Source organism: Pelophylax lessonae (genome assembly GCF_965119305.1).
Source record: "Pelophylax lessonae genome assembly, chromosome: 10".
Taxonomy (NCBI): domain Eukaryota; kingdom Metazoa; phylum Chordata; class Amphibia; order Anura; family Ranidae; genus Pelophylax; species Pelophylax lessonae.
This window is the reverse complement of record NC_138777.1, coordinates 202,165,754-202,309,932: the sequence shown is the minus strand read 5'-3', so window position 1 is coordinate 202,309,932 and position 144,179 is coordinate 202,165,754. Positions and strand designations below refer to the sequence as shown.

General features: G+C 46.4%; 6 protein-coding genes and 1 long non-coding RNA gene across 7 annotated transcripts; 4 read left to right on the top strand and 3 right to left on the bottom strand.

Annotated features, from left to right (window-relative positions):
* Window positions 1-16,594: 16,594 nt before the first annotated feature.
* On the top strand, window positions 16,595-39,010 carry DOK4 (docking protein 4). Its single transcript, XM_082269747.1, has 8 exons — window positions 16,595-16,763; window positions 21,177-21,284; window positions 21,794-21,908; window positions 22,850-22,969; window positions 25,170-25,359; window positions 29,002-29,140; window positions 34,105-34,228; window positions 38,523-39,010. Exons 1-8 carry the CDS (start codon window positions 16,698-16,700, stop codon window positions 38,600-38,602), a joined length of 942 nt encoding a protein of 313 aa, XP_082125873.1. The 5' UTR covers window positions 16,595-16,697; the 3' UTR covers window positions 38,603-39,010.
* An 8,554-nt stretch (window positions 39,011-47,564) lies between these two features.
* POLR2C (RNA polymerase II subunit C) lies at window positions 47,565-53,707 on the bottom strand. Its single transcript, XM_082270896.1, has 9 exons — window positions 53,552-53,707; window positions 52,160-52,209; window positions 51,666-51,734; window positions 51,542-51,594; window positions 50,558-50,686; window positions 49,943-49,994; window positions 48,705-48,873; window positions 48,087-48,161; window positions 47,565-47,762 (listed from the first exon to the last, which is right to left on the bottom strand). Exons 1-9 carry the CDS (start codon window positions 53,635-53,637, stop codon window positions 47,618-47,620), a joined length of 828 nt encoding a protein of 275 aa, XP_082127022.1. The 5' UTR covers window positions 53,638-53,707; the 3' UTR covers window positions 47,565-47,617.
* Window positions 53,708-53,736: 29 nt separating this feature from the next.
* On the top strand, window positions 53,737-79,484 carry UTP6 (UTP6 small subunit processome component). Its single transcript, XM_082270895.1, has 19 exons — window positions 53,737-53,889; window positions 55,468-55,552; window positions 55,653-55,694; window positions 60,594-60,686; window positions 60,764-60,811; window positions 60,892-60,955; window positions 61,034-61,152; window positions 61,326-61,403; window positions 63,646-63,727; window positions 63,818-63,899; window positions 69,282-69,463; window positions 69,921-70,000; window positions 70,670-70,747; window positions 72,880-73,059; window positions 73,168-73,248; window positions 73,339-73,442; window positions 78,405-78,471; window positions 78,559-78,631; window positions 79,307-79,484. The coding sequence occupies exons 1-19, from the start codon at window positions 53,798-53,800 to the stop codon at window positions 79,462-79,464; spliced, it is 1,788 nt and encodes a 595-aa protein (XP_082127021.1). The 5' UTR covers window positions 53,737-53,797; the 3' UTR covers window positions 79,465-79,484.
* A 6,457-nt stretch (window positions 79,485-85,941) lies between these two features.
* On the bottom strand, window positions 85,942-95,774 carry COQ9 (coenzyme Q9). The gene is made up of 9 exons (XM_082270612.1): window positions 95,622-95,774; window positions 93,477-93,612; window positions 93,229-93,364; window positions 93,006-93,148; window positions 90,685-90,769; window positions 89,233-89,337; window positions 88,997-89,152; window positions 88,151-88,204; window positions 85,942-86,153 (listed from the first exon to the last, which is right to left on the bottom strand). The coding sequence occupies exons 1-9, from the start codon at window positions 95,692-95,694 to the stop codon at window positions 86,118-86,120; spliced, it is 924 nt and encodes a 307-aa protein (XP_082126738.1). The 5' UTR covers window positions 95,695-95,774; the 3' UTR covers window positions 85,942-86,117.
* Window positions 95,775-99,856: 4,082 nt separating this feature from the next.
* Window positions 99,857-109,393, top strand: CIAPIN1 (cytokine induced apoptosis inhibitor 1). The gene is made up of 8 exons (XM_082270779.1): window positions 99,857-100,020; window positions 100,128-100,280; window positions 101,347-101,423; window positions 102,346-102,505; window positions 103,328-103,401; window positions 103,750-103,871; window positions 104,265-104,343; window positions 109,262-109,393. The coding sequence occupies exons 1-8, from the start codon at window positions 99,858-99,860 to the stop codon at window positions 109,373-109,375; spliced, it is 942 nt and encodes a 313-aa protein (XP_082126905.1). The 5' UTR covers window position 99,857; the 3' UTR covers window positions 109,376-109,393.
* A 5,888-nt stretch (window positions 109,394-115,281) lies between these two features.
* Window positions 115,282-116,348, top strand: LOC309565787. Its single transcript, XR_014225829.1, has 3 exons — window positions 115,282-115,346; window positions 115,476-115,613; window positions 115,983-116,348. It is a non-coding gene; the product is annotated as an uncharacterized lncRNA (long non-coding RNA).
* A 1,297-nt stretch (window positions 116,349-117,645) lies between these two features.
* Window positions 117,646-126,813, bottom strand: MATCAP1 (microtubule associated tyrosine carboxypeptidase 1). The gene is made up of 6 exons (XM_082269981.1): window positions 126,231-126,813; window positions 123,290-123,433; window positions 122,552-122,684; window positions 120,518-120,823; window positions 120,170-120,267; window positions 117,646-118,140 (listed from the first exon to the last, which is right to left on the bottom strand). Exons 1-6 carry the CDS (start codon window positions 126,750-126,752, stop codon window positions 117,976-117,978), a joined length of 1,368 nt encoding a protein of 455 aa, XP_082126107.1. The 5' UTR covers window positions 126,753-126,813; the 3' UTR covers window positions 117,646-117,975.
* Window positions 126,814-144,179: the final 17,366 nt, after the last annotated feature.

Here is a 144,179-nt window from a genome sequence, read left to right as displayed (position 1 = left end):
ACAACCGACTGCGACTTTTCGGCCGAACAGAATCGGGTGTGCAGCCTTTAAAATTTTTGTTGCCCGTCACCAGAACGGCCGATTGTTCGCCAGTCAGTACAGAATTCGGCCGACAAACAGCAGATGAGCAAGACTGGGCATGCTCAGAGAAGAAAAAACACGGAAAGTTAACCATCACATGACATCACTTCTGCAATCGGCTGTTGTTGGCCGACAAAATTCGTGTGCAGTCTTAAGCACTTTTCAACCGACAGGACAGCACCGGACAAAAGACGGCTGATCGTTCGGCCGACATTTGGTACGTGTGTACAGGGCTTTACTGCCACATGGTTGTGACATGTCTGATTGTAAACACGGGGAGACAGTTCCACTGTACTGGGTGCCACCATCTCACACTCCACTAATAGCTGGGTGCAGCATGGAACCATGTTCTCCTCTGCTCTTCAGGCTCATTAAGGAGGCAATAGGTTTCCTCCCCACTGTCTTGTGTTAAGCCCCTAAATGCCACACTACCTTGCTGCAACAGCATGCAATGTGTGTGGTTGCGGGGGGCTTGCAGTGCGGCCTTAATCATTTGAATAGGTCGCATTTGGCAGGCAGTATAATTCCTGCTGTGGCCAGGATTCTGTGCTTTAAAAGTGTACACCCCTGGCCACTGTCTTTGCAGCTAAGGGGGGGGGGTGTAAATGAGCCCTTAGGGTCTGTTCCATCCTTGGAGTCCATTTGGCTCCAACAGGTGTGGCTGCAACTTCTCACATTTCGACTGAGGTTTTTATTTCGGTCAGGGAGGAACTTTGACCCAAATCATGTAGCTATTTGCCAACTCTGATTGTAGAGGTCACAAACATGCTCCCACTCTTCCTGCAGATTCCGCATGTGATTGGACCATGCTGAGGGCGGAGTCTGAGCCATCGGCTGCAGAGACTAATTCTGGGTCGCTCCAATCCTTGACTTACAAGCATACCCCAGGAGACAGTGTCAGCTCTTGCTGATGCAGTGTACACCTCTCTGAAACTATAGAACCATCCTGTTGCTTCTATCAGTGCCATTATCAGTCTCTTTGCACCCACTTGGTCCTTGCACTTGGAGTTGTCCTCCCAGGTTCAACAACAAATTTATCAATTGTATCTCCAGGTGCAGAAGCAGTAGATGCAATGGTGGCTCCTTTAAGATCACTACACCTTATTTTATGGGTTTCCTCTCTTCAAATACCTTCCTTATCTGCTTTACAAGATTGGGAAGGAGAGCATACTGGTGATCCTCATTGCTGTGCACTGGCCCAAGCAGATGTGATACCCTGACTTTCTATCGGATCCCCAGGTTTATCTAATCACAGAGACAATTTAGCGCCTTTTGACTGCAGGCTTTATTGGCATGGCTGTAGAAGCCCAGGTTCTAAGGGACAGAGCCATCTCTACTTTTGGCAAGGTCTATCACTAGACATGAAAGGCATACTTCATTGAGTCTCTGGACTTCCGTCCCAGGAGATTCTGGTTCTCACAGCTTCAGAAACCACCCTTTGAACCCTTTAGGAACATTGCTTTCTCCACCTTCACCCATAGGGTAGTTTTCCTTGAAGCCATTAACTCTATGAGGCCAGTGACTGAACTGGTGGCCTTATCTTCTAAGGAATCCTTTGTGGTTCTGCAGAGGGACAAAGTGGTGTTGTCTTTTTGCCTACTGTAAAGCCCCATACACACACGCAGATCGTCGTCATACAAACGTCGGCGGACGAAAGATCTGCCGATTGTATGCGTGTTAGTATGGTGCCTCCGACAGCTGTCTGCACACAATCCGCGGACAAGAGTCTTTCTTGCAAACATGAAAATTTTTGTCTGCGGACACCAGAACGGACAATTGTTTGCCTGTCAATACAGAAATCAGCCGACAGACCGCAGCTTTGCAAGACTGGGCATGCTCAGAAAATAAAAAACACAGGGAAAGTTAACCATTACATGACATCACTTCTGCAGTCAGCTGAAGTCTGCGGACAAAATTCTTGTGCTGTCCTTGTGCTGTCTTTGCACTTTTCAACAGACACCGACATCCCGGGGAGAAAAGACGGACATTTGTATGACGACGATCTGCGTGTGTGTACGGGCCTTTATTTCTGCCTTTCACCTCAACCAGGACATTCTCCTGTCCCTCTTCCCGGCTGCAGCTCATCAAAAGGAAATTTCTCTCCGTTGTCTGGATGTTAGTCTATCTCTCAGTCACCACTTCTTCAGAAAGTGTAATTCTCTTTTTGTCATCCTGGATGGTCTCTAAAGAGTCTTGTTCCACCATCTCTAAGTCGCTCAGGCAGACCATCATCCAAGCCAATGGACTCAAGGAATGGGGCCCCCCCTTTCCTCTCCGAGCGCACTTACTAGACCTATGAGCTTTGTTGTCAGATTTGTAAGGCCTAGTACACATGATAAAAGTAAAATCTGACAAAAAATACCACTTTCGGAGCGATTGTCCAATAATTTGATCATTAATATACAGCTTTTGAGAGCCGATCACAACAGTTCATGCTAAAATATCAGAAGGGACAAGCATAAAAATGTTTGATAACAGAGGGAGCGATTTTCGTGTAATCCGTATGGTATTTGTATGAAAAAAAATCATGTGACTAAAACCATACATGCTAGGAAATGGAAGAAAACGTTACAATACAATACATCCTTACGAGGTTGTATTCTGTCGTACAAGAAGTAACTTATTGGTTTTTGAGACTAGGATGCAAAAAAAAAAAAAACGGACGATCATTCCTCTGATATTCTTATCGTATGTATGAGACTTAAAGTATAACTGGAGGAAAAACTTTTTTTTTTTTTTTTTAGCTTTGGATGGAGTGAAGAGGGATTAGAATGCTTGTTAGCATTTATAGCTATCTGTGTCCCTGTTTAGGAGATTCACACACTCTCTATTTGTCCTGTTTACCATTATCATTGAGAGAAAAACAAATTTTGGGTTGTTCCCAGAAATGTGAAATCTTCCAAAGGGGACAATAGTTCTGGTGACCTGGGGGTCCCCGAGGAGTTTCCTTAAATTGCAGGGATTTCCTCTCACTTCCTGTTTGGCTATGGGACAGAGATGGTGAAAAAAATCTGACGGGGTATAAATCTTCCTTACTCTATCCAAAAAAATAAAATGCCTATAGTTCTACTTTAAAGCGGAGTTCCACCTAAAAAACAAAAAAATACATAAAAATACCCCCGGGACAGTCAGGGCTAGTGCATTCCACAATGGATAGCCTCTGAACTGTCCCGGGTTGCACTTACCTGCAAGAAGAAATACTTAACTTGAAAATGTCTTCTCCAGCGCTGCCATCTCAGGTGTGGGCAGCTTGAAGCCAGCGCGATCCTCTTCCGCATCCTCTTCGGTCCCACGATGCACTGCACCGGCCCCGCCGTCACTTCCGGGGCTGCAGCGTCATCCCTGCACAGCTTTTGGGCATGCCCAGAAGCTGTTTAGCAAGGTATGACGGCGTCTGCACCGGAACTGACGTCGGGGCCGGTGCAGGCGCATTGATTCCTGGGAGCGATGACGTTCAGCTCCCAGGAATCATTGCAAGCCAGGAAGTGACGACGGGCCGTGGCCGCCGAGGGGAGGAAGAGGAAGTAAGGTAAGTATATTATCTTCTAAACAAGGTAAGTAAAAAAAAAAAAAAATTGCGATTATCCATTTGTTTTTCAGGTGACCCAGACCAAGAAGATGGAACGAACTTTCATTTTCGGGTGGAACTCCGCTTTAAGGTTTCCCCCTGGACCTCTGTCCACACATTCTCCAGGTTCTCCCAGGTGGTAGATGTGCAGGCCTCATCTAATTTTAGCTTTGGGGGTTAGGTCCTTCAAACAGATGTTTGACCTGCAGACAGTTCTCTATTGTTTACATTGAGCTAATTAGTGATTGTTTGCTGTGTTGCTAAAGGTTAAAGACTTCCTGTGTCCCTTAATAGATGAGAGAGAAAATTGGATAGTTGTAGTCAATGTAAAAACCTTTTCTTGGAATCCATTGAGGGATTCAGATCCCACCCCCTCCGTGTTTATGGCTATGCACTCTATACTATTTTGCTACAAAACTGAGGCATGCTGGGTTAGGAGGGGTTATCCTAGGCTACCCTAAAATTCTTTTTGTTCCAATACTCCTGTAGAGGGCAGTATAACCTAAAGGATTTTAAAATCCCCCCCCCCCCCCCCCCGCAGCAGCTACAAATTAGCTGCTACTTTTAATAAGAGGACACTTTCCTGTCAAGGGATCCAGCGCCATCCTCACCAGGGATGGTTCTTCGTTGGTCTTTGGGTCTCCAGCACTGGTATGTTTATTTGGAAAGCCAGCTATGACTCCTTGCAGCTTCACAGCCAGTTCCCCACTGAGCATGTGCAAGCCATGCTGCACTTTGTGAATAGTACTGATGCCTCCTGGGACCTGTGAGGTGTCCCAGAAGGCTGCGGGCAAAGAGAGGGGGACTGAACTAAGCAATCAAAAGTGGGAGCTGGTACCTATCTAAACTTGGTACCCACTCCCCCACCCCCCAAAAAAACAGGGATCAAAAGTGGGTAAAGATGGGGGGAGGCAGAAAGAGGAGCTTCCCCTCTTGGGTGAAGTTCCGCTTTAAGGACTTCTGTGCCCCATCAGTGGCCTCCAAGATAAGGACTTTGAGTACAAAAATCCCATTTTAAATAATAATCCAGTTTTGTATATTTATTCACTGAAGTACAGTGCCACCTACTGGTCAGGGTAGACCAAGACTTTGTTAGGAGGTATATACAGGAATACTCTGGACAATCCCTGCTGCCTCCATAATATTTAATCTGTAATTTATATATATTGTATTTTTATTATTTGTAAATATAATAAATGTGCAGACCAGTTACCACATTGTACAAATAAATAACCAATTTCATACAATTCCTCTCCTGTCTTGTCAATCCAATATACACAGAATGTATAGAATATATAAGTACACTTTGAAAACACATCAGATCTCAATGGGGAAGAATATCATGCTGGATATCTATACTGGTATGGACTGGGTAATGTGTTAGGAAGGAAAGGATGCCACATCGTTTGATAGAAATGAAAATTATCACCCTACAGAGGGCTGAATTCAAAGACACCCCGAAAATCAAAGTTCTAAAATGATGAAGCAGGCTAGGCTATATTGCTGAAATTTCATTGCAGCAACTCAAAATGGTACTCAATAGTTTTATGGCCCCCACATGCCTGACAATGTCAGGGCATGCTCCTAATGAGAAGACAGATGGTGTCCTGGGGTATTTCCTCCCAGATCTGGACCAGGGCATTACTGAGCTCCTGAACAGACAGAGGTGCAACCTGGCTTCGTCAGATGGACCGAAACATAATGTCCCAGAGGTGTTCTATTGGATTTAGGTCAGGCGAGCGTGGGGGTCATTCAATGGTATCAATTCCTTCATCCTCCAGGAACTGGCTGCATTCTCTTGCCACGTGAGGCCGGGCATTGTCGTGCCCCAGGAGGAACCCAGGACCCACTGCACCAGTGTAGGGTATATTAATGGGTCCAAGCATTTCATCCTGATACTTAATGGCAGTCAGGGTGCCATTGTCTAGCCTGTAGAGTCTGTGCATCCCTCCATGGATATCCCTCCCCAGACCATCACTGACCCACCACCAAAATGGTCATGCTGAACGATGTTACAGGCAGAATAATGTTCTCCACGGCTTCTCCGGACCCTTTCACGTCTGTCACATGTTCTCAGTGTGAACCTGCTGTCATCTGTGAAAAGCACAGGGCGCCAGTGGACCTGCCAGTTCTGGTGTTCAATGGCAAATGCCAATCGAGTTCCACGGTGTCGGGCAGTGAGAAGAGGGACCACTAGAGGACGTCAGGCCCTCAGGCTGCCCTCATGAAGTCTGTTTCTGATTGTTTGGTCAGAGACATTCACACCAGTGGCCTGCTGGAGGTCATTTTGTAGGGTTCTGGCAGTGCTCTTCCTGTTCCTCCTTTCACAAAGGAGCAGATACCGGTCCTGCTGATGGGTTAAGGACCCTTTCTAGCTATCCTAGAGTAGCTGCCTGTCTCCTGGAAACTTCCATGCTCTTAAGACTGTGCTGGGAGACACAGCAAACCTTCTGGCAATGGCACGTATCGATGTGCCATCCAGGAGGAGTTGGACTGCCTGTGCAACCTCTATAGGGTCCAGGTATCGCCTAATGCTATCAGTAGTGACACTGACTCTAACCAAATGCAAAACTAGTGAAAAACAGTCAGAAAAGATGAGTAAGGAAAAAAATGTCAGTGGCCTCTATCTGTAAAACCATTTATGTTGCATTTCATTCCATTTCAATGTTGCCCCATCTAGTGCACCTGTTGTTAATTTCATTAACACCAAAGCAGCTGAAACTGATTAACAACCCCCTCTGCTACTCTGAACTGACCAGATCAATATTCTAGGAGTTTTATTGACTTAAAGCGTAGTTCCACCCAAAAGTGGAACTTCCGCTCTTTTGTTTCCTCCCCCCCTCCGGTGCCACATTTGGCACCTTTCAGGGGGGAACGGGTACCTGTTTTTGACAGGTACCCTTCCCCACTTCCGGGATATGGCACCGCGGCGCCATCCCTTGGAGGCTCGGCCCCCTCTTCCCTCCTCCCCCGACGAGCCAGTAGGAATGCGCAGCACGCTTCGCACATGCGCAGTAGGGACCTGCCCGTCAAGCCGCAAGGCTTCACTGCCGGGTTCCCTTACCGGCAATGGCGGCGGCAGCACCCGACAGCCGATGGAAACATAGGCTGCGATGCCGACATCGCTGGACTCCAGGATAGGTAAGTGTCCTAATATTAAAAGTCAGCAGCTACAGTATGTGTAGCTGCTGACTTTTCATTTTTGAGGTGGTGGAGGGGGAGGCGGAACTCCGCTTTAATGCCATACTCTAAATAAAAATTGTTCCTTTAATTTTTGAGCAGTGTATATGTGATCCCTTACCTTGTAAACAATTCATTCAGTCTGAAGAAGAAATGCAAAATGTGTGTGCGCTGGGCAGGCAGGCATGTTAACAAGAGAGCAGTACACTGATCTTCCCAGTGAAAAGCTGTGCAGGGGAGTGTCAGCAGGAGGCAGAGGGCAAGCAGTACACTGATATTCCCAATGAAGAGATGTGCAGGGGAGTATCAGCAAGAGGCAGAGGGAAGAGCAGTACACTCAACTTCCCAGTGAAGAGCTGTGCAGAGCAGTATCAGCAGGAGGCAGAGGGAGAGCAGTACACTCATCTTCTTGGTGAAGAGCTGGTCAAGGGAGTATTAGCAGAGGGAGAGCAGTACACTGATCTTCCAAAAAAAAAAAAACTGTGCAGGGAAGTGTCAGCAGAGAGCAGTACATTGATCCTCCTGGTGAAGAGCAAGTGTCAGCAGGAGGCAGAGGGAGAGCAGTACACTGATCTTGGTAAAGAGCTATGCAGGGAAGTGTCAGCAGGAGGCAGAGGGAAAGCAGTACACTGATCTTGGTTGAAGAGCTGAGCAGGGACGTGTCAGCAGGAGGCAGAGCACTACGTTGATCTTCCCAGTGAAGTTCTGTGCAGGGAAGTCTCAGCAGGGGGCAGAGGGAGAGCAGTACACTGATCTTCCCTGTGAAGAGCTGTGCAGGGAAGTATCAGCAGGAGGCAAAGGGAGAGCAGTACACTGATCTTCCTGTTGAAGAGCTATGCAGGGAAGTGTCAGCATGAGGCAGAGGAACAAAAGTACACTGATCCTGGTGAAGAGCTGTGCAGGGGAGTAACAGCAAGAGGCAGAGGGAAAGCAGTACGCTGATCCTCCCGGTGAAGAGCTGTGCAGGGGAGTAACAGCAAGAGGCAGAGGGAAAGCAGTACGCTGATCCTCCCGGTGAAGAGCTGTGCAGGGGAGTATCCGCTGGACTGGCAGGATCACTATGTATTACAAACATAGGAAGCACTGCAAAGAGAACAGAACACTATAGGCATATAGTAATAAAGATGCAGATCATGAACTGTTGGGGTTATATTTAATGAGAAATATACTCTGCTCCTAGCCTTCTGATTACACTAGGTAACCAGACATCCCCAGAATGAAGACACTGTCCCCAGACCAAGTCAGACTTTGTCCCCCGCACTGATCTGTGCGGCAGTGGGGGGGGGGGGGGGGATTACAAGCACCAATCTCCCTGTGTGGCTTTCAAAGAAGCAGCTGACAGCCACTTCTCCTCCTCTTCCTCCCACGGCTGTCAGCTGCTTCATTGAAAGCCACACAGGGAGATCAGTGCTTGTAACTCCCCCCACTGCCGCACAGATCATCCCCGAATGCCCATCAAATGTCCCTAATCTCTGGGCCCCGTGCCCTCCTCGGACTCCCCAGGTCCTCCTCCGGCTTCTCAGGTCCTCCTTCTGCTTCCCATGTCCTCCTCTGGCTCCCGGGGTCCTCTGTGCTCCTCTGGCTTCCCCTCTGTGTTCCTCCGGCTCCCCTCTGTGCTCCTCCGGCTCCCCTCTGTGCTCCTCCAGGTCCCCCTCTGTGCTCCTCCAGGTCCCCCTCTGTGCTTCTTTGGTCCCCTTCTGTGCTCCTCCAGGTCCCCCTCTGTGCTTCTCCCGCTCCCCCCTCTGTGCTCCTTCGGCTCCCCCCTCTGTGCTCCTTCGGCTCCCCCCTCTGTGCTCCTTCGGCTCCCCCCTCTGTGCTTCTTCGGCTCCCCCCTCTGAGCTCCTTCGGCTCCCCTTCTGTGCTCCTCCGGCTCCCCCTCTGTGCTCCTCCGGCTCCCCCTCTGTGCTCCTCCGGCTCCCCCTCTGAGCTCCTCCGGCTCCCCATCTGTGCTCCTTCGGCTCCCCCTCTGTGCTCCTCCGGCTCCCCCTCTGTGCTCCTCCGGCTCCCCCTCTGTGTTTTTCCAGGTCCTCCTCTGTGCTCATCCAGGTCCCCCCGTCCCCCCCCCGTTCTGGATCCAGGATGGAGAGCAGAGGAAGGAGCCGGTAAATATGTCATTTGCCGGCTCCTTCCTTTTCTGAATGAGCAGAGTCAGTGATCACTGACTGTTCAGTCATAACTGAACATTGTAAACGGTGTTTATGATGTTTCAATTTATGAATGAACAGGAGCCTGTGCCTCCTGTCCATTCATAGTCATTGTAGCTGAGGTTGCAGAGAAAGGGACTGGGGAATCTGTGTCCGCAGTCCCTTCCTCTGTCTCAAAGGCGAGATGTCAGGGGTCTGTTTTCAGGGGACCCCTGAATTCTCACCAAAGCCCCCCAACAGGGCTGAAAAAAAAAGAATAACTGTAATAAATATTTATTTAAAAATGACATTGTAAAAATATTAAAGAAAAAAAAGAAAAAAAAACACTGACACCGTCCGCCCCCCCCCCCCCCCCAACCCTAAAAAAATATAAATATATAAATTGTAAATTCAATTGTAAAAAAAATAAAAAAACTATTGACAATGACCACTGCTTTCATGACACAATCCAGTGTGCTACTGATACAACCCACTGCCAACCTCCTACCCCCAGAAAATAATTGTGAACAACAAAAAAAAAAGAAATTAAATTGTAAAGAAAATAAATAAATATATTTGTAAAAAATGTATAAATAAAATAAAAAAACTACTGACACTGTTTACTGTTCTACTGACACCGTCCAGCCATAACTGTCCATGACCCCCACCCCCAACCGAGGCACAAATATGTGAAAAGAAAGAAAAAATATAATTGTAAAAATGAATACAAAATAATAAAAATAGAAAACTACTGACACCATCCACTACTCTACTGACACCATCCACTACTCTACTGACACCATCCACTACTCTACTGATACCATCCACTACTCTACTGATACCATCCACTACTCTACTGACACCATCCACTACTCTACTGACACTGTCCACTACTCTACTGATACCATCCACTACTCTACTGATACCATCCACTACTCTACTGACACCATCCACTACTCTACTGACACCATCCACTACTCTACTGACACTGTCCACTGCCCTCACAAAATGTTTGTAAAAAAAAAAAAAAAAACAATACAAAAATGAAATTGTAAAAAATTATAAAAAATAAAATAAATTAACAAAAAATAGATACTGATACTATCCACTGTCCTACTGACCATCCCGCACATACTACTCACCACCATATACTCCACACTCTTCTCCAGTACATACTACCCACTGCCATATACTCTGCACTCCTCTCCCTTAGCTGATCATTATATTAGTGTCACTGTTGATGTCAGTGTCAGTTAAGCAAACCAGATGATTAGAATCTTGCCTGGTTTAGCAGGGACCAGCTAAGATTCGAGCCATCTCTGGGTGCAGCCCTGAACTCTGCAATCTGTACATAATGTAACTTTGCGCTTCTTTGGTAAGAATAAAATACAAAATATGCATTGAAAAGTTTTTTCTTTATCTTATCGTAACATTTGGTAGTCATTGTCCAAAAATTCTAAGAAGTATCTTTTATTTATCTCATGGACAAAATGAGAGAAATAACATGTATATATCATACAATGATTCCATAAACACATAGCACACACACTGCATTTATCATTTTTTAGAAATTATGCTTAGAAATTGATTATCATTTGCCATTAAAAAAAAAAATATGTCCCCGGATTTCATTTTAAAAATCTGGTCATCTTAGATTACATGTTAAAATATAAACCCACTCGCGCCAAACTTAAATTAATACAACTTAAATGAAAACACAAAATATATATAAAAAGGCAGCTGCTGTCTCAGTGAAAACATTTTATGAAAATTCACAATAACAATGTGACATTAAAGTAAAATCATGCAATAATATAAAAAGTGCACCAAACAAACATTTAATAGTGCCAACATAAATGTATATTATGCCTGATTGTGCATATAAATGTCCAGTGACGACAGAATAGAACAAAACAGCAACTTCCAACTCCAAGCTTCCGGCCCCGTTCACACTAGGAGTCCGTTGGCGGACTCAGTTTTTTCCCCGCTGAGCAGGCGGATAACAGCTCTGTCTCCGCGCTGTGTGAGGAGACAGAGCTGTCAGGTCCCCGCTGTTCTCTATGGGGGGACCGGATCAGAACGGACCACCTGTCCGTTCTCATCCAATCCCATCTGATCCGCTGGACGGATGAAAAATAGGGTTTCCATCCGTCCAGATTTGACGGATCTGATGTCAGCGGACATGTCTCCGCTGACATCCGATGCCCCATAGAGATGCATGGGGCATCCGTGTTAAGATCCGCCTGAAAAACCACAATTCAGGCTTCAAACATAAAGATATAAAACTGTAATTTTTTGTGAAGAATCAACAAGTGGAACACAATCATGAAGTGGAACAAAATTTATTGGATATCTCAAACTTTTTTAACAAATAAAAAACTGAAAAATTGGGCGTGCAAAATTATTCAGCCCCCTTAAGTTAATACTTTGTAGCGCCACCTTTGGCTGCGATTACAGCTGTAAGTCGCTTGGGGTATGTCTCTATCAGTTTTGCACATCGAGAGACTGAAATTTTTGCCCATTCCTCCTTGCAAAACAGCTCGAGCTTAGTGAGGTTGGATGGAGAGCGTTTTTGAACAGCAGTTTTCAGTTCTTTCCACAGATTCTCGTTTGGATTAAGGTCTGGACTTTGACTTGGCCATTCTAACACCTGGATATGTTTATTTGTGAACCATTCCATTGTAGATTTTGCTTTATGTTTTGGATCATTGTCTTGTTGGAAGACAAATCTCCGTCCCAGTCTCAGGTCTTTTGCAGACTCCATCAGGTTTTCTTCCAGAATGGTCCTGTATTTGGCTCCATCCAACTTCCCATCAATTTTAACCATCTTCCCTGTCCCTGCTGAAGAAAAGCAGGCCCAAACCATGATGCTGCCACCACCATGTTTGACAGTGGGGATGGTGTGTTCAGGGTGATGAGCTGTGTTGCTTTTACGCCAAACATAACGTTTTGCATTGTTGCCAAAAAGTTTGATTTTGGTTTCATCTGACCAGAGCACCTTCTTCCACATGTTTGGTGTGTCTCCCAGGTGGCTTGTGGCATAAACACTTTTTATGGATATCTTTAAGAAATGGCTTTCTTCTTGCCACTCTTCCATAAAGGCCAGATTTGTGCAGTATACGACTGATTGTTGTCCTATGGACAGAGTCTCCCTCCTCAGCTGTAGATCTCTGCAGTTCATCCAGAGTGATCATGGGCCTCTTGGCTGCATCTCTGATCAGTCTTCTCCTTGTATGAGCTGAAACTTTAGAGGGACGGCCAGGTCTTCGTAGATTTGCAGTGGTCTGATACTCCTTCCATTTCAATATTATCGCTTGCATAGTGCTCCTTGGGATGTTTAAAGTTTGGGAAATCTTTTTGTATCCAAATCCGGCTTTAAACTTCTCCACAACAACCTACCTGGTGTGTTCCTTGTTCTTCATGATGCTCTCTGCACTTTAAACAGACCTCTGAGACTATCACAGTGCAGGTGCATTTATACGAAGACTTGATTACACACAGCTGGCTTCTATTTATCATCATTAGTCATTTAGGTCAACATTGGATCATTCAGAGATCCTCACTGAACTTCTGGAGAGAGTTTGCTGCACTGAAAGTAAAGGGGCTGAATAATTTTGCACGCCCAATTTTTCAGTTTTTTATTTGTTAACAAAGTTTGAAATATCCAATAAATTTTTTTCCACTTCATGATTGTGTCCCACTTGTTGTTGATTCTTCACAAAAAATTACAGTTTTATATCTTTATGTTTGAAGCCTGAAATGTGGCAAAAGGTCGCTAAGTTCAAGGGGGCCGAATACTTTCGCAAAGGCACTGTATATTGTGCCTGATTGTGCATATAAATGTCCAGTGACGACAGAATAGAACAAAACAGCAACTTCCAACTCCAAGCTTAAGGCCCCTTACACACTAGGAGTCCGTTTGCGGACTCAGTTTTTCTCAGCGGGGGATTGATCCGCCGATCCCCGCTGAGCAGGCGGATAACAGCTCTGTCTCCGCGCTGTGTGAGGAGACAGAGCTGTCAGGTCCCCACTGTTCTCTATGTGGAGATTGGATCAGAATGGACCACCCGTCCGTTCTCATCCGATCACATTCGCTCCCCTGGACGGATGAAAAATAGGGTTTCCATCCGTCCATATTTGACGGATCGGATGTCAGCGGACATGTCTCCGCTGACATCTGATGCCCCATAGAGATGCATGGGGCATCCGTGTTAAGATCCGCCTGAAAAACGGACAGGCGGATCTGAATGGTCCACCTGTGTGAAAGGGGCCAAACAGTTCACTCTTCCTGTAATTAAAAGTGAGTGTAGAAAATTCCCACTCACCTGACGATGTGGATCCTCATTGCCTTAAGGCAATAGGATCAAATAGGCTTTAATGGTCTCCTTGACCAAGGAACACGGTCTTCAGCTTGTCCTCCAATCCCCCTTCTCCACTGTGGCTGAAGGCTTCAAAAGAACGGATAAACTGAAGGGATCTTTTTTATTACGGAAACTGTAAAGCCTGCTCATATGTCCCCATGGTCAAGGAGTTTACAAATCTTAGGCCCCTTTCCCACTAGGAGTCCGTTCAGATCCGCCTGTCAGTTTTTTTGGCGGATCTGAAAGGACGCCCTATGCATCTCTATGGGGCATCGGATGTCAGGGGAGACATGTCCGCTGACATCCGATCCGAGCATGTCCGATCCGATCCGTCAAAACCAGACGGATGGAAACCCTATTTTCCACTGCTCAGTCCCATACCACCATGTTGCTTGTGACATCATCGAGAGGCCCTCCGACTCCCCCGGGTTCAGCCGGCGCACCTCCCGATAATGCGGCACTAGGCAAACCCCCCTCCTCTATTCTGGATGAAGGGCTTTGCCCCCTGGGATGTGTGACGTGCATATCCCAGGAGGCACAGTGAGCGCTGTGCACGTCATTTGCCTAGGTGAGCGCCATGCATTGGGGGGTGGGGCCGCACGTTTTCCATTAAAAAAAAGGAGAAGAAAAAGAGCGGTTTTCATGTAGCGGAGGGGTGTTAAATTAGAGGGTGAAGATCTGCTTTAAAGTTCACTTTTTAGAAAAAAAAATAATAAATGCACACTATATTATTTATATACAGTATATATATACTGTATATATATATATATATATACATACATATTATTTTTATTTTATTTTTTGAACCCTGTAAAGCATTGCACCCCCGATCAGTAGATTGCTGGTGCCATGCAAGTCTCCAGATCTGTCAGTGTATCTGTGTGCCTGTACAGCACTGTGCTATTTAATTTAGAGCTACAAAACAACAACCGCAAAGGAGGTGGGGCTTGTAGTTCATTCACACACAGAGCTGTGTGAATGGATGATGCGGCTATATGAGCAGAGAACCGCACGGCCGCGCTAATTTTAGAAAGTGACAGCCAGTACAGGGAACGTATCCCCATACTGCTGTCAAGGGGGAGGGATCAGGAAGTGCTGCAGCATTGGGGATGTTACCAGTTCCCCTCCCCCCCCCTGTAAAATGGGTGACACATGTTATGTAACATGTTCCCAAAGATAAACTTATTCTTTAACCACTACCTGTACGGCAGTTCGCAGGAACGATCCTGTGGGAGCATGCGTGCTGTCAGAGGCACGCGCCCGTGCTCACTCGCCAGCGTGGAAGCCGAGGCGCGGGGCTGGCGGCCGCGATTGTCGCCGGGCACCCGCAATTGCTCCCCGTGAAGAGAGAACAGCAGTCTGCTGTTGTATACACAGCAGACCATTGTTCTCTCTGCTATCAACACAGAGTGCCTGTGTTCCTGCTATTTAGGATCACAGGTCTCTGTGTTGATATTACAAGCCCCGACGGATCGATCCCTGCTGAGCAACGCTGAGTCCGTCGGGTGCACCACCTGTGTGAAAGGGGCCTTAGGGCCCTTTCACACGGGCGCTCCGTATGTCCGCAAATCATCCTATTTTTTTGCGGATGATTTGCGGACATAATGTAAGTCAATGGCATTGCGGATGTCAGCGGAATACCATCTGCTGACATACGATTTTCTTCCTTTCAGTTCTGTTCCGTTTTTTGGAACGGAACAGAACCCTATTTTTCCTCCGTTCAAAAAACGGAAAGGAAGGAAAATCAGATGTCAGCGGTGTCATCCGCTGACATCCGCAATGCCCATAGACTTACATTATGTCCGCATATCATCCGCAAACGGATGGGATGATATGCGGACTTACGGAGCGGATGACACAAGTGTCATCCGCTCCGTGAAAAAAAAAAAGTCCCGCAGCGGAGAAAAACAGCGGAGCGGCCGTGTGAAAGAGGCCTTACACTATATTGTCCAATGTATTGGGAAACCTGTCTTTAAACTCGCATGAACTTTAATGGTATCCCAGTCTTAGTCCGTAGGGTTCAATATTGAGTTGGCCCACGCTTTGCAGCTATAACAGCTTCAACTCTTCTGGGAAGGCTGTCCACAAGGTTTAGGAGTGTGTCTATGGGAATGTTGGGCCATCCCCAGACTGTTCCCACAAAATTGGGAGCATGAAATTTTCCAAAATGTCTTGATATGCTTAAGAGTTTCCTTCACTGGAACAAAGGGGCCAAGCCCAAACCCTGAAAAACAACCCCACACCATAATCCGCCCTCCACCAAATGATTTGGACCAGTGCACAAAACAAGGTCCATAAAGACAAGGATGAGCGAGTTTGGGGTGGAGGAACTTGACTGGCCTGCACAGAGCCCTGACCGCAACCTGATAGAACACCTTTGAGATGAATAAGAGTGGAGACTCCAAGCAAGGCCTTCTTGTCCAACATCAGTGCCTGACCTCAGAAATGCGCTTCTGGAAGAATGGTCAAACATTCCCATAGACACTCCTAAACCTTGTGGACAGCCTTCCCAGATGAGTTGAAGCTGTTATAGCTGCAAAGGGTGGGCCAACTCAATATTGAACCCTACGGACTAAGACTGGGATGCCATTAAAGTTCATGTGCGTGTAAAGGCAGGCGTCCCAATACTTTTACCAATTTAGTGTATATGGCACATGAGGTTCAATGTATGAAAATGTAAAGTAATGCACATGGGAGCTAACAATATGAATGCAAGTTAGTTGCTAGGCGGGAGAACCTCTGGGGGAGTCAGAGATGGAAAAGGATCTGGGGGGTCCTAGCAGATGACAGTCTCAGCAATAACATGCAATGCCAAACTGCTGCAAGAGAGAGCAGCAGATTATTAGATTGCATTAAAGGGGATTTATATAAAAGGTAAAATATATGGAGAATGGTAATGACACTCAGGATGGATCCATGTCTTTATTCAACCCTACCAACTATGAATATTATATGATGTATACAATGATCTCTATGTCTCATCGCTGTGTATATTATATGATGTATAGAACAATCTCTATGTGCAGTATATGATGTATATAACGATTTCCTTCTATATGTATAGTATATGGGGTATATATTGATCTCTATGTATATTAGATTACCTATATAACGATTTTTGTTGCCTTAAATTATGTATGTAATGATCTGTTTGTATTATACGATGCATATTAAAATCTCTATGAAAATTATGGGATGTATAAAACGATCCACATGTATCGGTGGAGTTGCGGCAGTCCGCTGACAGGCTCCCCCTCCTCTCCCCCTCTCCTCGCATTGGTTCGCTCCTCTCTCCCCCTGTCTCCGCTCTCGGTGGAAGAGCCCACTGTGAGTCGGAGGGGGGGCAGGCAGTGACAGACCGGAGCCGGGCGGAGATGAGGAGTCATGGCCTCCAATACCACCGACATCGTCCGCCAAGGATACGTGAGGATGAAGAGCCGGAAACTGGGGGTGAGGGGGGCCCCCCGGGAGAGGACTGCACCCACCGAACGTCTCATTACCCCCCATTACACCACCCATCCTTCCCCCTACACTGAGCACCCCAACACCTCCCATCCCCCCACTTACTGAGCACCCCAACACCACTAATTCCCCCCACCCTCCCCATACTGATCACCCCACTCCACCCATCCCTCTATTAGTGAGCACCCCCACTCCACTAATTCAGCCCACGTTCCCCATACTAAGCACCCCACTCCACCCATCCCCCCATTACTGAGCACCCCACTCCACCCATCCCTCCATTACTGAGCACCCCCACTCCACTAATTCTCCCAACCCTCCCCATATTGAGCACCCCACTCCACCCATCCCTTAATTATTGAGCACCCCAACACCACTAATTCCCCCAACCCTTCCCATACTGAGCTTGCCACTTCACCCATCGCTCCATTACTGAGCACCCCACTCCACCCATTCCTCCCATACTGAGCACCCCCACACCACCCATCCCCCTATTACTGAGCATCCCAACTCCACCCATTCCACTCATACTGAGCACCCCCACGTCATTCAACCCCCCCCCCCCATACTGAGCACCCCTATTCCAACTATCCCTCTAATACTGAGCACCCCCACTCCAACCACCCCCCTATTACTGAGCATCCCCACTCCACCCATCCCCTCTTTACTGAGCACCCCCACTGCCCCCCCCCATTCTGAGCACCCCATTCCCTCCATCCCCCCATCACTGAGCACCCCCACTCCACCCATTCCTCTATTACTGAGTATCTCCACTCCACCTATTCCTCTGCTACAGAGCACCCCCAATTCATTCAACCCTCCCATACTGAGCACTTCCACACCACCCATCTCCCTAATACTGAGGGCTCCAACTTCACCTATCCCTCTACTGCTGAGCACCCACACTTCATTCAACCCCCCCCCCCCATACTGAGCACCCCAACACCCATTCCCCCCCATAGTGAGCACCACCATTCCACTCATTCCCTCCATTATTGATCACCCTCACTCCACACATCCCTCTATTACTGAGCATCCCCACTTCATTCAACCCCCCCCCCCATACTGAGCACGCTCACTCCACCCATCCCCCTATTACTGAGCATCCCAACTCCACCCATTCCCCTCATACTGAGCACTCCCACTCCACTCATTCCCCCCATATTGAGCACCCCACTTCACCCATCCCCCTATTACTGAGCACCCCCACTCCACCCTTCCCCCCATTCCTGAGCATCCCCACTCCACCCATCCCCCATTACTGAGCACCCCAACTCCACCAGTCTCCCCCATACTGAGTTCACCACTCCACCCATCCCACTATTACTGAGCACCCCCACTCCACCCATCCCCCTATTACTGAGCATCCCAACTCCACCCATTCCCCTCATACTGAGCACCCCCACTCCACCCATCCCCCTATTACTGAGCATCCCAACTCCACCCATTCCCCTCATACTGAGCACCCCGACTCCACCCCTCCCCCCATTCTAAGCACCCCACTCCACCCATCTCCCCCATATACTAAGCACCCCACTTCACCCATAACCCCATTACTCCACCCATCTACATACTGAGCACCTAACTTCACCCAACCCCCCATTACTGAGCACCCCTAATCCACCCATTCCTCTCATTACTGAGCATCCCTACTCCACCCATTCCTCCCATTACTGAGCACCCTCACTCCACTTATCTCCCCTCCTTCCTTATACTGAGCAGTCCCCCCTATATTAAGCACCCCAACTTCACCTATCCCCGCCTAATACTGAGCACCCCCACTTCACCCATTCCACCCCCCATACTGAGCATCCCATTCCACCCTTCCCCTCATTACTGAGCACCCCCACTACACCTATTCCACACCCACAAACTGAGCACCCCCACTCTGCCTACCCCCCAATTACTGAGCACCCCCACTCCACCCCCTCCCATACTGAGCACCCCTACTTCGCCCATCCCTCCTCCACCCATCCCTCCCATTACTGAGCATCCCCACTCCACCCATCCCCCTATTGCTAAGCACCCCACTCCATCTATCCCCCTATTACTGAGCACCCCCACTTCACTCATTCCACTCCCCCCCCCCATTCTGAGCATCCCACTCCACCCATCCTCCCATTACTGAGCACCCCCACTCCACCCATCCCATTTCGTTAGTGAGCACACTCACTCCCACCCCTCGTTATACTGAGTAGCCCCCCATACTGAGCACCCCCATTCCACTCCCCCCACCAATATTGAGCACCCAGACTCCACTCATCCCTCCTGATATTGAGCACCCCCATTGCACCCATTCCCCCTCTTCTACTGAACACCCCAACTCCACCCATTTTCCCTCCCATTCTGAATCACCCACCACTCCACCCATCCAATCATTACTGAGCACCCTGACTCCATCCATTCCAATTCTGAGCACCCTTGCTCCACCCATTCCCGCACCATTCTGAGCACCCCCAGTCCACCTATCCCCCATCTATATCGAGCACCCCACATCACCTATTCCTCCATTACTGAGCACCCCCACTACACCTATTCCCCCTATATTGGGCACCCATCCCACCATGATTGAGCTGACCCCTCAACCCGTTCCACGCCCCCCCCCCTATACTGAGCACCCCCATTTCACCCACTTATTCTTCCCTATACTGAGCACCACCAGTCAACACATACCCCCACCTTTAATGAGTAACCTCACTTCACCAATCCCCCAAATACTGAGCACCCCCATTGCACCCATTCTCTCCACTCTACTGGGTAACCCCACTCCACCTATCCCCTCCCCCATTACTGAATACCTCCACTCCACCCATCTTTCAATTACTGAGCACCCCTACATTACCCATCTCCTCATTACTGAGTACCCCAACTCCACCCACCTCCCCTCCCCTATATTGACCACCTTTACTCCACCCATCACCCCAATACTGAGAACCTGCACTTCACCTATTCCCCTTCCGTTTCTGAGCTTCTCCATGCCACTCATCCACCAATTACTGAGCACCCCCACTCCACCCATTCCTCCCCCATACTGAGCACCCCACTCCACCTGTATCCTCATTACTGAGCACTTACACTGCATCTATCCTCCCCCCCCCCTTATATTAAGCCCCCCACTCCACCCATCCCACCATGACTGAGCAGCCCTATTCCACTAATTTCCTCCTCCCTATACTGAGCACCCCACTCCACCCCCCCATTACTGAGCACCCCTACTCCACCCCCCCTCCCCTTATAATGAGTACCACCACTCCACCCATCTCCCCATTACTGAACCCCACTCCACCCATTCCCCCATTACTGAGAGCCAGCACTTCATCCATCTCCCCAATACTGAGCACCCCACTCCACCCATCCCCCCCTATACTGACCACCTTCACTCCACCCATCCCCCTCATTACCTCAGCACCATAGCTCCAACTCAATATTGAGCACCTTAACATCACCCCTACCCCTATGTTGTAAACCCTCAAGCTCTTCACCCTTTACACCTACCCCCTAAGCTGTAGGTCTTCCCCCTTATACTGAGTACTCCCAATCCACCCATCTCCCCATTACTGAACCCCCACTCCACCCATACCTCCCACCTTTACTTAGCACCCCTACTCCATCCATTCCCCAAGTACTGAGCACTGCCTTCCCACCCTCTTCCATATACTGAGCACCGCCACTCCACCCATCCCCCATTACTGAGCATCCTCACACCACCCATCCCCCTCCTTATACTGAGCGATTCCATGCCACCCATCACCCGATTACAAAGTACCTCTACTCCACCCATCCCCCCCCCCCAATACTGAACACCCCCACTTCGCCCATCGACGATTACTGAACCCCTCTACTCCATCTATTTCCACCCTATACTGTACACCCCACTCTACCCATTCACCCATTTCAGAGCACCTATTTCCCCCTATATTGAGCACCCCCACTCCACCCATTCCCCACTCCCTACACTAGGCCCTCACTCCACCCATCTCCACATTATTAAGCATCCCTACCTTTACTGAACATCCCCACTCCACTCATTCCCCCCATTACTGAGCACCTCCCCCTTCCCTATACTGAGCACCCCCACTCCTTCTATCCTTAAATTACAAAGCACCCCCACTGCTCCCGTTCCCCTCCTTCTGAGTACCCCACTCTACCCATCCTCCTATTACTGAGCACCCCCACACTGATCACCTCTACTCCACCTATTCCCCCCCTCCCCATTATTGAGCACCCCCACTCCACTCATTCCCCCCTCCCTATACTGAGTACTCGCACTCCAACTCAATACTGAGCACCTGAACACCACCCCTACCCACTGTACTGTGCACCTGTTTGCCGCCCTTTACACCCTCCCCCTAAGTTGTAGGTCTTCATTCACCCCATTCACCTCTGACCTTTCCTCTGCAGATATATCGCCGCTGTTGGTTGGTGTTAAGGAAATCTTCTAGTAAGGGGCCCTGGAGGTTGGAGAAGTATCCGGACGAGCGGTCGGTCGTCATGCGTACATCACCAAAGGTGAGGGATGTCATTAAAGGGGCGCAGCGCTAAGGAGTCACTCCAGCCTATCGCACCTCTCTGTACATCTGACTGTACAATCCCGCCATATGGCCCTGGTATAGACGCTGTGATGACACCATAAATATCATTCCCCCAAGATGGCGTCTTGCTCAGAATGCCGCCAAATCAGCTTGGTTGGTCTTTTATGTTTTTTGAGGCTAGACAGCCCCAGAGGGACACGTAGCACCCGGGGACACCAGCTGGAAGGCAGTAGCACATGAAGAAAGCTGAGAAGGTGTTGAGAAGTTGTGGGGGCACTCCACTGGTGTAGTTGGTTCTAAATTGGTATACAAGCTTTTCGTTTTTACTGGGTTCAAATGCTGCTTTTCCATCTCAAAGGGAGGCTTCACAAGGAGCTTCTTGATCACAGGACAAAGGCAAGCACTGTCTAACGAGTGTAGAAACTCGTTATGTCCGTATATTCTATGTAATGTGGCGCCCCCTCTCCCCCATGCCTCTCTCTGCAGGTGACGGAGATCAGTAATGTGAAGTGTATTATGCGACTGCCAAAGGAGACTAAGAGGCAAGCAGTGGCCATTATATTCTGCGATGACTTAGCCCGAACCTTTACCTGCGACTCAGGTGAGCTGGAGATCCACTGGAGACACCCAACCACCGGTGTCAGTCAATGACGGTGTCAATGGGCTGCAGTAGTGTGGTAGGTAACTGAGGTGACACAGTGCATTATTGAGGGGGGGAGTGACAGTGTGGTAGAGTTATCAAGGATGATGGTGCTGTAGTTACATCAGCTATAAGGGATGATGGTGTGGTAGCATTATTGGGTATAACTGTGATAGAATTTACAGGGATTAGAGTGTGGTAGTCTTGAGATGGTACTGGTAGAGCTATGGGGGATATCAGTGCTATAGAACTATCAGGGCTGACAGTGTGGTAGCATTATTGGGGTGACAGTGCAGTAGTTATATTGGGGATGACAGTGCAGTAGAGTTATGTGGGAATGATGGTGTGGTAGAGCTATCTTGGGTAAGGGGTTGAGGTGCTGGAGACTTCTTGGGTAACAGTGCTGGAGACTTCTTGGAGGTAACAATGCGGTAGGTTTATTAATGTTGCCTTGCAATCGTGCCATCTGGGATGATGCTGCAGGTGAGCTTTTGGAGATGACAGTGCGGTATAGCTATCTTGGGTGACAATGCGGTAGATTTATCAAGAATGATGGAGTGATAGAGCTGTCATAGTGTTGGTGTGGTAGCATTATTGGGGGTGATGGTGTGGTAGAGCTCTCTTACGTGATTGGCTAGAGGTAATGGTGTGTTAGTGTTAATGGCGATAACGGCGATGATATGGCAGACCTGTTGGCGATATTGGTGCAGCATGGCTTGTGGGATGATGTTGCCGTAGACGTGTTGAGGATGATGGTGCAGTAGAACTATCAGTGATGATGGTACACCTGTTGAGGATGATGTTACAATAGGCCTGCTGGGGATGATAGTTATTTTGGGGAGGACAATGTTGGAGTCTATGCAATGCATTATAGGATTTACTCTTCTTTTTTTATTTTCCAGAACTGGAGGCGGAGGAGTGGTACAAGGTGCTGTCCATGGAATGTTTGGGGTCCAGAGTCAATGAGTATAACCTGGGAGAACCAGACCTCCTCACACCGGGAGTGCAGAGTGAACAGACAGGTAGGGGACTGGTAAAGGCCTGGCCATTGCCCAAATGATCCAACAATTGTGCGGCTGGCTGGCTTGTCCTAAAGCAATCTAATACAACCGATAAAACAGCAAATATTTCCTGCCTGGGTATTGTTAATGTTTTCGAAAGACAGGCAGTATGGCAGCCCTCAAAAATTCCACTCGCCTGCTCGCATTTTGCGGGTGGAATGATGAGGATGGCGAGTAAGGGTTGTGCTGTATGGGGAATGTATTAGTGCCTGCCGCCGCCGCCATTCACAGCGCAGCCTGCATTCTTTCGTACAGCTCCTCTCCACCTCCTGCACCTGGGACCGCCCCTCTCCGCCTCCTGAATGTCCCGCCCCTCACAGGCTCGCAGCGCGAGCATCAGTGGCGGCCGGTGCGTTGGCTTCAGAAAAGGGTGGACCCAGGGTGCAGAGCAGTGCGCCCTGAGCCCACCCATTGTGTGGCAATAGCGAATGAATATTCGCTATTGTCACATGGATGCTCCTCCTGATCCTCCTCCTGGCCAATCAGGAAGCGGGTCGGAGACCCGTTTCCTGATTGGCCGAAAGGCGAACAATTGCCATTGGCCAAGGAGGAGGAGGGAGACATGGAGGATTGAGGAGAAGCCGCCGCTGCATCAGGTAAGTGCACTGGTCTCTCTGCACGCTGTGGTCACTCTGCATTTAAGGGGGCATGCTGTCGTCAGTCTGCATTGAAAGGGGGCACGTTGTGGTCACTCTGCATTTAAGGGGGCACGCTGTAGTCACTCTGCATTGAAGGGGGCACGCTGTGGTCACTCTGCATTGAAGGGGGCACGCTGTGGTCACTCTGCATCGAAGGGGGCACGCTGTGGTCCCTCTGCATTGAAGGGGGCACGCTGTGGTCACTCTGCATCGAAGGGGGCACGCTGTGGTCCCTCTGCATTTAAGGGGGCACGCTGTGGTTAATAATGTTGTCAATATTTTTTTGTAACTTAATTCTGAATAAAACATTTAACAGTGTAATTTTATGAGATATTTTATGAGGGCGTGTTTAGGGGCGGAGCAGGGTAGGGTTTGGGTGGGGCAACAAGTGGCGAGTAACTCTAAAGGCCTGGCTAGTAGCTCATGACTTGAAATTTTGAGCCCTGTGGTATGGAATCGTTGTGGACATTTGTGTAAGATTTGCTCAGTCACTTCCACATTCAATCAGAACGATAAGGCTGGGTTCACACATGTCTGGTGCAAATTGTATGTCTATTTTCACTCCCAATAAAAAAAAAAGCATTTGTTCAGCAGTTTAGGTGGGTTTTTGATGCAGTTCTGATGCAAATTTGCAAGACTCGGGATAGATTTTTGTTACAGCTGAGATATCAGTATATATGGTATATGAAGGGTGTCTACTCCTGTAGTAGGAGAGCAATCCATATTGAAATCCTGAACTGAATTCTGCACACGTGCGATTCAGAAGTGTTCCCGTAGAGCTCAATGAGCCAGTAATTTGCACCTGAACCGCACCGCAGTGCTCAGAAAACGCACAGGACTCTTTTTAAATTCGCACTGCGGATGCAACACATATATGTGAACAGCTTTAATGGAAATCAGTGTTATTTCACATCATGCAAATTGGATGTGGTTCAAAACGCATCCAATTCGCATACATGAGAACTGAGCCAAAATGTTTTCTTGTAAAACGCTTAGGTTGCAATTAGTTGTGATCTTGAGCCTTGTTACATGGTTTATAATTGTCCTACATCTAATTTGTATAATCTTGGTGGGACTGGACTGATTTCTGGCCAGCCTAGACCTGTCAACCTGTAATGTCATTGCTTCTTTAGCGCACATCCCAGGACCCAGAGCATTTTCATATCCATTATGATCAGGTTAGGCTACCACTTTCAGGGGGAATGAACACTGGCAAAAAAAAAAAGACAGGAATCCCCTCCCAGGCATAACCCCTCCCAGGCAAGACTTTAGTTTTTTGCTAGTAGCTTAAGTGATGTCCTTCTGATGTTGCTACCTTTTGGTTAGTGAGCCTTGCAGGCTTCTGTGTGAGGTTCTTTTCTGTTCTGGTTTAGTTGTTTGGGGCCTGTTGCTCTGTTGTCCTCCCCTCATATTCCGTGCTTTGGAACATCACTATCATAATGGATATGAGGATAACCTTTGACCTAGGATATAGTCCATGAAAAGGATTTAACAGGTAAACCAAATTCCCATTTTTTTTACAGAGCGTTTCAGTGTCTTCCTTCTGCCTTCTTCTAATTTGGACGTGTATGGAGAATGCAAGCTGCAAATCACAGAAGAAAACATCTACCTCTGGGACGCACACAACCCACGCACTAAGCTGCTGTCATGGCCACTCTGCGCCCTGCGACGATATGGCAACGACTCCACGCGCTTCACTTTTGAGGCAGAACGGTAAGAAAGTCACAATGGGGCTTAATCTGTCCTCAAGCAGTCTCATAGCCTTGTATTTTGGGATACAGAAGAGATAGTGTCAATACATTGGCCATCACACCAGCAGAGGTCAGGAGGAAGTCACAAAGTCCTCAGAGCAGCCAGGAATAGAATACGATTTTTGTGCTTACCATAAAAACATTGTACTGGAAGATAGAGAGTTCAAGATAGTTGGAATATATTGCTGCCTACAGGAGGTTGGGATGATGGTAAACTGAATAATTTGCATGCCAGACCTCATATAGCCCTTCCTCTGCCCAAAGTGCCTCCGTTTTTTGAGAAAGTAAACATAGGGGTTGGACCTGTGCCCCTCAATAGACTTCCAGAAAAAGACTACCAAAATTAAAATGTATGTGTCATCCAGTGGGGGACACCAAAATTTCCATAGTTGTTAAGTCCAAAAAGCAGTTCAGCTGAAGGGTGGGCAGCAGCCACTGATAGGTCCAGTTAGAATCAGGGGACCATCTGCATGGCAGATATATCTGCAGGAACCGACGTCCAAATCAGGAACAAATGAGAAGCCCAATGCAAGATGGAGGAACTGCTATGACCAAAGGGAGGACAGAGGATCATCCTGATGTTCCAGAGCAAGCCAAAGAAAACCACTGCCAAGGAGCCCCTGCCAGTGAGAACTGGCGAGCCAACCAACAGTTTATCAAAAAGCGTGATAAAAAACACACTACCAAAACAGAAGTAAAATAGACCATTAATTGATAAGGTCAAGGGATGAAAAAAAATTGCTTGGCCCAGGAAAAAACAAGTCTGTATAGGGAATATTCGAAGATCAAATAATGAAAAAGAAAAAAAGAAAAAGAAAAAAAAAAAAAGCTGGTCAAATTGAGAGAAATGGCCAAGCCATAGGTGAAGGAAAAGTTCCATGATGAGATAGGGGCTGTCTGGACAGACAACCAATTGTGCAGCACGATAGCAAAGTTGGAAAAGCCCTCACAACATGACATCCTGATGGACAGACCAATGACCCCTTCCCCCTAAGGAAACCAGTCCTGAAGTCATCTTGAAATCAAAGAGGAGCAAGCAAGGGGGAACATTATAAAAAAAGAAAAAGGGGGACAGGCAAGACTGAGAGTACCTGACAACCCAACTGGTGCAGAAACACCATACCTGAAGGATATCTTTCCACCCAACATCTAGAAGTGCACAGATAATACTGCGTACCTACTTGACTATTTTTGCAGCCAGGTATTCCTAGTTATTCTAGGAATCACCTTGTTCCGCACCTATGCCACATTCTCTGCCAAGGAGCTAGGGTCAGGAAACTCAGATCCACTTTAGGAAGCATGTGTCTGATTGGCAATACGAACAAAGAAAGTATCAGAAGGGACTTCCTCAGGAGGCTGCAAAACAGCCACAGACAAATGGGACCAAATTTCTGGTGATCAGGTCTTAAGGCCTCTGGCCTCATAGTATCCCTCATAAGGGATACTTGCAGAATGATTCCTTGCATGTTCCTCCTGCTGACAGTCCAGTGCAGTGATGGGCCATTCAGTAATGAATACCTCCTATCAATCAGGAAAAGAGGGGCACACAGGTGCTGAATTCACACACCTCGATGTGGTGGCTCCATCTGAGGAGATCCAAAAGGCAAAGCCTTGTCACCAGCAGACCCAGTGTGGTCAATAGGAACACACTTAGCACCAGCCTAGCGCATTATCCTCAGAAAGCTTTTTAATAACAATAGTTTAAAATCAACTACTCACAAACATGCGTGGTAGATCAGCATATAGATTCCAACGAACAGCATCAAAATAGAAGAGTCCGATGTCTCATATAAACGGAAGGCTGACGCGTTTCGAGGCCTTGCCGCTTCTTCAGAGCCCTTTTTTTTTTGTGTTTGTTTTACAGTGTCTTTGACCACCCCGGTCGTAAAGGGCAGCAAGGCTTAGCCATACGGGATGCCAAGTGTAGGTTCCTAGATTGAAACAGCCTGAGGACCTGGCTTTGAGCGCAGGAGCAGGGTGCTTAGCATCACTCTTTTCTTTTTTGGTATACACACTTAGCACCGCCTGGCATAGGGACCAGACCACTTAATTCATCACAGGGAGAGTTCCAAATCTCCTCATAGGGGAAGTCCTGCAGCACTCAGGAAATGTCTGTTCTGGTGAGCCAGATGGAAAACCCAGTTGTGGAGACACACCAGACAAAGAAGCCTTTCCAGGGTGAAGAGAAGTTATCTCTCCATCCACAGCTAGATAATAAAATGTAGCACTGGGAATTTTTGGTCCAAAGGAACTTTCTGGATGGCTCTACCTGGGCCCAGATACCCATGCACTGAAAAGCAAGCTAAAGATGGCTGGGAGCCCACAAGTGAAGGGGAGACCAAGGTAAGAGGACACTCCCTAGATAACCTACCAGCCCCAAAGGGGAAGGTAAGGAGGAAGGCAAAGGTCCATAGGAAGAAGGGAACCTCTTAATAAGGGCTTAGGTCAAGCCACCTTGCATTATGGTGAACACATTTCCAGCATTATACCCTAGGGATTCCATCTCCAAAAAAGGCCTGCAGGTATAAGGTCTATCAGAAGAAACTGGACTGCAAGAGTTCAGAAAAAAGACCCTCCTTAATGAGGGTCTCATGAATGTTATGGATGCCAGGAGAAGATACAAGGGTGGGACTAAGGTCTAGTGCACGGGTGTCCAACCTGCGGCCCCCCAGCTGTTGCAGAACTACAAATCCCATCATGCCTCTGTCTTTGGGAGTCATGCTTGCAACTGTCAGCCTTGCAATGCCTCATGGGACTTGTAGTTCCGCAACAGCTGGAGGGCCACAGGATGGACACCCATGGTCTAGTGCTTAGTGCAGGTACTTCTGCTTGATTCTCAATGGAAAGAACCTCACCAGAAAAAAAGAACAGCCTGAGCTAACTCCTATTGACCTTGTAGGTCAGGAGATCCCTCACAGCAGGGATATTACTGAGGGGTATCAAATACCATAAAGGGATTAACAGTACCCAAGGTTAAAAAACTCCCCTATAAAGAGGAGTGCAAATCCAAAATCAGTACCACTTCTGAAGGTAAGTTACTGTTTAGGTAGGAATCAGAGATCCCAGAGTGTTGGGAACTCAAAGCAGATCTAGTCAGTCACTCCATTGGGAGCGGCCATATCAGAAGATTGATGAGGAGTAGCTGAACAAGATGCTAGAATCAGGGGTTTAGCCTGATAGCTACACAGGGTGGCCTGAGCCCCCAAACACCAGGAAGATATATTGCTCAGGGACCAGCCCGAAGAACAAACAGCCCCAACTTTGGGAAGCCGGGGTGCACCCTTATGCAAGAAAGTTACCAGAGTAGCTGGAAGATCTCTGGCTGTGAACACTGCAATTTGAAGTAGATGCAGGTTCTGAATGCCTATGTACAACTGCAGAACTAGGGCCAGGATGGGCTGGAGAAGGTGGGTATTGTATACAGTAACCTCCTCAATGTCTACAAATTGTCAGATAACTAAAAAAAATGTTAAATTGTAAAAATGGACAAATAGCAAATAATGTGCCTTGCTTCAGTGGATGAGCCTTCATGTGGATAAGGTGCAAGGTGGCAACCATGTTGGTGTAGCATTATGTCCATACAATTTGGACCTTTGTGTTTCAGGGTGTGCGGGATTAGTGAAGGGCTCTACACCTTCCAGACTGCAGAGGGACAGCAGATCTACGAGCGCGTTCACAGCGCTGTGCTGACATTAGCCGAGCAACACAAGAGTCTCCTTCTAGAGATGGAGAAGAACTCCCGGGTGAGTCCCACTAATCCCTGCATATAGTTTATTCGGCATTATCAACCACATCATCCCGACTCATTCCTATCCCTCTCTCGATTATAAATCTCCTGGAGATGGAGTGCCAACTCCTAGTGGACAGTGAGGAGAAAAGAGCATCCTATTGCCCATCGAGAACACACATCTTCACTGTAACAAGCCTCGTACCTCATCATCCTTCATTACATATCTGCTCCTGGAACATGTCCTGCCCCAACCTTGATTATGTATCACCTAGAAGATTATGATCCTACCCCTCCACTGATCCCTAAATATATATCTCCTCCTAGCAAATGATGGTCCTACCCTTCCTCAATTCCTGCCTAATACTGTATATTTCTTCTTAGAAGATGACAGGTTTATTCCTCTACCGATTTATATATCTCCTTCTAGAAGATGATGATCCTACTCCTCCACTAATCCCATATTATATATCTCCTTCTGGAAGAGGAAAATCCTACCCCTACACTGATCCCCAATTATATACAGTTGGGCAAAAAAGTATTTAGTCAGCCACCAATTGTGCAAGTTCTCCCACTTAAAAAGATGAGAGAGGCCTGTAATTTTCATCATAGGTATACTACAACTATGAGAGACAAAATGAGAAAAGAAATCCAGAAAATCACATTGTCTGATTTTGAACCGCTTGCCTACCGCCGCAAGTAGATATACTGCGGCGGTCAGCCCCGGCCAGGCAAAGTGACGTATATATACGTCACTAGCCTGTGACAGGTTTGTGAGCCAATAGCGGGCGCGCGCCCGCCCCGGCTCGTTCACTGAGGAGTCCGTGCGTGTGACCAGCGGACCCGATGTCCGCCGGTCACACTACGATCGTCGGTAGAGCGGGAGAAAGGCAGACGGCTTATATAAACAAGCTGCCTGTCATTCTCCCCTGTATAAAAATGGAGATCAGACGGTTCTACCATGTAGAACCGTTGATCTCTGTTTTTACAATAGTAGACATGTCCCATCACAGTTAGAAACACGCCCCTAGGACACACTTAACCCCTCCCTCTCCAATACAGTTAACCCCTTCCCTGCCAGTGTCATTTTTACAGTAACAGTGCATATGTATAGCACTGATTACTGCAGTAATGTCACTGGTAACCCCAAAAGTGTCAAAAATGTCAGTCAAGGGTCCGATCTGTCCGCCGCAATGTCGCAGTCCTGCAAAAAAAATCGCAGATCGCCGCCATTACTCGTTAAAAAAAAAAACACCGAAAATGACAAAAATCTTTCCCTTTGTTAGTAAACGCGATAACTTTTGCGCAAACCAATCAAAATACGCTTTTTGCAATTTTTGTTTACCAAACATATATAGCATAAAACAAATTGGCCGAAAATGTTAAAAAATTTTGATTTTTACATTTTTTTTGGGGAATTTCATATAAAAAAATGTGAAAAATATTGTTATTTTTGCAAAATTTACGCTCTTTTTTTGTTTATATCAAAAAATCGCACAGGTGATCAAATACCACCAAAAGAAAGCTCTGTTAGTGGGAAAAAAAGGACGTGAAATTCGTTTAGGTACAGCGTCGCACGACCGCACAATAGTCCGTTAAAATCACGCAGTAAAAAATCGCAAAAAACCCCCTGGTCAGGAAGGGGGTAAGATCTTCCGGGGCTTAAGTGGTTAAAGACTTTATTTGCAAATTATGGTGGAAAATAAGTATTTGGTCAATAACAAAAGTTAATCTCAATACTTTGTTATATACCCTTTGTTGGCAATGACAGAGGTCAAACGTTTTCTGTAAGTCTTCACAGTGTTTTGGCCCATTCCTCCATGCAGATTTCCTCTAGAGCAGTGATGTTTTGGGGCTGTCGCTGGGCAACATGGACTTCCATCTCCCTCTAAAGGTTTTCTATGAGGTTGAGATCTGGAGACTGGCTAGGCCACTCCAGGACCTTGAAATGCTTCTTACGAAGCCACTCCTTTGTTGCCCGGGTGGTGTGTTTGCAGTGGTGGTATTCGAAAATTTTAGTAACCAGTTCCGACTTTCCCAGCAGAATGACCAGCGTGCCCCCTTTTAATGCAGAATGACCAGCGTGCCCCCTTTCAATGCACAGTGACCAGCGTGCCCCCTTTCAATGCACAGTGACCAGCATGCCCCCCTTTCAATGCTCCCCGGCCGCCACGTCTGCGGCTGCACGGGACATTCAATTGTACTGCGCGTCCTTAGACACGCAGAGGGATCAGCCGGTTCTGCGAACTTGCAGAAAGTTAGCAACCGGTTCTATGGAACCGGTGCGAACCGGCTGAATCCCACCACTGTGTGTTTGGGATCATTGTCATGCTGAAAGACCCAGTTACGTTTCATCTTCAATGCCCTTGCTGATGGAAGGAGGTTTTCACTCAAAATCTCACAATACATGGCCCCATTCATTCTTACCTTTGCACAGATCAGACGTCCTGGTCCCTTTGCAGAAAAACAGCCCCAAAGCATGATGCTTCCACCCCCATGCTTCACAGTAGGTATGGTGTTCTTTGAATGCAACTCAGCATTCTTTCTCCTGCAAACACAACGATTTGAGGTTTTACCAAAAAGTTCTACTTTGGTTTCATCTGACCATATGACATTCTCCCAATCCTCTTCTGGATCATCCAAATGCTCTCTAGCAAACTTCAGATGGGCCCGGACATGTACTGGCTTAAGCAGGGGGACACGTCTGGCACTGCAGGATTTGAGTCTCTGGCGGCATAGTGTGTTACTGAAGGTAGCCTGTGTTACTTTGGTCCCAGCTCTCTGCAGGTCATTCACTAGGTCCCCCCGTGTGGTTCTGGGATTTTTGCCCACCGTTCTTGTGATTATTTTGACCCCACGGGGTGAGATCTTGCTTGGAGCCCCAGATTGGGGAGATTATCAGTGGTCTTGTATGTCTTCCATTTTCTAATAATTGCTCCCACAGTTGATTTCTTCACACCAAGCTGCTTGCCTATTGCAGATTCAGTCTTCCCAGCCTGGTGCAGGTCTACAATTTTGTTTCTGGTATCCTTCGACAGATCTTTTGTAAATTCAATTTTTATTAAGAAGGAAAAGGCATACAAAATCGACAAGAGCAATGATATACGTCCAAACATCAGTGAGTGAACACAGAAAGAACTGAACAGAAAAAATAAACCATGAGGACATAAGAACATGAAGTTAAAGATAATACATAGGATAACCGTAGAAATCTGTAGGGCGCCAAGCCCCCTGGGTGACCCCGATCCCCACCGGCATCTACTATACGGCCGGCATACAGGGGCAGAGAGGAACAACCCAGGAGGCCGGCCACCCCAACAGGCAGAAGCTACAATTGTACGTACGCCCAGGGGGACTTCGATAGCTCTTTGGTTATGGCCAAAGTGGAGTTTGGAGTGTGACTGGGGTTATGAACAGGTGTCTTTTATACTGATAACAAGTTCAAACAGGTGCCATTAATATAGGTAACGAGTGGAGGACAGAAGAGCCTCTTAACCGCTTGCCGACTGCTCACAGTATATTTACTGCGGCAGTCAGCCCCTCACAGGCAGAGTGACGTAGGTCTACGTCGCTAGCCTGTGAGGCTCTGGGGAGCGTGTGCGCGCCCGCTCCCGCGTGGTCACGGACCCTCCCGCGCGTGTGCCTGCCGGTCACTCGGCGATCATCGGGGGAGAGGGAGAAAGTCAGGCGGCTTGTGTAAACAAGCCACCTGTCATTCTCCCCTGTGTAGAAACACTGATCACACGGTTCTACAATGTAGGACCGTTGATCAGTGTTCCTTCAGCTCAAGCCACAGCCAATCACAGTAAGAATCACGCCCCTAGGGACACACACAGCCCCTCCCTCTCAAATAAAGTTAACCCCTTCACTACCAGTGTATTTTTACAGTAACAGTGCATATGTATAGCACTAATTACTGTAGAAATGCCACTGGTAACCCCAAAAGTGTCAAAAATGTCAGTCAAGGGTCTGATCTGTCCGCCGCAATGTCGCAGTACCGCAAAAAAAATCGCAGATCGCCGCCATTACGCGTTAAAAAAAAAAACAACAAAAATGACAAAAATCTTTCCCTTTGTTAGTAAACGCGATAACTTTTGCGCAAACCAATAAAAATATGCTTTTTGCAATTTTTTTTACCAAACATATGTAGCATAAAACAAATTGGCCGAAAATGTTAAAAAATTTTGATTTTTACATTTTTTTTGGGGGGAATTTCATATAAAAAAATGTGAAAAATATTGTTATTTTTGCAAAATTTACGCTATTTTTTTGTTTATAGCGCATGATCAAAAAATCGCACAGGTGATCAAATACCACCAAAAGAAAGCTCTGTTTGTGGGAAAAAAAGGACGTCAAATTAGTTTAGGTACAGCGTCGCACGACCGCGCAATTGTCCGTTAAAGTCACGCAGTGCCGAATCGCAAAATACCCCCTGGTCTTTTAGCAGCCAAATCCTCCGGGGCTTAAGTGGTTAAAGAAGTTACAGGTCTGTGAGAGCCAGAAATCTTGCTTGTTTTTAGGTGACCAAATACTTATTTTACAGAGGAATTTACCAATGAATTCATTAGAAATCCTGCAATGTGATTTCCTGGATTCTTTCCCCCCATTCTGTCTCTCATGCCCCGTACACACGTGCAGATTATCTGCAGACTTTTGTCTTCAGATTTACCTACAACTATGTAGTGCAAGGGCCTGCCGGATTGCATACAAATTGAAAGTGTTTAGGTTTGACCTCATATTATATGGTTTTGGTAAGTCTGCAGACAAAAGTCTTCAGATAATCTGCACGTGTGTACGGGGCATCATAGTTGAAGTATACCTATGATGAAAATTACAGGCCTCTCTCATCTTTTTAAGTGGGAGAACTTGCACAATTGGTGGCTGAGTAAATACTTAGTAGAACTGTAGGTTCTACCAAAAGATGACCACCCTACCCCTTCACTGATCCCTCATCTTACCTGATTATTTATCTCCATCTAGCGACTCAACAAGGAGAACGAGAGCCTGTCGCAGCCTTGCCCCAGCACTTCCATGCTGCCTCGCAGTGCGTACTGGCATCATATTACTAGTGGCCAAACCAACGGCGAGTCTTCCTGCAGTAACAGTAAGTTCCTGAATGTGGCTGGACATCTCAGTGGGAAGGAAAAGGGTGGGGGAAAAAAAAATAATGTCATGTATTAGTATTTTTGGTTTACCTGTAAAATCCTTTTTTAGGAATACATCACAGGACACAGACCATCTTCTTATTCATGGCTACTTGGGTTATGCTGCCACTTTCAGGTGTTTCACATTGGCTAAAAAAAGGCAGGAATCTTGTCCCAGGCATAACCTCATCCAGCTTAGCTAAGCCTTAGTTTTGAAACAAGCAGTGAGGAACACAAAGAGGGGAAGGATTTCTGTGTTCTGTGACAGACTCCAAGAAATGGAGTTTACAGGTAAACCAATAATCCTCATTTCTAAATCACAGGACACAGAGGACGTAATATTCATGGCTGCTTGGGATATCCCAAGTCACCTGTCAGCAGGGCCGCCATCAGGGGGGTACAGCCAGTACTCATGTATGGGGCCCCCACACATAGGGGGGCCCGGACAGCAGGAAGATCGGTAGGATGACAGCGTACCTCCCAACCTGGGCAGGACTGTCCTGCTGTACAGAGGTTTTGTCTGGCATAATTCTGGGGATAAATGTTACCTTCTAGCTCAGAAGGACCTGCAGCAGTGGGAACATTTAGAGCAGCCAGGGATTGGCTAACAAACCAGCTGGGTGTGCACTATGCAGCCAAAATGTGAGACTGCACCTGTCAAATTCATGCTGTGATGTCAGTAATGGGCGGGACTGCTACTCAGACCTGCCCCCTGTGTCAAGCAACACATGCATAGGGAAGAAGGAGAAGGAAGATATGGCAGCCAGCAACAGAAAGGTATTTTAGAAAGGTAATCATGTGGAAGATGGGGGACCTTTGGGGGAGATAAAGGCAGAGGAGAGGTGTGTGTGTTGCAGAGGTTGTAGCAGCTAGGAAGAGGTGCAATACAGAGGCATTTACGTACATTTGCTACTATGGACAGCTTGGTATGGCACTATTCCCAATTTTTAACATTGGCCTCAACGGAGAATCTTGGTCAACTTGGTATGGCACTGCTCCCTGTCTAACATTTGCATATATGGGAAATCTTGGTCAGCTTAGTAAGACACTACTCCCTATCTAGTACTCTCCTGAACCCTGTGCATAATGCACTCCAGAACCCTGCATTCTGTATATAGCATTCTCCTGAACGTATTCCTGACCCCTGCAGGTTGTGAATTTGTGGAGGGATTTGGGGGGTTGCGCTGTGAGGGGTGATTGGGAGGGATTTCTGCTAGGAAGAGAGATTAGGGGAGGGGGTGATAATATCATTTTGATATTTTCGGTGGAGGGGGGGGGGGGCCCTGTCAGGTAGGCTGTATGGGGCCCCAGGATTTCTAGCGGCAGCCCTGCCTGTCAGTAATATACCTGCCTTTCTCTCTGCCCCAAACCAGATCAGAGGGGCACCTGTGTGCTACACCCACCCTTACCTCCACCCAAACCAGATCAGAGGGGCACCTGTGTGTTCTACATCTACCCTCATCTCCACCCAAACCAGATCAGAGGAGCACCTGTGTGTTCTACACCTACCCTTATCTCCACACAAACCAGATCAGAGGAGCACCTGTGTGTTCTACACCTACCCTTATCTCCACACAAACCAGATCAGGGGAGCACCTGTGTGTTCTACACCTACCCTCATCTCCACCCAAAGCAGATCAGAGGAGCACCTGTGTGTTCTACACCTACCCTCATCTCCACCCAAAGCAGATCAGAGGAGCACCTGTATGTTCTACACCTACCCTTATCTCCACCCAAACCAGATCAGAGGGGCACCTGATGTTCTACACCTACCCTTATCTCCACCCAAACCAGATCAGAGGGGCACCTGATGTTCTACACCTACCCTTATCTCCACCCAAACCAGATCAGAGGGGCACCTGTGTGTTCTACACCTACCCTTATCTCCACACAAACCAGATCAGAGGGGCACCTGTGTGTTCTACACCCACCCTTATCTCCACCCAAACCAGATCAGGGGAGCACCTGTGTGTTCTACACCCACCCTTATCTCCACACAAACCAGATCAGAGGAGCACCTGTGTGTTCTACACCTACCCTTATCTCCACCCAAACCAGATCAGAGGGGCACCTGATGTTCTACACCTACCCTTATCTCCACCCAAACCAGATCAGAGGGGCACCTGATGTTCTACACCTACCCTTATCTCCACCCAAACCAGATCAGAGGGGCACCTGTGTGTTCTACACCCACCCTTATCTCCACCCAAACCAGATCAGGGGAGCACCTGTGTGTTCTACACCCACCCTTATCTCCACACAAACCAGATCAGAGGGGCACCTGTGTGTTCTACACCTACCCTCATCTCCACCCAAAGCAGATCAGAGGAGCACCTGTGTGTTCTACACCTACCCTTATCTCCACCCAAACCAGATCAGAGGGGCACCTGTGTGTTCTACACCCACCCTTATCTCCACCCAAACCAGATCAGAGGGACACCTGTGTGTTCTACACCTACCCTCATCTCCACCCAAACCAGATCAGGGGAGCACCTGTGTGTTCTACATCTACCCTTATCTCCACCCAAACCAGATCAGAGGGGCACCTGTGTGTTCTACACCTACCCTCATCTCCACCCAAACCAGATCAGAGGGGCACCTGATGTTCTACACCTACCCTTATCTCCACCCAAACCAGATCAGAGGGGCACCTGTGTGTTCTACACCCACCCTTATCTCCACCCAAACCAGATCAGAGGGGCACCTGTGTGTTCTACACCCACCCTTATCTCCACACAAACCAGATCAGGGGAGCACCTGTGTGTTCTACACCCACCCTTATCTCCACACAAACCAGATCAGAGGGGCACCTGTGTGTTCTACACCTACCCTTATCTCCACACAAACCAGATCAGAGGGGCACCTGTGTGTTCTACACCCACCCTTACCTCCACCCAAACCAGATCAGAGGGGCACCTGTGTGTTCTACACCCACCCTTACCTCCACCCAAACCAGATCAGAGGGGCACCTGTGTGTTCTACACCCACCCTTACCTCCACCCAAACCAGATCAGAGGGGCACCTGTGTGTTCTACATACACCTTTATCTCCACCCAAACCAGATCAGAGGGGCACCTGTGTGTTCTACACCCACCTTTATCTCCACCCAAACCAGATCAGAGGGGCACCTGTGTGTTCTACACCCACCCTTATCTCCACCCAAACCAGATCAGAGGGGCAACTGTGTGTTCTACATCTACCCTCATCTCCACCAAAACCAGATCAGAGGGGCACCTGTGTGTTCTACACCCACCCTTATCTCCACACAAACCAGATCAGAGGAGCACCTGTGTGTTCTACACCCACCCTCATCTCCACACAAACCAGATCAGAGGGGCACCTGTGTGTTCTACACCTACCCTCATCTCCACCCAAAGCAGATCAGAGGAGCACCTGTGTGTTCTACACCTACCCTTATCTCCACCCAAACCAGATCAGAGGGGCACCTGATGTTCTACACCTACCCTTATCTCCACCCAAATCAGATCAGAGGGGCACCTGATGTTCTACACCTACCCTTATCTCCACCCAAACCAGATCAGAGGGGCACCTGTGTGTTCTACACCCACCCTTATCTCCACCCAAACCAGATCAGAGGGGCACCTGTGTGTTCTACACCCACCCTTATCTCCACACAAACCAGATCAGAGGGACACCTGTGTGTTCTACATACACCTTTATCTCCACCCAAACCAGATCAGAGGGGCACCTGTGTGTTCTACACCTACCCTCATCTCCACCCAAACCAGATCAGAGGGGCACCTGTGTGTTCTACACCCACCCTTATCTCCACACAAACCAGATCAGAGGGACACCTGTGTGTTCTACACCCACCCTTATCTCCACCCAAACCAGATCAGAGGAGGGGCACCTGTGTGTTCTACATACACCCTTATCTCCACACAAACCAGATCAGAGGGGCACCTGTGTGTTCTACACCCACCCTTATCTCCACCCAAACCAGATCAGAGGGACACCTGTGTGTTCTACACCTACCCTTATCTCCACACAAACCTCTAGATACACCTTTATCTCCACCCAAACTAGATCAGAGAAGCATCTGCCAGTACAACTCCTCAAGAACCTGATCAGATCAGAGGGGCAGCTGTCTGTGCTACACCTCCTGAACCTAAGCAAAGGGTCACCTGTGATTTGTGAGCTCTGGAAGATAATTTTCTGCTGCAATGATTGAGTAGTGTACATTGGAATATTTTCCTCAATTGGTGAAATGATTCCATCTTCTGTCTCTTCCAGGATCATACAGTGGCCGAGACTCAGACCCTATAACTAGACGGATGATTGAGAGGAAACTGCCCACATCGGCCTCTCAGTGACCCCGTCTTCGTGATTCCGGGATGATGGACACCATGGTCTCTGAACTAGATTTGGCTTGTCTGGATTCTGGAAATATGAAGAACTCCGTCACTAAGGCACAGCCCTCTCTGCACTGAGGGAATCTTATTGGACAAGTAGCTTGAGGAGGGACAACCCTGTATAAAGCCAATTTTGCACTATAAAAAAAGAACCAAGTTCTGACCTATCATGTCTCTTCATTTATATTGTTTATGTGTCTTAACCACGCTCAAGCACAAGGGCCCCCAAGTATAGAGGGGTCCAATTATAGTTGCTATTTATAAAGCTGCTCCAGGCAGTATGTCCTTATCGCTATACACTCACAAGTTTCCGCTGGAATCTCTTTCACCTGATACATTATTCCACCATAAATAAAGCCGATAATCATTTGTGATGGAGAAGGCACTTGACTCAAAGCAGACTATTTTCAATCTCATCCGTTTGGGCACATAGGATTTCAGATACTAGCGGGTTATACTGGTGCCTACAATGAGATTGGATACAGGCAAATAAAACAGTTGCAGGCCAGCCCAGTATAAAGCCTCGTACACACGCATCAAAATTCGGCAGGGAATTTTCGTCCAACGACCGATGTGCCGATTTTCGGCTTGTTAATATGATGCTTCCGACAACCGACTCCGACTTTTCGACCAAAAAAAATCTGGTGTGCAGGCTATAAAATTTTTGTCCGCCGTCAAAACACGGCCGATTTTCGTGCAGTCAGTACAGATTTCGACAGGGAAAAATCTAATGAGCAAGTCTGGGCATGCTCAGAGAAGAAAGAACAAAGAAAGCAAACCAACACATGACATCACTTCTGAAGTAGAATTTTTTCTGGCGAGAAAATTCGTGTGCAGTCTAGGCACATTCCAACCAACAAAACACCACTCTGGACAAAAGACGGACGATCGGTCGGCCGATAATCGTTGCGTGTGTACTAGGCTTAACTCTTCTTCTACCCAGCAAGCCTGTGTAGAATGGCATTTCTCAACCTCTTTTGTCATGACACCCATTAAAAGTATGCAAAATCCCCTGTATACTTATTCACAAAATAATAAAAAATAAAAAAAAAAACATTAAAACATACAGGCACTGTGACAGTCCTTTAAAAAAAAAAAGAAAAAAACGTCCTGTGGTATAAATCCATCATCAATCACATCATCCAGCAATGTAGATCAATCATGATGAATGCCGCCCAGCAAATATAATAACACGATAATCTGCTAAGATGATCCATTCCGATGGACGCTCACCACAATGGACATTTCCCCTGCATTGGTTCAATGTAAGCAAAGAGGCCAGGGATATCATGATCATGTTTGATCAATAACATAACCCTGGGTGCCTGCCCGTCAGCTTGTTTACAATATTAAACCACCTGCAACCTGGTAGCCAGCGAGGTTATGGAAGCCAGATTGTTGACAGTTTCTGGAATTTTTAATGAAACCCTGGTTGAGATAAGCTGTCCTAAATCCCAGTACACACGCACTGATTGTTGGCCGTAAATTTTCGGCCAGCGGCCGATTGTCGGCTTGTTAGTATGATGCTTCCGACAACCGACTGCGACTTTTCGGCCGAACAAAATCTGGTGTGCATGCTATAAAATTTTTGTTGGCCATCAACAGAACGGCCGATTGTTCGTCAGTCAGTACAGATTTCGGCAGACAAAAATCAGATGAGCAAGACTGGGCATGCTCACAGAAGAAAAAACACACGGAAAGTAAACCAGCACATGACATCACTTCTGAAGTTGGTTGTTGTTGGCCGAGAAAATTTGTGTGCAGTCTAAAGCACATTTCAACCAACACAACACTGGACAAAAGACGGCCGATCGGTCGGCCAACAATCGGTGCGTGTGTACGAGGCTTTACACTTTATGTTGCTGTTTGAGCTTGTCTTTGGCTCAGTCTTTCCTAATGCCCCGTACACACGCATCGATTATTGGCCGGGAATTTTCGGCCAACGTCCAATCGGCCGATTTTCGGCTTGTTAGTATGATGCTTCCGACAACCGACTCCGACTTTTCGGCCAAAAAAAATTGTTGACAGTTTCTGGAATTTTTAATGAAACCCTGGTTGAGATAAGTTGTCCTAAAGCACCGTACACACGCACCGATTGTTGGCCGTAAATTTTCGGCCAACGTCCGATCGGCCGATTGTCGGCTTGTTAGTATGATGCTTCCGACAACCGACTGCGACTTTTCGGCCGAACAAAATCTGGTGTGCAGGCTATAAAATTTTTGTGGGCCGTCAACACAACGGCCGATTTTCCGTCAGTCAGTACAGATTTCGGCAGACAAAAATCTGATGAGCAAGACTGGGCATGCTCAGAGAAGAAAAAACACAGAAAGTAAACCAGCACATGACATCACTTCAGAAGTAGATTTTTGTTGGCCGAGAAAATTTGTGTGCAGTCTAGGCACATTCCAACCAACATAACACAACTCTGGACAAAAGTCGGACGATCGGTCGGCCGATAATCGTTGCGTGTGTACGAGGCATAAGTCAGACATTGGAGTGCTGGGCCTTAACACACTGGACTGACAGTGCTAGCCTGAACTGTGACCTTCAGGCACTGGGTTCCACTTGTGGCCTTTTCCAAATTTCAAATACTGGTAAATGTTAACCATGCAGCGTCTTCCAGATCCAAAGTTGTGGGATTGCCTCAGCACTTGCTCTGTCTCTGAAGACTTAAGGCCCGTACACACGTACCGATCGTCGGCATACAAACGTCGGTGGACGAAGGATCTGCCGATTGTACGCGTGTTAGTATGGTGCCTCCGACAGATGTCTGCGCACAATCCGCGGACAAAAGTCTTTCTTGCAAACATGAAAATATTTGTATGCCGACACCAGAACGGACGATTGTTCGCCTGTCAGTACACAATTCGGCCGACAGACCGCAGATTTGCAAGACTGGGCATGCTCAGAAAATAGAAAACACAGGGAAAGTTAACCATTACATGACATCACTTCTGCAGTCGGCGGACAAAATTCTTGTGCTGTCCTTGTGCTGTCTTTGCACTTTTCAGCAGACACCGACATCCCGGGGAGAAAAGAGGAACATTTGTAAGCCGACCATCGGTACGTGTGTACGGGGCTTTAGGCTCCATGTACACGGGACGCTGGAAATGGCCGATTAGGAGCAGTTGGGCGTTTTTTTCAGAAGCCCCTGAACCCAGCTACATGTTATCTTATCTGTCCATGTACACCAGGTCGTTTACAGTCATTTGCAGGCAGTTGCGTTCAGGGACTGTTTTTAGAACGCAATTATTTGCGTTCGAACGTGTGTTTCCCGGCGTTTCAAACGCACAAACGCGTCCGAACGCGCACGAACGCGATGACCCGCGTTTAGCGTTTACGTTCTTCCATTTTAAAGGGGAATCATTTTTTTGACCTCTAGGAACGCTTCTAAACGCAAACGCCCGCAAACGCCGCTAAACGCCCGCTAAACACGGGTACAAACGCGACCGAACGGACGTTTCAAACGTCCTAAAAATTCCAGCATTCAAAGGGACTTTTAACAACGTCCCGTGTACATGGAGCCTTACTATGTTGGGTAGCCTATCTGGGCTGAACAGGGAGTTACCTCGTTGTTTGCACTGATGGGAGCCTTTCAAATTTTGTTACCACTGGTTTTACCACAGAAAGGGATAATGCTGAGGGATGTTGTCATCTGCTGGGTGGAGTGTCACATGCTTTCTTTCCTGACATTCAGTGTAAAGGAAACACCATCCCAGGCACCACATGGTATTCTGATCTGTTCTTACTACCCGCTTACAGTGACCCTATTTACTTCAAGCTGCTTGGGTTCAGAAGTTCCCAAAACATTGTCTTGAACTTTGGGTCGCTTTGCATCACTGCCACAAGATTGCATCATGTACCCAAACACAGGGGAGACAGTCCACACTCTCTTAATCGTTCTGGGGACGTTTAAGCCCTGTACACACGCACAGATTGTTGGCCAACCGATCGGCCGTCTTTTGTCCAGTGTTGTTGTGTTGGTTGAAATGTGCTCTAGACTTGCACTGGACTTTTGTTGGCCAACAAAAACCAACTTCAGAAGTGATGTCATGTGATGGTTGACTTTCCCTGTGTTTTTTCTTCTCTGAGCATGCCCAGTCTTGCTCATCTGATTTTTGTCTGCCGAAATCTGTACTGACTGAGCAACAATCGGCCGTTCTTTGTTGGCCAACAAAAATTTTATAGCATGCACACCAGATTTTTTTCGGCCGAAAATTCGCAATTGGTTGTCGGAAGCATCATACTAACAAGCCTACAATCGGCAGATCGGATGTTAGCCGACAATTTACGGCCAACAATCTGTGCGTGTGTACGGGGCTTAACACTGACACCTGTAACCTAGAAACCACTGACCCTATTGTTAAGGGCTATACCTCTTTGGAGTCTCATCTATCTCCATTAAGTGCGGCCAAATCCTCTACCCTACTGTTAGGAGCCTCTACTGCAGTCACTCAACACTTTGCCACCGGTGAGAGACTCTGCAGGGCCACAGTGACCATCTCTAAGGCCACTTTCACACAGGCGGACCGTTCAGATCCGCCTGTCCATTTTTTTTGGCGGATCTGAACGGTCCCCCCATGCATTCCTATGGGGCATCGGATGTCAGCGGAGACAAGTCCGCTGACATCCGACCCGATCCGATCCGTCAAATCTGGACGGATGGAAACCCTATTTTCCATCCGTCCAGCGGATCGGATCGGGTGAGAACGGACTGACGGTCCGTTGACATCCGATTTCCCCCATAGAGATGCATGGGGAACTGTCAGCTGTGTCTCCGCACACAGCACGGAGACACAGCTGTCCTCCTGCTGCTCAGCGGGGGATCGGCAGCTCGATCCCCCGCTGAGAAAAATGGACTCCGTCCAACGGACGGAGTGTGTGAAAGGAGCCTAACTTAAGCCCCGTACACACGTACCGATGGTCGGCTTACAAATGTTCCTCTTTTCTCCCCGGGATGTCGGTGTCTGCTGAAAAGTGCAAAGACAGCACAAGGACAGCACAAGAATTTTGTCCGCCGACTGCAGAAGTGATGTCATGTAATGGTTAACTTTCCCTGTGTTTTCTATTTTCTGAGCATGCCCAGTCTTGCAAATCTGCGGTCTGTCGGCCGAATTGTGTACTGACAGGCGAACAATCGTCCGTTCTGGTGTCGGCATACAAATATTTTCATGTTTGCACGAAAGACTTTTGTCCGCGGATTGTGCGCAGACATCTGTCGGAGGCACCATACTAACACGCGTACAATCGGCAGATCCTTCGTCCACCGACGTTTGTATGCCGACGATCGGTACGTGTGTACGGGCCTTTAGATCTGGATTTACTACAGTCTGAAAAGACTCTTTTTGATTGTTGTATTTGTGCAATACGCAATAACCTGCTATCGCCAGCCTGGGATCCTTAAGGACTTCTACAGCTGCAAAGATCTTTCTACTACACCCACTTTTTAAAATTGTTCCCCATGCAAACTGGAAGGATCCTGAAAGGGCCTGGGCCACACTGGATTTTGTTAAATGTACAAGGGATTCAGTCAACATCATTTGATCCCTCTGTGTAGGTCTTCTGGTTCAGATGGCATTGGACATCATCTAAGTATTGCTGTGCGAGCCTGATTCAGAGGCTGAAATATATGTCTCAGTCTCAACCACACTTCTCTCCCTATTGGACATTCCCTAGTATCTAGTTCCTCTCTATTACAGTAGTAACCTCTGATTATGCAGGAGAGGCTCACAGATTACATTGCATCTCTGACCCTAGAAATGTGGAGGAGGACCCAGTGTCTCACTGGACTGTCAGCAGGCAAAACAGTCGTCTCCCACTGCCGATATCCTTTGACAGGAATGAAGCAACATTTTGGGCTCTGTCAGCCCAGGGTTAGGTGTTCTTTCCCTGCCTAGTTTGCAGCCTGTTGAAGGTCCTTCAGGCACTTTCCCTGTTGTGCTCACAATCAGGCAGATGCTCTTTGCTGTACTAAGATTACTGTTCCATGCACCCTACCCTTGCAGGCATGCTGACTTCAACAGATTGAAATTTTTGAGTTTTGAAGTGTCGCTTCACACTCCTTGTAGGGAGTTGTCAAGAAAATCCCTGATTCAGTAGACAAGTACTGCTTAGCAGAGTTAGCTGTCTGTAGAGACAAGCTTTATAGACATGGAGCTCTCATCCCTTCATTCTACGCTAGGGTCTTCCTGCTTAGACCAGCTGGTCTTTCCACCAGAACCTGTTTGCTCTTGGGTTTCTTCTAGGGCAGTGATGGCGAACCTTGGCACTCCAGATGTTTTGGAACTACATTTCCCATGATGCTCATGCACTCTGCAATGTCGTAGAGCGTCATGGGAAATGTAGTTCCAAAACATCTGGGGTGCCAAGGTTTGCCATCACTGTTCTAGGGGGTTGACCTCCCCATCAGGTTGTGGGTCTTTTCTTTCCTACATTGGAGTTTGCAGTAGTTCTATCCGTGGTGGTGGGTTCTGGTCTATCAGTCTTTCACTTGGTGCAAGGTTTTGGTGTTCCTTAACACCTGGAGTAACTCCTCACTGGTGGGGACCTTTCTTTTTGGGTCTTGATCAGGATGATTTTCTTCTTTCTCCCTCTGGCTGTATAGGCAATTCACCCATCAGGTAGGGTGCTTCGCCTCAGCAGGTGTCAGCTTGAGGCGCTGGTCCTTTAGGTGGCTTCTGGGCTGCTGCCCCCCCCCCCCCCCCAGTTCTGTTCCACTGGGCTAGTTAACCCCTTCACTTCACCCAAACGTAACACAAATATGCAACCCCACTAGACTGGGCATTTTTGCATGGGGCTGCATATTTGCGTACCTCCAATTGTGCTGGGAGTGTACCACATGGCACACTTCCAGGACAGAGACCTGGGTCTCACCATGAACCCCTAATGATTGGGACCCGGCCCTTAAGATTCTGGGTCACTTGATCACTGTGATAGCGGATCAGTTGCTGTGAAGCCAGCCCCCATGATGCATCACTTTTTGTTCTCCTTGCAGAGAAAAAAAATATATAGACAATAGTAATAAAAAAAATATCTAGATCAAGGTTTGATCTAGGTCAGTGACGGGGTGTTTAGGTCAAGGTTAGGGTCAGTATTTTTTTTTTAAATTACTGTAAGGTTTGTTTTAGACCCCGTTCACACTGGGGCGACGCTACTTGCCGGGGCGACCTCACAGGTCACGGCGCGCTCGCACCGCGACCTCGGAGCAGCCGGCACGGACTTCATATCATTGAAGTCAATGCAGGTCGCTCCGGGTCGCCCCAAAGAAGCTCCGGACCCTTTTTCTAAGTCGGAGCGACTTGTGTCGCTCCTATTAGAAAGGGTCCACAGCTTCTCTATGGCAGGTGACCTACGGCGACCTGTCAGGCGACCCCAGTGTGAACGGGGTCTTAGGTAAGATTAAAAAAAATAAATAAATAAAATGCGCACTATTGTTTTTGGTCTGTACTACGTGTACATACAGCAACATACACATAATGTGGCATCGCTGCTATCGTCGGGGGCAGGAGAATATTTTTGAGTTGTTCTTTGGTGGAAGGTTATGGTAGTACCAAAAAAATATACAGCTAAATGTAAAAAAAAGAAGAAGATTTTACTATTTTGGGTCAGTTTTACTTTGAGATATCCATTACCATTTACTACTAAATGAAAGCCCCAATTTGTCCTGAAAAGACACAGTATAATCCACCTGGATGCACAAAGTAGTTGCGATGATACTGTATGTAAGGTTTTACCAACATGTCAAAGTTGCAAAATCATGCTTAGGCATTTAGATTTGTTTTATCTTTAGGTGCAAAAGGGTTAATGTTGCCCATCCCACAGTCAATGCTTTTAGAGGTCCCGACAGGACCCTCAATGGACAAAAGAGGAGAGAGAAAAAAAAAAAAAGGAAAGTAGGATTTCAGAACCTCTAGTAAAATCCTTTCTTGGACTCCATAGAGTCCCCCCCTTCTATGATTACAATCATGTGCTTTTTGAACTCCTTGCTTTCTACAAAACTGATGCATGGCAAGTAGTACTGGGGGGGCTGGCCTACATAGCTTTTGTTTGCCAGCTTCCAGTCTGCCTGCAGGCAGCAGTATAACCCAGCTGTATCTCCTGTGTCCCTCAATAGATTCCAAGAACTGGATTTTATGGCTAGTACAATTTTTCTTTTTCCACTCCTTTGCTCACTGGAGGACACAGCCATTTTTTATTCATGACAGATGGTTTTGATGTTGCCACCTACAGGAGCAGGGCACTAGGTGCTACTAAACGGAAAGTGAATTTTTTTTTCCCTCATGCTTTGCTTTCTCTCACCCACATCTCATCCCATCATAGTTAGTGAGGTTGAAAAAAGACATCAGTCCATCCAGTTCAACCTATGATGTGTGTGTGTGTGTCTACTGTTAACCGTACATTGTATACCCCTGTATGTTGTGGTCTTTAAGGTGCCCATCTAAGAGTTTTTTTAAACTATCAATGCTCCCTGCTGATACCACTGCTTGTGGAAGAGAATTCCACATCCTTACTGCTCTTACAGGGAAGAACCCCCTGCGTATTTTAAGGTTAAACCGCCTTTCCTCTAGTTTTAGTGAGTGGCCACGTGTCTTATTGTATTTCCTTTCTCTGAATAGGTTTTTCCATATGCTAGGGTTTCCAAAACAATATTTGTACATTGGTATCATATCCCCCCTCAATCGTCTCTTCTCCAGAGAGAATACATTCAGTGCTTGTAGTCTTTCCTCATAGCTGATGCCCTCCATTCCCCTAATTATTTTTGTTGCCCTTCTCTGGACTCTCTCCAGTTCCAGCACATCCTTCCTGAGGACCGGTGCCCAGAACTGGACAGCATACTCCAGCTGTGGCCGGACAGATCAATTCATCATCTACCTTCACTCAATCATCACACTAAAACACAACGTCACCGAATACAGAAAACACTTTATTACAAAAAAAAGGCGGGGGTGTGGGATGGGGGTGATGGTGCCAGTTTATTCAGTTTATTGTGAGGACATCACTCTGAATTTCGTGACTCAGCTGTGTCTGCAGGTCACTCAGCTTCCTCTTCAGACCAGACAGTGCAGACAGGACAATATTATCCGGCCGCATAGAGCCGCAGGACTCCACGTTATAGTAGAATCTGTAGGACAGAAGCATTTAATCAATACAACCGACAGAAAAAAAGCAATGCAGCCCTACAGCAAACCAATGGAAAAAAAGGAGACCAAGAACACATTTATGCAGATGAAGTCATGTGAGCAGAGCTGAGAACACATTCACAAGAAGGACTAGCCCATATCATTTATATTGAAGGGGATGGTGCAAAGAACTGACAAGGTAGGGGAAAGTGAACAGGCAGGAAAACTGAACGACAAAGGAAGTTCAGACCACACCCTTTTAGAATGACATCACAAATCCTCTGGTGTCAGAGGGCAAAGTCATATAGCGCTTGGCAGTCACTTACCTCTCTGGCTTCCCATTGGGTTCATAAGGGGCCTCCACCTCATCTTCATCAATTTCAGAATATTCACTCTTAGGCCTGGGTGGAGACACAGACATCACGTGAAGAGACCAATCACAGATAGGTATGGAAGCGAATCAAAAGGCATACAATAGACCCATCCAGTCCATCAGCCATTTCATTGTCCTAAAGTGCATCCAACTTGACAGGAATGCGGGGCTGCCATTGCCAACTCCTGAAAATGCCAGCTGCCTGGCTTCACTGCTCTTGAGATGGATAGTACTCATGTTTAGAATTGTTCCTGGTCAGTGCCCTAAAGAAGCAAAGATGGCATTAGAGCTGGGAAACTGGTACTTTCAGGAGAGGCCAGTAATAGAAACTCCTATTGCTTTCATGCACCATTCGAGAATCATTTCTCCAATCAGATTCAAAGTCCAAAATGGCAGCTGGATGGATCTGGTTGGCTGCTGGAAAACAACCCAGGACAATGAAGATACTCTGGCTGTGTGTTGGTACAATATTGGACCATTTCCCCAGTAAGAGTCCTCCCCATAGCAGAAAGCAGACCTATCCACACCCTTACAAGAGCTGAGAGGGGGCAGGGACTGAACATGAACATACCATTCTTCCGGTTTGGGGTAGACTGTGTGCCGCAGTGCATTGTCTGGGTCATATTCAAAAGATACCCCCGCAGTTGGGTTCCACTTAGCGTGTTCTTTTCCAAACCCTTTCTTCGCATAAGCTCGGAGACGTAATTCCTGCCCTTTCCGCAGCTTCACCAGGAGAATGTCTACAGCAAGAGGATAGACAAACTTCACACCACAGCTCCAGACTGTTCAGAAAATTTCCTATAGTCTGCTGTACACTGAGCATACCACTGTCCACCCTGAGCCTAGAGCCCACCAATCCTGTCCAACCCGGTGTCAACACCATACTCCACCGTTACTCCAGTCCCGCTTAATCCCTCTCAGTGTGTCCACACCACTTCACTCCACTTTCCAACCTGAGCCTAGGGCCCACCCAATCCATTACCTTGCATCCACCCTGAGCTGGAGGCCAACTGGATCCATCACACTTTACTATCTTACTATCCATCCTGATCTTTGCGGCTAACACCTACAGATCCACCACCCTGTGTCCATGCCATACTTATAGGCTCACCCAATCCTCAGTGTGTCCACACCACAATCCACTGTCCACCCTGATCTCTGAGCTTAAGGCCTACAAATTCATTATCCTGTGCCCACCCCACACTTTATTGTTCACACAATGATCTTTGACCTATGGGTCCATCTAATCTCTCTTGCTGTGCCCAAACCACTGTCTTTCCTGATCTCTGATCCCCAACCCACACTATCCCTGAGCCTAGGGCCCACCAATTCATCACCTTGTGTCTACACCACACTCCACTGTCCATCCTGGTCTCTGACCACCCGGCCTACCAATCCATACCCTATGTCCACGTTGACCACCGGCAAACAGGCCCACCCAATCCCTATTGAGGTGTCCACACAACACTCCATTGCCCACCTTTACCTCTAACTCCTCGAACACCCTACTCTATCTGCGCCACAACCAAACTCAAATATGTACCCTGACCTCCAGGCTCACTAATATATCTCCTCATCCACACCACCTACTGCCATCCGCCCCCCTCATTCACATCACCTACCTCCATTCCCCTCCCCATCCAGACCATATACCACCATTTGCCCCCCCCCCCCCCCATCCAGACCATATACCACCATTTGCCCCCCCCTTATCCACACCACAATCTTGTATTGTATTTCCAGAGTGCTGCTGCAGCTTCCTATACAGATGCAGAGCACTCACTCCCAGGAACCCTCCACCATGCTCACCGTCTTGTTCTACGTAGTCATTGGGATCATTGTCTCTACTACGTGATGTAACCTGGAAGACAAAATTACAGATAAAACAGCACACAGGCTGGAGCTCACCCCGGCTCTCCATAGACACATGGCACCCAGGCTGACGCTCACTCCAGCTCTCCACAGCCACATAGCACTCAGGCTATCACTCACCCTGGTTCTCTACCTCCAGACATATGACGTCACTGCTTCCCCCTTTCTGTGTCAGTGGTTCACCCACCTCCAGGTCTCCACCACATTCTTCATTATTAGACGGAACAATGGCTGGCACAACACACAATTCTACCATGGGATGGTGGGTGACAGTAGCAGTGATTTGGGTGTGGGTGAAGCCTTGCTGTAACAATCACCTTTCTTCTGTCTTTACAAATTACATTGTTTGCTATAGTATTCTGAAAGGAAACTCAGGCTAAACAACCTGCATGTACACCAATCATATCCCAGCTCCTCTACCCCTCTCCGCTCTGCTGGTTACAGGAAGTGAGTCAGTGATGAGAGATAGGGGGTGGGGAAACAACACCAGTGTGTTGAATGCCTAGCTCCACCCATCATGTTACCAATAGTATGTACTGCCATGGCACTCACCGGGATGACACGAGCATTGTTGGAAATGAGGTCACGGGAGGTCACATGACGTGTCTGGTCTTCATTACATCGAACGTCCAGCGTGAACTCCACCGAGCACTCCGCACAGAACTCCTCACATGTGCAATCCTGTGCAAGGGTACAAAAAACAAGCTATAGAAAGAGTGGACTTAAAAAAGGTACCACATACCTATAAAATATATCAATGTTTTATTTTACAAATGTTAAAAAAAAAAACATATGACATTTTAAGAAGACAACAATATTACACACAAACATTGCAAGTTCATGAGAAACTATTATATATCATCACTCATCATCCCCATTAGGCTTGGACAATGGAATGCTTGCTGTGACTTCAACGCGTTTCGCGGGTCCATGCCCGCTTAATCAGGAAGATAGCAACAGTCAAGCTCTGTATTTTGCATGTAAAACAATCAAACAAAGGGATACACACAACCACCAATTAGAAGCCTTCTGGAACAGAGAAGTCAGCTTCTCCAAGATTAATCCACTCCAAGTCCACATAAGGATGTAAGGGAAACCCTCAATGAGGCCAATAGTTTCATGTGTAAAGATACTTAAGTGCCGTCCTGTTACTTTCAGAGTTTCTCTATATCCCAGTGAGGAGGTGGTGGATGGAAGGCCAAATCTCCTCCATAGTGGCAGGACTTATGCAGTCCAGGCCCCTCAAGACACCCATGTATGCAGGGCTGGGGCAATTATATTAAAAAAAAAATGGAGATATTACGTATGAGGATACCTAGGAACCCCAACTGGGGCAATGATATATTAAATAGGAAACATTATCCCCGGAGGACACCCATATACCCTGGGCTGGGGCAGTGATAAGAAATGGGAGACAGACCCTGTTAAGACACCCATGAAGCCTAGGCCGGGGCAATGATTTAAGGAAAAGGAGATATTACCCCCCTGATGACACCCATGTACCTCAGGCTGGGGCAATGATATAAAGAGACATACCCGGGAATACTGCAGCTTGTCCACAATGTCATCGCTGGTGAGGGGGACGAGCCCTGCAGATGGGAACAGATGGTTAGGAGGACGCAATGGGTGGAGTCCTGATATATAATCACCCGATACTCACCCACTCTGTGCGCTATGAACTCATCATGGAGGACAGAGGAATTGGCATCTATCTGCACCCAGTCGATGGCTGAAATACAAAAGATATCACATCATTAGGAGGACATATCGGTATCCTTCTTCCCTCATAAGCAGAAGGGACGGGGTTGAGACCCTCCTCAGATCTGAGCAAATATGGGAACAGTTCTATTTGTCTATCCTGTCCTGAGATTACACAACTCTGTCACACAGCACAGCCCTGGTTTTTTCTCTGCAGCAGTTCATGACATTTACAGGTCTTGTCCCTCCCACATCCTGTGATTGGACAGGCAAAGGAGAAGCAGCACAGTGCTGAGCTCATCTCTGACACTCTGCTCTCTCCTATCAGCATGTTCCATGACGTGGAGACCAGAGGGGAAAGGTGGTCTACACTGCCGAGACACCTCCATTCTCTAATTTACAATGCAGCCTTCAATAAGGTCAGAGAAAGGGAGATCGCCCACAGCTGACACTCACCGATAGTCGGGACTTCCGCTATAAACACACGGCGGATGGAGTTAGCGATCCTGCAAGATACAAAAATATTATGAGGGGGTAAAGCTGAGAAGAGGGGGGGCAGAGAGAGAGAGAGAGAGAGAGAGAGAGAGAGAGAGAAGAGATATGGGGGGCAGAGAGAGAGAGAGAGAGAAGAAGAGATGGGGGGGGGGGCAGAGAGAGAGAGAGAGAGAAGAAGAGACGGGGGCAGAGAGAGAGTAGAAGAGATGGGGGGCAGAGAGAGAGAAGAAGAGATGGGGGGCAGAGAGAGAGAGAGAGAGAAGAAGAGATGGGGGGGCAGAGAGAGAGAAGAAGAGATGGGGGGGGGCAGAGAGAGAGAAGAAGAGATGGGGGGGGCAGAGAGAGAGAAGAAGAGATGGGGGGGGGCAGAGAGAGAGAAGAAGAGATGGGGGGGGGCAGAGAGAGAAGAAGAGATGGGGGGGGGGCAGAGAGAGAAGAAGAGATGGGGGGGCAGAGAGAGAGAGAGAGAAGAGATGGGGGGCAGAGAGAGAGAGAGAAGAGATGGGGGGCAGAGAGAGAGAAGAAGAGATGGGGGGGCAGAGAGAGAGAAGAAGAGATGGGGGGGGCAGAGAGAGAGAAGAAGAGATGGGGGGGCAGAGAGAGAGAAGAAGAGATGGGGGGGCAGAGAGAGAAGAAGAGATGGGGGGGCAGAGAGAGAAGAAGAGATGGGGGGCAGAGAGAGAAGAAGAGATGGGGGGGCAGAGAGAGAGAAGAAGAGATGGGGGGGCAGAGAGAGAGAAGAAGAGATGGGGGGGCAGAGAGAGAGAGAGAGAGAAGAAGAGATGGGGAGGGGGCAGAGAGAGAAGAAGAGATGGGGGGGGGCAGAGAGAGAAGAAGAGATGGGGGGGGGCAGAGAGAGAAGAAGAGATGGGGGGGCAGAGAGAGAGAGAAGAGATGGGGGGCAGAGAGAGAGAGAAGAGATGGGGGGCAGAGAGAGAGAGAAGAGGAGATGGGGGCAGAGAGAGAGAGAAGAGGAGATGGGGGCAGAGAGAGAAGAGATGGGGGGGCAGAGAGAGAAGAAGAGATGGGGGGGCAGAGAGAGAGAGAAGAGATGGGGGGGCAGAGAGAGAGAGAAGAGGAGATGGGGGGGCAGAGAGAGAAGAAGAGATGGGGGGCAGAGAGAGAAGAAGAGATGGGGGGGCAGAGAGAGAAGAAGAGATGGGGGGGCAGAGAGAGAAGAAGAGATGAGGGGGGCAGAGAGAGAAGAAGAGATGGGGGGCAGAAAGAGGGATATGGGGGGGCAGAGAGAAAAGAGATATGGGGGGGGGGCAGACACTATTACTAGACCCTAAGAAGATGGCTGTACTCCCCCTCCCCCCTCCATGCACAGACACAGACAGGTCCTCCTCTTACGCCAGGTCGGTGTTCTCGACGATAAATTTGACATTTTCATCGGTCAGTTCGGTAATGCGGACTGTCGGCTGGTTGGCATACGGCATCTTCCCTCCGAACGGAAACCAGCATGAGACAGATCCAGAGCCCCGGAAGTTATGGTGATAGAGCGCTTGTTGTGGATAGAGAGGACCGGAAATCAGGGTGATAGAGCGCAAAGGGGGCGTGGACAAGGTGAAGTCACATGTTCCTCCATAGAGAAGCGGCATGGCGGAGTTCGTACAGCGCCGGGTGGAGGAGTTAATCCCTGAACTAGAACAGCTGGAGAGAGTGGGGCTGCTCACCCGGGGGGAGGTCAGGTGAGAGAGGCCAGCCCATCACTACCCACCTCTCCATAACCCACCCACCCACCACTATCTATCTGTTATTAACACAACCTCCTCTATCTGCTCCTCCGGAGGTCTTCCTCCTTACTGGGGGAAGAGTGTGGCCCTTTCCGAGGGCCTCTTGGTCACCAGGAGAGAGCGTGGCCCCTCTGGAGCACCTCCTCGTCACCGGGGGCAGAGCGTGGCCCCTCCAAGGGACCTTTGCTGTCAGCGGAAGCCAAGCGTGGCCCCTCCGGTGACAGCGAAGTCCCTCCGGAAGCAGAGCGTGGCCCCTCCTGGGGGACCTCGCTGTCACTGTAAACAGAGCGTGGTCCCTCCTGGAGGACCTCACTGTCAGCGGAAGCAGAGCCTGGCCCCTCCTGGGGGACCTCGCTGTCCCCGTAAGCAGAGCGTGGCCCCTCCTGGAGGACCTCGCTGTCAGCAGAAGCAGAGCGTGGCCCCTCCAGGGGAACCTCGCTGTCACCGTAAGCAGAGCGTGGTCCCTCCTGGGGGACCTCGCTGTCACAGAAGGCAGAGCGTGGCCCCTTTTGGGGGACCTCGCTGTCACCGTAAGCAGAGCGCGGCCCCTCCTGGGGGACCTCGCTGTCAGCGGAAGCAGAGCGTGGCCCCTCCTGGGGGACCTCGCTGTCACCGTAAGCAGAGCGCGGCCCCTCCTGGGGGACCTTGCTGTCACCAGAAGTAGAGCGTGGCCCCTGTTGGGGGACCTCGCTGTCAGCAGAAGCAGAGTGTGGCCCCTCCTGGGGGACCTCGCTGTCACCGTAAACAGAGCGTGGTCCCTCCTGGGGGACCTTGCTGTCAGCGAAAGCCGAGCGCGGCCCCCCTGGAGGACCTCGCTGTCAGCGGAAGCAGAGCGTGGCCCCTCCTGGGGGACCTTGCTGTCACCAGAAGTAGAGCGTGGCCCCTGTTGGGGGACCTCGCTGTCAGCGGAAGCAGAGTGTGGCCCCTCCTGGGGGACCTCGCTGTCACCGTAAGCAGAGCGCGGCCCCTCCTGGGGGACCTCGCTGTCCCCGTAAGCAGAGCGCGGCCCCTCCTGGAGGACCTCGCTGTCAGCAGAAGCAGAGCGTGGCCCCTCCAGGGGAACCTCGCTGTCACCGTAAGCAGAGCGTGGTCCCTCCTGGGGGACCTCGCTGTCACAGAAGGCAGAGCTTGGCCCCTTTTGGGGGACCTCGCTGTCACCGGAAGCAGAGCCTGGCCCCTTTTGGGGGACCTCGCTGTCACCGGAAGCAGAGCGCGGCCCCTCCTGGGGGACCTCGCTGTCACCATAAGCAGAGCGCGGCCCCTCCTGGGGGACCTCGCTGTCAGCGGAAGCAGAGCGTGGCCCCTCCTGGGGGACCTCGCTGTCACCGTAAGCAGAGCGCGGCCCCTCCTGGGGGACCTTGCTGTCACCAGAAGTAGAGCGTGGCCCCTGTTGGGGGACCTCGCTGTCAGCGGAAGCAGAGTGTGGCCCCTCCTGGGGGACCTCCTGTGACCTCTCCCTAGGACTCCCCTTCCCAGGGTAAACATCCTTCTTCTGGATCTCCTACGATCACCTCATTGTTCTTGATGTTCTAGATCCGTCATTAAGAAGAGGACGTCTCTGGAGTACAAACTGAAGAGGAGGGTGGTGGAGAAGGAGGATTTCATTGGCTATGTACAGGTACTGCTCTGTATAATAATCTGAGGCACAAGGCATCTACTGTAAGAGAGCATCAGAGCGAGGTATGAGGAATCTAATGATCATTTTTCTCTCTCTGCAGTATGAGATCAACTTCCTGGAGCTCCTGAAGAAGAGGCGTCAGGTGAGCCACAGTGTCGCCTTATAGATGTGATTGTATGAGAACTGCGCATACATTAGATGACCCATGTGAGGGAGTACATATGGAGAGATTGTATGAGGCCCCATGTGTGAAGATATATAGGGTGTGGACAGGCACTAGAGAATATACAGGGTCTTTTATACTCAGGGCCTGGTGTGTAACTATGTAGAAGTGGGTGTGTCCCCTGAAATGCGTTAGCTTTCCAACCACAGCATGTATGTCATCGTCTAAAGATGGAGTTGTGTTTTGATACACTCGTTCCTTCTCATGCTTGTGAGTGTTTTTGGCTTATTAACCACTTTCCACCGGGAGGCTGTTATATGATATACCAGACTTTTAAGCGACAGGCAGCCATCTTCTTTCTTTCAGCCGGCGATTCTGTGCAATGTAAAAGCCATCATAGCGGCTGTTTAGCGGCTTGATTGCTTTTGCAGGCAGAGGACGTCCCCCTCTCCCCGCCCTTCAATGCTTCTCCTGGCTCGCCTGTGCCGTCAGTGAGCCGAAAAATGAAACCTGTTTACCATAGAGCTGGCCGTGGACAGGTCATCTCTAAGATCCTCGGATGCTGGAAGCGATGTCATGATGTCCCTTACGGCGCCAGCAGATGTAAACATTTCCGTTTTTTTTTTTTGTTTTTTTTTCTGCTGGGAAGCTTGGGATTGTGGTGTGTGTGTGTGTGTGTGCGTTGTTGTGGTTGTTGGGTTTTTTTTTTCTTTTCTTGATCTCAGGTTTTTCAGCATACACTATATACAATTTTCTTGTATAATTTTTTCTTTAGATTTACCAAAACCATAAAATAGGAGGCCAAACCTAAACACTTTTAACTTGTAAGCAATCAGGCAGGCCCTTGCACTTCATAGTTTAAGGTAAATCTAAAGGAAATTGAACAAGAAAATTGTATAATGTATGGCCAGCCTTAAGCCTCGTACACACGCAACGATTGTTGGCCGTGAATTTTCGGCCAACGTCCAATTGTCGGCTTGTTAGTATGATGCTTCCGACAACCGACTCCGACTTTCCGGCCGAACAAAATCTGGTGTGCAGGCTATAAAATTTTTGTTGGCCGACAACAGAACGGCCGATTTTCCATCAGTCAGTACAGATTTTGGCAGACAAAAATCTGATGAGCAAGACTGGGCATGCTCAGAGAAGAAAAAACACACGGAAAGTAAACCAGAACATGACATCACTTCTGAAGTTGGTGTTTGTTGGCCGAGAAAATTTGTGTGCAGTCTAGAGCACATTTCAACCAACACTGGACAAAAGTCGGCCGATCGGTCGGCCAACAATCGTTGCGTGTGTACGAGGCTTTAGACTTCAGATCTCCTCGCAAAGAGGACCTGTCATGCCCTATTCCTATTACAATGTCCTTGTAATAAGAAAAAGAGGCAAAAGCGTAAAAATAAAATATTAATTAAAAAAAAAAAAAAAAAAAAAAATTAAAACACCCCCATCCCCTCGTGCTCGGTCGCAGAAGCAAAAATCTACTTAGGTCGCACCTGCATTTGTAAACGGCGTTTACAGCACACGCAAGGTATCACCGCGAACGTTGGAGCGAGAACAATAATTTTAGCGGAAGACCTCCTTTGTAACTCTAAACGGGTAACCTGTAAAAAAATTGAAAGTGTAGCCTATGGAGATTTTAGGTAGCATTGTTTGGCGTCATTCCACGTGTGTGCGCAATTTTTAAAATGTGACATGTTGGGTGTCTATTTACTTGACGTAACATCATCTTTCACATTATGCAAAAAAAATTTAGCATTTTTGTTTTTTTTATTTTAACCTCCCTAGCGGTATTCCCGAGTGTGGCTAGGGGTTAATTTTCAGTACCAAAAGCGGTAACCCCAAGCCACACTCGGGATTACCCCAGAATCTTACTCCCCTTCCCTGGGATCCCCCGCCACCCTCCAGCCTTCCTCCCGCTGTCCTCTTGTTCTGTGCTCGGCAGATGCCGGCATCTGCCTTCGGGTTCCCTTCTCTGCAAGCGTTGTGACGTAGGGGGTAGAACCGGCGGCAAATTCAAAAATGTAAATACACTAAATGAGATGATACAAAGCTGTGATCCTAACGGATTACACTGTATCATGCCATTTCACCTGGTGACTTTTCCAGTGCTTTGTGCCTGGAAAATTGAGAACGACCATGGCATCCAAAACGCGTTTTTATTTTTTTACGCAAAAGGGATTTAGACGAACTGGAAAACAGCGACAGCTAAACAGAGTTACTTGAAGAACTGAGCGATAGCGATTTGTGGGAAAATTCGTCATCGGGATCGTCATCAGATTCTGATGTCTTTCTGGCACATTATATTATATTCAGGGCCCGGTGTGTCACTATATACAGGGTGTGGGCAGGCAGTGTAGATTGTACGGGGCCTTGTACAGTGGGTACGGAAAGTATTCAGACCCCCTTAAATTTTTCACTCTTTGTTATATTGCAGCCATTTGCTAAAATAATTTAGGTTCATTCTTCTTCCTCATGAATGTACACATAGCACCCCATACTGACAGAAAAACACAAAATTGTTGACATTGTTGCAGATTTATTAAAAAAGAAAAACTGAAATATCACATGGTCCTAAGTATTCAGACCCTTTGCTCAGTATTTAGTAGAAGCCCCCTTTTGATCTAATACAGCCAGGAGTCTTTTTGGGAAAGATGCAACAAGTCTTTCACACCTGGATTTGGGGATCCTCTGCCATACCTCCTTGCAGATCCTCTCCAGTTCTGTCAGGTTGGATGGTAAACGTTGGTGGACAGCCATTTTTAGGTCTCTCCAGAGATGCTCAATTGGGTTTAAGTCAGGGCTCTGGCTGGGCCATTCAAGAACAGTCACGGAGTTGTTGTGAAGCCACTCCTTCGTTATTTTACCTGTGTGCTTAGGGTCATTGTCTTGTTGGAAGGTAAACCTTCGGCCCAGTCTGAGGTCCAGAGCACTCTGGAGAAGGTTTTTGTCCAGGATATCCCTGTACTTGGCCGCATTCATCTTTCCCTCGATTGCAACCAGTCGTCCTGTCCCTGCAGCTGAAAAACACCCCCACAGCATGATGCTGCCACCACCATGCTTCACTGTTGGGACTGTATTGGACAGGTGATGAGCAGTGCCTGATTTTCTCCACACATACCGCTTATAATTAAGGCCAAAAAGTTCTATTTTGGTCTCATCAGACCAGAGAATCTTATTTCTCACCATCTTGGAGTCCTTCAGGTGTTTTTTTAGCAAACTCCATGCGGGCTTTCATGTGTCTTACACTGAGGAGAGGCTTCCATCGGGCCACTCTGCCATAAAGCCCCGACTGGTGGAGGGCTGCAGTGATGGTTGACTTTCTACAACTTTCTCCCATCTCCTGACTGCATCTCTGGAGCTCAGCCACAGTGATCTTTGGGTTCTTCTTTACCTCTCTCACCAAGGCTCTTCTCCCCCGATAGCTCAGTTTGGCCGGACGGCCAGCTCTAGGAAGGGTTCTGGTCATCCCAAACGTCTTCCATTTGAGGATTATGGAGGCCACTGTGCTCTTAGGAACCTTAAGTGCAGCAGGAATCTTTTTTTAACCTTGGCCAGATCTGTACCTTGCCACAATTCTGTCTCTGAGCTCTTCAGGCAGTTTCTTTGACCTCATGATTCTCATTTGCTCTGACATGCATTGCGATCTGGAAGGTCTTATATAGACAGGTGTGTGGCTTTCCTAATCAAGTCCAATCAGTATAATCAAACACAGCTGGACTCAAATGAAGGTGTAGAACCATCTCAAGGATGATCAGAAGAAATGGAAAGCACCTGAGTTAAATATATGAGTGTCACAGCAAAGGGTCTGAATACTTAGGACCATGTGATATTTCAGTTTTTCTTTTTTAATAAATCTGCAACAATGTCAACAATTCTGTGTTTTTCTGTCAGTATGGGGTGCTATGTGTACATTCATGAGGAAGAAGAATGAACTTAAATGATTTTAGCAAATGGCTGCAATATAACAAAGAGTGAAAAATTTAAGGGGGTCTGAATACTTTCCGTACCCACTGTATATTCGGGGGGGCCCAGTGCGTCACTATATACATGGTGTGGGCAGCCATCTTATTCCCTAGGGTCTCTGCTAAATAAAAGTATATGTTTGGGGGTTCAGTTTTTTCTTTGCTAGAAAATTACTTAGATTTTTACATATATGAGAGAAATGTCAGAATTGGCCCGGATGGCAAGTGGTTAAATTAAATTCGTTGGAAATGCACTAAGTGTTTGCACCCTCCTGTGTATTTTTATAGTCAGCAAAGATTGTATGTGGCCCAGTGTGTCACTATATACAGTGTGTGAGCAGGTAGTGGTGATTGTACGAGCTTTGTATATTTGGGGCCCGGTGTGTCACTATATACAGGGTGCGGGCAGGTAGTAGAGATTGTATGGGGCCTTGTATAATCGGGCCCAGTGTGTCATTATATACAGGGTGTGGGCAGGTAGTGGAGATTGTATGGGGCCTTGTATAATCGGGGACCGGTGTGTCACTATATATAGGGTCTGGGCAGGTAGTAGAGATTGTATGGGGCCTTGTATAATCGTACCCAGTGTGTTTGACTATATACAGGGTGCAGGCAGGTAGTGGAGATTGTATGGGGCCTTGTATATTCGGGGCCCGGTGTGTCACTATATACAGGGTGTGGGCAGGTAGTGGTGATTGTACAGGGCCTTGAATGTTCGGGTACCGTTGTCCCTAATATAATATAATATTATTTATGTAATATATGGTGTGGGAAGGCAGTAAAGATTTTACTGGGCCTTGTATATTCGGGGCCCCGGTATGTCACTATATACAAGGTATATACAGGCAGTGGAGGTTGTTTAGGGCCCAGTGTGTCACTATATACATGGTGAATTGTGTCCTCTTCTCCTCAGCGGATTGGTTACTCCTTTAAGAAGGATGAGATTGAATATGTCATTGTACAGAGGATCCACCAGCTGTTCAGCCGGGCCACCAACAAATGGAAGGTAGGTATTTAGGTGGTTGGGGCCCCTGTTCTCCCTTTCAGTGCTGCTATGTCAGTTCTGTGTTTCTTGTGTTCCAGGAGGACCTGCAGCTCTGGATGTCTCATATTGCATTCTGCAAGAAATGGGTGGGTTGTCTTGTCCTCATGTCATGTCTACTCCTGGTGTGATCTCAGGTCTCAGAATTTCCTCTTTTTGGTGTTTTCAGAACTGCCGATCTCAGCTGAGTAAAATCTTTTCCTGCCTGCTGGCTATCCACTCAGATAAACCAGGTAGGAGCAGAGATTGGACATAGAGAATTGCTGTCATTGTATGGCCGTACATGCTAACCCCGTATCCTATCTCTCCAGCGTTGTGGATAATGGCAGCAAAGTGGGAGTTTGAGGATCAGCTTTCAACCGAGAGCGCCCGACACCTTTTCCTGCGAGCACTGCGATTCCACCCGGACTCCTCCAAGGTGAACCAAGAGGTCAGTGCAACCTACAGGCTGGACAGGGGACCACATTACTGTGGTGGTTTTTCTACCAGCTCTGCTCTGTGTGTAAAAATACGCACACACCAAAATTTCCATGGGGTGTATGTTATCACATGTTGTATTCAGAATAGGAATGAACGGTATGTGCCTTGTCTTCTGTCTTTTAGTATTTCCGGATGGAGCTGATGAACGCAGAAAAACAGAGGAATGAAAAGGAAATGTTGGACAAAGCTAAGATGGATGTTGTAAGGCTGAGCGGTGTTGTGTGTTCTCTACATATAGGGATTTGTGTTAGGTGACCCTTATTAATACCCAGCATTAGCTACTGCAGTGGTTCTTAACCTTGTTGGAGGTACTGAACCCCACCACTTTCATATGTGCATTCACGGAACCCTTCTTAATTGGAAAAATAATATATGATTTTTTCAAATTCAAAACATAGGTATATATTTAGGTTTATATTTATACATAGGGGCACAAAATGAACAAAACCATTAAGAACAAAGAACAAAACCATTAAAACATGATTTTCACACAAAAACTTAACTTCAGCCGCTTTTGCCAGCACGATATTCGCCATCTTCAACACAGCTGGTTTTATGAGTGTTTCACCAATGGTGTGTGGTTCGCCCTGCTTTGCGATCAGGTAAGCAACTTTGTACGATGCTATGAGGATCGGTTTGTTGATGGGTACAAAGCCGAGAACAGGCAGACTAGCCTTTTCATCAAATCTGGCTCTCCTCACCTTGAATTCAGCGAGTGTTGTGTTCTTGTATTTTCCATCTCCATGCAGCTTAAGGAAGTGTTCTCTTAAGCCACACACACGTACCGATCGTCGGCCGAACGATCGGGCCGTCTTTTGTCCAGGGCTGTCGGTGTCTGTTGAAAAGTGAAAAAGACTGCACAAGAATTTTGTCCGCCGACTGCAGAAGTGATGTCATGTAATGGTTAACTTTCCCTGTGTTTTTTCTTTTCTGAACATGCCCAGTCTTGCAAATCTGCTGTCTGTCGGCCGAATTCTGTACTGACTGGCGAACAATCGGCCGTTCTGGTGTCGGCATACAAAAATTTTCATGCTTGCAAGACAGATTCTTTTCGGCCGAAAGTGCGCTGTCGGCTGTCGGAAGCATCATACTAACAAGCCGAAAATCGGCCGATCGTTCGGCGGCCGAACATTTTCGGCCGACAATCGGTACGTGTGTACGGGCCTTCAGTTTTGCCGGTGCGAGACTAGAATTGCTCAACGTGGCATTGCAGATCATGCAGTTAGGACGCTGACTCCCATCACGTTCCGTTATACATGTGAATCCATATTGTACATATTCGTCCGACCACTTTCTTTTTTTGCTCGACATAGTTAGTATGAAGGAATTAATATTAAGAAAGAAATCACGCGACGTACCATCACGACAGTTACAATTCGACTACTGGGCGTGCCAAATTCCCTGCAGTAAAGATAGGCCAAGCGATGTTGCGTGATCACCTGCAGCCAATGAGCGGGGTGTGTCATCACGAATCATATGAGTCAGGTGTGTGTTTTGACCTCCGCCAAACCCGCGAGACTGACTCACCGAACCCCTGGGGTTCGATCGAACCCAGGTTAAGAACCACTGAGCTACTGACTGTGACCCTTCTTCTCTTTCTCATGCAGCAGTCCTACTGGTATAAAAGAGAGAGGGACTGTTTGACCTGACATCATTTGGGGAGGTAGATGGTGGCAGATAATCTACTGAGATTTGTTCATAGCACATCTAGGAAGTGCAGGAGGACCACGTCATGGAACTATGGGGTGCAAGGAGGACCAACCTGTCATGTAGCTGTGGGTGCGGGAAGGACCCCGCAGTCGTGGAGCTGTGGGTGCAGGAAGGACCCCGCAGTCGTGGAGCTATAGGGTGCAGGAAGGACCCCGCAGTCGTGGAGCTATAGGGTGCCGGGAAGGACCCCGTAGTCGTGGTGCTGTGGGTGCAGGGAAGGACCCCGCAGTCGTGGAGCTGTAGGGTGCCGGGAAGGACCCAGCAGTTGTGAAGCTATAGGGTGCCGGGAAGGACCCAGCAGTTGTGAAGCTATAGGGTGCCGGGAAGGACCCCGCAGTCATGGAACTGTAGGGTGCCGGGAAGGACCCCACAGTCATGGAGCTGTAGGGTTTCCCGGGAAGGACCCCGCAGTCGTGGAGCTGTAGGGTCCCGGGAAGGACCCCGCAGTCGTGGAGCTGTAGGGTCCCGGGAAGGACCCCGCAGTTGTGGAGCTGTAGGGTGCCGGGAAGGACCCCGCAGTCGTGGAGCTGTAGGGGGCCGGGAAGGACCCCGCAGTCGTGGAGCTGTAGGGGGCCGGGAAGGACCCCGCAGTCGTGGAGCTGTAGGGGGCCGGGAAGGACCCCGCAGTTGTAGAGCTGTAGGGGGCTGGGAAGGGCCCCCCCCCTTTCTTGTGAGATCATAGAGTGCGATGTCGCTGTGTCTCTGAACCTTTATTTGTATTGTCATGTCACAGGGTGAAGCTGGTTACTCAGACGCCATCTTGAATGGAGAATTGGCCCGGGTGGTTTATAAAGCTGCAGTGGAGAAGATAAAAGGTGAGCAGAGCTTATTGGATGAACAGTACAATCGATAATTGTCGGATTACTAATCTAATTGTCGCATTACTAATCTAATTGTGTTCTTAGGGGCCGAGTTCCACTTGTCACTGCTAACAATTGCTAAGAAGTTTCAGTTCACCGAGGAGCTACAGAAGGAGATCCTGTCTGAGTAAGTCTGATCCAGTGACTATTTACTATCTGTAGGTTCTGATCTGAGTAGATGATCCCAGCACAGTCCTGGCTGCCGTCTTTTTAAAAGCTTTATAGACCCCATGGGTGAGTTTCACAGAAATGCTGCCAGTGTGCTGATCACCTTCTGAAAATATTAACCACCTGACCTTCTCTGGGTTCAGTACCTCACTTATCCAGAAAAAGTCTTAAACTTCTGAACTGTATGTTTGCACTTTGCTTAGTGATTTAGATGTTGCCATTTAGATCAGTATGAAAGCCAGACAACTGGCATTTTCAGAGAGGGTCTTCAGAAGTAGTATAGGTTTACTGTAGAGGTCTGCTAGAAATTATGTAAAAATGTAATCTTGGACAGAATTGTGGGTATGTATTTGGGTTATGTTAAGTTGTTGTGTGGTTGGGGTGTACGGTCCAGTTGGCTCAGGCTCTAGTAGGTGTTATTGGGGAGTGTAGGATCCAGTTGGGTCAGGCTGTAGTTGGTGTGATTGGGGGTGTAGCTTCCAATTGGGTTAGGTTGTTTTAGGTGTGATTGGGGTGCAAAGTTTAATTGGGTCGGGCTGCTATAGGCGTGATTGGGAATAAAGGGACCAGTAGTTCAGGTTGTTGCATTAGTATTGTCCTGTTCGTTTAGGCTGTTCCAAGTTATGGTAGGTGTAGGATCCAGTCAGGTTGTTGTATGTGTGATTAGGGGTGTAGGATTCAGTTGGGTCAGGCTGTAGTTGGGGTGATTGGGGGTGTAGGATAGAGTTGGGTCAGGCTGTGGTAGGTGTAATTGGGGGGGGGGGGGGTAGTAGGATCCAGTTGAGTCAGGCTGCAGTAGGTGTAATGGGGGGGGGGGAGCAGGGTCCAGGTAGGTCAGGCTGTAGTAGGTCTAATTGGGGGTGTAGGATCCAGTTGCATCAAGCTGTAGTAGGCGTGATTGGGGCTTTAGGTAAGTCGGGTCTGGTTGTTTTAGGTGTGATTTTGGGGGTGCAAGGTCCAGTTGGGTCAGGCTGCCATAGGCGTGATTGGGGGTATATAGGGACTAGTAGTTTTTGGTTGTTAGCATTAGTATTGTCCTGTTAATTTAGATTGTTCTAAATTATGGTGGGTGAAGGATCCAGTTGGCTCAGGGTGTGATTAGGGGTGTGGGGTCCAGTTGGGTCACACTGTAGTAGGTGTGATTGAGGGTGCAGGTTCCAGTCTTGTCAGGTTGTTTTAGGTGTGCAAGGTCCTGTTGGGTCAGCCTGCTGTGGTTGTGTGTGTGTGTGTGTATGTAGTGATCAGTTTGTTCAGGTTTACCATACCGTTGGGTCAGGCTGTTTGTAGATATGCTTGGGATATACCGGTAGTTTCAGGTTGTTGCAGGTATACCATGCAGTTTGCTCAGGTTGTTCTGAGTTGTGATGGGTGTAGGGTTCAGTTTAATCAGGCTATTGTGGGTAGCGCAATCATTTTTGTTCAGGTTGTTTTACTATCCGGTTGGGTTAAGCTGTTGTGTATTGTGATTATAGTGATCTGTGTATAAGGTGTATCGGCGGTTATGCTATCAATGTGTGTAACATAGATATTATATTGGGGGCTGCTGCTAGCACCTTTTTTTTATAGCTTATCCACAGCTATTTAAACTAAAAGTGAAATGATAGGTGAATATTGCTGCGCTGCTTTTTGGGTGATATGATACAATAATATTCAGAGTAGAATAACTTAAATTTAGAAAGGAAACCCCCTAAGTACATGTGGGACTTTAGAGGTAACAGTGGGTTCTATCCATAAAGAAGATTAATGTCGTTGATCTAAAATATTTTGATTTTATTGAAAATTGATATCACTTCTAATCAATAATGTTTCTCTCAGGGTATTGTAGCTTGTTACACAAATAATAGCTCATCCATTACATTGTAACGATACATGATACAAACATGGTGTAACTCAAAGGAGTGGTACACAATCCAACGCGTTTCGATACATGTGTGATCTATAACATACAAATCTTCATCAGGGATTCTGATTCACTCCTGAAAAGAGTACAACATAGTATAAGCTTTATGCATTTTATAAACAATCTACAAAAAACATCTTTACATGCGTCTGTGACTTTTTCTAGTGGGAGCCAAGAGAAAACTACCCAAAAACACCACTTTCTCCTCTCCATAAAAAATTCCACCACATACCTGATAACCTACACCCTGCTGTATTTTTCCTTGTAGGTATCCTGTATACTCTAATGGAGGCTAGAGACAAGTGTGCAAAATTCCTGCTGCTTTATTCCTATAATAATAAGTATGTCCATTAGCTGGTATATATACCAGCTAATGGACATACTTATTATAGGAATGTTGTACTCTTTTCAGGAGTGAATCAGAATCCCTGATGAAGATTTGTATGTTATAAATCACACATGTATCGAAACGCGTTGGATTGTGTACCACTCCTTTTGAGTTACACCATGTTTGTATCATGTATCGTTACAATGTAATGGATGAGCTATTATTTGTGTAACAAGCTACAATACCCTGTATATACATAAGAGATACATTATTGATTAGAAGTGATATCAATTTTCAATAAAATCAAAATATTTTAGATCAACGACATTAATCTTTTTTATGGATAGAACCCACTGTTACCTCTAGTCCCACATGTACTTAGGGGGTTTCCTTTCTAAACCTTGTTTAGGGATTATGGTAACGCAGTACCCTCTAATATATATATATATATATATATATATATATATATATATATATTGATCAGACAATTAAATAAAATATGAATTGAAAAGGACATAATCAAAAAACCCATAGTATATATCCAGGTATATCGCTTTACCAATAATATTTGTGATCTCCTTTCTGCTTTATTATGCAAAGGAGGAGATTATACTTAAGTGGGCTACTCCACCCCCCCCCCCCCCCATATGACGATATTGTGGGAGGCCATTGTCAATGGGACCTTGCCAATGTACAAACTGACTTATATTAATAGGAACTGCCCCCAGAAATTTGAAAAAATCTAGCAAGCATTGCTGGACTGTTGATGTAATGTGACTGCATCCTGACTCTCGTATGTATGGCGTGTGATGTTTGCATAGATGTCTTGCTATACCATTTGAGTATCTCCTGTTATGATGTACACTGGTTACACCTTTTGTTTGTATTCTGTATTATCTATTTTTTTTTTTTTCAATAAAGAGCAACGCTGTTTTGTTAAAAATAAATAAAATCATGTATAATGCTTTTCTTCATCCAAGTGACACCAATGTGCTCTCTAGCCTCTCACCTGAATATTACTTGAAATAAGCATGTAGTATTACATCCTCATTGGAGTTATGTGTCTTGTTCACCACTAGATGTCCTCTATGCTTTTCCCCAATGCTTTGTTAGCTCTGTAGATAATGGGGGTTCTCGGGGGGCTTCTAAAGGTACTCTAGCCATAAGATGCAGTGTGAGGATATATGAAGGATACTCTCATGGTGAAGTATATTAAAATATGTATTGGAATAAAGCAGCATAAACTCATGTTTAAGTTAAAAACATCTGGCAACTGTACCCGAGCGCCGTGCTCGTATCCGTGTCTATGTTCCTTCCGGTAATGGCATAAAGTGGAGGTTTCACACAAATTATACACGAATACTCTTATTGGTAAAGGGATACACCTGGATATATACGAAGGACTTTTTCATATGTCAATTTCAGTTCATATTTTATTTCATTGTCTGGGATCATTTTGTATATTTATAATTTTCTAAGTGGTGCCCCGAAATTTCGGCAACTGAAATTTTCGGCAGAAAATGGGCCTATCCCATTTCGGCCGAAAACGGGTCATATATGCCAAAAATTAATGGCAACAGCTTTTACTTTAACTTTTATGGTGCGTGGCTCCCGAGACCCGCTGTGCACTAGACTGGTTGCTAGAATCGCCAGCCGCCTGGCGTCTAGCAACCAGTGACGTCACGGTCCCGAGAGGAAAGCAAAGCCGAGAAGAGGACCCAGCATGCAGAGCGGACCAGGATCTTCCTCGTTGTCCTCCGCGCCTATTTCTGGCTCCCCCCCCCACCTCCTCCCTCCATCTTCTACTGTATGGCCGCTGCGGATAGGATGGCCAGGAGCAGAACCAGAGTCAACCTGCTATCTGTGGGCAGCAGTGAGTGACAACATATTATGTGTTTTGATGTGCATCATTGTTTCCCTATACTTAGCTACCCCCTGGCACTATACCTGTATAGAAAAAAACTTTTAAACTAATTTGGGGGGAAAAAGTCCTTTTTTTTTTTTTGGGGTTTTCGGCCAAGGGCATCCTGAATTTTCGGTTTCTGTTTCGGCCCAGAATTTTCATTTCGGTACATGCCTATTTATAATATTTATATTTGTGTATTTGTTTGTAATTGCACGTTGCATTTTTGGGGAGTATGTGTGTGGTTTCATGCACTTTACGCCAGCAAAATGTTTTATTACACATAGAAATGTGATTATTTACTTTAGTGAATGTATTGTTGTATCATATCACCGAAAAAGCAGCGCAGTGCTATTCACCGATCATTTCACTTATAGCGATCAGTTGGTTTATGTAGTTCTGAGTTGGTAATGGTGGATAGTAGGATCCAGTTGGTCAGGTTATTGTAGCTGTGATAGGGGGGTGTACGCAGGGCTGCTGTTAGAAATCACAGGGCCCCATACAGCCTACCTGGCAGGCCCCCCCCCCAAATTTATCAAGACTATTTTCATTAAAAATACACAAATCATTATTAGCAGACACAAACCTAACAGAGAACCTGTGTGAGTTAGCCCTTTTTAAATAGTTTTTTACAGTTTTAATGTTTCCTTTTCCTTTTTTTTTTTTTTTTTTTTTTTTTTTTTTTTTTTAACCATTTTTACAACTATATTTTATTTTACAATTTAAAAAAAAAAAATGTTTGCAGGACAGGGAAGCTAGCAGCCGTGGTGGTGGTGGTAGTGGAAGGGGGGGGTCAAAAGCAGGCACAACAGGGAGGGGGCTCGATGTCGGAGAAGCAATTACAGGAACGATGCCCTGTGTCTGTGTCTCTCCCTGCAGCAGGTGAAAGTTGGCAGGAGGGGGAGAAACTGGCTTTTGGCTGCTGCAAAAAGCAGCACAAGGCTTCTTTCCGTAATTGCCCCTCCGCCCGACTGCACAAAACCCTGTGCTGTTGGTGCCCTCCCTTGCGCCCGGGCCCTCTACAGGAAGACAGGTGGTTTCCCCCACCACCCGTCCCATCAGCGAACCCTGGGTGTACGTTTCAGTTGGTCAAGTTGTAGGTGTTATTGAGGGTGTAGAATCCATTTGGGTCAGATTGTTGTAGATGGGATTGATGTTGTAGACTCCAGTTGGTAATGTCTGTCTAATGAATGAAATTCTTCTTTCTCAGCCTGCAGACACTCCACTCAGATGATCCCCTCACCTGGGACTTCTTGGCACGTCAGGAACTGTTAATCAAAGCTCCACCATTGGCAGAGTCCGTATCCAAACAGGCAAAAGCCCAGATAGCAGTGCGACAAGAGGAGCAATGTTGCCAAGTGTATGAGACTGCTCTGAGTTCTCTCCACAAAGGTCTGAAATATCTTCTGACATGAAAGGCTCTGTAGAGTGTATAGCAGTGTTCATTTTGACATCAAATTTCGTTTGTCTTTTTTGACTAAAATGCCATTTTAGTTTTAGTCGACTAAAATCTAATAGGATTAGTTAAATTTGAATGCATTATTTCTTTAGAGCTGCCAAACATTATATACTCCTGGAGTAAAACTCTGATAACCTGTTTTATTTATGGTATGAAGGTTTGAACACGCACTACAGACACAGACTTAGCCATTGTGATATAAATTCAATTTAGTTTTAGTCATAGTCTTTTGACTAAAATGCCATGTTAGTTTTAGTCATCTGAAATGTTTTATTTGTATTTTAGTCTACTAAAATGGTATTCATTTAGTTGACTAAAGTATTTGTCAATGAAATTAACACTGGTGTACAGCAGGCTGGTGTGTATAAATATGTCCTCCTCTTCCTGTAGAATCCATGTGGGATCTGTACATTACCTTCTGTTTAGAGAGATTCAATCGTCAAACCAACAGCAAAGAACTGAAACAACAGGTAAGTAAAGACTTGGGAACGTCCCACATTCTGGATTCTCACCAATCCTCAGGCCAGCCCATGCACTAGAACTCTGCCCCTTCTGCTGCCATTTCATGTTCTAGATCGCTAGCTACTCCACCATCCATCATCCTTAGTTCTTGTTTGCTGCTCCTCAATCCATCATCCCACGTTCTAGATCTCAGCTCCTCCATCCATCATCATTCCTTGTTCTAGATCTCTGCTCCTCTATCCATAATCATTCCATGTTCTAGATCTCTGCTCCTCCATCCATCCTTTCACCTTCTAGATCTCTGCTCCTCTATCCATAATCATCCCATGTTCTAGATCTCAGCTCCTCCATCAATCATCATTCCATGTTCTAGATCTCTGCTCCTCTATCCATAATCATTCCATGTTCTAGATCTCTGCTCCTCCATCCATCCTTTCACGTTCTAGTTCTCTGCCCCTCCGTCTGTCATTCTATCCCTTGTCATGTTGCCGGTCTTCTCTATATGTATTTCCTGGTTGGATCACATTTCTGATGTACCTGTGATATTGTCTTAGAAGGCTCTTATGGTTCCGGGTCTAAGTAAAGATGTGTTGGGTGTAAAAAGATTCACTTGCCTTGACAAGTCCGAGATCAGCTCTTCACCTTTTTGGCTTAGTAAATCTCTCTTCTGGTTTCAGAGGATGGAAAGACTACTCTCTGCTTTCCGCAAAGCACATGAAGCGGCCTTATTACCACAAGTGAGATACAAGGAGTGGGTGAGTGTAAGGACAGAATTTTTTTATAAGGACTGAGTATCGTTTTGTTATATGTAAGGAGGTTGATGGAAGGGGTACTCCCTTTAATATAGATTGACTCTTCTGTGCTCCTTACACATTTGTGTTGGAAACTTTAACCACTTGAACTCCGGAAGATTTTACCCCCTTCATGACCAAGCCTTTTTTTGCTATTGGGCAATTCGCTACTTTAACAGGTGATTGCTCAGTCATGTATAGGAAATAAATGCCCTTATCCAAAACCGTGCTAAAAAAAAAAATCATTTATGGCATCAAACAAAAATTATATTTTTTTGCAAACAAAGTGAAATAATTAAACCAAAAGTGAGTCTGTCATGTGACTTGTTAGTGTTACAAGGTCTCAGGTGTGAATGGGGAGCATCTGTATTAAATGTGGTATTATCGCTCTCACTCATACTGGTCACTGGAAGTTCAACATGGCACTCCATGGCAAAGAACTCTCTGAGGATCTGAAAAAAAGAATTGATGCTCTACATAAAGATGGCCTAGTCTATAGGAAGATTGCCAAGACCCTGAAACTCGGCTGCAGCAAGGTAGCCGAGATCATACAGCGGTTTAATAGGAGAGGTTCCATTTAGAACAGGCCTCGCCATGGTCGACCAAGAAAGGTGAGTGCACGAGCTCCGCGTCCTATCCAGAGGTTGTCCTTGGGAAATAGACGTATGATTGCTGCAGAGTTTGAAGGGGTGGGGGTCAGCATGTCGGTGCTCAGACCATACACCGAACACTGCATTAAATTGGTCTGCATGGCTGTCGTCCCAGAAGGAAGCCTCTTCTAAAGATGATGCACAAGAAAGCCCACAAGCAATTTGCTGAAGACAAGCAGACTAAGGACATGGATTGCTGGAACCATCTCCTGTGGTCTGATGAGACCAAGATAAACTTATTTGGTTCTGATGGTGTCAAGCGTGTTTGGCAGCAACCAGGTGAGGAGTACAAATACAGGTGTGTCTTGTCTACAGTCAAGCATGGTGGTGAGAGTGTCATGGTCTGGGGCTGCATGAGTGCTGCCGGAACTGGGGAGCTACAGTTCATTGAGGGAACCATGAATGCCAACATGTACTGTGACTGAAGCTGAGCATGATCCCCCTCCAAAAGAAGCTGAGGGTTAAGGTGATGGACTGGCCAAGCATGTCTCCAGACCTAATCCCTTTTGAGCATCTGTGGGGCGTCCTCAAACTATAGGTGGAGAGCGCAGGGTCTCTAACATCCACCAGCTCCGTGATGCCGTCATGGAGGAGTGGAAGAGGACTCCAGTGGCAACCTGTGAAGCTCTGGTGAACTCCATGCCCAAGAGGGTTAAGGCAGTGCTGGAAAATAATGGTGGCCACACAAAATATTGACCGTGCCGTGGTCCTAGCTATTTTTTTTTCTTTTGCAATGAAATGTTTTCTTTTTATTATTTTATTCCTGTGATCTACAATCTAGTGCCGGACTGGGTGACGAACTGGATAATCTAGATCCTTAGAGTCCCCCCATTCCAGCCAGGAAGTGCCTGCAGGCAGTGAGTGCAGGCCGCAGCTCCACACTAGGTCAGCCGCGACATAGCCCCACTAGACAGGGGCTGGCCTGTGAGTTAAACGTCTCACAAGGATGCATACGAGCTGGCTTCGGCCTGAGTCGCAGCATTTCCTCCTGGCCAACAGCACCCACATTACGATGAAGCGGTGCCCTGTCCGGAGCAGTGCCCACCCTGTTCCTGGTGTGGTAAGTAGCTGTCCTCCCCCCCCCCCCTCTACCCCTGGCGAGTTTTGGGTCAGACCCCCATGTTCCCCTCCTTACCAATCGCGTCTCCCCTATCCCCAGCTCAGTGGTCTCTGTGGCCTGTGGACCCATCTGAGATCATAGTGTTTACATGATACCATGGCCGCTCCTATTCTCTAGGTCCACCGGTCACAGGATCATGCTAGTACGCATGTGCTCAGCGACGTACCTGCAGCTACCACAGTAAATGTAATGTGGCGGGGCGGCAAGTGGTTTAATGTAAAGAGGCCTGTGGGGGGGTGAGATGGGGAGGGGTTAGATGAGATTGGAGCTCTATATGATGTGTTTATTTTTAAGTTGGAATCTTTATGTCTGATTTTATATTTTAGATTTCACACCTAGTGGAGCTTGGGCAGTTGGAATTGGCAATAGATGTATCCTCTACAGCCACTGACAGGTTTGGCTCATCTGTGGACATATGGAGGATGAGATTGGATGTTCTTATTGCTCAGAAGTCTGGGGATGTGGAGCAGGTGTTTAAGAAGGCATTTGCACAAGTGAAGCCCAAGGTATGAGCTCTCTATTCATGGAGTCGGTGTCTTTGAAAGGAATTGTTCCGCAGACACATGGAATGGTTCAGTGTTTTTGACCCTCATCTGTGTCTTGGTTCTCCACAGGACAGTTTACCTCTTTGGACAATAATGGTGGAATGGAGTGAGAAGGAGAGGAGTTCAGAAGACACAGAGGCCTTGTACCAGGTAAAATGTGCTGCCCTAGAGTTCAGAGGCTATTTGTCAAATTTTATGGGGGTGTCAAGTTTTAGGGGCTTAATAATCTGTTTCCTGCAGAAACTTGTCTTAAACCCAATGGTCACCAAAACCATGAAGGTGAAATATCTGGACTGGACCTACCGGACTCAGGGCTACAAGAAAGCCAAGAAAGTGTTCAGCAGGTGAGCAGAACATTGGGCCCCATTGGATGGTATGACCAGGCAGGGAGCAAAGCATTGGGCCACATTAGATGGTATGACCAGGCGGTGAGCAGAGTATTGGGCCACATTAGATGGTATGATCACACGGTGAGCAGAGCATTGGGCCACATTAGATGGTATGACCAGGCGTTGAGCAGAGCATTGGGCCACATTAGATGGTATGACCAGGCGTTGAGCAGAGCATTGGGCCACATTAGATGGTATGACCAGGCGTTGAGCAGAGCATTGGGCCACATTAGATGGTATGACCAGGCCTTGAGCAGAGCATTGGGCCACATTAGATGGTATGACCAGGCGGTGTGCAGAGCATTGGGTCTCATTAGATGGTATGGCCTGGCGGTGAGCAGAGCATTGGGCCACATTAGATGGTATGACCAGGCGGTGAGCAGAGCATTGGGTCTCATTAGATGGTATGGCCTGGCGGTGAGCAGAGCATTGGGCCACATTAGATGGTATGACCAGGCGCGGTGTGCAGAGCATTGGGTCTCATTAGATGGTATGGCCTGGCGGTGAGCCAACTACTGGGTCACAATAGAGGGTATGGCCAGGTGAGTGGAGCATCGGGCCACAGTGGCCAGGTGATAAACCGAGCATTGGGCCACAGTAGACAATATGGCCAAGTGGTGGGAAGAGCATTGGGTCATGTAGAGTGGAGACATATAGGAACGTAGATTCTCATTCTCTCTTGCATCTTGTAAGAGGCCATTTAAGAATGGAAAGTAAGGCGCTAAATACTTACTATGTGAGACCATACAATGGATAAAAAAGTTAACTGGTGCTTCTAAATAAATACAATCTAATCCAGTGTTCCTTTAAATACAATAAAATCAAGTGCTAGAACATTCAATTCACCATTCAATTAGTGTATTTCCAATGTTCAATGTGTGAAAAAATCTACTCGCTTTGTCTCCTTGTTTGAGTGTGAAAACCACTATAGGTATTTCCTTCACCAAGTGATATTTTTAAATGAAGAAAGGAAGACTCTATTGGTGTATTTTAAGACCCAAGTCCCAGTGCTGCAAGGGCTGCTGTATCTTCGCCAGTGCTCCACCAATCTGTAAAAGAATAAGGGTGGCCCTGTACCTGTTCCCTAGGCCTATAGCATAGGTCTAGAAATGGTTGATTGGGGATTCCAAGCTATGGTAATTGCAGAAGTGGGAGATCAGGAATAAAAGTAAAAAGTGTTGCCGCCAAGGATGTATGCAAAAAAATTGGGTTTTTGTCTTACTGTAAAATCCTTTTCTCTGATGTTCATTGGCGGACACAGCTCCAGAATCTTCATGAGCATTGGGCTATGCTGCCCCCTACAAGAGTAGGACACTAGGCAGGAAAAAGCCTTACCACGCTTATGGAGTAGTCCCAGGGGATATACTCCAATTTCCTGCTATAGGCACTCAGTTTTGTTGCAAGCAGTCAGAAGAAATGTAACCCAACTCAGTAGAGGGGTGATTGCTGTGTCGGCCAGTGAACCTCAGAAAAAATGATTTTATGATAAGACAAAAATCCAGTTTTCCTCTTTCGTTCATTGATGGACACAGCTCCAGAATCTTCTTGACAATTGGGACGTCCCAAAGCAGTGTCAAAACATGAGGGGTGGGAAAAAAAAAACAGAAATAAATTCCCAAAGGCTAAACCTAACCCAACCAGTAACAACTGGAGCTCACCTGAAACATACACCCTCAAAGAGGACTAGTCCTCTCAAACAGCAGCCAGCAAAAGCTTGCGGCCAAAGCGGCATCTGCAGATGCCAGCACAACCACTTTGTGCACACTTTCACAAAATTTTTACAGACTACTAGTGGCCACCTTGCAAACTTGCATCACTGACACTAGGTGGCAGAAGGCACTAGCGCCTGCGTAGAATGCGCCTTAACAAGGAAAGGAGAACCTGACCCTTGATTGAATAGGCCTGCACCATGGTCTATCTGATCCATCTGGAAATAGTTGTGGCAAAACCCTTGCGAGGTCCATCCATAGGGACAAATGGCGAATCTGATTTCCTAAATGACTCGGTACCTGCCAGGTACGCCCGAACCACAGCCAGGAAATGCAAGGCAATCTCCTTAGGATGCCTAGGCTTAATGCACAGGGAAGGCAACACCATGTCTTCATTCAGATGGAAACCAGAAACAACCTTAGGAAGGAACGACTGACAAGCACGAAGCACCACTTTATCTCTGTGAATCACCAAGTAAGGTGAACGACAAGACAAAGCTGCCAGCTCCGACACCCTATGTGCAGAAGAAAAAGCCACCAAGAAGGCTACCTTCTGGGACAATGTAAGGAATCTCGCAAATATTTTTCAACGGCAGTTACTGAAGAACCGACAGCACCAAGTTAAGGTCCCACAAGGGCAATGGAGACTGCACTGGGGGAGCCAAGTGGCGAACCCCCTAAACAAAGGTGCGAACCAAAGAATGTGTAGCCAAAGGACATTGAAAGAAAACCGCTAAGGCTGAACCTGCCCCTTGATGGTACCCGAGGCCAGCTGCTGCTCAACACCTCGTTAGAGGAAAACCAAACTCTGAGTTACCGAAAAGGAGTGGGGGTGAACCCAAGAGATTCACACCCGCAATGTACTCTCCTCAAACGTAATGGTAAACCTTCCTAGAAACAGATTTACTAGCCTGCAGCAGCGTGGGAATCACCAATTCAGACAACCTTCTATCCTTCAGCACCAGGCTTCCGACAGCCAAGCTGTGAAGCCAGTGACTGTAAGGCAAGATAGGCCCTTGGGCCAACAGATCTCCTCTAAGAGGAGGTCTCCCAAGGAGCATTGGCAACCAACCGTATCAGATTTGCTTACCAAGACTGGCGAAGCCAGTCTGGAGCCACTAGGATGGCCGTAATCCCTTCTGCCTCGAACCTACGCAGGAATCTTGACAGAAGAGGAAAGGCTTATAGAAGACTATACTGGCCCCAAAGGAGCCACCAGTGCGTCTGCGGCGTCGGCTAGAGGATCCCGAGACCGTGCCACAAACGTAAGTACCTTCCTATTGAGACGAGAGACCAACAGGATCACCTCGGGAGTTCCCCACCAGAGACACAACTGAAACGCCTCCAGAGGAAATATCCAGTACATCGATCGGAGGTCTGGATTCTTCGAGCCCCTGAGCACAATCTGTGCCAAAAACCTCACCTGGCTCAGACAGGCTGGCATCTGTGGTGACCTCCGTTCAGTACAGGGGAAGGAAGATTTTCCCTGTCGAAGCGCCGGAGAGCAAAGCCACTGAATCGGAGACCCTCTCGTACCCCAGCTTAACAGGATCAGATTGTCTAGAGACCGTGGATTCTTGCCCCACATGGCAAGAATCTCTCTTTGCGGAGGTCTTGTGAGGAACAGTGAAAACAGAACCGCCTCAAAGGTAGACACCATCAGACCCAGCACCCGCATGCCAGTCCTGAAAGACGACCAACTGCTGGACAACAGGAGCCAAATTCATTCTGGAGATTTTGGAGCTTGTCCCATGGGAGGAACACCCTGGCTGAGGCCGAGTCCAGAGCAGACCCAGATAGTCCAACTAGGTGAACAGAACCAGAGCCAATACATTGAAATTTAATTTCCAATCAAACTCCTGCAGAGTTCACACAATAATCTCCCGGTTGTCCTTCAGAGCAGTCGGAGAGTCTCCTTGCAGAAGATCCTCTAGGTACTCCAGTACTGCAATCCCCTGATGGCGCAACAATGCCAACACTTTGTGAAGACCCGAGGAGCCAAGGCAAGACCTCTTGATAATGCTTCTCGCCATGTTTAAAAAAAATAACAATCCAAAGTGTGTAAACCAAAGTCCTTTAGTATGTAGACCCCCCCCCCCCCCTTCAGGTCCACACTTAGTCGTACCTCTGCAGGGGTAAAAATAGATTTAGATATAAGCCAGATTTAGATCCTCTCTCCTCCTGCTCCTCGTCCACCTGGTTTCTGGATCTCTGAATGTACTCACACACTAATAGGTAGACAAAAGAAACAACCCATAGTGTAGATCTATAAAAACTGGGTTTATTAAATTAAAAAGGCAGCTAAATGCGCACTTACAATACTGCTGTTAAAAATGAGCATGTACAGGTACAATCTCCAGGGTTGCCGTGCGTTCCACTGACCGGACTACCCAAAACCGGCAGTGACGTAATGAAGCTCTAGGGTGGTGCTTCGAGCATCATTATGTCACTTCTGGTTTTGGATGGCCCGGTCCATGGAACGCACGGCACCCAGGAGATTGTAACTGTACATGCTCTGTTCTCACACCATGATTGTAAGTGCGCATTTAGCTGCTTTTTATTTAATAAACCCAGTTTTTATAGATATACAGTTTGGGTGTAGACTCTTTTAAGGAATGGCCACCACTCAGCTCCTTCAGTTTCTCTCTTTATCCAATTAACTTTTTTTTTTTTTTTTTTTATTAGCAGCGCACAGGTTTTTTTCTTTGTAGGAGGCCATGTTTAAGCAGGAACAGTAACTAGGTAGTTGGGTAAGGGAGTGCAGTAAAAGGATAATAATCTGACTAGCTTCAATAAGGGGGTTTTTGGAGGTGCAGCCATCTGGCATTATTTCCTTATGTGATCACATATGACAAGTGGTTGACAGATGGAACGGGGGACAAAGAGACTCGTTTTGCGCAAATGATAGCACTTAGTCATTACCTAGGTAAGTGCTAGTGCTATCATTTGCACATAACGCGTCTACCTCTTTTTTTTCCCCCGCTTCATCTATCAACCACTTGTCATATGAAGCTTCAATAAGGGGGTTTTTGGAGGTGCAGCCGTCCGGAATCTTTTCCTTTATGTTACTACACAGCATGTGAGCTAGGCCAGCATCGGACGTGTGTGTGTGTGTGTGTGTAATAATTAGAGACTCCCTCACCTGGAGTGTTTGTTTCATTCAATCTGACTGATCACAATGAAGTGTCTCATTTCTTTCTCTCTCCAGCTTACATGAGAATCGCCCATTCTCCGAGGAGTTTTTCCAGAAGATGATTGACATTGAGAAAGAGCAGGTGTGTTGTGATCTGGGAATTGGTGCAGCTATTCAGGTCTGTTCTTCCCTACCCAATCACTGATCAGCATTTTTTCTTCCTCCTTAGGAACAAAGCAAGATGGCAAACTTACGGGAGTATTATGAACGGGCATTGCGAGAATTTGGCTCTACAAACCCCGGTGAGTTATCTCTGTGAATATGTTTTTTTAGAAATATTGCCCACTTCTGCTCTGGTGATGCTCCATTGTAGTGTAGTCAGGATTCTGCCAATGAATAAGTTCATCCAGCTCCACCCAAGACATGGCAGATCAGAGGGGAGGACACCAGATTGTAGTTGCTGGAACTCTGAACTGACTGCAGGGTGCAGACACATCTTGGACGGGCCTATTTATAAAAAACAACTAATTTCTCCTGAGAAAAGGTCTGTGAAATGGTTGTCAGGTCTGGTGAGGAATGCGGTCACTGACCTTCAATATCTGCAGAGGAAGTAGCTGTTCCTTTTTATTGTTCATGCTGGAGCAATGTCTGTCCATGAATTTCTCTCCAAGAAAAGTCAATGCTTTTATATATTTGGAGAAATTGTTTAAAATCTGAGAAAATGCACAAAACAAATTGAGTTTGATGGGATGATATAGTGGAGCTACAATACACTTGGGTCCCAATTGATGGCCTCTTTAGGAATAGAAGGCAGGGCTTAGACAATTTGGTAGAATGCTTGGGAAATAAAAGTCCCACCATATGGAGTGGTGGGGGAGTGTGATTGGCGCCCATGCAATATTATCTGATAGACACAAACCCACCTCATACCTGGAATTCATCATTTTTTTTTTCTTCTGTTCTCCCCCCCCCCCCAGATTTGTGGCTGTCTTATATCAAAGAAGAATTGAGCCATTCAGATGGGAAACCTGAGACCTGCGGTACCATCTACTGGAGAGCCATGAAAGTGCTGCAGGGGGAGGACGTTGAACAATTTGTAAATAAATACACCCTGCTACAGACTGGACACTTATAGCTGAACATTTCCAAGTCAGATGGTGTCTTTCTGGGTGGTTGAGTCGTGTTCCCTGTTTTTGCTGATTAATATTTTCTAATAAAAATTATCGTTATGGATCTTTATCAACGAAATGTCACAGCAGTGCATAAGAGAGTGGCCGTCTTCCAGAATTTGGACACAGCGCCCTGGCAAAGTTGGATGGCAGACTGTGGCAAAGGAAACATGCAGGATCAGGCGCAGTGTGCTGCGTCTGACACGTGGCCGGTATTGGTAACCTCACTGCAGATCTTTAGCTGCTTCTGTAATCTTACTGCTCCTGAGGAATGAGGGTTAGGGTTACTCTGACCACAAACACAGAACTCAGGAGGCATAAGGGTTACCCCTCTATCCAAGAATAAGTACTAATTGCCCAGAAGATATGAGTTATCCTTCTGACCCCAAACAAGTACACATTGCCCAGAAGATGTTAGGGCTACCCTCTGACCCCAAACAAGTGCTTGGAAAGAATAAGTGTTACCTTCTGACTCCAAACAAGCACTCTCTGGCGCAGGAGATATAAAGGTTAGGGTTACCCTTTGTCAATGTACCCCGAGCAAGTGCTTGGCTCCCAGGAGATATAAAGGGTTGGGGTTACTAACTGTCCCTGAACAAGTAAGGGTTATCCTCTGACCCCAAACAAGTGCTCAGGAGGAATAAGGGTTAGGGGTACCCTCTAAGAACGAGTACTCAACACCCAGGAGATATAAGGGTTAGGGGTACCCTCTGACCGTGAACAAGTACACAGTGTCCAGGAGGAATAAGGGGTAGGGTTACCCTCAGAGCCAGAAGAAGTACTCACCACCCAAGGCGAATAAGGGTGACCCTCTGTCTCCAAACAACAAGTACTCTGTGCTCAGGAGGAATAAATGGTTGGGATTACCTTCTCACCCTAAACAAACAAGTACTTAGCACCCAGGTGATATAAGGGGTTGGGGTTACCCATCCCTGAATAGTCACGTGAACACCCATCGGCACTCTGAAATTAAGTACACACAAAAATAAAAACGAATGCACTGGGGACATTGTTTAACATAGCAGAGGGGGTTGTTGTATTATGAAAGCAGTAGGAGGGGAGGATCCGTGAAGTGGACAGAGCTGACAGATGGGGTGGGGGGGGGGGGACAGAGGGAGACACAGGAGAGCTGCAGATAGCAGCGGATTACAGAGGCACGTAAACTTACCATGGTGTCAGGGCTCAGCAGCCATGATATACCGTGGTCAGTTTACAGGGGGGAGGGCATACCCAGGCAGGACCAGCCAGGTATTTTAGGTGATACAGTGGGCCAAATTACACAGCAAAAACACTGTGCTGTATAACATGCTTTAAGGGAACAGGATCCAATTTTTTTTTTTTTTACAGTAACAAATACTTTAACTACTTATGGACCGTCCGTCGCATATTTACGTCACGGTAGCGGGGAAAATGATCAGTCCATGTCCCAGGCAGGAAGTTGAGTGAGGGCAAGATGGCCCCCACTCGACTCTATGGTCTTGAAGGACTGGAGTGACATCATACCTCGCTTCCTCCCAGTGGCCTAAAAGGGCACATTTTTTTTTCCTTCTGGATAAAAATCACTTTTTTTTTTTTTTTCTTTTAAGGGTAGGTTTACATTCCTTGTAATAGGAATAAAGGTGATAAAAAAATTTTTGGACGGTGTAAAAATAAAAAGTAAAAAATGTAAAGCTCCCAGTCCCTCCGAGCTTGTGCACGGATACGCAAGTCGCAGCCACATATGTAAACGGTGTTCAAACCACACATGTGAGGTATCGCTGCAATCAGAGCGAGATCAATAATTCTAGCACAATGTTTGTCGCCATTCCACGAGCGTGTGCAATTTTGAAGCCTGACATGTTGGGTATCAATTTACTTAGCGAAACAACATGCTTTCACATTATAAAAACAAAATTGGGCTAACTTTACTGTTTTCCTATTTTTTTTTTTTTTTTTTTAATTTAAAAAGGTGTTTTTTCCAAAAAAATTGCGTTTGTAAGACCGCTGTGCAAATACGGTGTGACAAAGTATTGCAACGATCTCCATTTTATTCTCTAGGGTCTCTACTGGAAAAAAAATAATGTTTGGGGGTTCTAAGTAATTTTCTAGCAAAAAATACAGATTTTTAACTTGTAAACAAGAAGTGTCAGAAATAAGCCTGGTCCTTGTGTGGTTAAAGACTAAGCCTTTTTCTGACACTTGTTGCTTACAAGCATAAAATCAGTATTTTTTGCTAGATAATTACTTAGAACCCTCAAATGTTATATATAGAACTCGGAGAATGAAATGGTGGTCATTGCAATATTTTATGTCACACTGTATTTGTGCAGCGGTCTTATAAAGGCAATTTTTGGGGGAAAAAAAACATTTTAATGAATTTAAAAAAAAAAAGTCAAGCTAACCCCATTTTTTTTTTTTTTTATCGTATAATGTGAAAGATGATGTTATGCAGAGAATCGTGATCTTTATTCTATGCAAAAAAAAATTGTGATTCTCATTTTATCCAGAATTGTGCCGCTCTACCTCTGACCCAGAACAAGTACTTAGGACCCAGCAGCAATGGGTGTTAGGGTTACCCTCTGATTCCAAACAAATATTTTGAGTAAATGAGAATCGGGGGTACACTGACCAAGAGCTAACTCTGTGTCCTGAAGATATTAAGGTTAGGATCACCTTTTGACCTTGAACAAGTACAACCCCAATTCCAAAAATGTTGGGACGCTGTGTAAAATCACCATAAAAACAGAATGCAATGTGTTGCTAATTTCAAACCCCTATTTTATGCACAATAGAAAATTTCAAATATCAGATGTTTAAACTAAGAAAATGTACCATTTAAAGAAAAAAAAAAGGTAATTTTGAAATTAATGGCACAGCAACATGTCTCAAAAAATTGGGACAGGGCCAGGTTTACAAAGAATTGCAACGATCTCCAATTTTAGTCTCTAGGGTATATGCTAAAAAATATATATATATATATATATATATATATATATATATATATATGTTTGGGGGTTCTAAGTAATTTTCTTGCAAAAAGTACTGATTTTAACTTGTAAACAAGTGTCAGAAATAGGCCTGGTCCTTAAAGCGGAGTTCCACCCAAAAGTGGAACTTCCGCTCTTTTGCTTCCCCCCCCCCCCCTCTGGTGCCACATTTGGCACCTTTCAGGGGGAAAGGATACCTGATTTTGACAGGTACCCTTCCCCATTTCTGGGACACGGCACCGTGGCTGTCCATCCCGGAAGTTCGGCCCCCTTCTCCTGCCGCCGAGCCAATAGAAATGCGCAGCAGGGACCCGGCCATGAAGCCGCAAGGCTTCACAGCCGGGTTCCCTTACCGGCAATGGCGGCGGCAACAGCCGATGGAAACATCAGCTGTGGTGCTGAGATTGCTGGACTCCAGGACAGGTAAGTGTACTAATATTAAAAGTCAGCAGCTACAGTATGTGTAGCTGCTGACTCTAAATTTTTGGAGGGGGCGGAACTCCGCTTGAAGTGGTTAAAAATCCACCAAACATTTTCAGTTGGTGAAAGGTCTGGACTGCAGGCAGGCTAGTTAAGCACCCAGACTCTTGTACCATGAAGCCATCCTGTTTAGCATTGTCCTGCTGAAATTTGCTAGGCCTACTCTGAAAGAAAAAAAAAAAAAAGAAAATGTGCCCAACCCCCCTGGATATAAAAGGTGTCTCCTTGCTGGTCTCCATACTACTCCATACTACTCCTCTTTCACACGGCCGCTCCGGTTTTTTGCTCCGCTGCGGGACTTTTTTTTTTCTCACGGAGCAGATGACACTTGTCATCTGCTCCGTATGTCGGCATATTATTCCATCCATTTGCGGATGATATACGGACATAATATATGTCTATGGGCATTGCGGATGTCAGCGGATGACACCGCTGACATCCGATTTTGCTTCCTTTCCGTTTTTTCAACGGAGGAAAAATAGGGTTCTGTTCCGTTCCAAAAAACGGAACCGAACTGAAAGGAAGAAAATCGGATGACGGATTTCAGCGGATAGACATTCATTATGTCCGTAAATCATCCGCAAAAAAATAGGATGATTTGCTGACATATGGAACGCCCGTGTGAAAGGGCCCTTAGTCAATTTCCCAGAACAAGTAGACATAGAAAAGGGAGAAGATACTTGTTCTAGGTCAGTAATTCCGAGTATTGAATCTAGAGGACCACCGCGACAGTCTATGCCAGGACAGGTTTCCTTCAAGGCTCAATCATACCTATGTATTAATGCGCTGTGACACAATTAATTTCAATTGTATCCCAACAGATATGTGTTGCTTGAAATGGTGCATGCCCTTTAGTCTGTTCTGGCACATTTTCAGACCGCCTTAATGCAACCAGAATGGAAAGGGGCGAGTAAGTCTTGCCAAAACGAATAAGCTGGAGGGGCTGTCTTTACTTCAGAAGTATGAAGAGCTGCCTTCACCTGATCAGAAGTGGAAGGTCCTTCTTTCACTACACAGATGGGATGGGGACAGATCACACCGCAAGGCGGTGCCACTCATCCCCTCTACCATTCAGGTCTATAAGGCTGAGAATCTGATTGTACCAGCAGGTCTATGATTTGTAGACTTCTTTGCAGACTGAGGAAAAGCAGGTGCATGAGCATTCTGGAGTGTTCTGCACTTTAGTTACAAGAAAGAAATAATTTTTATTGATGATTTAGCAAATCACAGAGCAGCGAACAAACGAAACCTAATAACATCAAATGACAGAATGGAGTTTGTAGACTGGAGTTTTTGCTTGAAGGCCTCATGCACACTGGACATTTTTACAGCTGTTTTTGGCTTCAGGCGTCTTTTCTACAGCCTGTAAACTCCCCAGTATGTTATCCTATGTGTCCATGCGCACACAGGCTTTTAACCGCAGTTTTTGGCAGGGGCGTTTTCTGGCTGGAAAAAAAAAAAAAAAACTAGTGCGTTTGAAGTAGGGATAGACTGATTATTGGCAAGGCCGATATGCACTTTCCCTGATACATCGGTATCAGCCCCAGAACTGGCCGATATTGCCAATAGTTTTGTGACGTTATTCTGCCTTCTTAGGCCGCCTCCCTCGCCTTGGACAGCCTCGTTTGGAGTCGGGAGTAGTCTCGCGGGAGTGTATCACAGCCATACACCCACCCAAAGCAGCCCGGTGCCAGCGAGCCAGCCATAGGCACTGTACCAGCCAGCCACCCACAGGCCCTGTACTAGCGAGCCAGCCAGCCACCCACAGGCCCTGTACCTGCCAGCCACAGGCACTGTACCAGCCACCCACAGCCCCTGTGCCAGCCACCCACCACAGGATGCCAGACAGTCAACCACCCGCAGACAGGCACTGTACCAGCCAGACAGCCACCCAGCACAGGGTGCCAGCCATTAAGTATTAAACAAAAATTAACATGTTCAGTACCAGATTTGTGTCAAAAATTGTCTTTATTTTTCAAAACCTTAAATGTACAAAATATCGGCCGATACCAATACGTTGTGAGCAGAATATTGGTATCAGCCCTGAAAAAACCATATTGGTCTATCCCAGCTGTCAAAACGCTCTAACTCTGAAAAACATGGCTATTCAGTGTTTCTGAGCCATAAGCTTTTGTGGAAATTTAATTTTGCTAAAAAAAAAAGAAAAGCTTGTGTTTTTAAGGCAGCATTCCACAGCTAAAGCTACTGGTGTTTTTATAACGTCCAGTGTGCATTAGGCCTAAAAGGAATCTTTCTCAGACATAAGCTGAGCTACCTGTACACAATTCTTTGTCTCCAGGGATAGTGCCAGCCCAGATGTGTCCACGAGTTTGCAGAAGGAATTAACACTCTAATGTCCCCAAACCCCCCTCAGCAAAAAAGTTGACTTTAATTTCCTCAAACCCTCTCCCCCAAAGAAACTGACACGCTAATGTCCCCAAACCCCCCTAACCAAAGGAAGCTGACACTAATGCACCCAGCACACACAGATGTGTCCACAACTCTAGAAGCCATTTTGCTTTGAGAAATAGAGTTTTCCTAGTTTTTTTCCAATACTGTACAAAAGTCTTCACATATTAAAGCAGAACTAAACCCCAAAACAATGTCATATATTGCAGATTACCATTCCTTAAATAGTGGCTGCATTTGTTTTCTTTTTCCAGTCTAGGAACAGTATCAGCAACTACAAAAATATACCTGTTGTTCCTGCCAGAAATGCAGTGTCTGTGTCACCTCCTGTGAGCCAGACAGATAACGCAATCTTATTTTGCTTCGATAAACTACTAATCCCATAAACCCTCTTAGTATTGAAATGAACAGAAAGGCAGACCATCCTGGGTGACCACCATGAATATGGTAGGATGAGTGTGTAGCCTCCCAGGGGGGGCAGGTAGGTTACCAGCATTTCCTTCCTGAATTGTGTTCTATTAGCAGGAAGGCACAGTCATATGAGGACAGAGAATCTTCACCCGAGAAGTAAAACAGTCACTGGCCGGATAGCAGCATACAAACATTTAATAGACTCAGTTAAGGTGCAAACATTGCTAAGGTGAGCAGAGCGCAGAAAACAACACTGCAGGTTCAGTCCCTTCAGGATCTAATGTGAGTGAAGAACAAAATTCACCACCGCTGGTTCAGTCCAATCAGATTCTAATGTAAGCAGAGCTCAGAATTCACCGTCGCTGGTTAAGTCCTGTCAGATTCTTCAACTGGAAAAGAAAGAGTAGTGAGAGCTGGCACTGGTCTAAATGTGAAGAATATTTCATATAAATAGGACAATGCACGATTACATTGGATAGCCAGCAGTTTTTAATACGTTCTTTTAATATCAATGGCCAAACAAGAAAAAGAACAGAAGAATTCTGAATTACCTGTAAATTCCAAATCTTGGAGTACAGAACAGGACACAGGCAGAATATTAATTTACTGTGGGTTATTGGCATGTACCTCCAGCTGATTGGACACTGACAAGTGTTTGAGAACGTTCTCCTCCCCCTTCTTGGGTGTCAATAACCCTACCAACCTCCGCGAGTTCTCAGTTTTGTTCCAAGCAATGCAGAGCAGCACAGAAATAAAAGGGAGGGTGTCCTGCGTCCTGTACTGTACGCCAAGATTTGGAATTTACAGGCAAGTCAAAATTCTTCTGATATTAAAGGAGAAGTACAGCCAAAGCCTGTTTGGCTGTGGATCACAGGAATGCAGTTTTTTCTGAACTCCTGTTGCCCATCTGAAGCCTGCTGTCGGCTGATGTCACAGAGTCGGTCCAGGCTCAGGCTAGATGGCAAAAATGAAGTCAGGATTCGCCCACATGCCTGGACTGGCACCCAGCTCAACCTCATAGGGAACCACCCCCCTCCACAGCCCAGCACTTCACTAAGAGAGGAGAGAGTAAAGCAGAGACCTGGTGACTGACAGTCACCGGCTTTCTGCTCCGGGAGCCCTGTGAACCAAGAAATCAGCGGTGTTTGATTACGTAAAACTTGGAGAAAGAATGAAATGAAGATCAGCTGGTGCCCTTACATAGTTGGATGACAGAGGCTTGGTGTCTAAAGGCCCAAGATGCTCCACAGTGGTCCCCGACCTTCCCAGCACCAGGGACAGGGGACACAGAAGTCAACCTGGTGGAAGGCGGATTGAGTGGGCAGCATAGGTGGGGTGGTGTTGGTGGTTGCGTTGCAGCTTGTCACCTCAGGGGTGGGGTGGAGGAGTGTTGGGTGTGCAGCCTGGGTCTTTCCAGTGCGCCATATTAGATCTTGTCCCTGGCCCGGCTCTCCTCTCCTCTCTTCCCCTTCTCGACCACAGAAAGGGTAGGGAGATGTGCTGCTATGAGAAGGGGTGCAGGCACCCTCTGGCATTCAGAGGGTGGCAGTGTAGGTTGTGCTGGCTCGCTCTGTCCACTGCAAGGCCCAACTCCCAGCAGGCCACGGACCTGCACTTGTCCATGACCCAGGGGTTGGAGACCCCTGCTCTTACCTTTAAAATAATCTTTTAACGATGAAACATCAGCAGGAACTACCCCAGGGCACTTGCTAGTCCATGCCAAATGTCCTAACTTAATCTATCATGATGGGCTCTGCCACTAATGTCCTTCAGGGACTCCATTCTCCAGCTGGTGTCACTGCCCTAGACCTGTATAACACCCTACTGGTCCTCAAGGCAATATATCATTGTGCAGGGTCCAGTGACAACTGTCAATGCTAAAGGCTGTCCCCGCATGTCCAGGTATCATTTCTTTGAGTGCTGAACAGCAGTAGGAAATGGATCCGGAAAAAGCAAGTCTCCTAATCCCAGATGGAACCAATTAGAAGCTAGCTACTTTTTCATACTGAGATCGCACAGACGTGACCATCACCTAAGATAATAGCAAAAAAACTGAAACCTTAACTTAGGGGAGGGGCTATGCCCAGGATGAGATTTCATTTCCAGTGTCCAATCACCCTATCAATCTTATCTTCCTAGGTATAAAGAAACATATATGAGGGTTCTGCAAAAGGTTTTCACGCTTTTTTTTTAACTCTATTAAATATGAAAAAGCGCAGAAACTTTTTGAAGACCCTCATATTTTTAGTTATTTATTCACCAACTACAAAATATTATTCACCAGTGTTAGCTCTAAGCTCAACATCTATTTTCCTATTTTCAGAAATATGATGTCTCACTGCAGGTTATAATAACATTGTCATTTCCCTGTGCAGACAATACTCACCGTAACAGCAGCTCCCATCAGCCCCTGAATGACAGCTTCCCCTGTGGAGGATACCTACAAAGACAACACTCATCACAAATATGACAATTCTCCTCTGAAATGGGTTCTCTTTCTATAAGATGTATCCTGTATATAGGAAATATCTGCTGAGAAAACCAGGACATACATCACCCAGTAGAGTGTTTCTCAACTCCGGTCCTCAGGGCACACTAATGCCTCGTACACACGCAACGATTGTTGGTTGAGAATTTTCGGCCAACGTCCGATCGGCCGATTGTCGGCTTGTTAGTATGATGCTTCCGACAACCGACTCCGACTTTTCGGCCGAACAAAATCTGGTGTGCAGGCTATAAAATTTGTGTTGGCCGTCAACAGAACGGCCGATTTTCCGTCAGTCAGTACAGATTTGGGCAGACAAAAATCTGATGAGCAAGACTGGGCATGCTCAGAGAAGAAAAAACACACGGAAAGTAAACCATCACATGACATCACTTCTGAAGTTGGTTTTTGTTGGCCGAGAAAATTCGTGTGCAGTCTAGAGCACATTTCAACCAACACAACAACACTGGACAAAAGACGGCCGATCATCGTTGCGTGTGTACGAGGCTTAACAGGCCGGGTTTGCAAGAAAACTGAAATACATCACAGGTGATATAATTTGCTGCTCAGTGATTGCAGTGTTCTAATCTGCATCTCCCCAAGGTTATACTTAGGACCAGAGTTGAGAAACACTGATCCAGTACATGGACGGGGTCTCTGTGAGTGGTAGTGGGAGGGCTGTGTTAGCTCACCACCTATAGGACAAACCCATGGAAAAGCCTGTGAAAGAAGATGATTTTACTGTACCTGTTTCATAGAATTGCCAGCAGTCATGGCGTCAGATATGCGGTTTTGCAGGAAGTTCCAGGTATCCTCGAAGTCTGGAGAATTGTCTTGCATCATGACCAGCTCTGTGGTATTATAAATGCCTGCAAGAACTGCCCTGCGTGTGTACCAGCTGACCTAGGGAAGAGACGCCCAGCCAATCAAATAACAATACCGTATCTCCAAACTCCCCCTTTACTACTCAATGCTGCACTCACATCTGTAGACTGGTCGCCAGCATAATGCCAGATGTCATCCACCATGGTGGTCAGTAGCTTTAAGCTGGTAGGAATATTTTGTGGTAAGAGAAGGATTCCCAATGCCTGGAATAGAAATGCAGCAATTACCACATGTAAAGGCACTCCTACTGAGCAGGACACCCTTCTAAAGCCACCCTCTGAACCATTGTCAAAAAAACCTGCTCATCCGTTATCCAAAGCCACACTCTAACTTACTAACTGAGGACACCCTCTGACCCGTTATCATAAGATGTTCTCTCATTCATTATCCAAAGCCACCCTCTGAACCTATTATCCAATGACGCCTTCTCACCCATTAACCAAGGACATCCTCTCCCCTTTTATCTACAGATGCCTTTTCACCCGTTATTCCAAAAACGACATCTCGTCTGTCATCCAAAGGCACCCCTCACCCGCTATCCAAAGACGCCCCCTCACCGCTATCCAAAGACGCCTTCTCACCCGCTATCCAAAGACACCCCCTCACCCGCTATCCAAAGACACCCCCTCACCCGCTATCCAAAGACACCCCCTCACCCGCTATCCAAAGACGCCTTCTCACCCGCTATCCAAAGACGCCCCCTCACCCGCTATCCAAAGACGCCCCCTCACCCGCTATCCAAAGACGCCCCCTCACCCGCTATCCAAAGATGCCCCCTCACCCGCTATTTAAAGACGCCCCTTCACCCGCTATCCAAAGTCGCCCTCTCACCCGCTATCCAAAGATGCCCTCTCACCCGATATCCAACGACGCCCTCTCACCCGTTATCCAGACACCCGCTATCCAAATATGCCCTCTCAACAGCTATCCAAAGATGCCCTCTCACTCACTATCCAAAGGCAACCTCTCACTCACCCGCTATCCAAAGAAAGATGCCCTCTCACCCGCTATCAAAAAACTCCCTCTCACCCGCTATCCAAAGGCAACCTCTCACTCACCCGCTATCCAAAGGCAACCTCTCACTCACCCGCTATCCAAAGGCAACCTCTCACTCACTCGCTATCCAAAGGCACCCTCTCACTCACCCGCTATCCAAAGGCAACCTCTCACTCACCCGCTATCCAAAGGCAACCTCTCACTCACTCGCTATCCAAAGGCACCCTCTCACTCACCCGCTATCCAAAGGCACCCTCTCACTCGCTATCCAAAGGCACCCTCTCACTCGCTATCCAAAGGCACCTTCTCACCCGCTATCCAAAGGCACCCTCTCACCCGCTATCCAAAGACAACTTCTCACCCACTATCCAAAGTACAACTTCTCACCCATTATCCAAAGACGCCCTCTAAACCTGTTAACCAAACCTGTCCTCGGACCTATTATACAAAAGCTGACCTCTGACCCCTTTCCTTACTGCCATTCTTCCTTCTACATACTACAGAACCCCTTTACTCCCTCTCTCCTCTGAGTGGGATAGACTTATCCCCTGTACCTGAGGCCATTGTCCAATACAGGGGATTAGCATTCTCAGACGAGCTTCCAAAGCGTCTCTCAAGAAATCAGCTTTTGGCTTCTTCCTGAAGCAAAGGAAATAAGAACAAAGTTACCAAGACGAAAAATAAATTCCTCGAGCTCCAGAAGACAAAACATCTGCCCCCCCCCCCACTCTACACCATTGATACATTGTCCTTCCTCCACACACCCTGATGTCCCTCATCCCATTGCACAATGATGTCTTGTATATAGTAAGTGTCCTGTACATGGTGTGACCTGTATATAGTGTCCAGTACACGGTGTGACCTGTATATAATGAGTGTCCTGTACATGGTGTGACCTGTATATAGTGTCCAGTACACGGTGTGACCTGTATATAGTAAGTGTCCTGTACATGGGGTGATCTGTATATAGTGAGTGTCCTGTACATGGGGTGATCTGTATATAGTGAGTGTCCTGTACATGGTGTGACCTGTATATAGCGAGTGTCCTGTACATGGTGTGACCTGTATATAGTGAGTGTCCTGTACATGGTGTGACCTGTATATAGTGAGTGTCCTGTACATGGTGTGACCTGTATATAGTGTCCAGTACACGGTGTGACCTGTATATAATGAGTGTCCTGTACATGGTGTGACCTGTATATAGTGTCCAGTACACGGTGTGACCTGTATATAGTAAGTGTCCTGTACATGGGGTGATCTGTATATAGTGAGTGTCCTGTACATGGGGTGATCTGTATATAGTGAGTGTCCTGTACATGGTGTGACCTGTATATAGCGAGTGTCCTGTACATGGTGTGACCTGTATATAGTGAGTGTCCTGTACATGGTGTGACCTGTATATAGTGAGTGTCCTGTACATGGTGTGACCTGTATATAGTGAGTGTCCTGTACATGGTGTGACCTGTATATAGTGAGTGTCCTGTACATGGTGTGACCTGTATATAGTGAGTGTCCTGTACATGGTGTGACCTGTATATAGTGAGTGTCCTGTACATGGTGTGACCTGTATATAGTGAGTGTCCTGTACATGGTGTGACCTGTATATAGTGAGTGTCCTGTACATGGTGTGACCTGTATATAGTAAGTGTCCAGTACATGGTGTGACCTGTATATAGTCAGTGTCCTGTACATGGTGTGACCTGTATATAGTGAGTGTCCTGTACATGGTGTGACCTGTATATAGTGAGTGTCCTGTACATGGTGTGACCTGTATATAGTCAGTGTCCTGTACATGGTGTGACCTGTATATAGTGTCCTGTACATGGTGTGACCTGTATATAGTGAGTGTCCTGTACATGGTGTGATTTGTATATAGCGAGTGTCCTGTATATAGTGAGTGTCCTGTACATGGCGTGACCTGTATATAGTGAGTGTCCTGTACATGGTGTGACCTGTATATAGTGAGTGTCCTGTACATGGCTTGACCTGTATATAGTGAGTGTCCTGTACATGGTGTGACCTGTATATAGTGAGTGTCCTGTACATGGCGTGACCTGTATATAGTGAGTGTCCTGTACATGGCGTGACCTGTATATAGTGAGTGTCCTGTACATGGTGTGACCTGTATATAATGAGTGTCCTGTACATGGTGTGACCTGTATATAGTAAGTGTCCAGTACATGGTGTGACCTGTATATAGTCAGTGTCCTGTACATGGTGTGACCTGTATATAGTGAGTGTCCTGTACATGGCTTGACCTGTATATAGTGAGTGTCCTGTACATGGTGTGACCTGTATATAGTGAGTGTCCTGTACATGGTGTGACCTGTATATAGTGAGTGTCCTGTACATGGTGTGACCTGTATATAGTGAGTGTCCTGTACATGGTGTGACCTGTATATATTGTCCTGTACATGGTGTGATTTGTATATAGTGGGTGTCCTGTACATGGCGTGACCTGTATATAGTGTCCTGTACATGGTGTGATTTGTATATAGTAAGTGTCCTGTACATGGTGTGATTTGTATATAGTAAGTGTCCTGTACATGGTGTGATTTGTATATAGTAAGTGTCCTGTACATGGTGTCCTGTATATAGTAAGTGTCCTGTACATGGTGTGATTTGTATATAGTAAGTGTCCTGTACATGGTGTCCTGTATATAGTAAGTGTCCTGTACATGGTGTGATTTGTATATAGTAAGTGTCCTGTACATGGTGTGATTTGTATATAGTAAGTGTCCTGTACATGGTGTGATTTGTATATAGTAAGTGTCCTGTACATGGTGTCCTGTATTTAGTAAGTGTCCTGTACATGATGTGACCCGTATATAGTAAGTGTCCTGTCCATAGCGAGGGTCCTGTAGAGGGCACTCACTCAGCATTGCCCAGTTGCACCAGTTTGTGCTCCTCCTCCAGCAGTTGGACCAGTCTGGCGTTACATTCGGACACAAAGTGCAGGACAAGCTCACTCCCGCCGCTCTCGAACATTCCCGCTGCAGCCACAGATAGGTCCAGAGCCTGCGCAGAGGGGAACTCTGGTTACACAAAGCTCCAGCATTGCAACATTAAAAGTGAGCGGAGCCCAAAAAATGGATTACCTTGGCGCCTTCAGCAATGGCCTCAGAGCTCCACCCATACTGGGGTACAAAGGCCATGGCTGCAGACAGAATGCGCTGCTGCAGCTGCTCCTCGCTCTCGTAGCCTTCAGACTCGTCTCCGCCTTGGTCTGTATACCTGAATGACAGGATGGGGACCTCATGTGACCAGACTGCGAATAAGTGAAGAATCCTAGCCAGAAGAGATAGCAAAACATTGTAGACACAGGAAAGGAGCGATTCCACCCTACCTGGGTGGGGGGGAGCTCTCCTCTTCAGCCTTGTGCTCAGAGTCACTGTGAGCAAACGATGGCGGAGGCGTCTTCTGATCCCCATTATATCTCAGGGACGAAACCCACAAATGGCGAGCTGAGCGCACTGCCAGACCTGAAAGATAAAATGAAGGAGAAGGCAGCCAATCAGAGAATCTGAAAAATAGGGAGGAAGAGGTAGAGGGGGTGAGAGTATATTTGGTAGGGGGGGGTATATGGGTAATGAGGGTATATTTGGTAAAGGAGGAGGGGGTACTTTTGGTAGAGGTGGATGGGGGGTATATTTGGTAGAAGTATGTGGGGTAATGGAGGCATATTTGGTAGGGGTGTGGGGTAATGGAGATATATTTGGTAGGGGTGTGGGGGGAATGGAGGTATATTTAGTAGGGGTGTGGGGGGAATGGAGGTATATTTGGTAGGGGTGTGGGGGATGGAGGTATATTTGGTAGAGGTGTGGGGGGAATGGAGGTATATTTGGTAGGGGTGTGGGGGGAATGGATGTATATTTGGTAGAGGTGTGGGGGGGTAATGGAGGTATATTTGGTAGAGGTGTGGGGTGTAATGGAGGTATATTTGGTAGGGGTGTGGGGGGTAATGGAGGTATATTTGGTAGGGGTGTGGGGGGTAATGGAGGTATATTTGGTAGGGGTGTGGGGGGTAATGGAGGTATATTTGGTAGGGGTGTGGGGGGGAATGGAGGTATATTTGGTAGGGGTGTGGGGGGTAATGGAGGTATATTTGGTAGTGGTGTGGGGGGAATGGAGGTATATTTGGTAGGGGTGTGGGGGGTAATGGAGGTATATTTGGTAGGGGTGTGGGGGGTAATGGAGGTATATTTGGTAGGGGTGTGGGGGGGGGGTAATGGAGGTATATTTGGAAGGGGGGGTAATGGAAGTATATTTGGAAGGGGGGGGGTAATGGAGGTATATTTGGTAGGGGTGTGGGGGGTAATGGAGGTATATTTGGTAGGGGTGTGGGGGGTAATGGAGGTATATTTGGTAGGGGTGTGTGGGGGAATGGAGGTATATTTGGTAGGGGTGTGGGGGGTAATGGAGGTATATTTGGTAGGGGTGTGGGGGGGAATGGAGGTATATTTGGTAGGGGTGTGGGGGGGGAATGGAGTTATATTTGGTAGGGGTGTGGGGGGGTAATGGAGGTATATTTGGAAGGGGGGGTAATGGAGGTATATTTGGAAGGGGGGGGTAATGGAGGTATATTTGGAAGGGGGGGGTAATGGAGGTATATTTGGAAGGGGGGGGGGGTAATGGAGGTATATTTGGTAGGGGTGTGGGGGGTAATGGAGGTATATTTGGTAGAGGTGTGGGGGGAATGGAGGTATATTTGGTAGGGGTGTGGGGGGGAATGGAGGTATATTTGGTAGGGGTGTGGGGGGGGAATGGAGTTATATTTGGTAGGGGTGTGGGGGGGTAATGGAGGTATATTTGGAAGGGGGGGTAATGGAGGTATATTTGGAAGGGGGGGGTAATGGAGGTATATTTGGAAGGGGGGGGTAATGGAGGTATATTTGGAAGGGGGGGTAATGGAGGTATATTTGGAAGGGGGGGGGTAATGGAGGTATATTTGGTAGGGGTGTGGGGGGTAATGGAGGTATATTTGGTAGAGGTGTGGGGGGAATGGAGGTATATTTGGTAGAGGTGTGTGGGGGGGGGGGGGGTAATGGAGGTATATTTGGTAGGGGTGTGTGGGGTAATGGAGGTATATTTGGTAGGGGTGTGGGGGTAATGGAGGTATATTTGGTAGAGGTGTGTGTGTGGGGGGGGGGGGGGTAATTGAGGTATATTTGGAAGGGGGGGTAATGGAGGTATATTTGGAAGGGGGGGGTAATGGGGGTGTGTGTGGGGGGGGGTATGGGAGTACATTTGATAGGGGTGGGGGTGTAAATCTAGTAGAAGGGGGGTAATATGGGTATATTTGTTAGAGAAGGATGGGGGTTGGTAAATTTGGTGGAGAGGTGGAGCATAATAGGTGGTGGAGGATAACTGAGATCAGTGGGGGGCTCAGTGTAAAGTTGGGGGTCATTTAGGGGTGAGTGGTGACGTCACTCATTGCAGACACTTCCGGGTGAGCGTCGTCCGTGTCACTGTACCCTCTCCCTGTCCTCACCCGCTTCTGGGCGGCCCCTCAGCAGTAGAAGCCCCACCCCGCTCGCTGCTCTCAGAGCCCGGAGAGACGCCATAGCGGTAGTGGCCGGGAGGGGGCGTGTCCTGTGAAGGATTCAGCGAGAAGACGTCGTTTCCGGGATAGGGAAGTCGGCACCGGAAGTACTTGGAGGCGAGTTGCAGGTGAGTCGGACAGCGTCCTAAGGGGCAAGGTATGTCATGTGACCTCTAGAGGGGTTGTTTCCCATAGCAACCTATCACATAACTTGCCCCTCCTTCTCCATACCCAGCTGTAGGCACAGAGGTGTACACCGAGTTATGTGTATGTAGGGGATTCTTAGGATTAGCGCTCCCCCATATCGCATTGTTCTGGGAAATTCTCATTCATTGATTTCTCACCTAAATAATCACACATGGCACCTCCTGTGTTTTATAAACCCCAATCTTACCATCAGTGTACCATCATTACCACAAGATGACCGCCTACATCACCTATATATACACCATACCGCTCCTCCTCATATCCTAGGACTGCTGAAAACGACCGACCACCCTTCACTCTGAGCCCCGACTGTCTACCCCAAACCCAGCCGTCCACCCTTCACCCCGAGCCCAGCCGTCCACCCTTCACCCCGAGCCCAGCCGTCCACCCTTCACCCCGAGCCCAGCCGTCCAACCTGAGCCCAGCTACCCACCCTTCACCCCGAGCCCAGCCGTCCACCCTCCACCCCGAGCCCAACTGTCTACCCCGAGCCCAGCCGTCCAACCCGAGCCCAGCCGTCCACCCTTCACCCCGAGCCCAGCCGTCCAACCCGAGCCCAGCCGTCCACCCTTCACCCCGAGCCCAGCCGTCCAACCCGAGCCCAGCCGTCCACCCTTCACCCCGAGCCCAGCCGTCCAACCCGAGCCCAGCCGTCCACCCTTCACCCCGAGCCCAGCCGTCCAACCCGAGCCCAGCCGTCCACCCTTCACCCCGAGCCCAGCCGTCCAACCCGAGCCCAGCTACCCACCCTTCACCCCGAACCCAGCCGTCCACCCTCCACCCCGAGCCCAACTGTCTACCCCGAGCCCAGCCGTCCACCCTTCACCCCGAGCCCAGCCGTCCAACCCGAGCCCAGCCGTCCACTCTTCACCCCGAGCCCAACTGTCTACCCCGAGCCCAGCCGTCCACCCTTCACCCCGAGCCCAGCCGTCCAACCCGAGCCCAGCCGTCCACCCTTCACCCCGAGCCCAGCCGTCCAACCCGAGCCCAGCCGTCCACCCTTCACCCCGAGCCCAGCCGTCCAACCCGAGCCCAGCCGTCCACCCTTCACCCCGAGCCCAGCCGTCCAACCCGAGCCCAGCCGTCCACCCTTCACCCCGAGCCCAGCCGTCCAACCCGAGCCCAGCCGTCCACCCTTCACCCCGAGCCCAGCCGTCCAACCCGAGCCCAGCCGTCCACCCTTCACCCCGAGCCCAGCCGTCCAACCCGAGCCCAGCTACCCACCCTTCACCCCGAACCCAGCCGTCCACCCTCCACCCCGAGCCCAACTGTCTACCCCGAGCCCAGCCGTCCACCCTTCACCCCGAGCCCAGCCGTCCAACCCGAGCCCAGCCGTCCACTCTTCACCCCGAGCCCAACTGTCTACCCCGAGCCTAGCCGTCCACCCTTCACCCCGAGCCCAGCCGTCCAACCCGAGCCCAGCCGTCCACCCTTCACCCCGAGCCCAGCCGTCCAACCCGAGCCCAGCCGTCCACCCTTCACCCCGAGCCCAGCCGTCCAACCCGAGCCCAGCCGTCCACCCTTCACCCCGAGCCCAGCCGTCCAACCCGAGCCCAGCCGTCCACCCTTCACCCCGAGCCCAGCCGTCCAACCCGAGCCCAGCTACCCACCCTTCACCCCGAACCCAGCCGTCCACCCTCCACCCCGAGCCCAACTGTCTACCCCGAGCCCAGCCGTCCACCCTTCACCCCGAGCCCAGCCGTCCAACCCGAGCCCAGCCGTCCACTCTTCACCCCGAGCCCAACTGTCTACCCCGAGCCCAGCCGTCCACCCTTCACCCCGAGCCCAGCCGTCCAACCCGAGCCCAGCCGTCCACCCTTCACCCCGAGCCCAGCCGTCCAACCCGAGCCCAGCTACCCACCCTTCACCCCGAGCCCAGCCGTCCAACCCGAGCCCAGCTACCCACCCTTCACCCCGAGCCCAGCCGTCCACCCTCCACCCCGAGCCCAACTGTCTACCCCGAGCCCAGCCGTCCAACCCGAGCCCAGCCGTCCACCCTTCACCCCGAGCCCAGCCGTCCAACCTGAGCCCAGCCGTCCACCCTTCACCCCGAGCCCAGCCGTCCAACCCGAGCCCAGCCGTCCACCCTTCACCCCGAGCCCAGCCGTCCAACCCGAGCCCAGCCGTCCACCCTTCACCCCGAGCCCAGCCGTCCAACCCGAGCCCAGCCGTCCACCCTTCACCCCGAGCCCAGCCGTCCAACCCGAGCCCAGCCGTCCACCCTTCACCCCGAGCCCAGCCGTCCACCCTCCACCCCGAGCCCAACTGTCTACCCCGAGCCCAGCCGTCCACCCTTCACCCCGAGCCCAGCCGTCCAACCCGAGCCCAGCCGTCCACTCTTCACCCCGAGCCCAGCCGTCCACTCTTCACCCCAAGCCCAACTGTCCACCCCAAGCCCAGCCGTCCACCCTCCACCCCGAGCCCAACTGTCCACCCCGAGCCCAGCAGCCCACCCTTCACCCCGAGCCCAGCCGTCCACCCTCCACCCCGAGCCCAGCCGTCCACCCTCCACCCCGAGCCCAGCCGTCCACCCTCCACCCCGAGCCCAGCCGCCCACCCTCCACCCCGAGCCCAGCCGCCCACCCTTCACCCCAAGCCCAACTGTCCACCCCGAGCCCAGCCGTCCACCCTTCACCCCGAGCCCAGCCGTCCACCCTTCACCCTGAGCCCAGCCGTCCACCCTTTACCCCGAGCCCAGCCGCCCACCCCGAGCCCAGCCGTCCACCCTTCACCCCGAGCCCGACCGTCCACCCTTTCACCCAGAGCCCAACCGTCCACTCCTAATCAAGAGGCCAGAGCACACCCATCCACCCTTCATCCAGAGGCCAGAGCCCAACCGTCCACCCTTCATCCAGAGGCCAGGGCTCAACCGTCCACCCTTCATCCAGAGGCCAGGGCTCAACCATCCACCCTTCATCCAGAGGCCAGGGCTCAACCGTCCACCCTTCATCCAGAGCTCAACCGTCCACCCTTCATCCAGAGGCCAGAGCCCAACTGTTCACCCTCATCCAGAGCCCACTCATCCACTCTTCATCCAGAGGCCAGGGCCCAACCATCCACCCGAGTCCTAACATCCATCCTTCATCCAGAGGCCAGAGCCCAACCATCCACCCCAAGCCCAACCGTCCACCCTTCATCCAGAGGCCAGAGCCCAACCATCCATCCCAAGCCCAACCGTCCACCCTTCATCCAGAGGCCAGAGCCCAACCATCCATCCCAAGCCCAACCATCCACCCTTCATCCAGAGGCCAGAGCCCAACCATCCATCCCAAGCCCAACCATCCACCCTTCATCCAGAGGCCAGAGCCCAACCATCCATCCCAAGCCCAACCATCCACCCTTCATCCAGAGGCCAGAGCCCAACCATCCATCCCAAGCCCAACCATCCACCCTTCATCCAGAGCCCAACCATCCATCCCAAGCCCAACCATCCACCCTTCATCCAGAGGCCAGAGCCCAACTATCTGCTCTTTATCCAAGCCCCAACCATCCACCCTTTATTCAAAGATAAGAGATCAACTATCTGCTCCGCATCCAGTCCCCAACTATCCACCCTTCATCTAGAGACCAGAGCTCAACTGTCCAAGCCAGAACCCAGCCAACAACCCAAAAGAGCTGATCGAGATCAAAAATAGGGTGCCCTTCTCTACTGACCATCACCAATGTATGGGGGTCCTTTCCCCTCTGAATAACATTGTACAAGAGCCCTTACCCCCACTGAGCACCCTTTTATGGGATCCTTTCCCCCAATTTTCACCAGTGTATAGGGCCCTTCACCACTGACCAAGGGAGCTCTTCCCCACTGTCCATCAATGTAAAGGGAAGCCATTATCCCCTGAGTACAGATTTAGGGGAAATGTATCCTCCCACTGCCCATTTCAGAATCACTGGCCAAACCGGCTCTGTACTCAGAACTGTAAATAGGAGGTACAATGTGTGTGTATGTATATAATGTACATCTTTCTCATCTGATGCAGAATGGGTAGTTTAGGTGACTCCGTGTCACCTGGTCAACATGTGGCAGTAACATGGGATGGCTCCTCCTCCATAGAGAGTCTTCAGGAGTTTGTAGCACAAGTGCAGACCGCAGTGGCCCTGGATGGGAAGGTTTCCATAGAGAATGTGGAACGCCTGTTGATGTGTAAGTTTTACCCTAACCCTCTCCTCCAGTGTACTGATGGTATCTCCTGAATATGATAAAATGTGTCCCCTCTCCTCCAGTGTACTGATCAAATCCTCTCCTTATAGCGGCACACCGTGATTCCTGCTTTGACGTCGTCCTCCTCGGTTTAGTTCCAGGAAGTACAACTATTCACAGTGCTGACATTCTGGTGGAAGCAGCTCGAATTCTGAAGCCGGGGGGTACAATGATCATCCAGGAGCCAGTGGATCTCCAAGCCGGTGAGATGTGGGTGTGTGGTACTGGGATTGTTACTCCCTTTGTGGTTGGTTTTGTTGGATGCTCCCATTATCTAATAACATGTTAAATTGCACTTTACAGGTCACTTTATAATGTCAGAAGGCATAGTGCAGTCATTGTGCCCTCCTATATCTGCAAACTTCTTGTCTGACCTCACATAGCACACTTCCTCTCTGGCATCACATCTCGCACACTTTCACTCTGACATCATGCCTCATGTCACACACTTCCTCTATGACATCGCGCCTCACGTCACACACTTCCTCTATGACATCGCGCCTCACGTCACACACTTCCTCTATGACATCGCGCCTCACGTCACACACTTCCTCTATGACATCGCGCCTCACGTCACACACTTCCTCTCTGACATCGCGCCTCACTTCACACACGTCCTCTCTGACATCACGCCTCATGTCGCACATTTCCTCTCTGACATCACGCCTCACGTCACACACTTCCTCTCTGACATCGCGCCTCACGTCACACACGTCCTCTCTGACATCGCGCCTCACGTCACACACGTCCTCTCTGACATCGCGCCTCACGTCACACACGTCCTCTCTGACATCGCGCCTCACGTCACACACGTCCTCTCTGACATCGCGCCTCAGGTCGCACACGTCCTCTCTGACATCACGCCTCAGGTCGCACACGTCCTCTCTGACATCACGCCTCAGGTCGCACACGTCCTCTCTGACATCGCGCCTCAGGTCGCACACGTCCTCTCTGACATCGCGCCTCAGGTCGCACACGTCCTCTCTGACATCGCGCCTCAGGTCGCACACGTCCTCTCTGACATCGCGCCTCAGGTCGCACACTTCCTCTCTGACATCGCGCCTCAGGTCGCACACTTCCTCTCTGACATCGCGCCTCAGGTCGCACACTTCCTCTCTGACATCGCGCCTCAGGTCGCACACTTCCTCTCTGGCCTCATGCCTCATGTGAGTGGAGTCATCTATGTAGTAGATTGAGTATATGCTCCTTTGGCCAGGTGATGTCACTTCCTCTGTATACTTGAGTGTCTCTGATTTGTCTCTTCATTAGATCACAGCGCCCATCTGCGGTCACCGGCCCAGCTCTCCTCTGCTCTCACCCTTTCTGGGATGACAAGTGTGACACAGGTAAGTGATGATGGGGGTGGTAATTTTCCTGGAGTCCAGAGGTAAACCTAGTATTGTATAGAGCTGTACGTCACTCGTACTTTATAACTGATTGATGTTGAAACCTCACTTATGATGTCATTCTTCCACTGCCACCCATGGGTTGGAATGTCATTATGTGGAATAAAGCCCCACCCCTTTCCACCTCCTGCGATATGATGTAGGAAGTGTATTTCTGTCCAATAAAGAGAGGTCCACCCTTCGTACAACACCAGGATCCTTAATTTCAGCCAATGAGATTAGAATATGATGGCTACATGCCTAGAAGTGAAGATATTAGTCCTGTGAAGGAGATGAATATGAGCAAGGGATGGTCAGCTGCATAGAAGATTTGACATTCTGCATATCTTTTCTGTCTGAGTCATTGATATTCAGGGATCAGAGAGAGTTTACATTAGAGAGGGAGTGATCACTGATTGGTTACATCATAGAGGTAGTGGTCACAACATCTGCTGTGTGTTCACATTAGATGGGGGGGGGGGGGGTAGAGCAACGGACCAGTGTGAAGATATACATAGAATTTAAAGGGATGCACTTTTCTTGAGCTTCTCTTGCGCTTTTCTTTTTTTTAACGCAAAAGAGCTTTGAAAACTGCTCAGTGTGAAAGCAGCCTATCGGCTGAAAAGGAATTATTAAAAAGTTGAATATAATACATTTATATAGATAAAAAATATATATATATTTTTTAAAAACTGCCCCATTTTGGTTTTCGGCTTTTGGCCAAATGCATCTTGAATTTTCGGTTTTGAGACCAGAATTTTTATTTTGGTGCACCACTAGTTTGTTGTCATTCCCTTCCTCTCTCTGGGCCAATGAGGTGTGGTATTGTTGTAGTGTGGAATGTGTTTGGCTGCCCCCCATAGTGATGTATTTTCCTCTGCAGATTCTGAATGTAGCCCTGACAGACAGACAGACCCAACATGTGAAGGAAACGCTCGGCCACTCTGGGACTGACCTGACTTCAGTCAGAATCCGAGCTACAAAACCCAACTATGAAGTCGGATCTTCCCGACCGCTGGCACTTCTCAAACGCCCTGTGACAGGTATGGGGCCACCGAGTGCCACATGGGGAAAACAGAAGGGTCTGTCCCAAGGGATCACAGAGCAATCCTATCATGAGGAGTCCTTCTGAGAGGGCCATAGGGGGGGAATCATATCATGAAGGGTTAGTCTGAGGAGGCCATAGTGCTCAGGGGAATCGTATCATGAAAGGTCCATCCAAGGGGGCCAGAGAGGAATCATGTCATGAAGGGTCCATTCAAGGAGGCCACAGATGAATCCTATCATGAAAGATCCATCCAAGGGGGACACAGAGGAATTCTATCATGAAGGGTTTGCCCAAGGGGGCCACAGAGGGCCGCACTGGGGAATCCTATTATAAAGAGTCCATCCAAGGGGGCCACACAGCTCAGGGGAATTGTATCATGAATGGTTTGTCAGAGGGGGACTCAGAAGGCTGCAGTGCCCACTGTATTTTCTTATCTTGAAGACTGTGGCTAAGAAAACAACTGAAGGCTGCACAGAGGAATCATAAAGGGTACACCTAATGGGGGGGCCACAAAAAAAACACACAGGTGACTCATATCATTGCTAGGCTTGCATTTAGGTGTTGAGATCATGTTATGCTGGGCTTGCTGCAGACAATGAGATCACATTATACTAGGCTTTCTGCAGGCAATGATACATTGTTATTATGGGGAGAGAAGGGTAGGCTGCAGAGGACTCCATGGATAGAAGATGAAAATGTATGAGACAGAGTCAGATCTGTTTACATGCACCATGTTCATTTTGTGTAATAAAGGCAGCGGGGAGGACAGTGTGTGAATTGTCTGGTGATGGTCTGACTATTCTCTTTCCTCTCTCAGGGAAGCCGGCTGTAGATCCAGCTGCAGTGAAACTCTGGACGCTGTCAGCAAATGATATAAATGATGATGAAGTGGTGAGTATCTATAACTGGGTGTCCTGTCTTCAACTTGCAGCAGTACTAAGTATAACTGACACACCTAAGATACCATTCCCAGCAGGCTCCGGTACTAACTGTAAGTGACACATAAGATACAGCCCCAGCACGCTTCGGTACTAAATGTAACTGGCACACATAAGACTAAATCCTTAACAGGCTCCTGTACTAACTGTAACTGACACACATTAAATGAAACCCCAGCAGTACTAACTGTAAGTGACACATAAGATACAACCGCCAGCAGCCTCTGTACTAATTGTAACTGACACACATAGATGAGATTGTCATGGGACACACAAGCAATGATGGTACTCCTCCTCTAAGGATCTCTTGGACTCAGATGATCTTCTGGATCCGGATGACATGAAGAAGCCACTCCCCTCTACACTGAAAGCCCCGGGCTGTGGAGAAGGCACTGAGAAGAAACGCAAAGCCTGCAAGAACTGGTGAGTACACTGCCTTGTGTACCATGGGATGTCTTCTGCACAGGGGCCCCTACAGAGTCCCCATTTTCCCTCCTGCTTTGTAGATAACAGATCTTGCCTTTATGTATGAGGTGTTGAGGAGGGGTCCTGCCCCCAGGTCTGATGAATTGAGGAGGGGTCCTGCCCCCAGGTCTGACGAATTGAGGAGGGGTCCTGCCCCCAGGTCTGACGAATTGAGGAGGGGTCCTGCCCCCAGGTCTGATGAATTGAGGAAAGGTCCCAGCCTCTGGGTGTGGGATGTTGAGGAGGGGTCCAACCTGCCGGTCTGATGCATTTGGGGGGGGGGTCCAGTCTTTCGCTAGGATTGTTGAATGGTACCGAGGTTTGTGACCTTTTGATATTGATCTCACGCAGCTCATGTGGATTAGCAGAGGAACTGGAAGAGGAAAAGAAGAGTTCTGCCCCCACATCGACCCCATCAGCATGTGGCAATGTGAGTATAAGTATAGTTGTTCTTGAAGGACGGTTGGGGTGTTATTCAAGAGAATGGAGGGTATATAAATGGAAGGGGAGAGGATAATTAACAGCAGGATAGGAGACAACAGATTATGTGGCTCTTGCAGCTCACTTCAGTGGTGTTCTCTCTCTCTCTCTCTCTCTCTCTCTCTCTCTCTCTATATCTATCTATCTATCTATCTATCTATCTATATATAGATCTATATATATACTGTGCAAATGGTTAATAGTTTATTTTTATCAATTAAGAAGGAAAGTAAATGAACAGAAGAAAAAAATCAAATTAGTACTTGGTTTGACTACACTTTGTCTATAAAAACAGCATCGATTCTTTTAGATACACTTGCACACAGTTTGTGAAGGAACTTGGCAGGTAGGTTGTTCCAAACATCCTGGAGAACTAACCACAGATCTGTGGATGTAGGCTGTCTCTTCATGTAATCCAAGACAGGCTCCTTGATGTTGAGATCAGGACTCTGTGGGGGGCCAAACCATCACTTCCAGGACTTCTTGTTCTTGTGGTTGTTGTCCTTCTGCAGAATAAATTTGGGGCCAATCACACGCCTTCCTGATGATATGGCATGATGGATAGGAATCTGCCTGTATTTCTCCCCATTGAGGACACCATTGATCCTAAACAAATTTCCAACTCCATTTCTAGAAATGCAGCTCAAAACTTGCAAGGAACCTCCAGCATGCTTCACTGTTGCCTGCAAACACTCATTTTTGTATCGCTCTCCAGCCCTTCATCAACAAACTGCCTCCTGCTACAGCCAAATATTTCACATTTTGACTCAATCAATCCAGAGATTTTTCTTAACCATTGGGTTATACTGCACCCTACAGGAGTAGGACACTAGGCAGGAAAAAGCTTAACTATGCCTATGGGCAGTCCCAGGGGGTATACACTCACTCAGCTATAGGCACTCAGTTTTTTTTTTTTTATTTATTTTTTTTGTGCCTAGTCAGGAGAAAGGACCTAGTTCCTTGCTGGGATCTCTGGCCCTGGAAATTTTTTCTTTTTAAATGGAATTTTTTGCTCTTTTATTATTATTTTGTTCCTGTGATCTACAATCAACTGCCGGACTGGGCAATGAACTGGATAATCTAGATCAGGGATTCCCAAACTACGGCCCTGCAATTGTTCAGGAACTACAAATCCCATCATGCCTAGTCACTTATGTGAATGTCAGAGTTTTACAATGCCTCATGGGATGTGTAATTCTACAACCGCTTCAGGGCCGTAGATGGGAATCCCTGATCTAGATCCTTAGGGTCCGGCCAGCGAGCGCGTGCAGACCGCAGCTCTGCCTTAGGGCGGGAGATGGCCTAAGAGTTAAATGACTCGCGATGGCACATACGAACTGGCTTCGGCCTGAGCCACAGCGTTTCCTCCGGGCCGACAGCACCCTCAGTACGATGGAGCAGTGTCCTTTCCGCAGCGCTGCCCACCCTGTTCCTGGTGGGGTAAGATCTACGACAGGGAAAATCCTTTCTCCCCCTGTACTGGACGGTTGTCACCGCGGATGCCAGCCTGTCTGGGTGGGAAGGCGTCCTAGGCACAGATGTGCTCAGGGGGTCTGGACTCTGGCACTGGATCTCTGAGCGATCAGACTTTGGCTCATTGGACAATTTGTCTTCAGGGGTGTATGGTACGAACCATTCGAACAATGCCATGGCCGTGGTCTATGTCAATCAGCAAGGGGGCACAAAAAGTGTCCTGGCGTCTCGGTAAGTAGCTGGCATTCTAAGGTGGGCTGACTAATTCGTTCCAGGCTCTCAAACTTCTGCCACGACTCCTGTGCAGGATCCAGGCAGAAGGGATTCCGGTCATTCTAGTGACTCCAGACTGGCCTCGTCGGTCTTGGTACACCGATCTGGTACGGCTGGTCGCTGATGCTCCTTGGACTTTCTCACAGGAAGGATCTGCTGTCCCAAGGACCGATCTTCCATTCTGCTTTATAGTCGCTGGCTTTGATGGCTTGGCTGTTGAAAGCCAGGTGCTTAAGGATGGTGGTTTGTCTGAGTCAGTGATTCCTACGCTGTTAAAAGCTAGGAAATCTACTTCTAGGAAGATCTACCATCGTACGTGGAAGGCATACCTTGTGTGGTGAGAGTCTATTGGGGTTCATTCTCGCTCCTTCACGTTGGATCGCACCTTAACCTTCCTTCAAGGAAGGGGTCGAACAAAAATTGGCCTTGAGTACCATCAAGGGTCAGATATCGGTTTTTGGCGGTCTTTTTCCAATGACCTTTGGCCACTCACTCCCTGGTGCGCACCTTTTCTTCAGGGTGTCCGACATTTGGTTCCTTCTATTCGGGCTCCGTTGTCCCCTTGGAATCTTATTGTGGTGCTGTCAGCTCTACAGAAGCCTCCCTTTGAAAACATTCAGGGGAGTTTCCCTGCTTTGCTGCCCCAGAAGGTGGCCTTCTTTGGTGGCTATCACCTCTGCCCGCATGGTGTCGGAACTGGCGGCGTTATTCTGTTGATAACCTTATGGTGGGAACTGGCGGCGTTATCCTGTCGTTCACCTTATGGTGATTCAAAAGGATAAGGTGATGCTTTTGCCTCTGTCCGTCATTCCTTCTTAAGGTGGTCTCTGACTGTCATCTGAATGAAGATATTGTGTGGCTTCCCCTGTGTCCCAGTCCTAAACATCCGAAGGAAATTGCCTTGGATGTGGTTGGGGGAATTAGGGTGTACCTGACAGCTTAGAAAAAAAAAATAACAGCTAAACCTTCTCTTTAACTAGAACAATTTGTTGCTATAATGTGAAGTAAAGAAAATTGTGATTGTGGTAAACGTAAGTCAGCCACACATATACCGTAAAATATGGACTGGATGTAAATGCGACAGGGCTGCAAATGGTAATTTTTATTACAATTTACAGCTACGGACTCTTTTAGGAAGTGAGACTCTCTATTTGTGCTTACAGACGGACCTCACAAAGGGTTGTCTGCTTCTTTTGCGACCATTTCCTGGTGGATCAGACGGTGGGTCAGGCCTATTGCATCAAGGGTCAGGTTCCTCCTTTTCCTGTCAAGGCGCACTCTCTAGTGGGGCGTTTAGTGTCTCCTGGACATTCCGTCGTCTAGCGTCAGTGACGCAGGTTTGCAAGGAGGCCACTTGGTTGTCGGTGCACACTTTTACACAGTGTTTATGTAAAGTGGATGTTTGGCCATCTGCGTATGCTTCCTTTGGCCGCAAGGTTTTGCTGGCTGCTGTTAAGAGGACCTGGTCCTTTTTGAGGGAGTATTGTTTTTTTTCAGGTGAGCTCCAGTTGTTTAAGGTTGAGCTCCATGTTACCTGGTTGGCTATGGTTAGCCTTGGGAATTTTTTTTCTGCTGTTTCCCACCCCTCTTGTTTGACACTGCTTTGGGACGTCCCAATGGTTAAGAATCAGGAGCTGTGTCCGTCAATGAGCAAAAGAGAAAATGGGATTTTTGACTTACCGTAAAATACATTTTTCTGATGTTCATTGACGGACACAGCACCCACCCCTCTGTGGAGTTGGCTTTCTTCTGATACTGCTTGTAACAAAACTGATTGCCAATAGCTGAGAGTGGATGTTTACCCCCCTGAGACTGCCCATAGGTGTAGTCAAGCTTTTTCCTGCCTAGTGTCATACTCCTGTAGGGGGCAGTATAACCCAATGGTTAAGACAAATCAGGAGCTGTGTCCATCAATGAACATCAGAGAAATGGATTTTACAGTTAGTCAAAAATCCCTTTTTTTTTTTTTGCACCCTAGTTCCTATGTTTTCATCCATGGTTGAGTCTCTTAGCCTTGTTTCTTTGTCAGAGGAATGGCTTTTTGGCCACAATTCTTCCGTGAAGACCACTTCTGGGCAGACTTCTCCAGACAGTAGATGGTTGTACCCGGGTCCCACTGGTTTCCGTCAGTTCTGTGCTGATGGCACTGCTGGATATCTTCCGATCTGAAGGGAAGTTAACAACTGTGTGATTTTCATCTGCTGCATTGCTTCCTTGGCCGACCACTGCACCTACAATCCTCTATGTTGCCCTTTTTTTATTTGTGCTTTTTCAAAAGAGCTCAAACTGCACATCATGAAACGCCAGTCTTGGAAATCTTTGCCTAGGAGAAACCTTGCTGATGCAGTATAACTACCTTGTGTTTTGTTCCTGTGCTCAGTCTTTGCATGGTATATGATCTGTGACATGAAACTGTCTTCCATAACCTCATCTTAGTAGCAGAATTTGGCTGTTTCTCACCCAGTTTTAAGTCTTCTACACAGCTGTTTCTGTTTCAACCCACATATAAAAGGAATGATCGTTGGCACCTGCTTGATATAATTTGGTTAATCGTAAACCTGACTCCTGCACCTAATCCTACAAAATCCTTGACTTTGTGCAAGTATAGGAAAGGAATTGATGCTGGTTTGAAGGAAGAGGGTAGTCACACCAAGTAGGTCAGGAGGTGTCGGTGGTTTATATATTGGGGGTTGGAGGTGTCAGTGGTTTATATATTGGGGGGGGTTGGAGGTGTCAGTGGTTTATATATTGGGGGGTTGGAGGTGTCAGTGGTTTATATATATTGGGGGTTGGAGGTGTCAGTGGTTTATATATATATATATTGGGGGTTGGAGGTGTCAGTGGTTTATATATATATATATTGGGGGTTGGAGGTGTCAGTGGTTTATATATTGGAGGTAGGAGGTGTCAGTGGTTTATATATTGGAGGTAGGAGGTGTCAGTGTTCATATATATATATATATATATATATATATAGGGGAGGGGGTGTGTTTTTATAGCAGGGTTAGGACATGACAGATGTTGTGGATCTGGCAACTTCAGTGGTGTGTGTGTGTGTGTGTGGCGGGGAGATAACAGATGACTGGATACTGGCAGCTCACTTCAGGGGTTTTATCTTCCAGTGTTATCTCGGAGACGCGTTTCGCTGTGCCAGTTGCCCATATCTGGGAATGCCAGCATTCAAACCGGGTGAGAAGATTCTCCTGAAACCCAGCCAGCTCCAGGACTCCTTGTGACTTTCGATCTCTGTGAATTTCAAACTCTGTGTATATAATGTTCAATAAAGATTCAATGTCACCTCTCCTGTGTCCGGCCTTCATTTAAAGTGACAGATGTGTAACGTGATTCTGTTATGTGACAGCTCTGATGAGATGGCACAATGGTGTGCCTTCAGTCATTTCCTCCTCATGCTGAGAAATGGGCTGTCACATGATGTCAAGGCAATGTACTGATTGGATGCAGGGAGAGATCATCTGCAGCTTATTGATTGGTTTGGGTTACAAATTTCTGTGTCAGGGATCAATGCCGGTTCTCCATGACTGCGTGTACAAGTGCAGGAAGACATATTCCACCTTTATTCAGCACACTGCTGCATTCTGTGTACATACTGGAAGCAGTCCTTATCTTCTCCAGCCAGGGGGACTCTAATCTCCTCTCCAGTCACTGGTTCTCTTATCTCTCCAGAAATACTTCATCATCTCTCATCAGCTTCATCTAAGTTGCTCACCCAGAAGCGAGATCTGGAGGACTGCTGTCAGCCAGAGAGCAGTTACATTGGTTGGTGTAGTAATCATGTCTGTTATCTAGCAGTGGAAAGGTCATATAGTTACTCATTAGGCCCTGACACACCTTCATTCAGTACCAGAGTCCTCTGGTAGCTGGCAGTCCCAGTACACACGGAGATCTTACATGGAGGGACCAGTATCTGGGCCAGGTGAGTTCTGGATCATTTCTATTTTTGCCTAGCATGAGGGGATGGGTTACACCCTGTATGAGATGTCCCATAGTTTACTGTTCCTCTTACGGTAGGTGATGCTGACAGGCAAACAGTAGATCTCAACTTCTGTCAAGTACAAGTCCCATCATGCCCTGTTACTAACATTGTGTTAAAGGATACGTTTGCCTTTTTAAAAAAATAAATGCATCTTTTCGCAGTCAAAAAAAAAAAAAAAACATTTATTATTTTTTATTTGGAGCCTGTAAAGCATTGCACCCGTGATCAGCAGATCACTGGTGCCATGCAGGGCTGCTGTAGACTTGTCTGTGTATCTGTCTGATCATACCTTTGTACGGGAGCGCAGATACACACTGACAGGAAGAGAGAATGAACTACCAAAGCGCTCAATAGCACCCTGGTATTTCATTGAAGCAAGTCTTGTACTTGTAGTTTCCTATTCCCAGAACATTGTGAATGAATGACGTGGGCGGAGCCCCCCTATAGCCACGTTATTTTCAAACAGTGACAGCGGGCGCCTGCTCGCTGTCACTGGGGAGGGGTGAGGGGCGGAGAACATGTTACATGTTCTATCCTAAATATGGGTGTAACATGCTCCAAAAGGTGAAGTTATGCTTTAAAGTGGAGTTCCGGCCTCAAAATCGACATAATCGATTTTGGGCCATCCGCTTGCTCTAGGTCACCTAAAAAACAAATGGAGAGTTACGATTTTTTTTTTACTTACCTTGTTATTGAAGAATATATACTCACCTTTCTTCCACTTCCTCCCTCTGCGGCCGCGGCCCGGGCCGTCACTTCCTCCTTGCATTGATTCCTGGGAGCTGAACGTCAACACTCCCAGGAATCAATGTGCCTGCGCTGGCCCCGCTCATCAGTTCCGGTGCGGGCACCTCATTCCCTGCTAAACAGCTTCTGGGCATGCCCAGAAGCTTTGGAGGGATGACGCACCCGCACCGGAAGTGACAAGCGGGGCCAGTGCAGGCGCATTCTGGGAGAAGAGGACGCAGAAGAGGACCCGCTGGCTTCAGCTGCCCACATCCGAGATGGCAGCGCTGGAGAAGAAATTTTCAAGGTAAGTATTTCTTATAAAAGGTAAGTGCGACCCGGGACAGTACAGAGGCTATCCATTGTGGAATGTACTAGCCCTGACTGTCCCGGGGGTATTTTAAGCTAAATTTCACCCCCGAGGCTGGAACTCCGCTTTAAGCCAAGGTGTTATGGGGGATGCTGCAACTGCCACAGCAGCTGGACTTTTGTATTCATTGTAAAATCTTTTTCCTGGAGTCTGTTGAGACATAGGAGGTCACTGGCCTTGGGTTATTTTGCCGCCAACGTGAGAAATGGACATTGGCTAAGACACAAAAAAAGCAAGCTGTAGGCCAGCCCCAGTACAACCCTCTCGCCACCACTACATGTTTCAGTTCCATAGCAAAGCAGTACCAAAACCGTGTTTATAGACATGGGGGAGGCTGTGTTCCTTTATGGACTCCAAAAAGTATATTGCAACAAATACGAAAAAAAATGTATATTCTTTCTCATCCACTGAGGGATACAGAGACTGTTGGGGTGGGGTGAAAATAGGTGCAACATGTAACATGTTCTAGCAGATGAACTCTCCCTTTAAAAACCATAAGTTAGAATGTGGAGTGAAAGGTCAGTGTTTGAAAAAAAAATATGGCAAGGGCAGAGATCCAACCTGTGGTGCTGACAGCCAAACGTTTGTCCAGATTCAGCTGTAGGAAGGAGAGGATTCGTCCCACAGACAATCTTCTAAGGTGGAAGCCCCAAGAGAAGTATGCTTTGCACGGTGATAGAACTCACAAGAGGTAGACTTCCTAGCTTTTAACATTGTATGAATAAATTGTCCAGTTTCTTCTTGAATCTGGAGCCCAGGAGGTCTACATCCAGTGACACCCCCCCCCCCCCATCTGTGACACAGGTCCTCTAACACTTCTTGGTTTGAGGACATGATCTGCATCAGTGGGCATGCTGCAGACAATACTGCAGCTGTTAGTAGAGTGAGAGCTGGGGCACCTGTTGCAGCAGGACTGTCCCCATTCCCCATGTCTAGAATGACTTGGTCAGATGGTGGTTAGGCAACCAAGACCCCCGAGGTAGTCATGAAACCAAGACAGCTGGTAGTGAGAATAAGATGGCTGGAGGTGACCACAGTCACTGTAGGCAGCTGTTATGAACATAGGGAGATGCTTCTTCAATGCTGAATAGCAAAAAGGAGCATGGGCACATGACACTCACCTAGCAGATGACATCAGTGCTCCCCATTCTTGGTGGAAAGCAAGTATTTCCAAGGCCAAGTGACAAAGTAAATAATGTAGCTCCCAGTGCTCTGCTAGATCAGCTGTCTCACTGATGAGCCTTCAAATATAGGCAAGTGCTGAGGTCAATGGCTCATGCCCCACAATGTTCAGTCCAGTTGTTTAGGACCAGTGTTCATTTCGTCGACTAAAACCGTCTAAAACGTTTTCGTCGACTAAATTAACACACTTTTAGTCGACTAAAACACGACTAAAACTAAAACAATTCAGATGACTAAAATACAACTAAAACTAAAATGGCATTTTAGTCAAAAGACTATAACTAAAACTAAATCGAAATTTGCTGCCAAAATTAACACTGGTGCATTCTCAAAGCTTAGTACCATAAATAATAACATATTAGATTTTTCACTCCAGGACCAGCAGTAGTATATAATGAGTTTGGAAATTGTAGAGAAATGCTTAAATAATGCATTACAAATTACAATTGAACTACACCCATTTGATTATAGATGACTAAAATGAGTTATAGTCGACTAAAATGTAGGACGTTTTAGTCGACTAAATACGACTAAAACTAAAACACTTGCAGAAGACTAAAATGGGACTAAAACTAAAATGCCATTTTAGTCCTAAGACTAAAACTAAATTGAAATTTGCTGCCAAAATTAACACTGGTCAGGACCCAGCCCTCCAAAGGCAGGTTGCATTTTAGGAGACCAGCTTTGATGCAGTGCAAAAAAGAAAAATCTAAAGGCCCGTATACACGTACCGATTGTCGGCCGTAAATATTCGGCCGACGACCGATCGGCCGATTGTAGGCTTGTTAGTATGATGCTTCCGACAGCCGACAGCGCATTTTCGGCCGAACAGAATCTGTCGTGCAAGCATTAAAATTTTTGTTGGCCAACACCAGAACGGCCGATTGTTCGCCAGTCAGTACAGATTTCGGCCGACAGACAGCAGATTAGCAAGACTGGGCATGCTCAGAAAAGAAAAAAGACAAGGAAAGTTAACCATCACATGACATCACTTCTGCAGTCGGCTGTTGTTGGCCGACAAAATTCGTGTGCAGTCTTTTGCAGTTTTCAACAGACACGACAGCCCTGGACAAAAGACGGCCGATCGTTCGGCCGACGATCGGTACGTGTGTACGAGACTTTACTCTTAGATTGTAAGCTCTATTGAGCAGGGCCCTCTGATTCCTACTGTATTAAAGTGTATTGTATTTGTACTGTCTACCCTCAAGTTGTAAAGCGCTGCGTAAACTGTCGGCGCTATATAAATCCTGTATAATAATAAAAGGAAAAAAGTTTAAAGAAAAAAATGTTCATCCTCACAGGACACTAGCAATAACTGAGGCATGCTGGTAGCAGGAGAGGTTCTCCAGAGCTGGCCTCAGTGTCCTATTCTGTAGGCTGCAGTATTTCCTGAAGGATATTGACTTCCTGTGTTCCTCAATGGATGAGAAATTAATGTGTTTCCTGTACTGCCCTGGTGTCCAGAATACAGAAAGCAGATACAAAATTGCAGAGCTGTAGATGTTGGCCATACAGACAAAACAACTGAACTTTTTTTAAATACATTTTTGATTGAAACAGTCGCCTACTATAATAAACATTCATCTGAGTTTGTTCAGATTTTTCATTAAAGCGGTAGTATCCCGCTTTTTTCCACTTTTAACTACAGGTAAGCCTATAATAAGGCTTACCTGTAGGTACAATTAATATCTCCTAAACCAGCACGGTTTAGGAAATATTTGCACTGCATGCAGCCGGTCACGCGAGCGGCGCATGCGCTCTGAAGGTCCGGCAGACCTTCAGCTTTCCTTGCCGGGAGCTTGCCGGAAAATGACTCCCGTGCGCATGCGCGGGAGTGACATCATCACAGCTCCGGCCAATCACAGCGCCGGAGCCGCCGAACCTGGAAGAGACGCCAAGGGATCATGTCAGCTCCCACAGCGGTGTCCGGGGGTCCGTGTCGGGGCTTTGTTCTAAGGTAAGTAATTCATAATGAGCTAGTATGTGATGCATACTAGCTCATTATGTCTTTGTCTGGCAAGGTTTTTTTTTTTTAGGTTTAGAACCCGCTTTAAGCTTAATCTTTTAAAATAAACGAATGTCTGTTTATTGCTCAATGATTGCAGTTGATTTTTTTGATAAGAAAATTCCCTTTATCAAACAATCTTGTTACATGTATGTCTGACAACAGAATGTGAAAGAGAAAATATCAGTGCTCACTACAGTATATTCTCTCTGACAATCCCCCCACATAGATTCCGTGTCACCATCCAGGCATGGGTGCCACTGCCAGCTGCAGAACAGGAAACCGTAGACGGCAGCACCCAGCTAGGCCATCTTTAGCCCCAGAAAGTCTCCTGGACATTAATCTAGCCACAGAGGAGGAGCTAATGACTCTACCAGGTGTCACCCGAGCCTTGGCGCAAAGCATCACAGCCCATCGGCGTAGAATCCGCAGCTTCCGCAGAGTGGAGGATCTCGCACTGGTAACGGGTCTAGGAGCTGAACACATGCTGAAGCTACGACCAGAGATTACCGTGAGAGAAATCCCTCCACAGGGGGCGGTGAGTGAAGGAGAGATGACACTATGTGATGACACAAAGGAAGAAGGCATGGAGCAACAAAAGACAGAAGTGGGACTACTGAACCAGAATTGAAGATAAGACAATGTAAATAAAGTTTATTCAGAAATCCTTTAATTTCCCCAACAATGAAATGTCAGCAGGATGATTGATGAAGGCTGAGGTCAGGGTTCAATCTATAACACATAGCTGTCACATGACATGCAATAGACTAATGACGAGTGATAAAAACTGAGGTCAGGGTTTAGTTTGTAACACACATGGGTCAGATGACGTACAATGTACCAGTAATGAAGGACAAGGCCAAGATTCAGTCCGTAACACATAGGGGTCAGATGATGTACAATGTACCAGTGATCAAGGCCGAGATCGATGTTCAGTCTGTAACACATAGGGGTCAGATGATGTACAATGTACCAGTGATCAAGGCCGAGGTTCAGTCTGTAACACATAGGAGTCTGATGACGTACAATGTACCAGTAATGGGTGAAGGCAAAGGTCAGAAACAGGTAAGAGTTCAGTATGTAACACATAGGGGTCAGATGACGTACATTGTACCAGTGATGAAGGACAAGGCCAAGATTCAGTCCGTAACACATAGGGGTCAGATGACATACAATGTACCAGTGATCGAGGCCAAGGTTCAGTGTGTAACACATAGGAGTCAGATGACGTACAATGTACCAGTAATGGGTGAAGGCAAAGTCAGGAAACAGGTAAGGGTTCAGTCTGTAACACATAGGGGTCAGATGACGTACAATGTACCAGTGATCAAGGCCGAGGTCGAGGTTCGGTGTGTAACACATACACATAGGAGTCAGATGATGTACAATGTACCAGTAATGGGTGAAGGCAAAGGTCAGGAAACAGGTAAGGGTTCAGTCTAACACATAGGGGTCAGATGACGTACAATGTACCAGTGATGAAGGCAGAGGTCAGGGTTCAGTCTATAACACATACACATAGGGATCAGATGACATACAATGTACCAGTGATGAGTGAAGGCCAAGGTCAGGAAACAGGTAAGGGTTCAGTATGTAACACATAGGGGTCAGATGACGTACAATACACCAGTGATGGAGGACAAGGTTCAGTCTGTAACACATAGGGGTCAGAAGATGTACAATGTACCAGTGATGAAGGTCGAGGTCAGGGTTCGGTATGTAACACAAACACATAGGGGTCAGATGAGGTAAAATGTACCAATGATAAATTAGGAAAGTCAACGTCAGGGCTCTGTACAATGTGCCAGTGATGAAGGCCGAGGTCAGGGTTCAGTCTGTAAAACGTACACATAGGGTCAGATAATGTACAATGTATTAGTGATAACGGCCAAAGTCAGGGTTCAGTCTATAACACATAAAGGTCAGATAACATATCAGTGCCCCTCCAAGCCTGTAGTAGATTTACACTCTGTATTCAGGTGCTGACAGGTATAGAGCTCATTCTCGCTCTATTAGATATAATACAGCATACAGGTACAGCCGCACACTGTATTCATCCCAAAGGGGCATGACTGCTGTGAGGGGTTTGAGCTGAAACCCATCTATAATTTACTGTACACTGAAACTGAATGCAATGTGCGGCAGTACCTGTATGCTATATTACATTGAGTTCAGATGACGTACAATCTACCAGTGATGAAGGCCAAGTTCACAGTTCACTTTGTAACACATAGAGGACAGATGACATACAACATTCAAGTGATGACGGTAGAGGTCAGGGTTCAGTGTGGAAGACACAAGGGTCAGATGGCGTACATTATTATCAGTGATCAACGCCAGGGTTAGGGTTCAGACTGTAAGACACAGGGGTCTGATGACATACAATATACCAGTAATGAAGGCTGAGGTCAGGGTTCAGTCTGTAAAGTACAAATAGGGGTCTGTTGACATACAATGTAGCAGTGATGAGTGTTGAAGGCTGAGGTCAGGGTTTAGTCTGTAATGCTTACACATAGGGGTCAGATGATGTTTAATATACCAGTGATGAAGGACAAGGTCAAGGTTCAGTCCGTAACACACAGGGATCAGATAGCATACAATGTATCAGTGATGAGTAATAAAGGATGAGGTAAGGGTTCAGTCTGTAACCCACAGGGATCAGCTGAATACAATAGACCGCATCTCGTGTCACTCACAGGTAGGACACAATCACCTTTCTTCTTCACTTCTTTAACAGAACAGCGGCAGGTTGTCAGTTTGCTGATCTGATCATTCTCTCACCTGGTATACACACACAATACAGCTGACACCACACACATGTGTTTAGACATCTGTCAGCCTGTTCTGGACGGTAAACGAAGCTCATGGTAAAGACCAGCCAACAGTAATGATTAGATCAATTGGCAAGTGATCAAGGTTGGAAAATATCAGCAGGATCCATAATGATAATCTGTAGCATCTCAGTGAGCCAAGCTGTGCTTATTAGAAGCCATGGGCCCCATATAAGTGTGTGGTATCCTCCCAGGCCAGAGACATCCTAGTCACGCAGTGATGGCGAACCTTGGCACCCCAGATGTTTTGGAACTACATTTCCCATGATGCTCATGCACTCTGCAGTGTAGTTGAGCATTATGGGAAATGTAGTTCCAAAACATCTGGGGTGCCAAGGTTCGCCATCATTGTGTGGGTTAATCAACTTGTGGACTCCCCAGGGGCTGGACACGGGGGACAGATCTGTGTGCTCCATAAATATAAGTAATAAATAAACTTGACTGGGGACGAAGCCCACTGCCTGTATTGAGGTCCATTCTGGCAGGCCGATCAGCTGCCCAAATAATTCTTAGAGTAATTGAAGCAGAAATATTAATAACCGGTGTGTCCTCTTGATTTAATCACCCATAACAAAACCATGCATGCACAAAAGGGTAAAAAAGTGTTGGTAAGACACTTGTGATAATTGATAAAAAACGTTCTACAAAGATGTGGCAGAAGGTCATAGAGCCCAAAGTGGTCTACACGGCCCAGAACCATTGCTGAATCAAGCCGATGCCAGGCTCTTTCACTCTGGTAGCAGCATCTGCAGCTCCTCATCATTGAACTGGTTGGTTTCCATGATGTGATGAAGCTGCTGGTGATATCTCTCCATGTCCTGCATGAAGTGTGGCAGAGACGCATTGTCCAGCTCAGCGAATCTCTGCAGACCTTCAGCATCTTCAAAAGAAACCTGCAGACAAATCCAGATTAATATTTTTTTATTAATTCTTTATGTCAAACAGGTGACGTCCATGCAGAAAAACAGTCACAAACAGTTAAAACTGTAAAAGAAAGTGCAGTAAAGGCATAAAAGGGAAATGCAAACACAAAGGATAACAGTCACACACAGCGGGATGTGTCCTTGATAGGTCTTGCCTTTGTTCATGGAAAGAAAGACATGCTGAACAGAACATAAGATGTCTTGCCCTAATAAGTATAACTGGTTCATGACCTGGATAGTAATGATTGTAAATAGAAATATGGAGCAATTAACCAACTTGGAAGATCATGTGGTAGAGAAGAAGAGGAAAAGGAAGAGCAGATGGGGAGACAGGGTGTTCCGTGAAAAAAACCTACCCGTGAAAATTTCATACCCTCGTCACTTCCGGTAAGCGAACAGCTGAGGAGCTTACTAGTGCGCATGCTCAAAGGGCTTAGAAATTCAGATTTTAATCAGTCAGCCCCACAGGGCTTTCCAGTCATATACTGTGAGGTTCATTCACTAAAACTGGGGAGTGCCAATCTGGTGCAGCTTATCAGCTTCCAGTTTATTCTGTCAAAGCTTAAACACTTGAAAACCAGGCCTTTTCTGACACTTTTTGCTTACATGTAAAAAAATCAGCATTTTCTGCTAGAAAATTACTTTAGAACCCCCAAACATCATATATTATATATATATATATATATATATATATATATATATATATATATATATATATATATATATATATATATATAAGCAGAGAATACAAGCAGAGGCCCTAGAGCAGTGTTTCTCAACATTTTTACTTTGGAGGAACCCCATGGCAAAAAGTTTGAGATCTCGGGGAAACAAAATTTCAGATCTACAGCTCACGGGACTTTGGATCTGATCAGCAAGCTGTAGATAATAATTAAACAACTGCAGAGCAGCGCAGGGAAGCTGTTGTTGTAAAATGCCTTTTCCCTTTGATCCCTGCTAGCCCTCCTCTCTTCCATCCCAGGCAATATCACATACAAAAGTCTGGGACAGACAGGTGAGGAGGACCTGTGGGGAACAGTGCAGTAAATAACAGCACGCTTCCCTGCACCACTCTGCAAATTCTAAACACAGAGTTTCTCAAATGGAGTTCCACCACAAATCAATATTGTGGCAGATGTATATCCACCAAATGTTGTTTTCAATATGCACTGACAGTGCGCATGGATAGCTGATGTCTCCTCTGTAGTTGCGGTTCATGTGAACTCAGAGGGCGGCATTGGGAGGAATACAGTGAGTGAGAACACGTGGCTGGATCAGGAGGTGACATCCTGTGTATGACAGCCGTGAATACAGACTCTGGAGGGGGGAAGCAGATAGTGGGAGCACGTGGATGAATGTAGCAGAAGGTGACATCCACCGTATCGCAATGCTGAATGCAGACTGCAGGGGCACATGGCTGGATGAGACTGAATGTAGCAGGAGGTGAGATCATATTAGCACTATGTATAGTTACTGCATAACACAAAGCTATTATGATCTCACCTCCTGCTACATTCAGTCTCATCCAACGGTGTGCTTTCCCCCCTCTCTACAGTCCCCATCACTGCTGCCAAACACTGGATGTCACCTCCTGATTTAGCCATGCACTCCCTCTCCCTTCTCAACCCCTAGTCTGTATTGACTGCTGCCTAATATACACAGTGCTTCAGGTCTCTGCCCCCCTCTGCACCCCACCTTCAACCCATCCCCCCACACTATGCATAGCACCATTACACAGACTCATCAAGGGATTCCACCTCCTGATCCAGCCATGGGCTCACACTCTGTGCTCCCTCCCACAGTCTTGTAATCAGCGCTGCCATAGGAAGTAACACCTCCCCCATCTTCAGCTCCCGCTGAAAGACATTCATGTTCTTCCTGTCTGCTGGCTGAGGTCCTTTAGCTAACACACGTTTTAACCCACAGATGTCCCTATCCTACCAAAAACCTAAATTGTGGAATGTGTCATCCCAGCCTTGGGATTGCAGATCCCTCTTACCTTCCCCAGGGAGGTCAGCAGGCGGAAGTCAATGGATCGTCTGTGCCGCAGTATGCGGATAATCCCATCTAGATAGACCTGGTCCTTACTGAAGCAGCCTGGAAACACAATAATGCCACAACGGTTAGTGCCGAGCTGTGGATCTCCATGCAGGCCCATAAAGAGTCCCCAGATAAAACACACACACACGGCAACCAATCAAAAATTCACTACTGACATGACATCTGATTGGCTGCTATGAGTGAGCATCTTTACAACAGTGTGGAATTCATGACCTCACAAACTGATCACTTAATCAACTTAATTGGTGTTCAGCCAATAGCTGGTTCTCGGTCTTTGATCTCTTGCCTGGTTGGGCGGTGTCTTTCTGTCCTCGTTTGGCTCGCACACAGTACTCCCACCGTACAGCCGGATCTTCTACAAACTGCTGTAAGTCCTGGAAGAGTTCGGAGAAGCTGCAGGTAGCGGCACGGCTGACAGTGTGATAGAGCAAGGCGGCACGCCACAGGTATGGGTGTTTCCGGAAGAGGACACTGTGCAAACTGGCTAAACCTTCCTCCGTAGGGTTCGCTGGCTTTAGCCCAAACTGTTTCCGTCCTTCTGAACCGTGCCAGGGCTGCTGGGCATCATTCACCCCACGCAAGTAATGTGTGCCTGCAGCAGTAGGGAGAGAAAAACGGCAGCATTAGATGGACTGTCATCATCGGACATTACACTGCTACCCCACTCCACCCAGATATGAAAATCCTAAATCCCGATATACAGACCAGCACCCCACTCCACCCCATGTGCAGATCAGCTTCCCACGCCACCCCCAAGTGCAGACCAGCACCCCACGCCACCCCCAAGTGCAGACCAGCACCCCACTCCGCCACCACGTGCAGACCAGCACCCCACTCCGCCCCCCACGTGCAGACCAGCACCCCACTCCGCCCCCCACGTGCAGACCAGCACCCCACTCCGCCCCCCACGTGCAGACCAGCACCCCACTTCACCCAATGTGCAGACCAGCACCCCACTCCACCCAATGTGCAGACCAGCACCCCACTCCACCCAATGTGCAGACCAGCACCCCACTTCACCCAATGTGCAGACCAGCACCCCACTTCACCCAATGTGCAGACCAGCACCCCACTTCACCCAATGTACAGACCAGCACCCCACTCCACCCAATGTGCAGACCAGCACCCCACTCCACCCAATGTGCAGACCAGCACCCCACTCCACCCAATGTGCAGATCAGCACCCCACTCCACCCAATGTGCAGACCAGCACTCCACTCCACCCAATGTGCAGACCAGCACTCCATTCCACCCAATGTGCAGACCAGCACTCTTTTACCCATCCTGATACATGGCTGGCACTTCCTCCACGTGCAGACCAGCACCCCACTCCACCCAATGTGCAGACCAGCACTCCACCCAATGTGCAGACCAGCACTCCACTCCACCCAATGTGCAGACCAGCACTCCACTCCACCCAATGTGCAGACCAGCACTCCACTCCACCCAATGTGCAGACCAGCACTCCACTCCACCCAATGTGCAGACCAGCACTCCACTCCACACAATGTGCAGACCAGCACCCCACTCCACCCAATGTGCAGACCAGCACTCAACTCCACCCAATGTGCAGACCAGCACTCCACTCCACACAATGTGCAGACCAGCACTCCACTCCACACAATGTGCAGACCAGCACCCCACTCCACCCAATGTGCAGACCAGCACTCCACTCCACACAATGTGCAGACCAGCACTCCACTCCACACAATGTGCAGACCAGCACTCCACTCCACCCAATGTGCAGACCAGCACTCCACTCCACCCAATGTGCAGACCAGCACTCCACTCCACCCAATGTGCAGACCAGCACTCCACTCCACCCAATGTGCAGACCAGCACTCCACTCCACCCAATGTGCAGACCAGCACTCCACTCCACCCAATGTGCAGACCAGCACTCCACTCCACCCAATGTGCAGACCAGCACTCCACTCCACCCAATGTGCAGACCAGCACTCCATTCCACCCAATGTGCAGACCAGCACTCCATTCCACCCAATGTGCAGACCAGCACTCCACTCCACCCAATGTGCAGACCAGCACTCCACTCCACCCAATGTGCAGACCAGCACTCCACTCCACCCAATGTGCAGACCAGCACTCCACTCCACCCAATGTGCAGACCAGCACTCCACTCCACCCAATGTGCAGACCAGCACTCCACTCCACCCAATGTGCAGACCAGCACTCTTTTACCCATCCTGATACATGGCTGGCACTTCCTTCAACCACGACACACACCCCATCCCAACCCCATCACAATGCACAGCGGAACACCACCCCGACATGCAAACGGGGATGGCTCCATTTGCACACACCTATCTCGTGTCGGAGCACTCCCTCCAGCCAATGTTGCCGAGCACCCAGTAAGTTGATGGTTAATGTGGGTCGGCAATTCTCAGTTGTCATGACTGCCTGAGAAAGGAGGTCTTCTGTGAGCTGGACCACCACCTGGAGAGCACCAGATAAAGAGACAGCATGGAAACCTTCCAATGTTTCACTGAAACCCCAGAGAGAGATAGATAGCACCCAATATGTGAGAGGAAAGAGAAAGACAGACGGACAGCACCCAATATGTGAGAGGAAAGAGAAAGACAGACAGCACCCAAAATGTGTGAGGAAAGAGAAAGCACCCAATATGTGTGAGGGAGACAGTCAGCACCCAATATGTGCGGGGAAAGAGAAAGACAGACAGACAGCACCCAAAATGTGTGAGGAAAGAGAAAGCACCCAATATGTGTGAGAGAGACAGACAGCAACCAATATGTGTGAGAGAGACAGACAGCACCCAATATGTGCGGTGAAAGAGAAAGATAGACAGACAGCACCCAATATGTGTGAGGAGAGAGACAGCCAGTCAACACTCAATCCTCTCCTGATTGCACCCCACTCCTACAACCCCTCACCCCAGGGCAGTCCCCTCCTACCCCCACCCTCCCATTATTGCACCTTCTATCCCCAGCCTCCCCCAGTGCACCCTCCTCCTATCCTGCACCCTTCTATGGCCATCCTCCCCTCACTTGCATACTGTACATATGTAACCCAGTCAGTCTCACCTCACCGCTGCAGCCCTCTTTCTGCATGTAACGGCGACAGCAGGACCAGATCTGACTTTTGCTGAGTAATTTTCCTCCAGTTATTGACTCAAAGTTTTCATAGTTTCCATATTTACTGATGACAGCATTGAGGATTCGCAGAGCCTGCAAAGACAGAGCCATACAAGTCAGCAGAAAGAAATGTTCTTCTTCATAAGATACATAAAGACACATGTATATAGGGATCTACAAGCCTGTGATCAAAGCTACATAGTTAATCTGGTTTAAAGTCCATACAGTTCAACCAACAGAAAAAGAAAAAAAAAAACACACAAATAGAAAACCTCAATATACATTATCCCATACTCACAGCTGATCCAGGGGAAGGAAAAAAATCCCCAATAAAGCATGATCCAATATGCTCCAGATGGGGAAAAAAATAATTCCTGATCCCCCAAGAGGCAAACTAAATATTCCCTGAATCAACTTTACCTGTAAATGTTAATATCCTGTTAGGCCTTTCTTAAAACAACCTACGAGCTGGCCAGAACCAGATCTTGAGGGAGTCTACACCACATTTCCACAGCTCTTACTGTGAAGAAGCCTTTCCATATTTGGAGATGAAATCTCTTTTCCTCCAGACGTAAAGAGTGCCTCCTTGTTCTCTGTGGTGACCTAAAAGTGAAAACCTCAACACCAAGTTCACTATATAGACCCCTTATGTATTTATACTTGTTGATCATACCCCCCCCCCTAATCTCCTCTTCTCAAGAGAGAAAATAAATTCAGTTCCTCTAATCTTTCCTCATAGTTGAGCTCCTCCATACCGCTTATCAGTTTGGTTGCTCTTCTGCACTTTCTCCAGTTTCCCCGATTTCCTTTTTGTGAAATGCTGCCCAAAACTGAACTGTCACTGTTTGTCATTCTATAAGCAGGGATGTACAAACCTAGTAACAACCGATGGCCATTCTATGAACAGGGGATCTACAAGTACACAGACATTGGTGGCTCATTCTGAAATTAGAGATTATGACATTGGTTGGTTATTCTGGGATCAAGGATCTACAAGGACTTTGACACTGGTTGGTCATTCTGGAATTAGGGATCCACAAGGAGACTGCCAATGGTGGCTTATTCTGGAATTAGTAATTTACAAGGACACAGACATTGGTTGGTCATTTTGGAATTATGGATCTAGAAGTCCGCTGGCATTGGTTGGTCGTTCTGTGATTAGGGATGTACAAGGACACTGACATTAGTTGGTCATTTTGGGTTTAAGGATCTACAATGACTCTGACACTGGTTGGTCATTCTAGAATTAGGGATCTACAGGGACACCGACATTGGTCGCTCATTCTGGGATCAGTGATCTACAGGGACACCGACATTGGTTAGTCAATCTGATTGGGGATCTACAAGCCCACTGGCACTGGTTGGGCATTCTGGAATTAGACATCTACAAGCACTCTGACATTGGTGGATCATCCTACAAACATAGGCTCTACAAAGACACTGACATTGGTTGGTCAATCTGTGATTAGGGATCTACAAGCTCAGTTGGTCATTCTGAAATTAGGGATCTGGTGACACTGGTTGGTGAATCTAGGATTACAGATCTACAAGCCCGGTAACAATGAATGGTCATTTGGGGATCACACAATTGGATTTCACTGGGAACTTGCTGGTAATCTGCCACCAGGAGAACGAGGACTTCCAGCAATACCAGTGACCAGTCAGTCTGTAGTAACTCACAGCAGGAATAGGAGTAAAAGGTTAAAAGCTCCCACAGTTCTTAGTAATATCTAGTAATAAATGAACTACAAGTCCCAGCAGTTCTCAGCAGTACATGACATGACAGACAGCAGTACTCGAAGCAAAGGTTGACCTGAATAGTCCCAGCCTCTGCATAGAGAGAGAGCCCTGCCTCAGCACAGGCTCTGGTCTGTCAGTCAGGCTTAAATGTAAGTGACTATTAATCACCCGCTGGATTCAAACCCACAGCCTCTCACTTGCTAGCCTGTTATTGTAACAGCTATGCCACCGAGTCAGGACAAAGAATGCCTCTTAGCCCTCCCACAGACCCGAAAAAAGGTCCTGACCAACAAGCCTTGCCCCCTTATCAGTGCCCAACCCCTCAGGTCGTGGAAAGTGAGTGAAAAACACAGAGGCTGGTCAGCAGTAAATCCCTTTCTCTACACCTGGTAGCAATGATTGGCCATTCTGTAATTAGGGATCTACAAGATCACTAACAATGGTTGGTCATTCTGTGGTCAGAGATCTTCATGCCTGGTAGCAATGATTGGTCATTTTGTAATTAGGGATCTACAAGATCACTAACAATGGTTGGTCATTCTGTGGTCAGAGATCTACAAGCCTGGTAGCAATGATTGGTCATTCTGTAATTAGGGATCTACAAGATCACTAACAATGGTTGGTCATTCTGTGGTCAGAGATCTACAAGCCTGGTAGCAATGATTGGTCATTCTGTAATTAGGGATCTACAAGATCACTAACAATGGTTGGTCTTTCTGTGGTCAGAGATCTTCATGCCTGGTAGCAATGATTGGTCATTCTGTAGTTAGGAATCTACAAGATCACTAACAATGGTTGGTCATTCTGTGGTCAGAGATCTTCATGCCTGGTAGCAATGATTGGTCATTTTGTAATTAGGGATCTACAAGATCACTAACAATGGTTGGTCATTCTGTGGTCAGAGATCTACAAGCCTGGTAGCAATGATTGGTCATTTTGTAATTAGGGATCTACAAGATCACTAACAATGGTTGGTCATTCTGTGATCATGGATCTACAAGCCTGGTAGCAATGATTGATCATTCTGTAATTAGGAATGTGATCATGGATCTACAAGCCTAGTGGTCATTCCGTAATCAGTTCTACAAATACAGGTCTTGGTTACAGCCTGGGATGTGGTAAAACAGCCGAGGTGACATTCCATTCCAACCTGCACAAGGAATTGGTCAGATGCCTCGCTATACTTCTCCAGCACGCTGACCGGTACTGGTTCCTCATACTGGAACTGGGGATTGTGGGTATAATTGGAGAGGAAGAATTTGTCTCTTTCCTGTTCTACATTTGTGGGTCGAAGAGCAACCAGGAGACAGGAACTCTTCTTTAGGGAGCGATTTGCAGTGGTGGGTCTGCTGATTGAAGGTAGAGACCCCGAACTTCGTAATCTGCCACGAGGACTGCCACTGCTATTAATGGTACAGGTGCTCTCACTTCGACGCATCCAGCTACATGTCCCCATGTATAAGGAACATCCTGACAACCTTCTGGAGGCAGGGGGCTCCACCACCAGAGTTCTAGTCCGATTTACAGTGGCACGCGGGCAGCTGGGATTAGAGGCCTGGGAGGACGGGCCATTGCTCTGCGGAGACGTTCTCTTGGGTTTGGTGGCAGACCCGCGTACGGAGATAGATGACATTCCTCTACTGCAGGACTGGTGACCGGAATCCAGAACCATTCTGATTACAGAGAGAGCCAAACCTGAGGAGAGACAAAGAGAATGTCACACACAGAAACAGAAGGCAATACAAAAACTGGATGTATTCTTCACAACACACCAAACCGAAATTCTGACCAGCAGCACAATACAGACAGTTTGTGTTTCAGCCACTGCGGCACCAGAGTGTCAGAATGTGATGTCCAACTTCCAGTGTGCACAATATCCAATGTACACAATATAACACCCCTTATACACAACACCCCACGTACACAATAAAATACCTCCTATACACAACACCCCATGTACACAATATAATACCTCCTATACACAACACCCCATGTACACAATATAATACCTCCTATACACAACACCCCATGTACACAATATAATACCTCCTATACACAACACCCCATGTACACAATATAACACCCCTTATACACAACACGCCATGTACACAATAAAATACCTCCTATACACAACATTATACCTCCTATACACAACAACCCATGTACACAATAAAATACCTCCTATACACAACACCCCATGTACACAATATAACACCTCCTATACACAACACCCCATGTACACAATATAACACCTCCTATACACAACACCCCATGTACACAATATAATACCACCTATACACAACACCCCATGTACACAATATAATACCTCCTATACACAATATAATACCTCCTATACACAACACGCCATGTACACAATATAATACCTCCTATACACAACAACCCATGTACACAATATTATACCTCCTATACACAACACGCCATGTACACAATATAATACCTCCTATACACAACACGCCATGTACACAATATAATACCTCCTATACACAACACGCCATGTACACAATATAATACCTCCTATACACAACACCCCATGTACACAATATAATACCTCCTATACACAACACCCCATGTACACAATATAATACCTCCTATACACAACACCCCATGTACACAATATAATACCTCCTATACACAACACCCCATGAACACAATATAATACCTCCTATACACAACACCCCATGTACACAATATAATACCTCCTATACACAACACCCCATGTACACAATATAATACCTCCTATACACAACACGCCATGTACACAATATAATACCTCCTATACACAACACGCCATGTACACAATATAATACCTCCTATACACAACACCCCATGTACACAATATAATACCACCTATACACAACACCCCATGTACACAATATAATACCTCCTATACACAACACCCCATGAACACAATATAATACCTCCTATACACAACACCCCATGTACACAATATAATACCTCCTAAACACAACACCCCATGTACACAATATAATACCTCCTATACACAACACCCCATGTACACAATATAATACCTCCTATACACAACACCCCATGTACACAATATAACACCCCTTATACACAACACGCCATGTACACAATAAAATACCTCCTATACACAACATTATACCTCCTATACACAACAACCCATGTACACAATAAAATACCTCCTATACACAACACCCCATGTACACAATATAACACCTCCTATACACAACACCCCATGTACACAATATAACACCTCCTATACACAACACCCCATGTACACAATATAATACCACCTATACACAACACCCCATGTACACAATATAATACCTCCTATACACAATATAATACCTCCTATACACAACACGCCATGTACACAATATAATACCTCCTATACACAACACGCCATGTACACAATATAATACCTCCTATACACAACAACCCATGTACACAATATTATACCTCCTATACACAACACGCCATGTACACAATATAATACCTCCTATACACAACACGCCATGTACACAATATAATACCTCCTATACACAACACGCCATGTACACAATATAATACCTCCTATACACAACACCCCATGTACACAATATAATACCTCCTATACACAACACCCCATGTACACAATATAATACCTCCTATACACAACACCCCATGTACACAATATAATACCTCCTATACACAACACCCCATGAACACAATATAATACCTCCTATACACAACACCCCATGTACACAATATAATACCTCCTATACACAACACCCCATGTACACAATATAATACCTCCTATACACAACACGCCATGTACACAATATAATACCTCCTATACACAACACGCCATGTACACAATATAATACCTCCTATACACAACACCCCATGTACACAATATAATACCACCTATACACAACACCCCATGTACACAATATAATACCTCCTATACACAACACCCCATGAACACAATATAATACCTCCTATACACAACACCCCATGTACACAATATAATACCTCCTATACACAACACCCCATGTACACAATATAATACCTCCTATACACAACACCCCATGTACACAATATAATACCTCCTATACACAACACCCCATGTACACAATATAATACCTCCTATACACAACACCCCATGTACACAATATAATACCTCCTATACACAACACCCCATGTACACAATATAATACCTCCTATACACAACACCCCATGTACACAATATAATACCTCCTATACACAACACCCCATGTACACAATATAACACCTCCTATACACAACACCCCATGTACACAATATAACACCTCCTATACACAACACCCCATGTACACAATATAATACCTCCTATACACAACACCCCATGTACACAATATTATATCTCCTATACACAACACCCCATGAACACAATATTATACCTCCTATACACAACACCCCATGTACACAATATAATACCTCCTATACACAACACCCCATGTACACAATATAATACCTCCTATACACAACACCCCATGTACACAATATAACACCTCCTATACACAACACCCCATGTACACAATATAACACCTCCTATACACAACACCCCATGTACACAATATAACACCTCCTATACACAACACCCCATGTACACAATATAATACCTCCTATACACAACACCCCATGTACACAATATAATATCTCCTATACACAACACCCCATGTACACAATATAATACCTCCTATACACAACACCCCATGTACACAATATAATACCTCCTATACACAACACCCCATGTACACAATATAATACCTCCTATACACAACACCCCATGTACACAATATTATATCTCCTATACACAACACCCCATGTACACAATATAATATCTCCTATACACAACACCCCATGTACACAATATAATATCTCCTATACACAACACCCCATGTACACAATATAATATCTCCTATACACAACACCCCATGTACACAATATAACACCTCCTATACACAACACCCCATGTACACAATATAATACCTCCTATACACAACACCCCATGTACACAATATTATATCTCCTATACACAACACCCCATGAACACAATATTATACCTCCTATACACAACACCCCATGTACACAATATAATACCTCCTATACACAACACCCCATGTACACAATATAACACCTCCTATACACAACACCCCATGTACACAATATAACACCTCCTATACACAACACCCCATGTACACAATATAACACCTCCTATACACAACACCCCATGTACACAATATAACACCTCCTATACACAACACCCCATGTACACAATATAATACCTCCTATACACAACACCCCATGTACACAATATAACACCCCTTATACACAACACGCCATGTACACAATAAAATACCTCCTATACACAACACCCCATGTACACAACATTATACCTCCTATACACAACAACCCATGTACACAATAAAATACCTCCTATACACAACACCCCATGTACACAATATAACACCTCCTATACACAACACCCCATGTACACAATATAACACCTCCTATACACAACACCCCATGTACACAATATAATACCACCTATACACAACAACCCATGTACACAATATAATACCTCCTATACACAATATAATACCTCCTATACACAACAACCCATGTACACAATATTATACCTCCTATACACAACACGCCATGTACACAATATAATACCTCCTATACACAACACGCCATGTACACAATATAATACCTCCTATACACAACACGCCATGTACACAATATAATACCTCCTATACACAACACGCCATGTACACAATATAATACCTCCTATACACAACACGCCATGTACACAATATAATACCTCCTATACACAACACCCCATGTACACAATATAATACCTCCTATACACAACACCCCATGTACACAATATAATACCTCCTATACACAACACCCCATGAACACAATATAATACCTCCTATACACAACACCCCATGTACACAATATAATACCTCCTATACACAACACGCCATGTACACAATATAATACCTCCTATACACAACACGCCATGTACACAATATAATACCTCCTATACACAACACGCCATGTACACAATATAATACCTCCTATACACAACACCCCATGTACACAAATATAATACCACCTATACACAACACCCCATGTACACAATATAATACCTCCTATACACAACACCCCATGAACACAATATAATACCTCCTATACACAACACCCCATGTACACAATATAATACCTCCTATACACAACACCCCATGTACACAATATAATACCTCCTATACACAACACCCCATGTACACAATATAATACCTCCTATACACAACACCCCATGTACACAATATAATACCTCCAATACACAACACCCCATGAACACAATATTATACCTCCTATACACAACACCCCATGTACACAATATAATACCTCCTATACACAACACCCCATGTACACAATATAACACCTCCTATACACAACACCCCATGTACACAATATAACACCTCCTATACACAACACCCCATGTACACAATATAACACCTCCTATACACAACACCCCATGTACACAATATTATACCTCCTATACACAACACGCCATGTACACAATATTATACCTCCTATACACAACACGCCATGTACACAATATAATACCTCCTATACACAACACGCCATGTACACAATATAATACCTCCTATACACAACACCCCATGTACACAATATAATACCTCCTATACACAATATAACACCTCCTATACACAACACCCCATGTACACAATATTATACCTCCTATACACAACACGCCATGTACACAATATAATACCTCCTATACACAACACGCCATGTACACAATATAATACCTCCTATACACAACACCCCATGTACACAATATAATACCTCCTATACACAATATAATACCTCCTATACACAACACGCCATGTACACAATATAATACCTCCTATACACAACAACCCATGTACACAATATTATACCTCCTATACACAACACGCCATGTACACAATATAATACCTCCTATACACAACACGCCATGTACACAATATAATACCTCCTATACACAACACGCCATGTACACAATATAATACCTCCTATACACAACACGCCATGTACACAATATAATACCTCCTATACACAACACCCCATGTACACAATATAATACCTCCTATACACAACACCCCATGTACACAATATAATACCTCCTATACACAACACCCCATGTACACAATATAATACCTCCTATACACAACACCCCATGAACACAATATAATACCTCCTATACACAACACCCCATGTACACAATATAATACCTCCTATACACAACACGCCATGTACACAATATAATACCTCCTATACACAACACGCCATGTACACAATATAATACCTCCTATACACAACACCCCATGTACACAATATAATACCACCTATACACAACACCCCATGTACACAATATAATACCTCCTATACACAACACCCCATGTACACAATATAATACCTCCTATACACAATATAATACCTCCTATACACAACACGCCATGTACACAATATAATACCTCCTATACACAACAACCCATGTACACAATATTATACCTCCTATACACAACACGCCATGTACACAATATAATACCTCCTATACACAACACGCCATGTACACAATATAATACCTCCTATACACAACACGCCATGTACACAATATAATACCTCCTATACACAACACCCCATGTACACAATATAATACCTCCTATACACAACACCCCATGTACACAATATAATACCTCCTATACACAACACCCCATGTACACAATATAATACCTCCTATACACAACACCCCATGAACACAATATAATACCTCCTATACACAACACCCCATGTACACAATATAATACCTCCTATACACAACACCCCATGTACACAATATAATACCTCCTATACACAACACGCCATGTACACAATATAATACCTCCTATACACAACACGCCATGTACACAATATAATACCTCCTATACACAACACCCCATGTACACAATATAATACCACCTATACACAACACCCCATGTACACAATATAATACCTCCTATACACAACACCCCATGAACACAATATAATACCTCCTATACACAACACCCCATGTACACAATATAATACCTCCTATACACAACACCCCATGTACACAATATAATACCTCCTATACACAACACCCCATGTACACAATATAATACCTCCTATACACAACACCCCATGTACACAATATTATATCTCCTATACACAACACCCCATGTACACAATATAATACCTCCTATACACAACACCCCTTGTACACAATATAACATCTCCTATACACAACACCCCATGTACACAATATAACACCTCCTATACACAACACCCCATGTACACAATATAACACCTCCTATACACAACACCCCATGTACACAATATAACACCTCCTATACACAACACCCCATGTACACAATATTATATCTCCTATACACAACACCCCATGAACACAATATTATACCTCCTATACACAACACCCCATGTACACAATATAATACCTCCTATACACAACACCCCATGTACACAATATAATACCTCCTATACACAACACCCCATGTACACAATATAACACCTCCTATACACAACACCCCATGTACACAATATAACACCTCCTATACACAACACCCCATGTACACAATATAACACCTCCTATACACAACACCCCATGTACACAATATAATACCTCCTATACACAACACCCCATGTACACAATATAATATCTCCTATACACAACACCCCATGTACACAATATAATACCTCCTATACACAACACCCCATGTACACAATATAATACCTCCTATACACAACACCCCATGTACACAATATAATACCTCCTATACACAACACCCCATGTACACAATATTATATCTCCTATACACAACACCCCATGTACACAATATAATATCTCCTATACACAACACCCCATGTACACAATATAATATCTCCTATACACAACACCCCATGTACACAATATAATATCTCCTATACACAACACCCCATGTACACAATATAACACCTCCTATACACAACACCCCATGTACACAATATAATACCTCCTATACACAACACCCCATGTACACAATATTATATCTCCTATACACAACACCCCATGAACACAATATTATACCTCCTATACACAACACCCCATGTACACAATATAATACCTCCTATACACAACACCCCATGTACACAATATAACACCTCCTATACACAACACCCCATGTACACAATATAACACCTCCTATACACAACACCCCATGTACACAATATAACACCTCCTATACACAACACCCCATGTACACAATATAACACCTCCTATACACAACACCCCATGTACACAATATAATACCTCCTATACACAACACCCCATGTACACAATATAACACCCCTTATACACAACACGCCATGTACACAATAAAATACCTCCTATACACAACACCCCATGTACACAACATTATACCTCCTATACACAACAACCCATGTACACAATATTATACCTCCTATACACAACACGCCATGTACACAATATAATACCTCCTATACACAACACGCCATGTACACAATATAATACCTCCTATACACAACACGCCATGTACACAATATAATACCTCCTATACACAACACCCCATGTACACAATATAATACCTCCTATACACAACACCCCATGTACACAATATAATACCTCCTATACACAACACCCCATGTACACAATATAATACCTCCTATACACAACACCCCATGAACACAATATAATACCTCCTATACACAACACCCCATGTACACAATATAATACCTCCTATACACAACACCCCATGTACACAATATAATACCTCCTATACACAACACCCCATGTACACAATATAATACCTCCTATACACAACACCCCATGTACACAATATAATACCTCCTATACACAACACCCCATGTACACAATATAATACCTCCTATACACAACACCCCATGTACACAATATTATATCTCCTATACACAACACCCCATGTACACAATATAATATCTCCTATACACAACACCCCATGTACACAATATAATATCTCCTATACACAACACCCCATGTACACAATATAATATCTCCTATACACAACACCCCATGTACACAATATAACACCTCCTATACACAACACCCCATGTACACAATATAATACCTCCTATACACAACACCCCATGTACACAATATTATATCTCCTATACACAACACCCCATGAACACAATATTATACCTCCTATACACAACACCCCATGTACACAATATAATACCTCCTATACACAACACCCCATGTACACAATATAACACCTCCTATACACAACACCCCATGTACACAATATAACACCTCCTATACACAACACCCCATGTACACAATATAACACCTCCTATACACAACACCCCATGTACACAATATAACACCTCCTATACACAACACCCCATGTACACAATATAATACCTCCTATACACAACACCCCATGTACACAATATAACACCCCTTATACACAACACGCCATGTACACAATAAAATACCTCCTATACACAACACCCCATGTACACAACATTATACCTCCTATACACAACAACCCATGTACACAATAAAATACCTCCTATACACAACACCCCATGTACACAATATAACACCTCCTATACACAACACCCCATGTACACAATATAACACCTCCTATACACAACACCCCATGTACACAATATAATACCACCTATACACAACACCCCATGTACACAATATAATACCTCCTATACACAATATAATACCTCCTATACACAACACGCCATGTACACAATATAATACCTCCTATACACAACAACCCATGTACACAATATTATACCTCCTATACACAACACGCCATGTACACAATATAATACCTCCTATACACAACACGCCATGTACACAATATAATACCTCCTATACACAACACGCCATGTACACAATATAATACCTCCTATACACAACACGCCATGTACACAATATAATACCTCCTATACACAACACCCCATGTACACAATATAATACCTCCTATACACAACACCCCATGTACACAATATAATACCTCCTATACACAACACCCCATGTACACAATATAATACCTCCTATACACAACACCCCATGAACACAATATAATACCTCCTATACACAACACCCCATGTACACAATATAATACCTCCTATACACAACACGCCATGTACACAATATAATACCTCCTATACACAACACGCCATGTACACAATATAATACCTCCTATACACAACACGCCATGTACACAATATAATACCTCCTATACACAACACCCCATGTACACAATATAATACCACCTATACACAACACCCCATGTACACAATATAATACCTCCTATACACAACACCCCATGAACACAATATAATACCTCCTATACACAACAACACCCCATGTACACAATATAATACCTCCTATACACAACACCCCATGTACACAATATAATACCTCCTATACACAACACCCCATGTACACAATATAATACCTCCTATACACAACACCCCATGTACACAATATAATACCTCCAATACACAACACCCCATGTACACAATATAATACCTCCTATACACAACACCCCATGTACACAATATTATATCTCCTATACACAACACCCCATGTACACAATATAATATCTCCTATACACAACACCCCATGTACACAATATAACATCTCCTATACACAACACCCCATGTACACAATATAACACCTCCTATACACAACACCCCATGTACACAATATAACACCTCCTATACACAACACCCCATGTACACAATATAATACCTCCTATACACAACACCCCATGTACACAATATTATATCTCCTATACACAACACCCCATGAACACAATATTATACCTCCTATACACAACACCCCATGTACACAATATAATACCTCCTATACACAACACCCCATGTACACAATATAACACCTCCTATACACAACACCCCATGTACACAATATAACACCTCCTATACACAACACCCCATGTACACAATATAACACCTCCTATACACAACACCCCATGTACACAATATTATACCTCCTATACACAACACGCCATGTACACAATATAATACCTCCTATACACAACACGCCATGTACACAATATAATACCTCCTATACACAACACCCCATGTACACAATATAATACCTCCTATACACAATATAACACCTCCTATACACAACACCCCATGTACACAATATTATACCTCCTATACACAACACGCCATGTACACAATATAATACCTCCTATACACAACACGCCATGTACACAATATAATACCTCCTATACACAACACCCCATGTACACAATATAATACCTCCTATACACAATATAATACCTCCTATACACAACACGCCATGTACACAATATAATACCTCCTATACACAACAACCCATGTACACAATATTATACCTCCTATACACAACACGCCATGTACACAATATAATACCTCCTATACACAACACGCCATGTACACAATATAATACCTCCTATACACAACACGCCATGTACACAATATAATACCTCCTATACACAACACGCCATGTACACAATATAATACCTCCTATACACAACACCCCATGTACACAATATAATACCTCCTATACACAACACCCCATGTACACAATATAATACCTCCTATACACAACACCCCATGTACACAATATAATACCTCCTATACACAACACCCCATGAACACAATATAATACCTCCTATACACAACACCCCATGTACACAATATAATACCTCCTATACACAACACGCCATGTACACAATATAATACCTCCTATACACAACACGCCATGTACACAATATAATACCTCCTATACACAACACCCCATGTACACAATATAATACCACCTATACACAACACCCCATGTACACAATATAATACCTCCTATACACAACACCCCATGAACACAATATAATACCTCCTATACACAACACCCCATGTACACAATATAATACCTCCTATACACAACACCCCATGTACACAATATAATACCTCCTATACACAACACCCCATGTACACAATATAATACCTCCTATACACAACACCCCATGTACACAATATAATACCTCCTATACACAACACCCCATGTACACAATATAACACCTCCTATACACAACACCCCATGTACACAATATAACACCTCCTATACACAACACCCCATGTACACAATATAACACCTCCTATACACAACACCCCATGTACACAATATAATACCTCCTATACACAACACCCCATGTACACAATATTATATCTCCTATACACAACACCCCATGAACACAATATTATACCTCCTATACACAACACCCCATGTACACAATATAATACCTCCTATACACAACACCCCATGTACACAATATAATACCTCCTATACACAACACCCCATGTACACAATATAACACCTCCTATACACAACACCCCATGTACACAATATAATACCTCCTATACACAACACCCCATGTACACAATATAATACCTCCTATACACAACACCCCATGTACACAATATTATATCTCCTATACACAACACCCCATGTACACAATATTATATCTCCTATACACAACACCCCATGTACACAATATAACATCTCCTATACACAACACCCCATGTACACAATATAACATCTCCTATACACAACACCCCATGTACACAATATAACACCTCCTATACACAACACCCCATGTACACAATATAATACCTCCTATACACAACACCCCATGTACACAATATTATATCTCCTATACACAACACCCCATGAACACAATATTATACCTCCTATACACAACACCCCATGTACACAATATAATACCTCCTATACACAACACCCCATGTACACAATATAACACCTCCTATACACAACACCCCATGTACACAATATAACACCTCCTATACACAACACCCCATGTACACAATATAACACCTCCTATACACAACACCCCATGTACACAATATAACACCTCCTATACACAACACCCCATGTACACAATATAACACCTCCTATACACAACACCCCATGTACACAATATAACACCTCCTATACACAACACCCCATGTACACAATATAACACCTCCTATACACAACACCCCATGTACACAATATAATACCTCCTATACACAACACCCCATGTACACAATATAATATCTCCTATACACAACACCCCATGTACACAATATAATACCTCCTATACACAACACCCCATGTACACAATATAATACCTCCTATACACAACACCCCATGTACACAATATAATACCTCCTATACACAACACCCCATGTACACAATATAATACCTCCTATACACAACACCCCATGTACACAATATAATACCTCCTATACACAACACCCCATGTACACAATATAATACCTCCTATACACAACACCCCATGTACACAATATAACACCCCTTATACACAACACGCCATGTACACAATAAAATACCTCCTATACACAACATTATACCTCCTATACACAACAACCCATGTACACAATAAAATACCTCCTATACACAACACCCCATGTACACAATATAACACCTCCTATACACAACACCCCATGTACACAATATAACACCTCCTATACACAACACCCCATGTACACAATATAATACCACCTATACACAACACCCCATGTACACAATATAATACCTCCTATACACAATATAATACCTCCTATACACAACACGCCATGTACACAATATAATACCTCCTATACACAACAACCCATGTACACAATATAATACCTCCTATACACAACACGCCATGTACACAATATAATACCTCCTATACACAACACGCCATGTACACAATATAATACCTCCTATACACAACACCCCATGTACACAATATAATACCTCCTATACACAACACCCCATGTACACAATATAATACCTCCTATACACAACACCCCATGTACACAATATAATACCTCCTATACACAACACCCCATGTACACAATATAACACCTCCTATACACAACACCCCATGTACACAATATAACACCTCCTATACACAACACCCCATGTACACAATATAATACCACCTATACACAACACCCCATGTACACAATATAATACCTCCTATACACAATATAATACCTCCTATACACAACACGCCATGTACACAATATAATACCTCCTATACACAACAACCCATGTACACAATATTATACCTCCTATACACAACACGCCATGTACACAATATAATACCTCCTATACACAACACGCCATGTACACAATATAATACCTCCTATACACAACACGCCATGTACACAATATAATACCTCCTATACACAACACCCCATGTACACAATATAATACCTCCTATACACAACACCCCATGTACACAATATAATACCTCCTATACACAACACCCCATGTACACAATATAATACCTCCTATACACAACACCCCATGAACACAATATAATACCTCCTATACACAACACCCCATGTACACAATATAATACCTCCTATACACAACACCCCATGTACACAATATAATACCTCCTATACACAACACGCCATGTACACAATATAATACCTCCTATACACAACACCCCATGTACACAATATAATACCTCCTATACACAACACGCCATGTACACAATATAATACCTCCTATACACAACACGCCATGTACACAATATAATACCTCCTATACACAACACCCCATGTACACAATATAATACCACCTATACACAACACCCCATGTACACAATATAATACCTCCTATACACAACACCCCATGAACACAATATAATACCTCCTATACACAACACCCCATGTACACAATATAATACCTCCTATACACAACACCCCATGTACACAATATAATACCTCCTATACACAACACCCCATGTACACAATATAATACCTCCTATACACAACACCCCATGTACACAATATAATACCTCCTATACACAACACCCCATGTACACAATATAATACCTCCTATACACAACACCCCATGTACACAATATAATACCTCCTATACACAACACCCCATGTACACAATATTATATCTCCTATACACAACACCCCATGTACACAATATAATACCTCCTATACACAACACCCCATGTACACAATATAACATCTCCTATACACAACACCCCATGTACACAATATAACACCTCCTATACACAACACCCCATGTACACAATATAACACCTCCTATACACAACACCCCATGTACACAATATAATACCTCCTATACACAACACCCCATGTACACAATATTATATCTCCTATACACAACACCCCATGAACACAATATTATACCTCCTATACACAACACCCCATGTACACAAAATAATACCTCCTATACACAACACCCCATGTACACAATATAACACCTCCTATACACAACACCCCATGTACACAATATAACACCTCCTATACACAACACCCCATGTACACAATATTATACCTCCTATACACAACACGCCATGTACACAATATAATACCTCCTATACACAACACGCCATGTACACAATATAATACCTCCTATACACAACACCCCATGTACACAATATAATACCTCCTATACACAATATAACACCTCCTATACACAACACCCCATGTACACAATATTATACCTCCTATACACAACACGCCATGTACACAATATAATACCTCCTATACACAACACGCCATGTACACAATATAATACCTCCTATACACAACACCCCATGTACACAATATAATACCTCCTATACACAATATAATACCTCCTATACACAACACGCCATGTACACAATATAATACCTCCTATACACAACAACCCATGTACACAATATTATACCTCCTATACACAACACGCCATGTACACAATATAATACCTCCTATACACAACACGCCATGTACACAATATAATACCTCCTATACACAACACGCCATGTACACAATATAATACCTCCTATACACAACACGCCATGTACACAATATAATACCTCCTATACACAACACGCCATGTACACAATATAATACCTCCTATACACAACACCCCATGTACACAATATAATACCTCCTATACACAACACCCCATGTACACAATATAATACCTCCTATACACAACACCCCATGTACACAATATAATACCTCCTATACACAACACCCCATGAACACAATATAATACCTCCTATACACAACACCCCATGTACACAATATAATACCTCCTATACACAACACGCCATGTACACAATATAATACCTCCTATACACAACACGCCATGTACACAATATAATACCTCCTATACACAACACCCCATGTACACAATATAATACCACCTATACACAACACCCCATGTACACAATATAATACCTCCTATACACAACACCCCATGAACACAATATAATACCTCCTATACACAACACCCCATGTACACAATATAATACCTCCTATACACAACACCCCATGTACACAATATAATACCTCCTATACACAACACCCCATGTACACAATATAATACCTCCTATACACAACACCCCATGTACACAATATAACACCTCCTATACACAACACCCCATGTACACAATATAACACCTCCTATACACAACACCCCATGTACACAATATAACACCTCCTATACACAACACCCCATGTACACAATATAATACCTCCTATACACAACACCCCATGTACACAATATAATATCTCCTATACACAACACCCCATGTACACAATATAATACCTCCTATACACAACACCCCATGTACACAATATAATACCTCCTATACACAACACCCCATGTACACAATATAATACCTCCTATACACAACACCCCATGTACACAATATTATATCTCCTATACACAACACCCCATGTACACAATATAATATCTCCTATACACAACACCCCATGTACACAATATAATATCTCCTATACACAACACCCCATGTACACAATATAATATCTCCTATACACAACACCCCATGTACACAATATAACACCTCCTATACACAACACCCCATGTACACAATATAATACCTCCTATACACAACACCCCATGTACACAATATTATATCTCCTATACACAACACCCCATGAACACAATATTATACCTCCTATACACAACACCCCATGTACACAATATAACACCTCCTATACACAACACCCCATGTACACAATATAACACCTCCTATACACAACACCCCATGTACACAATATAACACCTCCTATACACAACACCCCATGTACACAATATAACACCTCCTATACACAACACCCCATGTACACAATATAACACCTCCTATACACAACACCCCATGTACACAATATAACACCTCCTATACACAACACCCCATGTACACAATATAATACCTCCTATACACAACACCCCATGTACACAATATAACACCCCTTATACACAACACGCCATGTACACAATAAAATACCTCCTATACACAACACCCCATGTACACAACATTATACCTCCTATACACAACAACCCATGTACACAATAAAATACCTCCTATACACAACACCCCATGTACACAATATAACACCTCCTATACACAACACCCCATGTACACAATATAACACCTCCTATACACAACACCCCATGTACACAATATAATACCACCTATACACAACACCCCATGTACACAATATAATACCTCCTATACACAATATAATACCTCCTATACACAACACGCCATGTACACAATATAATACCTCCTATACACAACAACCCATGTACACAATATTATACCTCCTATACACAACACGCCATGTACACAATATAATACCTCCTATACACAACACGCCATGTACACAATATAATACCTCCTATACACAACACGCCATGTACACAATATAATACCTCCTATACACAACACGCCATGTACACAATATAATACCTCCTATACACAACACCCCATGTACACAATATAATACCTCCTATACACAACACCCCATGTACACAATATAATACCTCCTATACACAACACCCCATGTACACAATATAATACCTCCT

Bases quoted from the DNA above. Each gene is read 5' to 3' on its own strand.
- UTP6 (XM_082270895.1), top strand. From the start codon at position 53,798: ATGGCGGAGTTCGTACAGCGCCGGGTGGAGGAGTTAATCCCTGAACTA. The intron at 60,812-60,891 runs GTGGGTTGTCTT...TGGTGTTTTCAG, and splicing joins TTGCATTCTGCAAGAAATGG to AACTGCCGATCTCAGCTGAG. The intron at 61,153-61,325 runs GTCAGTGCAACC...TCTGTCTTTTAG, and splicing joins CCTCCAAGGTGAACCAAGAG to TATTTCCGGATGGAGCTGAT.
- CIAPIN1 (XM_082270779.1), top strand. From the start codon at position 99,858: ATGGGTAGTTTAGGTGACTCCGTGTCACCTGGTCAACATGTGGCAGTA. The intron at 101,424-102,345 runs GTAAGTGATGAT...TTTCCTCTGCAG, and splicing joins GGATGACAAGTGTGACACAG to ATTCTGAATGTAGCCCTGAC. The intron at 103,402-103,749 runs GTGAGTATCTAT...TCCTCCTCTAAG, and splicing joins ATATAAATGATGATGAAGTG to GATCTCTTGGACTCAGATGA.
- MATCAP1 (XM_082269981.1), bottom strand. From the start codon at position 126,752: ATGGTTCTGGATTCCGGTCACCAGTCCTGCAGTAGAGGAATGTCATCT. The intron at 120,824-122,551 runs GTGTGTGCAAAT...CTACTGCTGCAG, and splicing joins AGTGCTCCGACACGAGATAG to GCACACATTACTTGCGTGGG. The intron at 120,268-120,517 runs GCAAGAGATCAA...TTGTGTTTCCAG, and splicing joins GAAAGACACCGCCCAACCAG to GCTGCTTCAGTAAGGACCAG.
- COQ9 (XM_082270612.1), bottom strand. From the start codon at position 95,694: ATGGCGTCTCTCCGGGCTCTGAGAGCAGCGAGCGGGGTGGGGCTTCTA. The intron at 93,365-93,476 runs GTAGGGTGGAAT...CCTGTCATTCAG, and splicing joins GAGAGCTCCCCCCCACCCAG to GTATACAGACCAAGGCGGAG. The intron at 86,154-88,150 runs GTGAGTATTGTC...TTTCTTTTCCAG, and splicing joins TGATGGGAGCTGCTGTTACG to TTGAAGAATCTGACAGGACT.
- DOK4 (XM_082269747.1), top strand. From the start codon at position 16,698: ATGGCCTCCAATACCACCGACATCGTCCGCCAAGGATACGTGAGGATG. The intron at 22,970-25,169 runs GTAGGGGACTGG...TTTTTTTTACAG, and splicing joins AGTGCAGAGTGAACAGACAG to AGCGTTTCAGTGTCTTCCTT. The intron at 25,360-29,001 runs GTAAGAAAGTCA...TTTGTGTTTCAG, and splicing joins TTCACTTTTGAGGCAGAACG to GGTGTGCGGGATTAGTGAAG.
- POLR2C (XM_082270896.1), bottom strand. From the start codon at position 53,637: ATGCCGTATGCCAACCAGCCGACAGTCCGCATTACCGAACTGACCGAT. The intron at 51,735-52,159 runs GTGAGTGTCAGC...TTTGTATTTCAG, and splicing joins AGCGGAAGTCCCGACTATCG to CCATCGACTGGGTGCAGATA. The intron at 48,874-49,942 runs GTGAGCATGGTG...CTCTTGCTGTAG, and splicing joins TGACTACGTAGAACAAGACG to ACATTCTCCTGGTGAAGCTG.